General features: G+C 56.9%; 2 protein-coding genes across 2 annotated transcripts in view; one reads left to right on the forward strand and one right to left on the reverse strand.

The window, feature by feature from the left end:
* Nucleotides 1–26,337, forward strand: part of CDH4 (cadherin 4) — a 159,582-nt gene extending 133,245 nt beyond the window's left edge. The window contains exons 11-18 of the mRNA XM_072943536.1: nt 4,060–4,245; nt 17,838–18,091; nt 18,622–18,764; nt 21,827–22,060; nt 22,910–23,143; nt 23,402–23,541; nt 24,177–24,341; nt 26,131–26,337. Coding sequence (XP_072799637.1) covers nt 4,060–4,245; nt 17,838–18,091; nt 18,622–18,764; nt 21,827–22,060; nt 22,910–23,143; nt 23,402–23,541; nt 24,177–24,341; nt 26,131–26,337 — 1,563 coding nt within the window. The remainder of the gene's footprint in view (nt 1–4,059; nt 4,246–17,837; nt 18,092–18,621; nt 18,765–21,826; nt 22,061–22,909; nt 23,144–23,401; nt 23,542–24,176; nt 24,342–26,130) is intronic.
* A 15,062-nt stretch (nt 26,338–41,399) lies between these two features.
* On the reverse strand, nt 41,400–104,137 carry TAF4 (TATA-box binding protein associated factor 4). Its single transcript, XM_072944508.1, has 16 exons — nt 103,835–104,137; nt 102,801–103,754; nt 69,371–69,537; nt 68,400–68,519; nt 66,056–66,175; nt 65,070–65,192; nt 62,951–63,040; nt 62,192–62,437; nt 60,486–60,633; nt 59,954–60,068; nt 57,987–58,156; nt 57,552–57,682; nt 56,659–56,784; nt 56,100–56,156; nt 55,562–55,681; nt 41,400–42,885 (listed from the first exon to the last, which is right to left on the reverse strand). The coding sequence occupies exons 1-16, from the start codon at nt 104,079–104,081 to the stop codon at nt 42,718–42,720; spliced, it is 3,102 nt and encodes a 1,033-aa protein (XP_072800609.1). The 5' UTR covers nt 104,082–104,137; the 3' UTR covers nt 41,400–42,717.
* Between the last annotated feature and the right edge of the window lie 14,362 nt (nt 104,138–118,499).

Below are 118,499 nucleotides of genomic sequence, written 5' to 3' on the forward strand. Positions count from 1 at the left end.
GGACCTGGCGCCACTCCCCTGCTCGCACGGCTGCGGGGGCTCCGGGGGCTGCTGGCCACATCTCCTCCCTATGGGGGGAGGAACAAAGCCGGCCCCCAGGTCCCTCTGGTCACGAGCCTCCAGTCCCACCGATCAGCTCTGATTCCACACTCAGAAACCAACAGAAACCGTCATTGTTTCACTGGGTAGAAAACTGACTTTCAGAAATTAAAATCATCAGAATGTCGCGCTGTCCCCACCTCACAGTCCTGCTCCCGACGCCTCTGTCCCCCTCAGGCTGATGTCCCTGCGGTCAGGACCCTCCTCTCTCCAGAGCCCCAGCTGCGTGGCCCCCGGGGCCCACGTGGGGCAGAAAAGTTAAAAGAGGAGCGAGAGAAGGGGCTCAGAGGCCCCAGGGGCGGGGGAACAAGAGGAGAAGAGCCGTGGAAACTGCAAACAACAAACTGAAAACAAAAGAAACAAAAATGAAAGCTGTGGGAATGTCGGAGCAGCACCACCACTGCAGGTTTTCCCGCAGAAGCCGGGGCCACGGGTCTCGCGTGTGCACAGACTCATTCCGGGGCCCTCGGCCCAGCGGAGGGGCCTTGCTGTCCTCACCCACAGCCGCCTCTGTGCTACCGTGACCTTCCCCTGGGAGCCGCGTGCGTGTCTGCCGCCCAGCTGGGGTTGTGCTTGGACGGCCCTGGCGTGGACAGGAAATCTGCCCTCAGGGTGGGGGCCCTCGGGACGGGGGCACGCGGGGATCGCTGGAGGGGCGAGAAACTCCGTCCCAACGCTCTTAAGATCCATCCTTCCCCAAATACCCGCCTTTGCGTCCCATGGGGCAGGAGAGAGGCTTCCCCTGTGCCTGAAAACCCCCCAAAATTAAATTTAAAACTCATTATGGCTAGGGGAAGGTTAGTAAGAAAATCCTAGACCAGACTTACCAGCTTAAGGCCTCCTTTGTGAACCTTTATTAAATGTGCATGAATTAAAATGGACTTTTCAAATAAACTTCACCTAGAAGTTGGAAGGAATCGGACTCAGGGACACACTACTCTCCCCACGCCGTCAAAGCACCAGCCTGTGGTCCTCGGGGGACCGGCGTGAGGGCCCTCGCCGGGCGTGCCGCCCCCCCAGAAGGTGCACCCGAAACTCAGCTGTAAGGGACGGGGGTCCCAGGTGAGCAGCAGAATCCACCCCAGCTGTTTAAGCAGAGACGGAAGCTGCCAAATCCAAGGGTTGGGTGCTCCTGGCAGAGCCCCCACCCACTGCCACCGCCAGGTGCGGACACCACAGATCCCCCCCAGCACCGGACAAGGTGCGACCACCTGCCTTCCGCCACTGCAGGTGCCACAAGGCCTCTCGCCTCTCTCCTGAGTCAGTCGTGCAGGCGTGTCTCACCGCCAGATTCTAGACCACCCGACCAGGTCGTGACTGAGGAGCAGGATGAGAAACCAAGTTCCCGGAAAATAAAGAACCGAATTCAGAAGGTGCTGGAGACGGCAGCGTAACTGACATCCACTACACTGGCCTGCAACGTAGAGAGAATCCCCGCACCTCACAGATGCTGAAAACGCCTAGGATCTGGCTTCAGGCCTGGCTGGATCCAGCCATCGGGCTGAGTAGCCCTGCTGTCCCTCTGGCGGGCACCCTGAGGCTGTGACATGGAGCCTCACCGTCCAGCAAGGACATCAGCTCCCAAGGGCAGAGCGCCGTCTGCCTGCCCCCTGCTGAGTCTCCAGGGCCTGGCTGGGAGGGCTCGACAGGTGTCTGACCGAGGGAAGAGCCGGCTGCCACCCCCCTGGGCATGGACGCCTCCCCTCCAGGGCCCGGCTTGTCTTCTCCAAGCGCCTCTGAGAAGCCCGACCTGGGCACCTGGCAGCCAGTTCCCCGCCCCGACCACTGTCGGGAGCAAGAGGATGGGGTCGGGGGTCTGTCCCCACAGGGTAAACTGGAGGGGCAGCAGCACTGTCCTCCCAATCCCACAGGAGAACCTTGTCCTGCGGGGGGAACAGCGGCTGTGGGCCACCGTCCCAGACAGCAGCGGTCCCGCTGCACAAGATCCCACTTAGGACAGATGCAGTTTTTCTTGCTGACGAGGTGATGGTCCTGGGGTCTGAAGGCTCACGGCGTCAGGTGACAGACAGGCCCTCCGCACACGGGCCCTGAGCGGCCAGGCTGCGGGGCTTCGTCCAGAATTGAGTCAGGGCCAGGACGCTGGCTAAAGAACAACTTCGGAGCCTCTGAAATACAGATAAAGGGCTGCACTCCCGCCCGGGATTGACCTGGAACCCTGCCCCACGCCCGAGGAGCGGTGCGCTCTCAGCCCCCCTCGCGCTTCTCCTGCTGGGGACGGGCGAGCCTCCCCCTTTCCTGTGCACGTACACCGAGGCTCTGATCACGGCTGCCTGCATGTTCATTCACTCGTTCATTCATTCATCCACGTCTGCACCGCCTGGACCATCTTCCCCTGAACGCCGTTATCCGCGGGGCTGTGATCTCCGCGTCCCCCGGCCTCGCTCACAGGAGATGCTCACTAAACACAGCACTGGTGGTCTGGGAGAATCTGCAGGACACATCACCTCCTTCTCCCCATCCCTTTGTGGCCCCCAAGGTCTCGTAACCTTTCTTGTTTCTGTTTCTTCATCTGTAAAATGTAAGAACAGGATTCCCCTGAGGAACAGTGGGCGGAGGCCCGGCACAGAGGGGCCCCTGGTAACCGTCAAGGGCCGCACTGCTGTGAATACAACCAGAGATCCCTAGACGTCCGTCCAGACTTTGTCTCCAGGTTTTGTGCCCTCTGCACAGTGACAGCACTGGCCACACAATTTGCGGGGCCTGATGCAACATAAGAATGCAGGGTCCTCATTCACAAATTATCAAGAATTTCCAGATGGTGACAGCAAAGCAAAAAGCAAGCTCGGGGCCCTTCTGAGCGGGGCCACATCTGCAAGGCAGTGATCTGCACCTGGTAAGAGGTGCTCAGATTTCTATCATCACCTCAGCACCAACACCGACGTCCCCCACCCCATGCACGCACACACACACACACACACACACACACACACACACACACACAGGCTTTGCCTACGTGTAACTGTCGCTCCACGTGAGCCACACTTATGGAGGCGTGGCTGCAGCCCTCACTGTGCTGTGGCAGGAAAAGGGCTGAGGCTCCATGTTTGGTCATCTGCACATCTGCCGCTGCTGACCCCAGGCCCCAGGCCTGTGCTGGGACCACGGGGCGGGCAAGAGCCCAGAGGTGATGTGGCTCAGGAAGCCCTGTGCAGCTGCCACCCCTCTACTGTTCATCTCCCAACTTGCAAGCACATCCTCGTGGTCTCCTGGAAGCCCTGGGCATTTTGATGGGTCCCCAGCCGCACATGGGAGAGGCTAGAAGGGATCTAGGAGAGAGACCTGGCATGTGTGTGCGTGTGTCTGCACGTGTGTGCTTGTGTGGACATGTCTGCATGTGTGTGCATCTGTGCGTGTGGGCATGTCTGCATGTGTCTGTGTGTGTCTGTGTATGTGTGTCCGCATGTGTTTGCACGTGTGTGCGTTTCTGCATGTGTGTGCGTGTCTCTGTGTGTGCATGTGTCTGTGCATGTCTGTGCATGTGTGCATCTGCATGTGTGCATGTGCCTGTGTGCGTATGTCTTGCATGTGTGCATATGTGTGTCTGCATGTGTGTGCGTGTCTGTATGTGCATGTGTCTGTGCGTGTCTGCGTGTGTGCATTTGTGTATATGTGTCTGTGTATGTATGTCTGCGTGTGTGTGTGCGTGTCTGCGTGTGTCTGTGTCTGTGTCTGCGTGCATGTGTGTGCGTGTGCAGGGCTTAGTTTGGAGGTGGATATGTACAGATGAGCCTCAGGCCTTGCTCAGCCTCAGCCAGAGGAAGCAGAGCCCTCTAGAAATGCCACCTCGTCTACATGGACATGGGCTGGGCCCACCCATGGGAATCACCATGTCTGGGAGCAGCTAGAGGCAGAGAGCACCTCCCCGGGGGTTGGCAGAGAATCTGACCTCTCTAGGCTTCCATGTGGGAGCATAATGTTCTCTTTTCTTACACTTGGCAGTATGCAGGGGAAGTCCCTGAAAACCGGGTGGAGACAGTGGTCGCCAACCTCACCGTGATGGACCGAGATCAGCCCCACTCCCCGAACTGGAATGCTGTCTACCGCATCATCAGCGGGGACCCCTCGGGCCACTTCAGCATCCGCACAGACCCCATCACCAACGAAGGCATGGTCACTGTGGTGAAGGTGGGTGCTCACCACACTTCCTGCCAGGCACCCCAGGCTCTGCCCACCACATGCCCCAGGACAGATTTAACAGAAATGCTGGTCTGGTTCAGTGCCCGCGACCCCCAGGGGCAGGCACTCATCCAAGGGCAAAGGTCTGTGCCCAGCCTGTCAGGGACTGGCCACGTGACCCCCAGGGACTCTGCAGGCCTGACCTGCCACCCACCCCACCCCCAAGGGAGAACTCTCCCGTCTTCTCCCTGAAAGCCCACTTCCCTCTAATCTCTTACAGGGGGGAATCTCGCTAGGAGACTGTCTAATGTTAAGCCATCCTTGGTTCCTGAGATGAATCCAATTCAGTCACGGAGGAGTATCTGGTTTTAATATGTTGCAGGACTTGTATTGCTAATACCTGAAGATTTCTCATGTATTTTTCTGAGCAATTTAGGCCTATTTCCTTTCCCATACTGTCTTTATCTAAGGTTTTGGTATTGAGATCATGGACAATCTTAAGAAATACTGGGGATGGGGAAGGTTGGGTCACGAAGTGGTGCACAAGGGAGCTGGGGGAGCCCTCCAGTGTCGTGGTGGTGGACACAGAGCTCTAAGCAATGTGAAAATTCACAAGTGAATCTTACAGTACGTAAACTTTAAAATAAGCTTTTAAATTTGAGCTGAAAGCACACACAGCCACGTGGTCCCCACAAGTCACAGATCGCTATGTCCTCAGTGGGATTCAGCAGCTGGTGCCACACTTTCTCCATTTTTCTTTCATTTCTGTTTTGTTTTTTATTTTCCATACAGGGCGTTCCTCTAAAATTTCTGTTTAAAGTCTGTTAAGGCAAGATGTTCCATCATATTTTTTAACACCTTTATTATGGTCTGGTTCCTGTCCAGTAAACTACACATATTTCAGTGTACAATCTGATGAACTTTAACAGACGTACACACCAGTGAAACCACCGCCACAATCAAGAAAGCGAGCACTTCCCTCCCTCCCCAAGAGGTGCAGTTTATCCCTTCTCACCCCCTTTACCCTCTGGTAACCATAAGTTTGTTCTCTATGTCTATGAGTCTGTTTCTATTTTGTAGATAAGTTCATTTGTGTCCCTTTTTTTTAGATTCCACATATAAGCAATATATGGCATTCTTCTTTCTCTTTCGGGCTTACTTCACTTAGAATGATGATCCCCAGGTCCATCCATGTTGCTGCAAATGGCATTATTTTATCCTTTTTGTGGTTGAGTAGTATTCCATTGTGTGTATGTATATGTGTGTGTGTATTATCTTTTTTATCCAGTCACCTACTGACGGACATTTGGGCTGTTTCCATGTCTTGGCTATCGTAAATAGTGCTGCTATGAATGTTGGGGCGTATGTGTCTTTTGGGGTTATATTTTCCTCCGGGTATATGCTCAGGAGTGGGATTGCTGGATCATATGGTAAGTCTATTTTTAGTTTTTTAAGGAACCTCCATATACTATTTTCCATAGTGGCTGCCCTAATTTACATTCCCACCAACAGTGCAGGAGGGCTCCCGTTTCCCCGCACCCTCTTCAGCATTTATCATTTGTAGACTTTTTACTGATGGCCATTCTGGCTGGTGTGAGGTGATATCTCATTGTAGTTCTGATTTGCATTTCTCTGATAATTAGTGATACTGAGCATCTTTTCATGTGCTTCTTGGCCATTGAATGTCTTCTTTCTTTGGAAAGATGTCTAGGTCTTTGCCCATTTTTGGATTGGGTTGTTTTTTTTTTAATTAAGGTGTATAAGCTGTTTATATATCTTGGAAATTAGTCCCTTTTCAGTTGCATCATTTGCAAACATTTTCTCCCATTGCGTAGGTTTTCTTTTCATTTTGTTGATGGTTTCCTTAGCTGTGCAAAATCTTCTAAGTTTAATTATATCCTGTTGTTCATTTTTGCCTTTATTTCCATTACTCTAGGAGCTGGTCCCAAGAAAGTATATTGCCGTGATTTATGTCCAAGCGTGTTCTGCCTGTGTTTTCCTCTGGGAGTTTTATAGTATCTGGTCTTACTCTTAGGTCTTTAATCCATTTTGAATTTATTTTTGTATATGGAGTTAGAGAATGTTCTCATTTCAGTCTTTCACAGGCAGCTGTCCAGTTTTCCCAGCACCACTTACTGAAGAGACTGTCTTTCCTCCATTGTACATTCCTGCCTCCCTTGTCGCAGAGTACTTGCCCATAGGGCATGGGTTTATTTCTGGACTTTCTATCCTGCCCCATTGATCTAGGTGTCTGTGTTTGTGCCAGTACCGTATTGTTTTGACCACTGTAGCTTTGTAGTATAGTCTGAAGTCAGGGAGTGTGATTCCCCCGGCTCTGTTCTTGTTTTTCACGATTGTTTTGGCTATTTGTGGTCTTTCGTGTTTCCATACAAATTTTAACATTTTTCGTTCCAGCTCTGTGGAAAATGTCATTGGTAATTTGACAGGGATTGCATTGAATCTGTGTATTGCCTTGCGTAGTGTGAACATTTTAACAATATTGACTCTTCCGATCCAGAACACGGTGTATCTTTCCATTTGTTTATGTCGTCTTCAGTCTCCTTCATCGGCGTCTTACAGTGTCCGAGTGCAGGTCTTTTGCCCCCTTGGGTAGGGTTACTCCTGGGTATGTTATCCGTTTTGCTGCGATGGTACGTGATGGTTTCCTTAATTTCTTTTCCTGCTATTTCATTGTTAGTGCATAGAAATGCAGCTGATTTGTGTATATTAACTTTGTGTCCTGCAACGTTACCAAATTCATTGATGAGCTCTAGTGGTTTTCTGGTCACTCCTTTAGGGTTTTCTGTGATAGCGCCATGTCATCTGCAGTGAGAGTCTTACTTCTCCTTTTCCAGCTTGGACTCCTTTCATTTCTTTTCTCTGGTTGCCGTGGCTAGGACTTCCAAAACCGTGTTGAATAAAAGTGGTGAGAGGGGGCTTCCTTGCCTAGTTCCCAATCTTAGAGGAAATGCTTTCAGCTTTTCCCCATTAAGTGTGATGTCAGCTGTGGGTTTTTCATATATGGCCTTTATGATGTTGAGGTGTGTTCCCTCTATGACCATCTTCTGGAGGAGAGTTTTTATCATAAATGGATGTTGAATTTTATCAAAAGCTTTTTCTGTATCTATTTGGATTATCATATGGCTTTTGCTCTCCAGTTTGTTAGTATGGTGTGTCACACTGACTGTTCACAGACACTGGACAACACTTGTATCCCTGGAACAACCCCACTTAGTCATGGTGTGTGACCCTCCAACGCCTTGTTGGGGTCAACTTGCTAGTGTTTGGTTGAGGACTTCTGTGTCTATGTTCATGAGTGATACTGGCCTGTAATTTTTTTGTGTGATATCTTTGTCTGATTTTGGTTTCAGGGTGATGATGGCCTCATAGAATGAGTTTGGAAGTGTTCGTCTGCAGCTTTTTGGAATAGTTTCAGAAGGACAGGTGTTCACTCATCTCTAAATGTTTGGTGGAATTCACCCGTGAAGCCGTCTGGTCCTGGACTTTTGTTTGTTGAGCTTTTCAGTCACTGATTCAGTTTTAGTGCTGATAATTCGTCTGTTCATATTGTCTGTTTCCTCCGGGTTCAGTCTTGGCAAGTTGTGCCTAAGACGCTGTCCATTTCTCGTACGTTGTCCTTCTGGTTGGCATATACTTGCTCAGAGTATCCTTTTATGTTCCCTTGAATTTCTGTGGTGTCAGCTGTAACTTTTCCTTTTTCATTTCTGATTTTATTAATGTGGGCCCTCTTCCTTTTTTTCTTGATGATTCTGGCTAAAGGTTTATCAATTTTGCTTATCTTTGCGAAGAATCAACTTTTAGTTTCATTGATCTTTTCTACTTTTTTTGTTTCATTTATTTTATTTCATTTATTTCTGCTCTAATCTTTATGATTCCTTCTCTTCTACTAACTTTGGGTTCTGTTTGTTTTTCTCCAGCTGCTTTAGGTGTGAGGCTAGGTTGTTGACCTGAGATTTTCCTTGTTTCCTAAGGTGGGCTGGTATCGCTATAAACTTCCCTCTTAGAACTGCCTTTGCTGCGTCCCAGAGGTTTTGGGTTGTTGTGTTTTTGTTTTCATTAGTCTCAGAGTACTTTCTGGTTTCCTCTTTGACTTCTCCAGTGATCCGTTGGTGGTTTAGTAGCACATTGTTTGGCCTCCACGTGTCTGCAGTTTTTTGCAGTTTTTTCTTGTAGTTGATTTCCAACCTTACAGTGTTGTGGTCAGAAAAGACAGTAGGTACAATTCCAGTGTTCTTAAAGTTACGGAGGCTTCTTTGTGGGCCAGCATGTGGCTGATTCTGGAGAATGTTTTGTGTGCACTTGAGAAGAATGTGTATCCTGTTGCTTTTGGGTAGAATGCTCTATAGGTATCAATTAGGTCGATCTGGTTTAATGTGTCCTTTAGGGCCTGTATTCCCTTATTGATTTTCTGCCTGGATGGCGTGTCCACTGATGTAAGAGGGGTGTTAGGTCCCCCACTGTTATTGTGTTATTGTCAATTTCTCCTTTTATGTCTGTTAACGGTTGCCTTATATGTGGAGGTGCTCCTGTGTTGGGTGCATGTATATTTACAATTGCTACATCTTCTTCTTGGATTGATCCCTCGAGCGTTGTGTAGTGTCCTTTTGCTCTTGTAATAGTCTTTATTTTAAAGTCCAAATTTTGCCTGATATAAGTATTGCTGCACCAGCTCTCTTTTGGTCTCTGCATGGAATATCTTTTTCCACCCCCTCACCTTCAGCCTGCAGGTGCCTCTCGCTCTGAAGTGGGTCTCTGGCAGACGGCATGTATATGGGTCTTGTCTTTGTATCCATTCAGCCTGTCTGTGTCTTTTGGTTGGAGTGTTTAATCCACTTACATTTAAGGTAATTATCCATACCTATGTTTTTATTGCCATTTTGTTAATTGTTTGGGGTTTGTTTTGTAGGTCTTTTTTTTCTCTTCTTTTCGTTCTCTTTTTCATGATTTGATGAGAAGGTCCTTTAACATTTGTCATAAAGCTGGTTGGGTGGTGCTGAGTTCTTTTAGCTTTTGTTTATCTGTGAAGATTTTGATTTCTCCATCAAATCTGAACGCGAGCCTTGCTGGATAGAGTATTCTTGGTTGTAAGTTTTTCCCTTTCATCACTTCAAATATATCGTGCCGCTCCCTTCTGGGCTGTAGAGTTTCTGCTGAAAAAGCAGCTGATAGCCTTACGGGAGCCCCCGTGGGTGTTATTTGTTGCTTTTCTCCTGCTGATGTTAATATTTTCTCCTTCTCCTTAGCTTTTGTCAGTTGGGTGACTATGTGCCTTGTTGTGTTCCTCTTGGGTTGATCCTGTGTGGTACTTTCCGCACTTCCTGGACTTGGATGACTGTTTCCCCTCCTAAGTTGGGGAAATTTTTGGTGATTATCTCTCCAAAATATTCTCAGGTCCTTTCTCTCTTCTCTTTCTGGGACCCCTGTAATGCGAATACGAGAGTGCTTCGTGTCCCAGAGTTCTCTTAAATTGTCCTCATATCTTTTCATTCTTTTTTCTGTTCTGCAGTAGTGACTTCCACTAATCTGTCTTCTAGCTCATTGGTCAGTTCTTCTGCCTCATTCAGTCTATTCTTGGTTCCTCCTAGTGTGTTGTTCATTTCAGTGGTTTTATTCTTCAGCTCTGGATACTCTATATTTTCCAGCTCTTTGCTAAAAACTTCACTCTGTGCATCTAGACTCCTCCTGAGTTCTCTGAACATCTTCACCATCATTACTCAACTCTTTCTTGGATAAATTGCCTATCTCCTCATCACTTACTTCTTCTTCTGGGATTTTATCTTGTGCCTTGGCCTGGAAGGTACTCCTCTGCTGCCTCATATTGTCTGTTATTCTATTTGTATTTTTAGGTAGGTTAGTTACATGTCTCGACCTTGGAGAGATGGCCCTCTGTGGGAGACGTCCAATGTGTCCCAGCAGTGCACTCCTCTCTAGTCACCCAAGGGCCAGGGTCCAGCCAATCCCAGTGTAGAGTCTGGCCTGTGTTTGTGGATTCCTTCCACAGCCTTTGGGATGTTGTTTTCTTATTTCTGGTATCTGCCCCTGGTGGGTGAGGCTGGACTAGAGGCTTATGCAGAGTTCCTGGCAGGAGGGGCCGGTGCCTGCCCACTGCTGGGTGGAGCTTGGTCCTGGACCTCTGGTGGGCAGGGCCGTGTCTAGAGGCTCAGGAAGTCTGCAGATGGGTGGGGCTGTTCCCACTCAGTATGTTGTTTGGCCTGAGGCATCCCAGCCCTAGGCCTACAGGCTTCTGGGTGAGGCTGGGTCTTGGTGCTAATGATCCAATCAAGATGTCAGCCTCCAGGAAAGCTCATGAAGATGAACACTCCTGGAATGTCTGCCACCAGCTTTTATGCCCCCTGGGTGAGCTGCAGCCATCCCCACCGCCTCAGAAGATCCTCCAAAATCAGCAGGCAGATCCGGCCCAGGCTCCTATGAAATCACTGCCTCTGCCCCTGGACCTGGCGCACGTGAGATTCTGTGTGCGCTTCCCAAGAGAATGGGGTCTCTGTTTCCCCCAGTCCGGTGGGGCTCCTGGAGCTAGGCGCCACTGGCCTTCAAAACCAGATGTCCTGGGGTCTCCTCCTCCTCCCAAGGCCAGAACCCCGGGCCAGGGAGCCTGACGTGGGGCTCAGAACTCGCCCCTGTGGGGGGGGGCCTCTGCGCCTTAATCATTCTTCAGCGGTGGGTTGCCCTCCTCTGGGGGGTATGGGGCCCGATCATAATGCAAGCACGCCCCTCTCACCGTCCTGCTGTGGTTCCCTCTTTATGTTTCCAGCTGAAGATCTTTTTTGCCAGGTTCCAGCCTTTTCTCAGTGGTCATTTAGCAGCCAGCTGTGGTTTCGTTGTAGTCGCGAAGAGAGGCGCGCTCGTGGTCCCGCCACTCCGCCATCTTGACCAGAAAGCCCCCGAGGTGTTCCACCCGAGAAAGCGCCTCCCGACTAGCGTCCTGGGCTTCGGGAGAGACACCATCCTCGCAGACAGTCCGCCTCCGAGGACGGGCGCCGGGGGGCCTGGGGCGCGGCGGGGGGCACAGGAGGTGGAGGGGCAGGCAGGGGCCCCGGCGGCCCAGCCCTGGGGCTCCGGTGCCCTGGGGCCGTCTGCTCTCGGCGCCAGGACTGGGTCCGAGCTCCTGCCCCCGCACAGCCAGCCGCCCCCTCGTGCCTCAGTTTCCTCGTACAGAAAATGAAGCTAACTGTGGGACCTGCGCCCAGGTTTACTGGCAGCATTAAACAGATCCTGGATGTAAGGGACTCGGGACAGCAGCGGGCCCGCAGCAAGCGCTCAGTCCACAGTCAGGATGAGCTGCTGCCGCCACCGCGTTCATCCCCACCATCGTCATCGTCGCCACAGACTAGGTGCTCTCCCGGCTCAAGGCCCCGTGAGTGAACAGCTCCTCTGCTCTCAGAGCCCAGCCCCCATGGGGAGTCTGTCACTGTCCCGAACCTCCCTCCCGCGCCCTCCTCCAGCTGTAAGTGCGCCATCTCCTCCAAGGAGGAGCACATCAGACTCAGACAGGCACAGCTCCCTCCCAGCCTGGTACCTGGGCCGCAGCTTTTGAAGCTCAAAAGCCACGACCACCTCTTCCACTTGCCCACGGGCAGCAGCAAGGCTTGTCTGGGGCAGTGAGTGAGCTGTGACCCAGGGACCTGGAGGAGGGCTGGGGGGACAGCAGCACTGGGGGCGGCCCAGTTCAGGGTCACGGTTCCCTCTGGCCCTCCAGCGCCGGCAGCTCCCAGGGCACGGCTCCGGGTGGACACACTCCATCGTGAGCATCCCAAACACGGGAGCAGAACGCAGCCTGGCCCTCCATGTGCACTGGTTTCCCCGCCCCCCACCCCCCCCACTGCCCTCCAGCCAGGGTGCCCCCAGCCCTGCCCCCCAAACCTGCGCCCACACTAGGCTGCTCCTCCTCAGGGTGCAGACCCAGCCCCGGGTTTTGAGCAAAAGGTGGCGCCACGTCCGGAGGCAGCTGCGTGGAGACCCGGTGAGTCCACCCAGCCTCCCTAAAGGGAACTGTTGGAGCAAATTACCTATTGATTTCTCCATTACAAATATGCTTTGCTTTACCCTCCTATGGACTTTTATTGGTCATAATAGTCTTTCCGGAAGGTGTCCTCACTCAGACCAGTGACACAATTTTTAACGTGTGACATGTGGCATTATTCCACGTCCACCAGGGACATGTGCCAATAAATATGGGTGAGAGCTCGCTTCCTTTGGTGACTTGTTCATGGACAAATCCACCATGATTTTATGAAACACTATATTTAAGCAGAGTGACCCCCACCCCTGGCCAACCCTCAGAGGGCCCTGGGGGAGTGGCTGGGGGGGGGGGCCCAGCTGCTTGGTTCTTGAGGGCAGGCAGGGGTCCTGGACACAGTGTGGGTGCAGGTGGGTGCTCTGTGCTTGGAGGCATCTGGGGACGGCGACCAAGCCCGCACCCAGGGGTGGGCTCACGGTCTTGGGCCTGAGGCCCCAGCAGGTCCTTCAGATGAGGGGATACCAGTTTATCCTGATCAGGTGCCTCCTTGGACAGGCAGCCAGCTTGGCCATTGAGGGTCCCGCCAGGGTAACACCTGCAGGCACAAGCCCCCCCCCCCATTAATCATGCCCCCTTAAGCACCATGCTGGGCGATGGTGGGGGCCACGGGGGTGTTGGACTGCCCCCTCCAAGGCCCAGGCACCCATGGGGAATGGCTGACCCACACTGACACCGTGCTGAGAGCAAGGTCCTGGAAGGCAGAGATACACAGTGCAGCCCCCACCCCAAGGTGCTCGAAGAGATGGAGTGGGTGGGACCTCAGCCGTGAGAGGGCCGTGGCATCTCACTGGGGGCTCTGGGAGGCCAGCAGGGAGCACCCCTTCCTTTGGCAGAGGAGGGTTCCCCCAAGGTCACCTGGGGCCGTCGGGAGAGGACGATGCGGGCGTCAGCCCCAGAACCCTGACCCCTGGCTCCAGGCCCTCCGGCCGGGCAGGCACCACCATCTCAGGCCCCTCTCCACACCCACCCAGAACTATGACTTGCTTTTTAAGCTCCTTCTCACGCTCAACACCTTACTGAGCAGCAGGAGCTGAGAAGGCAGGGGGTCTTTAAGGCCCACAAACACCAGCGCAGAGCGGCGGGGGCACGCAGAGCCGCAGGGGGCACACAGAGGCGGGCCGGGGGGCACGCAGAGCCGCGCGGGGGGCACGCAGAGGCGGGCCGCGCCGCGCCGCGCCGCCAGCAGCCGCAGGCCTCCCGGGAGAACCGGCCGCACGGCGGACAAGGGCCTCTCTCGGCAGGAGCGCTCTGCTAGTTCTCACCAATACCCCCGAGCACACCTGGAAGCAGCGGAGGCAGGTGCAGCCTCGCCCGCACTTCAGTGTCTCGGGCGTCAGCTGCCCGGGGCTTCAGCTACACGTTTTGCTACGTGCAGTTTTAACACCCAGACCCCACCAGCCTCCACCTGTAGCTCTATCAGGAGGCGCCCCCCTCAGAAACACGCTTTGCTTACCTCACCACGCCGCTGCGGCGCCTGGCGAAACCAGCCGCGTTCCTCTTGAATCCGCCAGTGCTCGTCTACATTCAGTGCCCTTAATTTTCCTAAAACCGTCTCTTTGCAGTACGGTTTTTCAGATCTGGATCCAAACAGGGTCCCCAGGCTGCGTCGGGTTGTAAGGCGTCTTGAATTGCTCTCCACATTCCGCCCGCCTCTGACCTGGCACAGACGCCAGGTCCACTGTGCGGAATCCGTCCAGTCGCTTCCTCGCGGCGTGTCTGGTACCCCGCGCCCCGCGTGCCCTGGAACCCGGGCTGCAGGCCCGTCCCTGGGGGCAGCCGAGTCGCCTCAGGGAGCTCGCAGTTCCTGGATGTCCCGCACACGGTTATCTGAGCCTGATCCGGGGCTCAGGTGTGACGGCCTGCTCCTTCACCGTGGAGCTGACCTTTCCCCTTCTGACCAGCAGGCGGTCTGCAAAAACACAGCTCTCCATCAGCCTCCATTGTTGGCCATTTCCAAATTCCTTCCTTAGGGCGCACAGAAAGGCGCTCTCACAATTCCCTCGTTCCGTATGTTCCTCAGGTGGAATGCTTTCCCTCGTCAACAGAGCCTCCGAGCGGCTCAAGGGCTCAAGGGCAGGTCTGTGGTCGGCAGGCAGCGCCCCTCCCCCAGAGATGTCCGCCAGGTCCCAACCCCCCAGATCTGTACAGATGTGGCAGGAGGTGCTCTGCAGATGTGATCCAGGGTCTTGAGACGGGAGAGGACCCCAGACAGTCCATGTAATCACGGGGCCCTTGTAAGGAGGAAGCAGGAGGGCCAGAGCCGGAGGAGGCGCGAGGACGCAGCGGAGGTCGGGCAGGGAGGCTGGGAGAGGCTAACCTGCTTTGCGGGTGGAGGGAGGGGCCGAGAGCGCAGGCCCCCAACGGGAGCCGGGAAAGGCCAGGAAACCTTCCCCAGAGCCTCCTGGAGGCCCCAGCCCTGGCCACACCTTGAACTTGGCCCACTGGCACAGATTTTTGACAAATTTGTGTTGTTTTAAGCCTCTACGTGGGAACATGAAAGTAACACAGAGGCCAACAGAAAAGGCCAGAATGAGGCTTCACCCCTCACCTGACTCCCGGCTGTCAGAGCAGAGCTGGTTCGCCGGCCGCTGGGTGTCCCCGCCGAGTCTCCGGGGGCCGCTGTAACGGTGGCTGCACAGCGCAAGTTTCTTCCCGCTCCCTCTTCTTCCCCCCTGGGGTCAGAGGTTAGGCGAGACCGGCTCCCTCCAGACCCTGGGGGGTTGCTTGTGCTCGCGTCTTCCAGTTTGGAGCGCTGCGCTCCTGGACCTGCGGCCCCTCCTCCATCTTCAGAGCCAGAACCACCTTGGCCTCCGTCCCCACGTGGCCCTCTTACAACAACCCTGTGATGGCATTTAGGGCCCCCAGGTAGTCCAGCATCACCTCCCATCTCGAGGTCCTTACCTTCATCAGGTCTGCAAAGTCCTTGTTGCCAGGGAGAGTGACTATTCACAGATTCCAGAGATGAGGACCTGGGTAAATCCCGAAGTGACAAGCGAAGCCGTGAGAGTTCTTCATTTCCTCGCTACGGCTAAGACTGCACAGATTTTTACACAGTGTTTTTGGGCAGCTGCAGGCATCACTGCTTCTGCCCTCTGGCTAGGGGCACCACCACCCCCCCGCCGGTTCCTAGGTGCTCCTGCCACGTCCTTGCTTTGTGACCCACTGGACACCCCAGGTTTGCCTTGCCTCACGTCTGGATCCGCCGTTCCTCCAGCAAGAAGTAGCATTTATAAACCAGCATCCGGAGAGGCGCTCGCCGCCGCCGCACAGCTGGGCGTTGTCCGGGGCAGAGCGAGGAGCAGCAGCGCTTCAGAGCAGGTGCTTCCTGACCATCTCAGATTTATTTCACCGATTCACACGATCACTTCATCCAAACTGAAAGCCAGAGGGTTTACCTGACTTTGCTGACTTTATCCTTGGTCTCCTTTCTCTTACACCGAGAACCTTGGCTCCTGACAATGTTAACGGCCACTTGCTTTATCCTGCGATGCACAGTCACCCTTCGCTATCTGTGGGGAAGTTACTCCAGGACACCACCTGGCAGATACCAACATCCAGACAGTCAAGTCCCTTATATAAAATGGCACAGCATTTGCACCTAACCCACACGCGTTCTCCCGTGTACTTTAACTTACGACACGAAACACGGTGCCGGGGCTGCATACATGGTTGCCTGTGGGCAGCAAATTCAGGTTTTGCTTTTGGGAAATTCCTGGAATTTTTTTCAAATATTTTCATTCCATGGTTGGTTGAATCCATGGATGTGGAGCCCATGGATACAGAGGGCCAGCTGTGCCGTAAAAGCTGGAAAAATAGCAAATCCAAAATCACTGCCAACAGCAAGAAGACCAGTGGGCTCAGGGCTTCTTCGCAACGACCGTCGCAGCAGTTCGTGCCCTTACTGGCCGTTTGTACGTGTCCTTTAGAACGAGCTCCCCGAAGGGCTCCTGTCCAAGTCCTGTCCAGTCACTGGCAACCGTTATTTCCTTGGGAGCTGCGTTACCACTGACACACAGACGGTCTAATTTAACTCAGTTTGTACTTTTCAGAAATTGATTTGTATACACAATTTCACTCATAACACCTAAAGTGGGAGAATGTAAGATTTTACATGGCTCCAAAAACCAAAGCTAATGGCAGAAACATACACAGCAAACTCATGCCCCCAGCGGCTCCCTCTGCCCCGTGCCTTCCCTCTGCTCAGGGGAGACCGTTTCTGTGAGCTGCTTGGTTCTCCTTTGAGCCTTGCTTTCTGCAGATATGAGCAGATACACCTGCAAGCTCGTATCTCTCTCCTGACACGGCACACACACCACTGCTCTTCCTGCTCACCCACCAACCCTGCAGGCTCTCCAGTTCCGCACGTGTCTTCCTGCCGCAAATGTCTCTGCTGTGTGCACGCAGCTCAGCCGGCCGGCCGGGGCCGTGGGTATGTCTGTGTTGACGCAAGTATCCACCCTCTGAGTGACAGGTGATACTGCGATGAATAACCTGGGCCACCTGACACTCTGCACGTGTCTAAGCAGAATTATTAGAATGCAGTGGCAATGTGTTGTGTTGTTTGTGTTTTCCAGTGAGGCTGTTGTGAGCTTTGCCTCAAATAATTACACGTCTCAGGGCCCCCAGCACCTCCACGCAACTCCTGTCCCCCCTCAAAGTGAGAAGAAACCCCCCAGACCACAGAGCTGTAGAGCCACACCTGCACTTACCAGCCGGGGTCCTGACACCCCCAAAACGCATGCTGGCTGGAGGGACGTCCACGCAGGGCCCCTCAACACCTGATGGGTCGCGTCCCAGGCTGCTCTAGCACGTGACCACAGACCGGGTGGGTTAGAACAGCTGCGGGACAGTCTCTCACGGCTCTGGAGGCCAAACGCCCCAGATCCAGGTGCTGGCGGGGCCGCGCTCCCTCTGGAGGTTCCGGGAGGCCGCTCCTGGTGGTGGCCACCAGTCTTTGGTGTCCTTGGCTCCGAGCCGCCTCTCTCCAGCCTCCGCCTCTATCTGCACGTGGCCCTGTCCCTGGGTCTCGAATCTCCCTCCCCTTGCTCTCCCATGGCCCCCGTCCTTGGACTTGGGGTCCACCCTCAATCCAGGATGACTTCATCTCAAGACCTTTAACTCGCTGGCATCTACAAAGACCCTATGTGTCAAAAGGTCACATGCACAAGTTCCAGATGGACACATCTTTGTGGACCACCCCCCCACCTGCTCCAACTCTGGAGGCGGCCCTGGCAAACAGCCGGGGCCTTGACCTGCTGGTAGGAGGGGGAGGGTCCGGGTCGGGCTAGGCCCTCCTGATGCTTGAAGGGGGGCAGCGCCGTGGGGTCGGGGGACTGCCCCGAGGAGCCCAGTCGCTGCCACGCCATGACGTGGGACAGGAGTTTACCCCAAGCTCCCACTGGCCAAACGCAGCGGGAGGCAGAGATGGAAGCTGCGGATGGCGTCCCCGGGCACAGGACAGGCGGGAAGAGCAGGCAGCACCTGTTGGGCCGGCCCCGCAGCACCTCGGCCAGCTCACCCTCCCGGGCGTCTCTCCTTCCAGGCTGTCGACTATGAGCTGAACAGGGCATTCATGCTGACCGTGATGGTGTCCAACCAGGCGCCCCTGGCCAGCGGCATCCAGATGTCCTTCCAGTCCACGGCGGGAGTGACCATCTCGGTCGTGGACATCAACGAGGCCCCCTACTTCCCCTCCAACCACAAGCTTGTCCGCCTGGAGGAGGGCGTGCCCACCGGCACCGTGCTGACCACGTTCTCCGCAGTGGACCCGGACCGGTTCATGCAGCAGGCCGTGAGGTGGGCCTCCCCACGCCCCGCCCTCGCGCCCCGGGGTCAGGGCGCCCATTTTCCATAGAGTCCAAAACACCTAGTGACACCTGCAACCCAGAAAGCTCCCGGCCTGGGGTGCCCCAAGCAGGGAAGCCCAGTCCGGGGACAGCTGGGACCACAGCCGCCAGGCTGCCCTGACAGCAGTCGGCCCGGCGCCGCGAGCGCCCCACAGACCATGAGCGCCACCGTGATTCCGCCCCAGACGAGCATCAGCCGTGTCTAGGCTCGGGCTGGGTCCTGACTCCACCCTCGTGAGCTGTCTGGCTTTTGCACGCCACCCGCCCTCTGTCCTCGGTCTCCGCACCTGTGGAGCAGGACGGCGGAGGGCCTGCCCCCCAGGGTCCCCATGGGCTTCACTAGCCCATCCACCTCGGGGACCACCAGCCGCTGTTGTCGCTGTCCCGCGTGGGACCTGCTCCCCAGGGAGCTCAGCCCAGGCTGGCACTCCAAAGAGGGGCTCTCCCCGGCCCCTCGCCTCACCCTACCTCCTCCCCCAGATACTCAAAGCTGTCGGACCCAGCAAACTGGCTGCACATCAACGCCACCAACGGCCAGATCAGCACGGCGGCCGTCCTCGACCGCGAGTCTCTCTACATCAGGAACAACGTCTACGAGGCCACGTTCCTGGCAGCCGACAACGGTGTGCCTGGGGGCGGGGGTGCGGGGGGCGCCCTGAGGGCCCCGGCCTGGGAAGCGGCGTTGGGGCCCTGGGTGGCCCCTGCCCGGCCACTCAGAGCCCTGGGCTCACTGGTCGACAGGCACGAGTACTCACAGGTGGGCACCGCGGGAGCCGGGCTGGCGGCGTGGGGCCGAGGTCTGTCGCTGCCCCTGTGGCTCACCTGCACGACCTGAAACGCCTCCTGTCCCACCTGTAAACTCGGGCGTTAGAGCCACGTCCGCACCGGAGGAGAGCTGCCTGCTGTGCCGACAGTCGGGGTGGGGGGACCCCACAGTTCAGCTGCCCCTCCCCTGACTGTAACGACCCATGACTTGGACCCCTGAGGCCTTCAGAGAAGGGGGCAGGGGTCCCCAAGAGGGGCCCAGAGGCAGGGTGGGCACCCATGAGAAGCCACACCGGTGGCACGTGCCTTGGGAGCTCAGAGAGGGCAATGGCGAGGCCCCTGAGCCAGACAGAGGGGCCTGGGGTGGGGAGAGGGGCTGGGCCTGGGTGAATGGGGGCTGGGCAGAGGCAGTGGCCAGGAGACCAGCAGGGAGCAGAAAGAACGTCCAAGAGCACTGGGCCTTCTGAGGGACATGGGTAGCATCTCCAGGAGCTGGTACGGGGACTCCTGGTGCCCCCTCCTTGGACCGAGGGCACTCGGGAGCCCATGGGGGCCCTAGCTGGCAGGCTGTCCAGCCCACTCTGAAAAAGGAAGGGAGGGCGTGGGTGGGAGTGAAGACTCAAACCAGAGGTGAGTCCCAGCACCTCCCCTCAGTGTGGGAAGAGACTTAACTCCCCAAGCCTCGGTTTCCTCCTCTGCAAAATGGGGACAGCCACTACCTCTGCTCGGGGGTGCCGCTGGAGGAACAGGGCCTGGCTCAAGTCAGCACCGGCATTCCTGCTGTGACCTCCTGGGCTCCTGCCATGTGCCAGCCGCAATTCATCAGTGAGCAAAACAGACAAAATCATGGTTGACATTCCAGAGGCCAGTGTGTCAGCTAGAACCAGGTTTGGCTGCATCATAATAATCATAATCACAACAAGACGGAGGTTTATTTTCTCCCAAATAAAAGAAGGCTGAAGGCCGGCAGCCCTGGGCCAGGCACAAGCAACCAGGCTCACTCTGGCCACCCCCGTGTCCTCGGCAAGCTGTAGCATGGCCCAGAATGGCTGCCAGTGCTCCAGCCATCAGGACCACATTCTGGCAAACAGAGCAGGGAGGTCAAGGGCATACCCCAGCCCTTCTAAGGACTTCCACTCACAACTCATGAAGGCCAGAACTCAGTCATGAAAACACCTGGCTACAAGGGATGCTGAGAAATGCAGTCTTCTCGCTGGGCAGTGATAACCCCAGATCGGATTGGCGGCTCTGGGTCTTTTATTAAAGAACAAAGAAGAAATGGAGATTGAGGGACTTAGCAGTCTCTGCCCCAGGGAGACGGATGAGAAACAAGTTCGCCAGATCATTTCAGGAAACGACAAATGGAAGAAAACAGAATGGGGGATGGGAGAGTGACCAGGGCCACAGCTGTGCTCCTGGCTATGAGTGACTGTGGGGCCAAGACAACAAACCAGGGAAAGATGGGATGGGGCGGGGAGTCCCAGGATTAGGAAAGTGCACGTGCAAAGGCCCCGGGGCAAGCCCATGCCAGGCGGGTTCTGGGAACAGCTGCACAACTGAGGTCTCAAGGCCTAGAGCTGCACCGAGGTTCCGTCAACAGCAATGAAAGTAGGCCCCGGAGACCTTCAGGGCAGCCTCCTTCCCCCCCTGCCCCATGGGGTCCACAAAGGCCCAGCCCCCTGGCGGGCCACCAGGAGTGCCAGGCTCTGACGGGGAAGGCTGCGATCCCAGGCATCCTCTCCTCCCAGTGGCCAGAGCAGTGAGACTAGCTTAGGTCGAGATTTTAAACGAGCCTGTGACGGAGCGGTGGGAAGTGCGGAAGAGGCGGGGAACGCAGCACAGGCCCCACCGGTTAACAGAACTTGCCTGTGCTCCTCCTGACTGTGGGCTGCGTCATCATCCACTTAGCAAAGCAGTTAGCAAAGGAGGCACCGAGCTGCACCACCTGAGATGTGTTTTGCTGCGTTTTCTGGAAGATACAGAGACGTGCTGCAGGCTGCATGCTTTACACGCTCCCCCTGCCGCCACCAAAAACGCGGTCATGGACGTCGGGGTCAGAGTTGCCATCAGAAGGCAGAGCCACGGTCAGAACATGGAGGACAGCAAGGGCATCTCCAGCCTCCCGGCCCCCATCCATCCCCACCGTCAGCCTGGCGGAGGCAGGGGTTGGGTGCAGGGGAGGCTCGGGGACAGTGGCGGCCCCGAGAGCTGTCAGGGCTCAGCAGGTCACCTGGGTCTACACCAAGGCCGGCACCGTGGAGGGCCACTTCGAGACCGGCCTGCTGTGGTGGGGGGCCCCCAACCCGAAACTCATCTTGAGAGCCTCCCCCTGCCTCCAAACTAGCTCCAGAAGTGGCCGTTTTGGTTCTAAGTATCCGAGCACAGGGCTTCTGGCCGTGAGGGTCCCTGCTGGGCGGGGCCAGGAAAACATGAGCCAGGCCAAGGTTTTTCCCTAGAAGGATGGAGAAGCAGGCGCCAGCTCCATGGCCCACCCTCCCGGAAGCCCCCCCCCCTGCCCAGGCTCCCAGAGGGGACGGGGTCCTGAGTGTGGCTCTGAGCTTAATGGCGCAACTCTTGCCCATCACTTGTGCTCTGCGTGTGTGCTGTGTGCACATGTGTGCATGTGTGTGGACATGTGTGTGGCTGTGGGTCTGGATGTGGCCACACGTCTGCAGTCTGTGCCCTGGTGACGTCTGTTCACATGTTGTGTGCAGCTGAGTGGCTGCACACGTTCTAAGAGAGAGTGTCGGTGTGTGTTTGGAGCTGTGGTCTGTCCTGGGTGGGGTCCTGGGGGGGGCTGTGGTCTGTCCTGGGTAGGGTCCTGGGGGGGGTCCTGGGGGGGTGTGGGCTGGTCTGACGCGTGGCCTTGCGTGTTTGCTGGTGGCGTATCATGAGTGATCATGCCATGTCCCTCCCTCAGGGGTCCCCCCGGCCAGTGGCACCGGGACCCTCCAGATTTATCTCATTGACACCAATGACAACGCCCCTGAGCTGCTGCCCAAGGAGGCGCAGATCTGCGAGAAGCCCGGCCTGAACGCCATCAACATCACCGCGGCCGATGCCGACGTCGACCCCAACATCGGCCCCTACGTCTTCGAGCTGCCCTTCGTCCCGGCCAGCGTGCGGAAGAACTGGACCATCACCCGCTTAAACGGTGAGCCCCCTCGGCCCCAAGCCCCCCGCAGCCCAGGCACCGGGGAGACTGGACAGTCTGGGTGCAGCCCCCCAAGGGGGCCGGTCACCCCGGCAGAGTGCACAGTGGAGACGAAAGCCAGTCTCACAAGAGGGCCACATGGCCCTTTCCCGTGGGGCGGGGCACCCTGCGGGCTCCAGGGCTCGGACACTGAGGGGCCTGAGGACAGGCCCCAGTGTCAGTGTTTTAAGGGGCACAGCCCTGGACGGCCCTGAGGCCGAGACTTCTTCCTGTGCCAGTTTCCACTTGAGGGGCCCCACCAATCTACTTCCTAAGGGTCCTTTCCTAGACGTGGACGTGTTGTGTGAATGAAGGGCGTCCAGGATCTGAGTCCTGGGAGCACACGCCTGTCCCCAGCCCCAACACTGAATGTTACTGTTTCAGAAGGCACTTTACCAACTCTGAGCCAGAATCAGCTTCCAGTGGCATCTTTTCACTGCCAGTGGACGTGCTTTCTGTGATCTGTTTTTTGCTTCTGTGAATTACCTGTCTAGTGTCCTTGCCTATATTTCTTCGAGGGTTTTTTTTTTTCGGTTGACTTGGTAGAACTCTTCATACATTAAGGCAATAATTTCTTCATCCTACATGTTGCAATTGCCCCACTCTTGAGTTGCCACCTTTTAACCTCACGGTATGATGCTGTGTGTGTGTGCACGCGCACGCCTGTGCACAAGGGTGTGTGTCCACGCGTGCCTTGGCCAGACAGACGTGCTGGACGTTCACAGTCAGACTCAGTCTTGTCCTGCGGAAGCCCAGCTAGGGAAGGCGGCTGGCGGCCCCCTGAGCGAAGCACGCCCTGTGCCCCACCAGGTGACTACGCCCAGCTCAGCCTGCGCATCCTGTACCTGGAGGCGGGGGTGTACGACGTGCCCGTCATCGTCACAGACTCCGGGAACCCGCCCCTGTCCAGCTCGTCCATCCTCAAAGTCAAGGTGTGCCCGTGCGACGACAAGGGCGACTGCACCACCGTGGGCGCCGTGGCAGCGGCCGGCCTGGGCACCGGGGCCATCGTGGCCATCCTCCTCTGCATCGTCATCCTGCTGAGTGAGTGCATCTCCCGGCGGCCCCCCACCCCCGGCCCGCCCAGAACCATTCAGACCGCGACCGGGCTGGTCCACACGATGACAGACACCGGCCCCCGCGGCCACACGAGCGCGGCCTCGTGCACTCACATGAGTGACCACACGCGTGCAGGCGCACACGCACAGACGGGCACCGGCACAGGCAGGCACGCGGATGCGCACAGGGCACAGGGATGCACACAGGCATGCACGCCCGCTCACCCGCCTCCCCGCCCCTCAGCCATGGTCCTGCTGTTCGTCATGTGGATGAAGCGGCGGGAGAAGGAGCGCCACACGAAGCAGCTGCTCATCGACCCCGAGGACGACGTGCGGGACAACATCCTCAAGTACGACGAGGAGGGGGGCGGCGAGGAGGACCAGGTGAGGGGCCGCCGGCAGGGACAGAGGGGACACTCCCCCCGCCCTGCTCTCCCTGCCCACGTGCGCATCTCCAGGGCCGGGCGCGCGCCCACAGGGGACCAGTGAGAACGCCTCCGTCCCCACAGCCACCCACCCGGCCGTGTGGGCCGGGGGACGCTCCCACCTGCCGGGGGCTGTCGGGCTCCCAGGAGGGTGGACTTGGAGGAGCTGCCTGGGTGGTTCTGCGTCCGCCACTGGTCACTGTGCACTCGGAGCAAGTCCTCCTCCCCTTAGAGCTCAGTCACCACCCCCTCCAACGGTGAAGTGGGGCAGCAGCAGCCCAGGTCCAGCTGTTCCCAGGAACAAACTTGGAACAGGCAGTGGGCCCTGGGGCCGCCTGGGGTCAGGCAGCCCAGGGCACAGACCTCACAGGTGCCTTGAGGATGAAAGGAGGCCAGGGGAGTGATTCAGGAAGGGCAGTCAGGGGACAGAAGAGGACGGGGGCGCACTCCGGGACCAGGAGACGGAATAGGACAGGGCACGTGCTCAGAGCCCAGCCACAGAGCAGGACGAGGATGCGCCCTGAGGCTTTCCTGGTGTCTCTGCTGCCATCCTCGTCCCAACCACCTGCCTGACTCTGCGCGGCCCCTCCGCAGGACTACGACCTCAGCCAGCTGCAGCAGCCGGAGGCCATGGAGCACGTGCTGAGCAAGGCCCCCGGGGTGCGGCGGGTGGACGAGCGGCCCGTGGGCGCCGAGCCCCAGTACCCGGTCAGGCCTGTGGTGCCCCACCCGGGGGACATCGGCGACTTCATCAACGAGGTGGGTGCCGCGGCAGCGGGAGGCCACACAGACCCCTTTGATAAAAGTGAGAGCGCAGTCACATGCTCCAGGAAGCCCACTTGGCGGGGCACAGAGGCGGGTTCAGAGCTGGGTCTTTGCAGAGCTGGCCTGTCAAGCCGGCAGCCAGGGGCCAAGCACTCCCCTCAGCATCCCCCCTGGGAAGGGACCGCTGCCCCAGCCCCAGGCACCGCGTCCCAGGCAGGGCCCACGGCAGGCACGGAGTAAGAAATCGGAAACGTGAGGCCACAGCCACGAAGAATCAGGAAGGGAGGGAGGGCCACCCCGAGGGTGAGGGCCAGCCGAGGCCGCGGCTGCTGCAGATCAGAGAGGCCTCCCTGGTGTGCACTCCACCCCAATGCCCAGGCAGGCTTGCAAGTTGCTGGCTTCAGGTCCAGGCTGCCCCCAACACAGGGCACTGGGAACTGCGGGGGGGGGGGGGTGGGTGTCCTCCGGAGCTGCCACCTGACCACGTGCCTGCAGCACCCGTCCTGATGTTTGGAGGCCACGTAGCTCAGAGTCCCAGCGAGCAACGTCCCCGCCTTTGATCTTCCCCCTTTGCAAGAAAAGCTGGACCTCCTCTGGCAGCTGAGCCTGAGACGCCCAACCGACACGTCCAAGGGCGTCAGGGGCCTGCCCCCTGCCTGGGCGCCCTCCTTCCTTTGCACTAACGCAGAGGGACAACAGGGACAGGGCGTGTGGCCGCACCCAAGACTGTCCCCTGTGAGCCGCGTCCCAGGCGGTCAGCACCCCGGGCTTCCCCATCGCTCCCAGAGGCGGCCACGCCCTTGGGGCGTGGGTCCCCGGGCTCCACCGCTGTTCTCTAAGACGGGCTGTATTTTATGAGGGTTGTCAACACTTTTGTGTCCACCTATGCCAGAACCTGACCTTAAAAAGATTAGTTTAAATGGAATAGAACCAGGAAGTGGTTCAGCAGAGATACAGACACGGCTCAGAACAGGCCGCACCCCAGGCCGCAGATGGAATTTCTACAGCTGCCCGAAAGCTGGTTCAGCTTAGACGACACTGACAGTGTAATAAATTCTTAAAAGCCCCAAAACCACGTCCTCCCCAGTCCACGAGGAGAAGCCCACTTCTAAGTCACTTACAGGAAATCAAAAAGGTAAAGGCCAAACCACTCAGGACCGAATAATGGCCCAGGGCCCCTCCCTGACCAGGGCAGCGTTAGACAGTCACCGCCATGGGCACCTGGGCCATTTGCTGGGACCCTGGGCCAGCGAACCCCAGCACAGTCCCATTCACGGTCTCTGGGGGCGCTGCCCTCAGCCAACGGCCACACGTGAGCCCTTGCGGGCAGAGGACACAGGCCCTGGCCATGGAGGTCCCAGCAGGTGCACCGGAGGAGAGGGGGCCAGGACACGCGGGCGGGTTCCAGCAACACCTGCTGCACTGCCAGGCCCTGCTCCTGGGCGTCGCTGTGGCAACAACTCCAGGCCGCGGACGCCTGTCCACGTCAGGGTCTCATTCCACAGGCAGCAGTCACGAATCAAGAGCCAGCCTCCCGCCGCAGGCCCCGCCCGGCCCTCCGCCCCACAACTCCAGCCCTCCTCCACAGGCCATTGTGCAAACACCACGGCCCTACCCAGTTCTCTGGCATGCCTCCCGGTGAGGCACAGGGAGCACTTACTGAGCGCCTACTGTATGCCAGGCCGTATAGCCGCACCTCCCTGACCTGTCTCCCCAGCTCCTCCTGGGCCCCAAGTGGGGGCGGCACCCCCTCCACCCTGACCCGCGTCTCCCTGACCCCCAGGGGCTTCGAGCGGCCGACAACGACCCCACGGCGCCCCCCTACGACTCCCTGCTGGTCTTCGACTACGAAGGAAGCGGCTCCACTGCGGGCTCTGTCAGCTCCCTGAACTCGTCCAGCTCCGGGGACCAGGACTACGACTACCTGAACGACTGGGGGCCCAGGTTCAAGAAGCTGGCGGACATGTACGGTGGCGGCGAGGAGGACTAACCGGCCTCACTGCCCCGATGCGAGAGAGCAGCGCTCGGACGGACGGACGGACGGGAGGAGCAGGCCTGGAGGCGGCGGCTGGCCCTCCTGGCTCCCGCGGCCGGCCACTTAGCGGTGTGCTGGGGCCCCCCCGCCCCAGCCCCCGACGCTGAGCTGCCTGGCATGAACACTTCTGGCCCCGCGGTCCGCCGCCCACCCCGGTAGCTGACTGAGCACTACAGGCGAGCGAGAGGCACTCTGTCTTAACTTGAATTTCTTAGAACAGAAGCACTGTTAAAAAAAAAAAAAGTGCCTTTTGGTACATGTATCAGATTCCCTCAAACTCAGGAGCGACTAAAAGCAAGAGACAGACCAAGCCCCCGCCGAGTCCTGAGCACCCCCAGCCCCAGCCCGGCCCGGCTCTGAAGGCGCCAATTAAGGAACTGGGGAGGATGTGGGGGGTTTCAGTCTATGATTAAGAAAAAAAAAATGGGTGACTCACTTGACAAAACTGGCAAATAGTTTAGGGTCCAAACTCCACCAGCCCTTCTGAGTCCTGGCGCTTTGCTGTACACAGTTGGGGGGGGTCTCCTGGGCCCCTTGGGGATTCCCAAGGCCGGTGGGAGGCGGGAGGCCGGCCTTCGGCTCCCACAGCAGCAAGTCCCCCTGGGGCGGGCCAAGCCCGTGGACCAAAGTCCCACCATGCAATTTGGCTACACTGAGTTGTCAGCTACCCTGGCTCCCAGATGCTGGAAATAGCGGGGGCAGGTGGGGTTCCCAGGAGCCATCCGTGCCTGATGCGCCCCATCTTGGCCATTCCCAGGGCCCCCTAGTCAATGATTAGGCCTCCTCCAGGGCCAACTGTGACCCCAAATACCACCCAGGTCCCCACTGGCTTTGGTCCAAGTGAGTATGGCATCCCAAGAAACCACAACCAAAACCAGCCAGCACCCCACCAAACCCCGGCATGAGCCGCCCCCAGACCCGGGCAGACCCCCCAGGGACCCCACCAGAGGCCCAGCGAACACGTGCCAGGCCAGACCCCTGAAGGCTCTGGGGCCGTGCGGGCCACGGGGAGAGCAGAGCCTCGCTTGGGCTGCAGGAGGCTGGAAACCAGCATGACCAGCGGGAGACCCCGGTGGCTCTTGCCGCCGCCCTGCCCCTCTGGAGCGGACTTTCTGACGCTCGTGGAGCTTGCTGACGGGGACGGCAGACACCTGCTCCGCATGTCCGGGAGAGCCTGTCGTGGTGGTGCCGTCTGCCCCCAGGTGTGTCTAGATCGTACCCGCCAGAAACAGTCCCCCTCCCTCTGGACCCGCAACAGCACCAAGCAGCTGCTGGCACTCTCAGAGCCGGACGTGCCCTCCCGACGGGCAGTCGGACTCTCAAGCCAGACCCCAGTCAGTGCCGCAGAGCAGACAGCGAAAGGGGCCGTGTCCCAAGGACCCCCTGGGGAGCCCCCTGCTGCGTTTGTCACTGGGGCAGGAAAGGCCCCGGTGCATCTCTTGCCCCCGCCGTCTCCCAGGGACAGCCGCTCTGGCTGTGAAGGCGCCTCAGGCCCCAGCCTGAGAAGACACCCTCCTGGGGGAACCCTCGTCTGCTCTCAGGCTCCCCAGGGAGGGGCGTAGGCGGCCCTCGCAGGACTTGGCGTCAGAGCCCCAGCGCTGACAAGGAGCCCCGCCCTGGAGCCCCACCCCGCACCTGCTCCCGGGGTCAGGGGAGGCCTCAGGAGGGCCTGGGGAGGTGGGGGGTCTGGGGTGCACATGACCCCTGGTCTCTCCACCTGGGGGTCCTTGATCCACTCCCCAGCCTCCAGCCCACCCCCATTGCCATGGTCATTCTCTTTTCTAAACAGCTTTGGCCTCGAAGGTGAACTTGAGTGTACCCGTGTGTGTGTGTGTGTGATACGCGTGGTGTGTCCCCCTTGGACGTCAGGGTTCTCCCCCAAACCAAGCCCGTTACTAACTCAGTGCATCCTCCTGGAGCTGAGCCGGAGAGACGAGCTCGGGCACGGGGCCTGATGGCGGCCCCAGGTGGGCTCCATCCATCCTGCCGCCTCCCTGACTGCTGGGGAGGGACGGATGGACAGAGGCGGCAGTCACCCGTGTCATGTGCCGATGCCCCTTCCCGAGGACGGCATCTCACAGACTCTCAGACCGTGGGGGTGGCCTGCCGAGGGGAGGGGAGGGGACGCCCCCAGTCCAAAGCCATGCTATGCAAATTGCTCCGGGTCAGGTAGCCAATGAGGATTGTCCCAGCACCTGGGGGCGTGGCCATTCTCGGGGTGGCTGGCAGTGTCGGGTTTGGTGTGATGTGAGCTGGAATCCTCTGTTTGTGTTTGGTTTTGGAAAGTCCATCCTCCAGTCGAAGTTCTAAGTGTGGATGTGGGCAGGGGGCCCAGCCAGCTGTGGGCTCTCCCCTCTGACGTCCTGAGGCCTCCTTGGGTCCCCAGGCCCTGGGCTCACCTCAGGGATGGATGTGCCGAACCTGGTATCCTGAACACCAATCCCACCGACCCCTCGGGCACCAGGAGCCCCTGCCTCCCTCCAGCCAGAAGAGCGGGACGCAGGGATCCGTCTCACCGCCTCCCTCCGGCCTCTCTCCCCTCTCCCGGGGCCTCTCCTCACTGCCAGGCCCCCGCTGCACTGTGCCCATGTGCCCCAGGCTGAGGCGGCGGTAGCCAGCTGGGGGCAAGTCGACAGGGGGCTTCCCACCCCCATCCCTGCTTCCAGGCAGCTGGACGGCTGTCCCTTCTCACCCCCATCGCGGGCAGCCCCTGGAGGCCAGAAAAGCACAGGGTGCCCACACCCTCCCAGATGCATCCCAGAACTCCATCCCGACCACGAGTGAGCGTCAGCTCAGCGGACAGTCAGTGTCAAATGTCTCTCTCACGTAGCTGGTCGATGCAGTGTGTCCAGACCAGGGGACACGGCTGTGGAGGCTGACTCAGCACTGGCAAAGTGCTCCAGGGAGTTCCTCTTCAGCTCCTCTAGGGAACTTTTGTCCTTGTGAGCAGGAGAGACGTGTGCTGTTGGGCAGAGCAGCAAGAACCGCCTGGCCTTGGTCAGCGGGCACCCCCGGCCCGGGGCCCCCGTGCCTGTCGGGGCTCAGCACCCCAGCTCCTGGCCAAGCAGGCCTTCTCTTCCCTGCGTCTTTCAGAACATCCAAAGTGCTAGGCCTCCCCCCGCCAAAGTGTCAGGGCCAGTCGTCAGGCCCTCAGAGATGCCTCAGGTTCCCTGGCGGGAGCACCGTGGACACACACGGTCCTCTGAGATGACAACTCCGTTCTCTCCAGGGAAAAGCCAGGGAGGGGAGTCTCGATGTTTGTCAGTGCTGACAGGAGCGACACCAGAAAAGCAAGCAAAGTCTCCCACACGCAGCCCATCACGGGGAACAGCCGGCAGCGACGCGGTGCACAAAAGACAGGCCCTGCTCGAAGCGGCAGGACGGCGGGGACCACCTCTGTGTATAACTGGAACGCGGTTCGCTTTTCCTTTCTCTCCTTTTTCCATTCTGATTTTTTTTTTTTTGCATGTTTCTTTTTGAAAACGGACATGAGCAGCAGCCCGCATGACTGTGGCTGTCCTGGGAAAGATACTGGAGTGTGATGTGTCCACGCTGCACCTCTGAGCGTTGCGCACTTACACAAACGTTCCAACTGTTTTGTAATTGTCAACAGCACAACTATTTTGTATTGTTGTTTGTATCATTTTGTACCAAAAAAAAAAAAGGAAAAAAAAGGGAAGAGCGTCGATGTTTTCAATGTGTTTTTAGTGCCAGGCGGTCTTGGTTCCGAACTGAGTAGCAGGTTTGCGGAGTTGTCGTGTGCTGGAGCGGAGTCGGGGCACCGGCGCGCTGCTCCGGAGGAGTCAATAAAGTCCCCCTTTTAAACAGTCGGCCTCACCTGCCTTGTTTTTCCAAGGACACCCACGCGCGCAGGGGCAGTAGACGGTGAACACGGGGTTGGTGCAAGGAGCGGGATCTGTTCGCTCAGCAAACGTTTCTTGGGCGCCTGCTGTGCCCCAGGCACTGTTCAGGCCCCGAGAGCACAGACAGGACCCACGCCAGGCCCACCCTCACATCTGTGAGGCCCAGGGAGAGTGTGCAAACAAGGGCCCCCGCGCCATCTGTCTAAATATTTCAAAATTCATAGAGGTTGTAAACCCAGCTAACACACACCATGTAATCCCCCCCGCCTTGGCAGACACGCCTTCCCAACCGCATGAACAGCTGGTGCCCCTCTGATTCTCAGTATCCCACCGCCCCCCCAGAGTGGCTTTTCTTTCCGGCGAAAAGGCAGCACCAGCCGAACCGCAGCCCCATCCCCACGCTGGCCGAAAACCCAGAGACTAGAAGGTCCAGTCCACCAGGCCTGCCGGTCCCCAGAAGCTCGCAGTGCCCAGCCTGGCCATGTGACTCAGTCTACCCTTGACCGCTGGTCAGAGTCTGAGCGACAGAGGCCCCAGCGATGGCTCACAACATCCCGGCCACCAAGACGCACAGAAACCCCGAGCCCACCTGGGGGACTTGCTGAGGCTACTGGGGTCAGAAGCTGAGCAGCGCCCAGCTCACCCCACTGAGACACGAGCCCTGCCCTCAGCCCCAGGTGGAGCCGGGACTTCCCCTCCCACGGAGCCCTCCCTCCCGGGCCTTCTCTTGGGCTCAAACTCACATCCACCATGACTTACGTAACAAAGAGGTGCTCACGCGGTCAGTCAGCGCAGCTGACCGTCACAGGCACAGTCAGCACTTGCTGATTTTAAGGGTGCGAGCAGCTAATTACGCTCCCAATTAGGCAACTGCTGAGGACCTGGGATAGGTGGGGGGCACACGTTCACTGTAATCAGACCCCCGGGGCAAGGCCCCGGAGGGGGACGATCAGTCTGCTTAAGGTCACTGCCTCAGCTCCCCAGAGGAGGGCTGACTGTCCGCAGGCAGGGGCCTGGCCTAAATAACCACGAGGCTCAGCGTGGGCCTCTGGGAAGCCAGGCAGCCCCTTTCCTGAGACCCATGGGCCTTCTTCTGGGTCATTTCACCAGAGAGAGGTCGGTCACCATCCGTCCCCTGCTTGTGGACAGCAGGCCCCGGAGGGGCAGAGTGGTCCGTTCGCGGGTGTGCCCTGGCAAGGCCCCTGGAACTGGGTGCTCCACCACGGACGCCTGGTCCAGCCAGTGGGGTGACGATGGAGTGGGCAACCGTCCGGGTACACACGAGAGGCCCCGAAGATGCAGTGATACAAACCCGCCCTCCACGTGCACAGACATGGGGCAAGCCCCAGGCCATGAATCCGATGCCCACGCTCTGGCAGGAGGCCGGGACCGGACTTATCTGAGGTCTGGGGGAGGGCCACAGTGCTGAGGAAGTCTCCATGAATCCAGAGAGCAGCCTGATCAGACTAGAAAGAGCCAGGCTTGGAGAGTGGACAGGGGAGCAGGGCAGAGGGAAGGCAAGCCAGTTGCGTGGGTGAAGGCGGGCGGCCAGATGTGGGATGTGAGATGTGGGATGCAGGTGGGGGTGGCCTGGGGGTCAGACTGGCTGCACTTGGAGAGCGCAGGGCTCATGGAGGTCCCAGGAGTGGGGAGGACCTGCCCTTGGCTCTGGCCATGTTGTTGGATGCCCGTGGGATGGCAGCTGGATGGTCTGCAGCTCAGGGTGAGGTCAGCTGGGACAGATTTGGTGTGATCAGGCCACTGTGTAGAGTGGACACTGTGGGAGGGGGCAGCTGCACTGTCCCAGGAGGGTGTGGCAGGGACATGCAGAGACTCAGGACCATGCGAGAGCCCCCACGCTGACGCTGGTGGCTCCTGCAGATGGATGCACCAGTGAGCAACGGCACGCCTTGGAGCTGATTTTGGAACCGAGCAAGAACCCTGCGAGCTGCACGCCCCACCCCCGCCAAGCACAAAGGCCCCTCCATGTCCCTGGCCTCTTGTCTGTAGAGAAGCTGAAGTCTCCAGGCCTCCCTGAGCCACAGAAGAGCAGGCGCAAGCAGCAGACGACGAGGACAGCAGAGTCGCAGACTCAGTGTCTGACGCACGTTCCTGAGTCGGTTTACAGACACCGTAACTGCCCCCAGAGGGACAAGCTGCCTGCGCAGTGACCAGACTGCAGCCGTGACACGGCTGCTCCATCTCGAGCAAGACCGACGCTTCGGCCAGCACTGGCCTCAAGAGAACGGACTAACACTCCTGCCGGTGATAACCTGTGTCTTCACGGGCATCAAAGTAACTGCAGCTTGTTCTGCCCGAATATGCAAACAGACAACCACAACTGCCAGCAAGGAGATGCTGTGGACCCAGGCGGCCATCTTTCTCCCGGAGAACACGGCGCCCTGGGGCCGCAGGAAGAAGTCCAGGAGACGGCCTTTGCCCCTAGTCCCATAGAAATGGAAGGCCGTTCTGGCCAGCGGGGACTGGTAAGCAGCTTTGGCAGGGGCGGGCTCTCTGCAGGGGCCCCTTCTGCCCTGGCCCTTCAGCAAAGCTGTTCTGTCACCAGCCTTCAACCAGGCGCCCCACGCTCACCCGCCTCTGGCCCAAACACACCTTGCAAGTCTTTCCATCACCCAGTGCTGGTTCCTTCCACAGATCCAAGAGGCAGGAATGGAGAATAAGTAACAGACGACCAGATCTCTCCCCCAGCTTCCTTCCCGTCAGCCACCGCGCGAACAGGCTGTGTGGACAAGGAAGCACCTCGGGAACATCACGAGGAGTCGACAAGCCTGCGCCGGTGGGGGAGGCGGCGACTCTGACCCCGGCGCCATGGTCACTGAGATCACTTCTGCTTTTCCCTTTGGAACTTCCACGGCCAAGGAGAGTCCTGGGCACTGGTCTTGGGGGGACACTGAGTCCTCCTTCTCCCCAGAGGCCTGGCTTTCTGATTCAAAGCAACACTTCCCATTTTTACCAACACCTGCCGTGCGCCCACTGATTTCTGAGCAGCCAGAAGCTGGACCTGAGTTCGGTAATATTTTTACTTGGAAAAGATAAACTTCCACTCTGAACCTAATTTTACCTGATAAACACAGGCTGGGCACTGCCTCGTGAGAGCCAGGAGCACCCTCGGCTCTCCTGGCCGTGTCCTTAGCTCCTCTCCCATCTGACCCCAGCCCCAGGTGCCCTGAGAACAGCCCTCCTTCTCTTCCCTCAATATACGTTCCTCCACCGACTGCCCCTAGAGGCTGCCCCATCCTGACAGCCCACGGCTGCAGGGGGTGAAGGAGGCAGGACCCTGGTGCGGGAAACATCCCTGAGTGGAGATACGGGGGGATGGGAGGTAGGACTCAGTTATCACCTACCTGCCACATGCTGGACCCCTCAACGGAGCATCTCACAGCAAGATGCGTGGGACGTGCTGACCCCCCCTCCACGGAGGACGGCAGCGGACAACTTTGGGGCCAGCTTGATCGCGGTACCATTTGCCAGGACCGTGCTGACACCGCCAGGCTGTGGGGTCCCACTGCTCCCTGAGCCCTGTGTCCACTTGCACAGTCCAGGGCCCCCTGCTGCCTTAGCAAACCCCTCCCAAGGCAGGAGTGCCACACCTGGACCTGCCCTGATGATGCCCAGGGTGGGCTTCTCGTGCACAGCCCTGAAGCACCTCGGACCGAGGGTGGGTGGGGGCAGTGCAAGGGCACAAGCCAGGGTCTCTCCTGACCCACCACATCAGTTTTAAGCAGCCCTGTCTGAGAAGGGGCCTCATCTGGTCCCTGGGTCTGTGGGTGGAGGGCAGGGTGTGTGGCCCAGTCAGCCCCCTTTGTAAGCGGGACTGAGGCCCAGAGCCCCTCAGAGGGGGCCTGCCCTGGAATGCCTGAAGACCACCCCACGCTGCCCCGCACTTGCTGCCCCAGCCAGCGGCCTCCTGGAGGCCTGGGTGGCAGTAGCCACATCCGGACTCAGGCCCCTAGGGGTTGTGTCAGCATAGGGGACACTCTGCAGACTGATGGCCTCATAAGCACTGAGTCACCTGGACAGCTTCAAGCCTCACCAAAGAAGGGCCTTCGAGGTCGACAGCGAGGGAGCACGAGGCCCTGGGCACCCGTGGAAGGGCCGAAGGACTGGGGTGTAGCCAGGTGTCAGGGTCACTCACGCATGGCCTGAGTCTGGCAGACCACTCACTCTGCCCTCCTCCAACCCACGTGCTCCATCACACACCCCCAAATGCCCAGCAACCCCCCAATCCGCCCCACCTGCCACACCCCCACAGTCACGCGCAGACTCAGGTGCACACGCGAGCGCGCGGCTGTCCTGACTCACACTTAGCCGAAGGGTGCTGTCCGCGGTGCTGACTTCCAGCCGCCCAGCCCTACTCCTGTGCGGCTTCAGAACACGCCCGCGCGGACTTTGCCCGTCTGCTTGGAAAATTACCTCCGAGACAAGAACAGGGACGGGGTGAGGTGAGGTGAGGTCAGCCCTGCTGAGCTCCAGCCACAGAGACCTCGCTTCTCCTGGCCCTTCCCTGCTGGGCTGGGCAGCGGGGAGGACGCCAGGGCAGCCGCTCCCAGGGCCTCCACGTGAGCAGCGCCCCCTTGCAAGGCCCAGGAGAAATGTTCACAGACTTCTCTGTGGGGAGAGCTCCCCCCACCCCGGACTGTCCTGTGGCTCTCACTGCCTCTTCTCTTTGTCTGATTCCTTAAAACAACTTAATTATTTAATGTTTATGTGTTTTAACTCGACTTTTTCCTCTAGCCTGCCTCCACACCTTGGCAGGACAGTGACCTCCCTGGCTGCCCCCACTGTGTTCCCAGTGTCCGGCACGTCCCAAATGGAAAGACACGCTAACCAGGCCCTGGACACCCCAGGGCAGCAGCAAGTGTGTAGCCAGAGCCTGGCCAGAGTCAGGACCCAGGTTTGAGTCCAACTCTGCCCTTCTTGGAGCTCCTGACCTTGGACAAGTCCCCAAAAGGTCTCCGGGCCAACACCACCTGCCCGATGGGTGGTTGGGAAGATGAACTGAGACAGACGAAGGCCAAGGGCCCGAGAGCACTTCAACGGGCACAGGGGACCCACACTGCATGGCTAGCCCTCCAGGGGCACGTGCGATGGTCACCAGGCATGCAGTGCCTGCGCACAGGGTGTGGGATGTGTGCGTGTTCAGAGCGTGCACCGTCTCCCTCCACCACACACCCAGGTAGCCAGTGGGCATGTCACTCCTGGCCCCACTGGCTGAGACCTCCGCCCACCACCGAACACCAAGGAGAGACGCTAGAGGTGACTCAGGAAGGGAGCAGAGAAACTTCCAGAAGCATGCTGGCCAGTGTGTCCAGGGCGGGGGGGCGGGGGGGCGAACTCTCTGCACCTGGAGCCAGGAGTGAGTCTGCTCTTGCAGCTTGGCCTTTTCCTTCCCTTTAAATTTTCTGGAATGGTTGCCATGGAAACTAAGAGGCCTGAGGTCAGGAGCAGCTGAGGAGGAGGAGGCAGCTGGGCACTGGGCAGCGGGGCCTGCTGGGAGGGCCAGGCAGGGACAGTTACAATGCCGGAGGAGATGCCTCTGGGCACCCACCCCTCTGCCGTCCACACCGCCTGCTCCTTGGGGACGTGAGGACTCGGTGTGGTCGAGGTCACTGAGAGGGAAGGGTGATGATGGAGATGAAGCCGGGTGATGGAAACACTGGCCGGGGAGGGGGCCCCGCAGTGGCGACCTCTGGAGGGTCAGTGCCAGAGACCGGGCCAGCCCAGCCTCACATGTCGTTTGGTCTGCTCGGCTCGTCCTGAAACGCTGGACCAACTGCCGTGAGTGTCACCAGATTCAGGGCCCACCCAAGGAAGCAGTGACCTCACCTTGACGTCCTTAACTTGATCACACCTGCTGAGACGCTTTTTCCAAAATAAGGCCACACTCACAGGCTCTGAGAACAAGGACTTGACATCTTTTGGGGGCCATTTTCAACCAACCACAACTGTCAGCACTGAAAAGTCGGGAGGTTTTAATGCCACCACCAACCTCCCTCCTCGGCTCTCCTCCACCACCAAAAAGAACACCTGGGTTCAGGGCCTCTCTTGGGAAATCGCAGGCTCTCCCTCTGGGCCAGCGGTCAAGGCCACGGGTGTGCGGGGGATCCGAGCGAGGGTGGCAGGAGAGACCTGGGAGGAGCCAGTGACCGCACGTGGGGGTCTCTGTGCCCTCCCAGGCGACGACTGCTGCCCACGTGATCCTCCGTGAGCAGGATGGGGGACCCTGCAAGTGGCGCACGAGCGCCCGGGCCAGCTCGGGGCCTGAGGACTGGCCAGACGCCTGTCTCCAGGTGCGTCTGCTTTCGGGCCGGTCCCAGGCTCTCCCCACGGGGCCCTGGGGGGCCCACAGGAAGGAGCTTTCCCTCAAGTCCGCTGCCTGGAAGTGTTGGGGATGAAATTAAAATTCATCTTCGAAGGCAACCAAAAAAAAATTTAAACATAAACTTTCTACTCTGCCCGTTTGGGCCTCCTCCCTCCTCTCCAGCGTGCTGGCGATCTGCGTCTGTTAATCAGACCCCCTGCGGCAGAAACACCTGCTCAACCATAAAGGTCGGTTTTCATTCTTCCGGCGCCAGCCAGACAACCGTCCTTTCCCAACCCTGTGAGGGCTCACGATGACCCTCCACTTGCCACGCACGTGCAGACCCTGGCGGGCCTTGCGCACGAGGCCAGCATATCGCTTCCCCTGAAGATGCCCAATGGGTCAGAGCAGACCGGCCAGAAGACCTGGGGAGATGCTGGGCCGCGTTTCACGCACTCGGCACTGTCGCCCGCGTTGCTATCGCTAGCCGTGTTACCGGCGCACTGCCAATCTCACGTGATCGTTGCTTCTTGCGTTACCAAATGTGTGGCCGAGCCTCCGATAAAAATAATGACGACTAAATGACTTGGGACGACTGACGAAACACACAGCCGCATGACAGCAGCGATGCAACAAGTCCAGGAGCAGGGAGAGGCACGCGGCAGGCTGCGGGACAGGCGGTCCCAGGGCTGCGGCTGCTGCCACTCGGCAGGGCCTCGCCAGTGGCAGCACACGGAGCGGCCCACCAACAGTCCTCAGCTGCCGGGGGTGCACACCCCTAGACAACTCGGTCCTGAAGTGCCTCCCGAACCTGCGTGGAAACGAAGCCCGAGAGGGAGGAGCCCCGCGCCCTCCGCGCACCTGCCGCCAGTGGCGCGCTCCAGCGAGTCAGCGTCCCATCCCCCGCCCGTGGGCTGCAGTCAGGGCTCCCAGGGCAACCTCTCAGCCACCCTGGAGCCTGGGGAGATGGGGTGCTACTGCCGCCTCCACTCCAGAGACAAGAGGGCAGAAAGGCTGTCTGCACCCAGAGGAGAGGATGTGAGCCCTGACTCTGCCGGCGGGAGAAGAGGCCTGGGACCACCCTCAAGGGAAACCCAGCACGTGGGGGTGGGGTAGGGCAAGGTCTGGGGGCCCCACCCCTGCCGCTGGTGCCCAGATGGGGGCTTCAGTCTGATGAGGTCGGCACCACCCAGCACCTCCCTGCCTGCACATCTCCTTCTACATGCTGCCCCGTCTCTTCCAGAATCCCTGAGGCCCTGGCCCAGGGCTGGTAGAGGCCCCCTCCCAGGGGGCGGCCCCTCCCCTCCCCACCCGGTGGGGGTCCTTGGCCCAGCCAGGGTTGGTGGCTACACCTTGACTCCTTGCCCGCTGCCCAGGGTGGGGGGAGGGGCCTTGAGGGTGGGGCGCAGGGTACTTGGGCAGGTTCTTTTCAGGGTGCCGTCCACAACGCTGGGAGGACATCAGTCCTTCCCCAAACTCCTGGAAGCCAGTTCTCAGGGCTGGGCTGGATCCACAGGCCTGGCTGAATGGACAATGAAGTTCTTGTCACCACCTTGCCCCAACATCTCCCAAAAAGGCTCCGTGCTGGGTCTTCAAGCATAGCCGGACCCAGGTGCTCCAATAACATCAAGACTCTCCACTCGTCGCCTGCGCTCTGGCCTCACGTCACCCCTCGCGGGCACTCTGGCCTCATCTTCAGCCGGGCTTTAGAGAAGCAGCAGCCAAGGTGGCCCTCGGCAGACGAGCTGACCTCCTACCAGCCGCTCCCCAACTCAAACACGTAGGACTTTCTGTGGACTGCCCACATACCCACCCCCCTCCCCGCACCCCCTTGTCCCCTCCCCTCCTTGCACCCTCCCTCTGCCCTTGGCTGGCTCTCTTCCTTAGCATGCCCCACCTGCCGGCACAAAAGCCCCTTCTAACCCCCCACCCGTCGCAGCTGTCCGCCCCACCTCCCCTTCCCAGACAGCCTTCATATAGGGCCAGCATCTCCAGGCCCTAAGCCCCATCCTCCCCGCCCACTCAGCACAGACTCCAGCCCACCTGCAGGGGCCCTGGCAGCACTGTACACCCTCTGCACCCTTGGCTTCCTTGGGCAGCGGCTCACCCCTCTCTGGAGCCCCTCGCTCCCCACCCGACAACTCACCGTGCTCTCACCCCGTCAGGTGTCGCCCCAGGGACTTTGTAGGCACGCAGACTTTGCCAAACGCCCCTGCCCAGGGCGTCACTGCAGGAGCGTGGCGGGGACGCCCTGGCCTTCCCTCTGCCGCCGGCTCCCCACCTAGGCCCAAGCACCAGCCTTCGTTCTCCTGCCAAACGCCTGAACGGGGCCCCCCACCCTCCCGCCCCACATCCGTCCAGCGCCAGAACACGCCCACTTCCCCCCACAACCTGCACCTTCCTCTTGACCACATCCCACCCAAGACAATCCCCACCTGGGAACACAGCTTTCTCCTTTTTTTATTCACTTATTTTTGCGTTCTTACTGAGATATTTCTGACGTTCAGTGACCTGCACGTGTTTCCAGGGTGCACCTTGAGAAGCTCTGACAGGTGTAGGCAGCTGTGAAGCCACTGCCACAATCAAGGTAATGAGCGTTGGGCACCCCAGAGGGTCCCGGTGCCCCCTGCACGACTCCCCACCCCCGGCCCCACTGATGGCGTCCTTTGATCACCGACGACTCGGCACCTCCCCGTGCGCTACACAAAGGGAACCCCACGGGGGTCCTCGTCACCAGAGAACCACCATGTGGTCCTTCACTGAGTGAAAGGACCAGTTCCTCCACTCACCTGCAGATGGACAGCTGGGTTTTTCCCAGTGTTTAGCTACTTGGAATGAAGCTGTGGTGCACAGCTGTGCGCACGGCTGTGCGTGGTCAGATCCCTCACGTCCCTCGGGCCGGTGCCCAGGGGCTCGGGGGCGGACCTGGTAACGCACAGCCCACTTCTGAAGAAACAGCCCAGGGCCGTGTCACCTACAGCCCGGGGGTCCCCGCCCTCCGGGCACTCGGCACGGCCAGTCCCTTCCCTCAGTTTTCAGACAAGCACAGGAAGAGGCCCCCGCCTTCCTCCTCAGCTGCACCGGCAGGAGGACCCATCCCCGGCCCCCCACCACCTCTGCCCAGGCTGCGGCCCCCGGCCACCTCTCTCCCAGACCAAGTCTGACCTCCTCTGGGGAGGGGCAAGCTGTGTCCACGCCCCACGCCCCGGGAAGGTGTCCTGCGGGGAGAGGTGCTCACTGGCACCTGCTGAACAAATCTGTTTCAGAAAAACATAGACCTGGGCACCACGATTCTCCTCAAAACTACAGAACTGCTGGCAGTCGGGTCTCAGCCTGGTGGGCCTTTTCTTAAGATAAAGTTCACATTTGGAGACCACAGTCTGAGATAAGGGAAAACTAGTTAACAATTAACTGGCTAACTAGTGGCCGAGGACAGTCACAAGGTCTGTCTCAGTGACGGCACTGCAGGAAGACCACGAGCTGTTGCCCGCTTCGCCCACCCCTGCGTCCATTCCCGCGCCGCCCCTCACCCCGCGGGGCCTCGCACACTGACCGGACCTGCAGGACCCCAGGCACTCCGTCCCGCACTGACGGACCTGAGTTAACTTCAGGCCAAGACCTCAGCGAGCACAAAGCACCAGTCGTGGTGGAAAGTGCGCGCGTGACTGAACCAACCAGCCGCCTCAGGCGTTTGCAGGAGAGAAGACTGCATGCTGTGCCCTTGCATCCCAGAGGAGGCTCTAAAACCCGGGTTTAGTTTCTCGTGTCACCCACCAACACAGGTGTCCCAGGTTGAACCGCGTCCTCCCCTAAAAAGATGACGTCGGAGCCCTCACGCCCCAGGACCGCAGGACGCGACCTTGCTCGGAGACAGGGTCTTCACAGAGGGCATCAAGTTAAAGCGAGGCCACTCGGGCGGGCAGTCCAAACGGCTGGCGTCCTAGGGAAAGGGGAGACTCAGGCTCAAAGGCAGGTGCGCACTCGGAGCAAACGCCACGTGGGGGTGAAAGGGCGACGCGTCCGTGGCCAAGGAATGTCGGAAACGCCCACAAACCCCGGGGCCCGGCGCCCACGGGGAGCAGCCCTGCCCACGCCTGGGTCTCCACTCCAGCCTCCAGACTGCGAGGACAACAACCGCTGCTCCCGCGGCCCGGCAGCCACAGGAGGGCATGCTCCCAGGCGTCACTCGTCAGTAAACCCTCGTGGGGCCGGAGGTCCCTCCAAATGGTCAAAGTTAACATGAAAACTAGACGCCAACTCCAGTCACACCAACGACTGGGGGAGGCAGCGTGCTGGGGGAACGCAGGCGCTCCCCTTCGCCCTCCCAGGAGCAACGGTCCCTCGAGGCCAACCTGCGACGCCCCCTGACCGAGACGGCGCAGGAGACCTCCGGAGCCCCGGTCCTTCCCCGTCGTGCTGGGTCCACACGAGGCCGGGGCCAGGCTCCCAGGGCGTTCCTGAAGCCGTGCGCGCCCTCTCCCCGGGGCCCCCCGGCCTTACCTTCCCTCTCCCAGGGCTGCCCCAGCTCCTCTGCACGGACCGGAGCCCGGCGTCCACACAGCACGAGCCGCTGTGTGTCCGAGGCGGGGCGGCCCAGACCGTGAGAGCTCGCTGGGCGTGGCTCGGCCTCCGGGCCCTGGACTCCACACCCGGGTTAGACGCCGCAGCGCGCAGGGCCTGCCCTTGCAGGTGAGGCTGCTTCTGCCAGGTTCGCTGGGTTTTAGACACCGACCCTAAAAAGGAGCTTGTGAACACACACCTCAGCGAGCCCAGAGCTGAGCCTCTGGCAGCAGGATCTAACCCTGAAAACTGGGAAAAACAGGCAAGACGAATGCAGATAAATTCGTTTTTAATAAAGGGGTTAATTCTCTTCCAATCCTATATAAAACCATAGCGATTAAAAACTTCATTTTGAAAGTAAAATATTTACATATGAACAAGTAACTGTGCAAAATTTACATGAAAAAATGGAAAGACAGGATTTTCCTAAAAGACAAAATAAAAGGTGTAACAGTTTCCAGGTGTCGATAAAAAACACTATCAGCACTCAGTCCACACGCGCGCGGAGAGTCTAACGTGGGAATTCACACGGAGAAAGCCGGAGCATTTACAGTCATAAAAGTCCTATCGATAGACAATTTAATACAATAACCTCTGAAAATATAAAGAACCAATTAGTATATTTGTAATAAAAAAATAGGTACAAAGAAGGGGCTTTTGCTCTGGACGTCTGTAAAGTGGGCCCACAGCTTGCATACAGTCTCTTAGCAAAATAATTATAGTTACATAGCCGTCTTCTGTCATGTGCCAAAAACTATGTACAGTTACCGACAAAATACACCAGCCATTTTTCAACACTTGATTCACACTGAGAAACAGTCTCTTGATGATTCTTCTCAACTTTGATTTTATTTCATCTAAGTTTTCACTTTTAGCTAAAAAACACAGTGCAAGTAAAATAGATTTATGCTGAAAAGGTTTTCATTTCTTTTAACTTTACAGCTTTACAAACTATAGCAAATAAAATGCATTTGTACAGATGCTGACCACACATTCAGAAGGAGCCGCGGCGCCGGGCCCCGAGAAGCAGAAGGGAGGTGGGCCCCGAGGCGTGGGCAGCTGAGGAACGCCCACCTGCGCCTCGGGAATCCCGAACGGAGGGCGGGGGAGGGGCGACGATAAATAGTCTAAAAAATCAGTTTGCTTTGCCAACTGACTAATACAAAAATAAAATAAGTGAAATGAGGTCATCGGCTGTAGACACACACCTACGGAGTAAGTTGGGTTGAACTAAACCAAATGCACAAATGATGCAGAAACCGCTATGAGCTGACAGAGGGCAGCTAATTATTTGCTAAACGATTCCATCAGTTTTTATATATGGCTTGTTTGGCAAGAAGGCCACTCAATCAAAGATGAGTTAAGATTTAATTGTCCTTTTAGAGTACCCACGGGCCTCTGTGTTCTCCGTTACAGAAACGTGTTTTCCTCCGTACAGAAGAGTTGACTTAGAAACAGGAATATAAAACTGCTCCATTGTAAAGAGGTGGCTGTTTTTTAAACAATATCCCATTTGCTTGTTACAAAAAGGCGTATCTGCAAACAAATGAAAAGTCCCCAGGCGTCTCCCTCTGAGAGGCCGTGTCCGAGCTACTTAAGGAATGCTTTGTAGAGCAACAGTGAATGGCTTGTCTCGCGTTCATTTTCTAAACAAAATATGAGGTCCCTGAGGTTGACCCGCGTGATCCGCTGTCGCGTGAACTGTCTGGGGGTTCCGATGCCGGAGCTGCCTGGGACCGCCGAGCCTGGGCCCGAGCCCTGGTGACGAGAAAGGAGAAGACAGCCGAGTTAGTGGTGGCAGGGTGGGCGTCAGAAGGAGGGGGCAGGGCCAGGTGCCGCCCCAGGACCGCGCGCCTGGGGTAGCTCATGTTTCCCTACAGGTGCCCCAAGGAGCCCTGATGCTGGAGGAAGCCAGGCCCGGGACAGGCTCCTTCCCGCAGGCCTACTGTGGGCGCTGACGTGCTTTACGAGTCCCTAATGGGGAGGGGTGAGAGCAGGGGCACGGACCCCCACGCCGACCTCCAAGACTGCTGCTCTCAGGCACACACGCTTGAGAGCACGAACCCCGTGACGCCCCACAGAGCTCAGACTCTGGCCCCTGGGCGTGAGGAACGAAAAGGTGGTGGCGGAGGACGCAGAACAGCTCCGGGGCTTGCCGCTGGTGCCCCCGACCTCCAGTGTCCAGCGTCTCAGGAGGGCTATGTTGCACCTGCGGCTGGCTGTGTCATCCCCACTTCGCTGACAAAGTCCAGACTCCTGGGCCAGGCAGGCTGGCAGTCGGCAGGCTGGGCCGCAGGACTCCGCGGTGACCACGGTCACCCATGGCCAGGAGGGAGCCCCCTGGGCTGACAGCAGCAGTTCAGCCGGCCTGCACCACGGGGAGCTGCCAGTGTTCTCCAGGACGTGGCGCGTGGCCCTCCGCAGCAGCGTCCTTCGGCGTGGCCCCGTCTCCATGGGACACTCAGGGGCCAAGGGCCCACATGCTTCCAGCTGGATGGCTCTCGCTCTTCCGTGCAGAATGAGAACTAAGTGTCTGGGTTCTGATGGTTAAAGTTGCTCGTGTACATTTCAAGTGCAAAACTTAGATCTGGCATTTTTACAGCATTTTCTCAAAGTCTAAGCAGGTGGCAGCAATGAGTTCTATGAGGCTGGAGGAGGCCGCGCAGCGAGCGGCCAGCAGGTGGCGGGCGAGGCCGGTCCCTCCACCGGGGGGCCCTTTCCTCCAGGCGCCGCGCTGCCCACGACAGGTCTTCGACCCTTACTTACAATTTCTTTACGCCCCCGGCAGACACCCTTAACCGTGGGGTCCCTCCTCCAGACCAGTCCTCTGGTGACTGCGTTTCCTTGTCTGGAACAACCATTTCAGTTTTCCTGGTTTTCCCTGAGTCTCCGTAACAGCCCTACTGCAGCGCTGCGTGTATGAGACAGACAGCACCCTGAAAAGGCTGTGATGAAAACGTACAGTTTAGAGGAGCGCGGAGGAAAACGGGGCTCCGTCTCGGGAGCTGCTGTGCACCTGGCTGCCCGCAGGCCGAGTCTCTAGTAAGACGGCTGGGCAGGGAGTGCAGGGGGGCTCTCCTCCTGCCTCCGGGACGGATGGACAGCGCCTGGCCTCGGGGCTCGGGGACTCTCCTGCCGCTCGGAGAGAATAAAGCACTACCTAAACAACGGGCCGGACGTCTTCAGTGGCGCCTGCTGCAATTCTGGACCGGGTTTGACGTTCCTACTTGAAAAATAGTTCCACGGCCAAAAGTGGCTGGGACAAGGGTGAGGCGCTCACTTCAGGCACAGAATTTAAAGGATGCTACAAGTCAGAAATCAAGGTAAGTAACATTTTAAGGCAGAATTTTTTAGAAATCGAAAGTGGTGCCAGAAAATCCAGACAGGCAAGTGTCAGCACAGCCCACGGGGGAGGGGACGGCACTGTCACACGCGGACGGTTCTGTGGACGTTAACAAAAAGCCTGCGATGCTTCAGTTACTTCTAATTCCACGAGGCGAGTGCCACCCTTTAACTGGATGGCTCTGGGGCGTCCTGGCCACGGGAAGGGGTCACAGGAACCCCGCGCCCAGCCTGGAAGTGGGAGAACCCAGCGCCCCATGGGGGAAGCCCGAGGGAGCGGCCAGCAAGGACCAGAGGCCACAGGAAACCGCAGGGCCGTGGGCGTCCACCCAGGAGGGGGCAGGGTGGCGCCGACTCACACAGCATCCGCCCACAGGCGCAGGGGCGAGTCGGTCTGCTCTGTTCCGCTTGGTATCTGCAGGCCGTGGAGGAACACTAGCTTCCTCCCCCCAAGCGTTACTGTGAACACTCACTCAGCCCTGTCACAGGACTGTCCAAAGGGTCAACAAAAAGAGGCTGCTCCTTCCTCTGAAGGCAATCTCTCCACGGCCAGAAACGCCACAACCAACCTGACAGGCAACAAACATGAGATGTAGGAACCAAACGGAGAAGATCAGCTTCCGTCCACTCTCCACCTGGCTCACGGGGCCACTGTGCTCGGGACCCCAGGGCTGTGCACAAGCGGAGCTGGCAGCTGGTGCTGGGAGCGCCGGCCCCGGGACTGCTGGGGGCTCCCGCTGCAGGGCCGTCTCTGCTCCCCTGGAGCCCACCGAGCAACGGCGGGGAAATGAGGGCGTCTCTACCCAGCCGGGCTGTCCCTGCGTCCCAGGCGGGGAGCAATTTGGGTCAAAGTGCCAACAGCACAGGCTCCCACGGGCTCGTTCTGCTCCCTGTGCGCAGCGTGGCTCCTAAACTCGTCCGCACCCGCCACGTCCTCATCGTGCACAAGGACACGGTGCAGAACAGCAGTAACAGAGACACTCGAGCACCCGGCTCGTGAGCACAGACGTCCCTCACCGCAGCCGAACACAAGGTCACCCAGTGCCCCCCGCAGTCTCCCCAAAACCATGCAGAACAGGAGGGGACACAGAGGCCTACTGGACGCACCGCCTCAGCACAGGTGAGGACGAGGCGCACCCAGACTTCATGAGAAGCATTGACACATCCCAGGCGGGGTCCCACTGCGCCCCCACAAGGCCAAGCAGCAGAGACGGAGCCAGGAGGGGGCAAGGGGACTGGAAGGGCCAGAGGGGCTGGTCCTCCGCGCCAGAGCGCCAGGCACCCAGAGCGGACGTGGAGGGGCGGAGCGAGATGTGAGACAAGCCCCTCGAAACTGGGCAGCGGCAGGGAGAGAAGTATGGGGGTGGAGGGTCCTGCAAGTCAGAGCCTCGCTGCCAAAACCGCAGACAGACATTTGGGGACCCAGCGGACTCTGCAGAGCCGCCAGGAGGGGGCGCCATCACACCGGAGTCTTGTAAACACCCCAAACCACAAAAACGAAGGGCAAGGTAGCAAATCCATAAAGAGCCACTGCAAAAAATCAGAAAATGAAGTTCCACGCTTGTCAGAGACAAACAATCTGGAAAAAACAAGAAAACTGTAAGACAACACATCCAACAAAAAAATAAACCTTTGAGGACACGAGAATCACCTGAATCAAAAACTCAAAACTTAGGGGAAAAAGGTGATAAATCACAGAGAAAAAAATGTGACAATAAGTGTGTATATGTCCGTGAATGACTGAAAAATTGTGCTGAACACTGGAATTTGACACAACATTGTAAAATGATTATAAATCAATAAAAAATGTTTTAAAAAAATCCAAAAAAAAAATAAATTTGAAAAATGGGGGTAAAAAAAAAACTTAGGGGGAAAAGGGATTAAAAACGAGAAGGAAATGAGAGTTGATTGACTCAAGAAAGAACGGGGTGGGGGGCAAAATTATCTCAGAAATGAATATAAATGGTAAGGCGCTCAGGGGAGAAAAGACGCGAATAGAAACGCAGTGAGAGGCAGAAGAGCACGAGCGTGGAGACGAGCCGGGCCCGGGACGGGCGGGCAGACGGGAGGCGCCACGGAGGACGCGCCCGGAGCCACCCGGGCCCCGGCTGCGCAGCCAGAGGGGAGGCAGGGGCGGCACCTGAGCTGCGATCCGGGGAAACGGTCAAGAAGTGGGAAAAACCAACCTACGTGGACTCAAAGGGCACCTGGGAAAATCATTAACCCGTAAAAGTCAACTTTGACACGGCCTCGTGGAACCGTCAGCTTCCCAAGCGGAAGGCCTCCAGGTGACAGGCGAACACTAACGGTGAAGGTGAGAAGGCCAGCCTGGCCTCAGGCTTCTCCGCCAACACAGGACGCAGCGGAGCAGCGTTAACACCCGCGGAACGCAAACGTGACCCAGCAATTTTACACCCAGCGTGGCTGTCCTCCACATCGAGCCACAGAAAACCCGTTCCAACGTGAACCGCTCAGGGGACGCTGCCCCTGAGGCCTTCATGAGGGCTCCGCCACGCACGGGGGGTCATCCCAGTGAGAAAGGGCGGGGAAACCGCAGGAAAAGACAGGCGGAAGTCAGCACTTGTACAAACGTGCGTCCGGTGCCAGGGCGAAGGCAGGAGGCTGCGTGCGGGCGAGAGAGCAGAGCCGACGCAGCAGCAAAAGAAAGGGGCGGACCCAGCACGGAACGCGCGCCAGTGCCTCCACGCGTGGGGCTGCAGGAGAAGGCGGACCTGAGCCAAGACCCGGGGGCCGAGGACATCCAGAAAGGCTTCAGACACAAGTAACCCCTAGAACACGACGACACACGTCCCCAAGTAGAAACAAACATTTCAGTTAAGGGGCAAAGAACACGCATCTCACAAACCCACCCAGCAGCTGCGGAACAGACGCACGGAGGCCGGCCACGCCAGCTACACCAAGACAGGGGACGGGCTCACCTCGCCCGCGGACGGAAAAGCTCTCCAGCTGCAACTCAGAGAACAGGACCTGGCCGCGCAATCCGCACGGGAGACACGCCTGAGGGAACAGCTACGACCCACGGGGGAGCAGAGCCTCTCCTGGGCTGACGGAAACAGGACAAGGTAGCAGCCCCGACGCAGGTCAAAGGAGACGTGCAGCCCACTGGGCAAAGACAGACCCTTCTCAATGCTGGGAAGTCACAGCTCCCGGGAAGACGCAACACTGACAGACACTGCAATCCGTCACAGAGCAAGAACCACAGGAGGCGCCAGGAGATGACAATGGAAACACTGAGAACACAAGACTCTGGGACCCCACACCCAGCACAAAACACATCAAGTGGGCAGAAGTAAGCAGAGACAGTCGGCCTGGCCAGTGAGGGGCACGCTGCGTACACCCTGTCCTGAGACGACGCCTTGTTCTCAAGCACCCACAGCACATTCACCAAACAGAGCACCCACGGTGCCCCACAGATCAGCAAAACTAAAACCCACGCGCGTCGTGCCGTGACGCTGGGGGGAGCCCTCTCCATCAGAACCACTGGCGGGTGCAAACTGGCACAGTCCCCGGGGGAGCTTGGCGATGCCCGAGGAAACTTCCTTTGCACCTACCTTCACTCCGACAGACACTCACAAGGTCACACGCCGCCCGCACACGAGGAAGGGAGGTAAACTAAGCTGCGCGGGCACCAAGAAGTACGCGCGGCTGTGAAAGAGACCGGGGAGCGTCTGCACGCACGAGGTGACCAGAGCACGTTCCAGAGCGTGGCCCGTGACAATGGCCAGCTGCGCCCAGTGCTCGAACACGACGCTGCCTTTGGAGAAAGGGGAAAGAAGAGTGCACCAGCGCGCCGAGCAGAGGGGCCGCACCCCGAGTGCTCGCTTCCAGCACCGCCGGGCTCTGACGGCAAGGCCCACGGGAGCCCGGTCCACACAAAGGGGCGGCAAGAAAAGCGCTCGTCTCAGGAACCCTGGGACGCAGAGTTCTGAGTGGACGCCGTACGGCTGGATGCAAAAAGCACTTTGCAGAAACACACTCCAGAGACTTCGTACGTTTCTTCCTCACACAGGGCCTGGCAGCTCTGAAACTCCTTATCTACGAATTAGGACGAGACAAACAGCAGATCTACTGTGATCGTGAGAACCAGGCCTCTAGCGCAAGGACAAGGGACAGCCGTGGGGAGCCCTGCCACGTCAGGATGGAGTCTGAGATCGGAGTCTCAGCCCAGACAGACAGAAACACAAACACGGGGCTGGGGCTGCCCCTGACCCGTAACCTGGCTGCCCCTTCAGGGGGCCTGAGCAGGACTGGCCACCCAGCGCCCAGACGCCGGTTCCTAAACATGAGCCCCAACAAAAGGAACCACGGCTCCTTGAGAAATGGTCATTTTCACTTTCGGCAGGAAAAATACACGGTAAGTCTGTGGAACGCGTGTGGCGTGAAAACTGAGAAGTCTTCAGGAGGTGGCGCGTCACGTCAAGGAGACAGAGGAGCCACATTGAAGGAGCTGGCATTGGCAAAGGTGGGGCCACAGCGGCCCCACCACGGAACGAAGCCGGTGCCCCCAAACAACTGCACGCTCTTCAAAAGCGTCCAGCCCAGGAAAGACAGGGCGCACGAGGACCCGCCACCGCCTGGGGGCGCTGTGCAGCCGTCGGCCCAAACGCGGGGGGGCTCCTGGAGGGGTCCTGAGACAATCAAACCCGGGCAAGCGCCTGCGGAAGATACCACTGGTTGAAAGAAAAAAGAAAATCTCCTCCAGACTTAAGAGCTCTGAAAACTGAGCGGCAAGACAAACAACCCAATTAAAAAATGGATCAAAGATCTTGACAGATGTCTCACCAGAGAAGATGTTCAGACGGCAAATAAGCACATGAAAGATGCTCCCTGTCGCGCGTCATCAGGGAAGCCCGAATTAAACCCACAATGAAATAACGCCGCACGCTCCGAACGGCCCAACCCAGAGCCCCGGCAGCACTGGGTGCCGGAGGGGACGCGGGGCGGCGGGGGCGCGCTTGCCCGCTGCTGGTGGGAACGCGGACCAGAGGGGCCACTTGGGCAGTGTTTTACAAAACTAAACACGCTCTTACCACACGATCCAGCAACCGCGCTGCTTGGTATTCACCCAAAGGAGCTGAAAACTCGCGTCCGCACGAAAACCTGCACAGAGGTGTTTACAGCAGCTGCATTCACAGCTGCCAAAGCGTGGAGTCAGCCAAGATGTCCTCCAGGGGTGAGGGGGCTAGTAACCAGCAGTCCACCCAGACAGGGGAATGCTACTCCCTGATGAAAAGAAACAGCCATCGAGTCATGAAGAGACACGGAGGGACCATGGATGCACTTAACTAAGTGAGAGAAGCCAGTCTGGAAAGGCTACAGGCTGTGTGACTCCGTCGATATGACATCCTGGACACAAAGACAAAACTTCAGAGACAAAAGGGCCAGTGGTTGCCAGGCTGGAGCGCGGAGGACTTTCAGGGCAGTGAGACCACCCTGCCTGACGTGGTGCTGGGTGCATGTTGTCACACACGTTTGTCCAAATCCATAAACGTACACACAGGAGTGAGGCCTGATGTAAACCATAGACTCTGGGTGATTATGGCGTGTCTATGCAGGTCTGCCTGCGACAAACACACCACCTGCTGAGGCTGCCACGCACATGTGAGTGGCGGGGCCTGTGGGAAGTCTCTGCGCTTCCCATTCAACTTTGCTGTGGACCTAACTTGCTCTAAAATATAGTTTACTAATTTAAAATTAAATTCTGAAACACAAAATCAGATAAGGTCTCCAGTTAACAGCGCCATGCCCACGCCTCGCACTGCGGGGCTGAGCAAGGGGCGCACCGAAACGCTACTGTTTTGGGTAACTTTTCTGCAAGTCTAAAACTAGCTCAAAATAAAGTGTTTTTTCAAGACACCCTAGGGAAATAATCCTAAACTAAAAAAAGAAAAAGAAATTAAGCATTATCTCTGATGAAAAAAGGCATATAAGACTTTTAAAGTTCCAAGTTTCGTATTAATTGTTACACACGCAACACACAGGTGTCCCTAAAGTTCAAAACAGGCACAGGCGACAACGGGTGAAGCAGCTCCACCAGGACCTCTGGTGACGTGCCTCTCGCTGTCACCGAGGAGCCCTCTGTCCCCTCCCGACACGCCACACTCCTCCCCACACCCACGCCCGCCCTGTCAGTTTGGAAATGGGCACTTTTTCTATTCTTCAGAGGTCACCCTGGATATTTTAACACCTAAGGCAAAAGTTAATCACCATGCCTTTCCCACGTGCCCACCCCTCCTAGCACAGAGACCCCAGCAGGCAAAGGGGTTGTGGAATTGGTTACATTGAGCAAAAGAGAATAATGGGAACAAGATTTCTCAACTGTCTGCGAAGGGCTTCCTGAGTGAGGAAAGGGGGAGGCTACAAAGAAGCCCTGAGGTGCTAGCCTGGAATCGGAGCATCTCAGACGCAGAGGGTTGTTTCAGATGCAGGAAGGGATACGCACGCACACACGCACACACACGCGCGCATACGCACACACCTGCAGACATACAACATCCCCGGGCTCTGACCGCTGAGGGGCCTGGAAGCAGGGCCCCCAAAGCAATGAGCACACACGGAGCTCAGATCTTGGTCTCTAAGTTCCACCCTCCACTGCCAGGAGCCAGGCTCCTGGGGGTCACTGCTGTGAGGGCAGGGGGAGGCACAAGAGGCAGCTGGACACCTCTCGTGTCAGTAAAAACACAACGCTTAAAGGACGAGGGCAACATTTCAAAAGGATATAGAAACCAGCGTGAAGAAGCTTCCACTGACCAAATCTAGAAACAACGAGAGCATTGATTACAACCCTCCGAATGCAGCAGGAGTCCACGCGTCCACACACGCTGACGGATGAGTGAGCAGACGAACGGATGAGGGGGGAGAAGCTCTTCTTTACAACAGAAGGCAGCCAATAAATGGGGACAGTGTGATGGAAACAGGCCACACTCTGGCACCTATGCCTGCAGCCATTCCGCTGGGCACAGAGGCCAGGGGGAGGCGTGACGGGGGACAGTGTCTGCGTGATCCCGGAGCACCTCCATCCTAAAGGCCTAACAGTGACCGCACAGCGGAGGAAGCTGGCTTCCTTAACCAGCGACTTATCCAAGGGATCAAGACCAAGGTCACCAGTGGTAAGAAGGTCGAGACCGTGGGCCACGCGTGTGACGGCTGAGCGGAGCGCCCAGCAGCACTGAGGCATTTCTGCCCAAGTCGGACAGACCACGGGGGGAAGGGCCACCCCACAGAACAAAGGCCTGTCCTCTGTCACGCCGTCAGGGATAGGGGCACTGGGGAGGGATTCAAACCGCACGCTAACTGGTGCCGCACACGCCTGGGTCACAAAGAAAGACCAGGACAGGCGGTGAGGGGTCAGGGGTCCGGGGCTCACTGGTGCCTCAGGGTCGAGTTCCTGACGGGCCAGGGGTGGAGGCGGGTGCAGTAACAGAAGAGCGTGTCCAGCAGGGTCAGTATCGAGGGGTGACGGACGGAACAGCCCTTCAGAAAAAGATCTCATACCTGTTACATGTGGTATGTGCATGCACGCACGCACAAACGGGGGTGTGTGTGTAAAAGGGGTGAAATGTTCAGAACTGAGAATCTGAACAAAGGTTCTTACAACTTTCTGTAAGTTTGAAACTATTTTAAATTAAAAGAAAGGCATTTGGAAACTGTTATTTTATTCGGGAGAGACGATGGCGGAGGCATCGAAGTTTTCCAATCTTCCCAAAGGGCCACGTAAAGCACAGAGCCGCCTGGCCGCAAAACCAGGCACCAGCGGACAACATTCAGAACAAAATCAGCAGAGATGAGCCCCAAGCGGCCACGGGCCGGGAAGCAGCTCCAAACAGTGCAGGGAAAGCAGCCCGACCCGCGAGGCCCGAGGCCCAGAGCCGCGGGTGGCCCCTGGAGGGGAGGCTCCCAGGGGGAGCCCGCTGAAGCCGGGAGGGTTCTCCCCATCCGACGGCAGCCTTGCCGCCAGGACCCCGCCTCTGACAGCAGGGCTCCCGAGCACAGGGTCCCACGTAAGAGACTCGGGGTGGGGGGAGCCTGAAACCACACTGAGCACGGCAGGGACCAGAGAGACAAAAAAGCTCCAGGTAAGGGTCGGGCAGAAAGCAGAGCCCAGAAATCTCAACGGCAGAAATCGTCGCTGCGGGGAGGCAGCCTGAGAGGAGCTCAGCGAAGTCGGCAAACCTTCCTCCCCAGGGTCCGGGAAACTGGGGTCCCATGAACGTGCACGCAGAGACGTCAGAGTCCACACCAGGGGCCATGAGGAAAAAGAGTAACTTCCCAACAGATGATGAAAAAACACCAAAGAGACATAATCAAAAGGTCCAAACTGTTACGTTGTTTCCAAATAAGCTAAAAAACACACTGGGAAAACGATAAAAGGCATGAAAGAACAACAGAAATCAGAACTAGCAGAACTCAGAAATGAAGTGACGAAGTCAAGAAAAAATGAGGAACAAAAGAAAATTCCGTTTGGGAAACAAAGGCTGCTCTCGGGAGACACAGGAGCAGGAGCACAGCAAACAGGCAGAAGGAGCGACAAGGGGGAAGGGCGAAGTGTCCCGCAGTTTTAAAGAGACTGAAAGGACTGAAGAAAAAATGACAAATACCGACGGGCTGTGAACACAGGAATCTCTGGAAAGGGTGAAACCAAGGAAGCGTCGCGCGAAGCGCCCCTGCAAACGGAGGGTTTAAAACTGCCCCCGAGAGCACAGCTCAGGACAGCCGGCCCCCGGCAAAGCGGCGCGGCCTGAAGGAGCAGAGCTCGGCGGGCAGCCCTGGGCAGAGGACACGCGCAGCACCCAGGGAGGGAAGTGAGACGATCGTCAGACTCCGACAGCAGCGTTTCCTCCCAGCAAACACCTGGAGCAACCACTTACTCAAGAAAGACTCTCAAGGAAGGGGGGCTGAGCCCAGGGCTTCACAGCCAGACACCGTCCTCCAAGTGTGAAGGGCACGAACCGCCATCAGCGTGCAGGACTCTGGGGAACGCAGCCCCACGAACCATCCCAGAAGGCTCCAGCAGGGACTGAGACTCAGAAAACCACAGAGAAGAGTCACTGGCATTAAACAGAAAGTCCCTCGTGCCCTAAGAGAAAGAAGGGACAGGGAGAGAGGACAGCCCGCAACAGCCGGTGACTGTTCTGCGGCGAGCCAGACGTGTGCACGAGCCTGCCCGGAGTCAGGGTCACATCCTACACAGCACCCGCCCGACAAGCCCCAGACCGGACCTGGGCCGGGAGGCAAGGCTGCAGGTGAGACATGCTGGGTCGGAGGGCTCCCTGCAGACCATACCAGTCAGCAGAGCAACAAACAGAGCACAACACGCCTGGCGGGAACGAGCCCCCCAGCGGGTCTGAGCCAACAGCCAGCCCCTCAGAGGGAGGGGACTGCAACACGATGTCCCAGCAACGGCGCATGCAGCCAGAGACGCAGGGAAGCCAGAGCCGCCGTCGAGGGAAGAGCAGCCGGCAGGGCCTGGACCGGAGAGGGCCTAGATGCTGGACTTGACAAAACCAAGAGAGCAGGTCATAAACGGGTTCCAAGGAAGCGAGCAGACAGGGAAGTCTCTGCACAGAATCAGAAGCCATAAAGACCTAAGTGGGAACCCAGAACCGCAAACACACAGACAAACGGAAGTGCAGGCACTGGCTTCGCGGCTGGACGGGGGCGGCAGGGAGCCCACGCGCTCAGAACGGGGGAACAGGGTCACGGAACACAAACGCGGGCTCAGAGACCCACCGGGCACAGTGGAACGTCCCACAGAGGTACCGTGGGATTCCCAATAGAAGAAGGCTGGAACACAGGCAGTTTTGAAGAAATACAGGCCACGATGTTCCAAATTAAAAGAAAAACACTGACCGACAGTCCCAAGAAGCTCAGAGCAGCCCAAGCAGACTGAACACCACGAGACAAGTCTGGACACAACACAGACCAACGTCAGAAAAGCGAGACGACCATCTCAACACAGCCAGAGAAGTGACACACAGGACGGGAAAGAGGGTGAAGCCAGCGGGGCCTGAGCACAGTGGGACGGCGTCTCCAAGGACAGAGGTGGTCGCACATTTACGGTCGTTCCGGGTTTAAGAAAAAGAGTTTTGCAATCTTGCAAAATTCACTGGGCAACCTCCCACGGTTGTTGTGACCTGGGACGAGATAACACAGCTGAATCAGAGCAGGCTTTCCTGGGAAACGAGAAGGAGACCTGCAGGAACACAGAGGATCCAAGGAACAGAGGAAAACACAGAGAACGGCTGCAAGTCTTGGAATCAACTATCCCTTGTCAGTCTGCTGTTGTACAAGATTAAATGATACGTATCTGGATTTGCAAGAGACAGTGAATCTTAAATTTAAAATAGGAAGAAAAGTCAATGTTGAGGGAAATTTTCATCCAAAACTGAGGGTGAAACACAACCATTTTCGAGCAAACAAAAGCTGGCTGTCGCCAGCAGACCGCGCTGCAAGCAACGCTCACCGCTGCTCTTGAAGCCGAGGGCAAGCCGATGATGGGAACCTGGACTCGGGGAGGAATGGAGGATCCGAAACAGCGAGCCAGTCCATGGAAACACGATGCCTTCTTTCCTGCTGTCATTTACTTACAAGATAACTGACAGCTTAATGCAATAATAACGATACTTTAAAGTTGGGTTTGTAAATACATATACAGGTGTGACGGGAAACAAACAAGAAACTAACAAAACTTGGACAAACAGAAAAAGGTAACGAGTTTCCTTCCTCCTCGGAATCACTTTTTCTCTTGCAGGCTGGTCTCACTCCCGCTGCTCAGGAAGGACAGTTACCCCATGAGGGTCACCCTCCTGAACGCTTTCACGTTCATGTCTTTTCAAAGCCAGCCTAAATCCCATCACATCAAACTACACGACCAAACGTCCTCACGCAAAGAACTTCCAGCTCGCGTGAGATCCACGAACAAGCTGATCTGAACACAAAGCCTCGAATGTAAAGCAGACACTCCCCAGGAGGTGAGACCCGTGTGAATGGTGAGGAAGCCCACCCGGCGGGCCGGGCCCCTGCAGTGAGCGCGCTGCCCAGGCCCCTCCAGCCCCGCCCCGGCGCTGCGCACCTCTGCCCCCGACCCGGGGCCCGGGGAGTCCACCTTCCTCTTCTTTCTGGGCCCGATGGCGGCCAGCGCCGTGAGGTTGGCGTCGCGCTGCCGCATCTGCGCCAGTTCCTGCTGCTGCATCTTCGTTTGGAAAAGGAAACAGGACAGTCATCTCATGCATGCTTTGTCTTACACACATACCCGAGGGCTTCCCAGTTTTTTTCTAAATTAAAATTTCTTTAACGTTTTGACATTTTTTTTAAACAGTAAGCATATTCTACAATCAGAAAAAGAATAAAACCGTAGATGCTCATCTTAAAGAGTTCGGAAAACACGAGCAAATTTTAAAACCACAGACTGGATGCACCAAATGAGAAATCACCACTAGGTTTAAAGCCAGCAAGCACACAGAGGGCCTGCCCAGGAGACACCTCTGCAAACCTCGGAAGTCCCCACGTGAAGGCCGGCTGTGCAGAGACACCGAGCTCCCCCGCCGGCCCCCCAACCCCCCCGCCGGGCCCTGGGCGTGAACACGAACACATCCAGTGCAGGCGCGTACCTCCTTCGCCTTCTGCTTCAACCTTAACTGCTCGGGGTCTTCCTGTCTGGATCGAGACTATTTTTCAAAGACATAAAAATGAAAAGTAAGTTATGACCTGAACATTGTCATCTGACAAGTACGTTATCTTATTGGAGACAGAATAACATGCAGGTCATACGACAGAACAAGCAGTAACTTTTCCTAAAGTTTATAGTCAAAAGATGAAAATTTACCATGAAAAACAAACGTTACTCCTGAGAAAGTCAACACCACTTGGACCTAAGAACTACGCAACATGGTCGGGCCACGTCCACCAGCTGCAGAATCTGATCAGAGGTGACGTGAGGACGGTGGGCCTGGGCGGCCCGAGGGCTGAAGGCTTAGCGGGGTCCTGCCCGCGTGCTGAGCGACGCACTGAGGTTCTGAGGCTCCTGCCCCAGCCCTGCTCCCTGCCCCACGCACCGTGTCTCCCAGGCCAGCCCCAGACCCCGCTGCAGCTCCAGGAAACCCCGCATGTGTCTGAGTGCCCAGGCGGAGGCGGGAAAGCCGTCCAACCGCGAGAACCGCAAGCACTTGCCTTTGCTGCCCGCATCAGGATCTCTCTTTCCTGCTCATCTTTCCTCTGCTTCTCGATCTGGTCCAGCTGCTCGAAAAACTTGAGCTGAGCCCGGACGTCACTTGCCTGCTCGTACCTGTCGTCATCCTGCAAAAAAGCGAAAGCACCGTCTGTCATGAACTCAGGAGCCTGCAGGATGGTCTGTGTGTGCCCCGCCCTCCCTCAGTCCAAGCCCGACGCCAGGACCCAGACCCGGGCCTCTGCGTCCAGACCTCCCCGTGGCCGAAGCGCTCTGGGTGGGGACCCACTCTCAGGTGAGTGCCCCCGGGGCTCAGGGGCAACTTCCATTTACACACTTTGGTATCATTTAAAATTCTGTACAATAACAAGAAATCTCCCTAAAGCAAAATGGCTGCATGCTTTTATTTGAAACTTTGCTCTGAAGGCGCTGTCGCCCCGCCACTCCACAGTGCCTTCCGGAACACGGCCCGCGGGACTGAACGGGAAGGTGGATTGTGCTCAGAAAACTACTGTGAGGCTGGGGCTCTGGTGCGGGCAACCCCCTGCAGGACACGACGGGCACTGCTCCGAGCACTGCTGCACGGGCGGGCTGCAGGCGAGTTTGGCCGCAGGGGCCAGAGCCCAGGGCGGACACGGGTGAAGATGCCACCATCTCCCAAGCTGAAGAGGCTGCCTTCCAGCACCCAGGAGGGCAGAGCCCCCAGGGCACATCCTCACGCAGGTCCCTCCCCCTTCCCCAGCCCAGCTGGACAGCTTCCAAGAACACCACGGGCGAAAAGTGGAATCCGCCCCAAATCTAGTTCTAGTTAAAATTCAAAACAAGGTCAGTGCTCAGGCCACTCCCACCCCCCCGCCTCTCAGCAGGCCGCCCCCGCCGGACAGCGGCGGAGCACCTTGTAGGAGAAGTTCTTCTGCTGGGCCGTCTCCGATATCTTCTCGACCAGGTTCTGCAGCCTCTGCTGCGTGGCGTGGGACACGTAACTCACCACGTCCGGGTGTAGCTCCGTTATGCCGTGCTTCTTCCCTGGGGAGCAGGCAACAGCTTACGATCACTGAAGCACTTTTGTCTCCTTCACTGTTCTTTCCTGTGCAGCCTTAGGGCGGCCCCGCGGGGCCGGCGGGTGCAGGGAGGGCGACACCTGCTTCAGCTCCCTGAGAACATCACCTCCCACCATGCGGAAAGCACGACCCGGGCAACACAGGTGCCAGGAACAAGGTGTGTCCCCCCAAACCCAGGACAGCGCCACACCAGGCGCGCGCTGGCGGCTCACACCACGCCCACGTGTGGACTCAGGGGTCCTGGGGACAGCAAGGAGACCTGGGCGCACCTATTTCTAGTATCCGTCTCTGTAAGGGTGCCGGGAGAAGGAAGGTCTCGTCCTTGCAGGACCGCGTCAGGGTGCCCACCAGCTCCGAGTTCGTGGCCAATATCCTCGCGCTCTCTTCCGACAGGTTCACGCCAGCCATGGACGCCACGTCATTGATGTCATCGTCGTCCCTTCCGACAGGAAGAAAAGATCACCCTAACCACCAGGGAGGCGCGCTCGGCGGTCCCGGCTCCTGTCCCCTCCCTCCCGCACTGCCGTCACCTGAGCAGCACAGCCGTCCCTGCAAGCGAGTCTGTTCTTTTAAAGGAAGACTCGCTCGGGGGAGCAGGACGGGAGTCCCCGCACACAGACGTCAGCTCTGACCTCAGCACAACGCCCGCACGCCTGCTCTCACTTCGAGGAGTCTGCTCCGTGAGACCTTTCTTAAATGACCTCACAGAAGTAACTTATTTTTAAAACAATCACAAACTCTCAGAAAGGCTGGAGAACAGCACAGAGAACTCTCCTTCCTGAGTCACCCGAAGGGGGCGGACACTGCAGCCTGGGTCCATGCAGACAAGGGCATCCCCTGCAGAACCAGGGTGACCGCCGCGCTCCTCGGCCACCAGCCGTGCTCGGGCCCTCCCCCCGCACCCCCTGGGCTGCCTACTGTCCCTGTAGCGTCTTCCTCAGCCAAGGGTCCAGTTCAGGGGCAGGAGCCACATTTCTGTCATCTCCACAGCCCCTCCCGACTCGTGCCCATGATTCCTGAAGTCCCGGCCCAGGGGTCTTGCAGCCTGTCCCCACTGTGCCCCGACCAACGGCCCCTCCCGATGAGACGTGGGCGACACACCTGGCAGAAACGTCACACGAGGCACGTGGCCTTGCCCCCCAAGCACGCGGAGCTCCAGCCCAGGGGTCCCTGCCCACGTGTCACAGGGGCCTGGGGGAGGTGTTCTGAGACTGCGCAAACCCCGTTCCTCACAAGCCATCCACTTACCACAGACGTGGCCAGCAGGAGGCAGGCCTTCTGCGAACCCTGACCAGCGCCCACACACCCTTGAGCCCTATTTCCTGACTGAGCCAGACGCCCTGACTCGTCCCACACTCTCCTGACCCTGGCCCTGGGGTCAGCAGCCCTGCAAGGCGGCCCGGTCTCGGCGCTGGAAGCGGCTTTTGGACAAGGCGATCCGGGCGCCGCAGGGGCACCCTGGCGGTCCTCTGCGGGCAGAGCCAGCAGCGCCCACCTGCGGCCACTTCAGAAAGTCTCCATCGGTGTGTCCAACCCTCACCGGCCAGCCGCGGGCTCACCCTCGTCTGCACCGTCTCTGTGCTTCCAGCTCCCTCCCCAGCAGGAAGAAGCCGTGGTCTCCAGGACTCTTCGCCCGTTTCCTTTTCTGATCTGCAGGCGGACGCGCCTCTCACATCCACCACCTGCCCTCTCCCACCCCCGCACCAGGGGCGGGGGCGCTGACCCCGGCCAGGCCCCCAAGGCTCCCAGCCCCCTGACAGTTTCAGGGACAAAGCAAGGCCCCCGACACACACTCCACTACTGCAGAGCGCTATCCGCAGTCGTCTCTGCAGCCCTTCCCGTGGCGGTGCCCAGAGACCGGAGCCTAGCATCCACGAAGGCTCCGAGCAACACAGGTGACAGGGACAAGGTGTGTCCCCCCAAACCCAGGACAGCTCCACACCGAGCGCGCACTGGCAGCCCACGCCACACCCACGTGTGGACTCAGGGGTCCTGGGATCCACTGCCACCGGGACGCACCCGGATCACCAACCCGTAACGGCGTGAGCACAAACTTGCTATTGGTTTGCGGCTTTGCCTTCCCGCCCTGGGTCTGTGGCGAACCTCCCGGAGCTACGAGTGGGAAGGCAGCACCCAAAGGTCGGACGAGCGTGGCAGGAACGCAGCCCCACAGCACCAGCAGCCACCGCGCAGGCGGCTCCCACACCCGTTCCTCGTGTGCACGGCTCATCCTTACCGAAACGAGCCTCCCCCAGGCTCCTTGAGTTTATTTTTCTGGGCAGCAGCTGCCTGTGCCGAGACAGTAGAAAGAGCTTTGGTTCCAGGTAACACAGCAGGTTTCACCACAGGGACTGCAAAACAAGAGGCAAGGGTGTGCCCAACACGCAGGGACACGGTGGCACAGCTGTCCCCAGGCGACAGGGTCGGACAGGCCGAGGGAAGGGCTGTCACCCCCACCCGCCATGATGACGTGTTTACAAACATCGGACGACGAACGCTAAGCTGGAGGTAAAAGCACACACGGCGTCTCTCGAGCATCACACTGTCTGACATGAGGAACAACTACTGGAAAAGCATTCACATCCCGAGTGTGTGATTTTAAAGATCAAGTCGATGGTGTGACGACTGTTCAACACTGCAGTGTAACTAACGCCACTGAACCGTCCACTTAGAATGGCTAAAGTGGTCAGTTTGCCCTCATGTGTATTTTGCCACAGTAAGAAGCCCACAGGCAAACAGGCTGCTGGGAGCCGGGCCACCAGGCTCACCTGGCTGCAGCTGGTTCAGCTGGATCTGCTGGGGTGCGGTGAGCACGATGCGGCTGTGGGGCTGCCGGAGCGCGACCATGGGCGTCTGCGTCAGTGTCACCTGCGGGGGCCGGATCAGAGCCCCGGGCTTGGGCGGTGGCTGGATCACCTGAAGGAGAGCCCGCCGCACAATCATGAGGACGCGAGAGCACCTGTGCCATCCCGCAGGGTCCCCTGGCCCTCCAGCAGCTCAGGACACACCCGGGAGCTGCCCGGAGGCTGCCCCTGGGCCCTGAGGTCAGTGCCTGGGGCACAGCGTGTGCTGAGCACAGAGCCCGCAGAGAGTGGATTTCTCCCCAGCATCAGCACAGGTGACACATGGTGGCCTCCCTGCTGGGGCCGCCTCAGATTCCTCCCAGAGCCCTGCGGCCTCACCCACAGCCTCTGGGGCTGGATGTTAAGGATCCAGTTTCTGAACTGCGTGAGGGTCACCTGGGGGGCCCTCTCAGAGCGGGGGTGGGGGGTGGCGGTTGCTGTGTGCCAAACTGTCCCACACAAAACCCATGACAAGTCACGCTACCCAGGACGAGGAAAGGCCACTGCCTCCAGGAGGTTCAGCCCAAGTCCTGCCATAAACTCAGGTCTCTACAGTCTTCAGGGAAAGCGGTTGATGGACCAGTGGGTCACACGCCCGGGGCTGCTTGCACACACTGCCACTCAACGGACCAGGGAAGCAGAGGCAGGACAGCCCGTGCGCACGCCGCACAGCCCGCGACGTCCCTCAGACAACACGCCAAGGGCTCCTCAAGACCCCCGTGTGTACCTCCGTTACACGCAGAGCCGGGCCTGCGGGGGGGGTCCCGATGTCCCACCTGCCCCTTCGCCCTGAGCCCCTAACAGCTCCGTCCTGAGCCAAAGGGGCCTCCGTCTCCCATGCCGCCAACCGAGGCAAAACAACGCGGACTCTAACTCGAGCGGAGAGCGCACACCCGCCCAGGTGACCGATCGCCAGCTCTGGCTGCCGCCCGAGTGCTACCAGAACCCACGCTCCACAGCCTACGCTGGTGACGAGAGGCCTGCGCTGTCTCACTGACTTTTCTGACTGGAGAGGAACAAACCCTCTGAAATCAAAGAGAAGAAGCAGCAGCAGCAGCTGCCTCTCCACGCCTGGCGAGCCCACCCGCCTGTGGGGCACATCCAAACGTGACTCTTCCCGGCAAGGACGTTCTTCCAGAGCCGAACAACTCAGCCCTGGATCGAAGCACAAATGAAGCACCAGTGGCCTGCAGTCTTATCTCCTGAGACTCTCCGAGCCCCGAACTACAGCCGCAGCGGGTCCTGGGCCGCCGGGAAACAAAGGCCCGCCCTGCCTGCCGGGCCCACACCCAGCACTTGTCGTCTGTTCCTTGTGTTTGGGCCACTGTTCCTGATCAAAGACAACAACCAACACTACATTGTACTGCGTTCGTTTAAGCCAGGAACACCTACAAACAATACAGGTAATGGGCGCCTAAGCAGGTAAACGCCCACGGGCTTCTCTTGTCTCAGAAACAAACTCAAACCTGCAGGGCCAGCCTCTAGTTGGCACCTTCCCACCGAGGATGAGACCAGGGCTCTCCCGCCTGCCTGTGACCCAGGAGGCCCCTCGGAGCCAAGGCCCATTCACCTAAGAGGCGGGCGGGTGGGTGGGCGGGCAGGGGAGGTGGGCAAGGCTCTGGCCTGCATACCAGCGGCGTGGGCTGCCCCTGCTTGCCGACGCCAACCTGTGTGGGCTGCGTGAGGCTGATGACAGGGGGCTGGAGGGCGCTGGTCACGGTGGCCGCCGTCTTCCCGGCTGTGCGCTGGACCGAGCCACTGAGCACCACGGCCGTGAGCGCGGTGGTGGCCTGCGAGGCCGGCGGCTGCTGCTGCTGGCTCTGCTGGATGAAGGCCGCGGAGTCGGGGGTCAGCTGTCTCAAGGCGGGCAAGCTCCTCTGGGCAGAAAGACAGACACGGGGTCGGCGGGTGGCACCGGCTCAGAGACAGGCAGCTCTGAGAACACGGACTCAAACTCAACAGCGAGCTTTTCGGGCCTTGGGAGATGCCCCTGCACGCCAGGGGTCGCCATCCAACAGTGCCAGCCCCGCCGTCACCGAGCAGGGTTATCCTCAACAGAAACCGACAGAGACACGTTTGAAAAACCAGTAAGTGGCACGGAATGCCCTCGAGCATGTAAGGACAGCAGAGGACACCTCGGTGACACCCTCATCCCAGAGGTGCAGGCACCCCCATCTGTGGGGAGAGGGCCCTTCTCGGTCCCCAGCTGTGTCCCCACAGAGTGGCCGCAGTGGCAGGGGTCTTGTAACTTAACACTGTCTTGGGACATGTTGCACATGCAAACACATGGTGACATCTATGCAAGCCTGCTCCTCCATGGAAACAGCCTGCCCCCCCGCCCCTCCGCCCCAGCCGCCACCCCCCAGCACACGCAGGAGGCTCGAAGTTACCTTCAGGAAAGGCACAAGGTAAGGTTGAGGTGAAGAATTAAGTTCTCGGTATAACCTACTAGTGAAATCTTCTGCTTCAATTTTTCCATCCTTAAAAATAAAATTCACATTGAAATCCCTCCATGAATACAAGTCCACACACATATCTCTTTATGCAGCATTTCTCTGGTCTCAAATTTTACGACCAGTTGTTTTTCCCGCCAGGCCTTCGCTGGACAGAGGGGACGGGGAGGCCAGGGTATGGCATGTTCAGTGGACACGGGCCTCCCAGGTGCACAGCTGAAGCCTCCCCCAGCACCCGTGGCTCCACCCCAGTGAGGGCTCACTGGTCTAACTCCCAAGTTTCTTTTTTCCCTTAAGTGGAGGCACTGGGGGTGGAGCCCAGGAGCTTGTGCAGGCTCAGCGCGCGCTCCACCACACCCCTCCACCCCCCACCCCTGGATCCTGAGCCTCACTCCAGCTTTCACTTGACGTTTAACCAGCACCTACCATGGGCCGGGCATTTTGCTAGCAGACAGACTAGCCTACAAGTAACCTCATTATCGAAGTCGGAGCTGCAGGCACAGGTGCCACCACATGGCACAGACAAGGGATACCCTTACACGAAGACGCAACACCCACGCTAAGACCCCAGCCTCTGGGAGGAAGCCCAGGGCCACAAGCACCTGGGGCTCCATGCAGAGGGCAGCAGGCACCCAGACCAGAGGGGCACGATTCCGTTCTGGAAACTGGGGCGAACGGGCTGTGAATGTGGGGAGGACAAGGGAGGTGGGCAGGGACCAGACATCACAGGCCACCTAGCAGGTGGGGGCCCTGAGTGTGGGGGGGGCTTCAGGCTTCACCAGGTCATTCCAGTCCAGGTCGCTGACACCTGGGAATCCTACAGGACAAAACTCTCCTGACCTGCACCCTCTTATCTGGGGTCACCTGTCACCAGCAGCCAAGCCCAGGGCTGACTGACGCTGAATTCAAGAAGGGAGCAGCCAGGGCTGCAAAGGGGGGATGTAAAAAGGGCAGAACGGGGCCCCAGCACCCTGACAAGGGCGCAGCGTCGGGGCGGGCAGTGCTGGACTCGTCTAGGGAGTGAGAGACCAGACCAGCCGATGCTTCAGCAACGAGGGCCCACAGACAAGGGGCGGCACTCATTGCACCGGCAATTTTCACCAGAAGGTGAAACTGTTACAACCAAAACAGAGAGCTGGGACCCCCTGCTCCTTGCAGGGGTGAGGTAACTTTTCAGTCTCTGAATTTCCTGAAAATATTTAAGTAGCATCTGAAGCGATCATTTTTACTGGTTAGAGTGTGACTTCGTCCCTTTCCAGACCAAAGACCACGTGTCTGCAGAGACGACGCAGAGCAGTCCTCAGAGGGCAGTGCCCCCAGCCCGGCCCTGAGGCCCGGGAGGGAGGCTGGGAAGGGCAGAAAATGTCCAGCAGCCCAGATGTTACTCCAGCAGGGCTCCTCAACAGATAGACGGGAAAGAAAGAAAAAGACTCAGAAGGAGGGACCCTCGGGTTAGAAGTGGCGGCAGGTGGGCCCGGCGGACTCCTAACGGATCCCAGCAGACAACGTGGGACTCGCCTCAGGGGCCCATGGGGCTGCAAGGGATCCTGCGGTCGCAGGTTGTGTCCAGGGATCCGGGCTGACACACGTGTGGGATTGCGGAGGGGCTCAGGATGGCAACGGGGGTGTAGCTGACTCCGAGTCAGGTAAGAACAAGTGACCAGCAGAGCCCGGGAGCCAGAGGGGCTCGTGACCCTGCTTTCTGCTTCTGTACCAGCTGAAAACTCCCCACTGAAAAGGTAAAACAGGTAGAGGAGCAAGAGAAAGCCTCGCAGCGCCCTCCGGCCAGTGTTGACATCGCACCCATGAGGCCAGCGCGCCCCTTTCAAGTGGGGAACGACGGATGGCAGATTTGGAAAAGGAGACTAAACACAGCCCCTCCTGCCGTGAGCGCCCCGGGAAGCCCGCCGGGCGAGCAGACAGCAGGGCTGCGGACAAGGGGGGCTGCCTCCAAAGGGGGCCCTCAGCAGAGCCCCCAGGATGCTGGGCCCAGGCCGCGCCTGACACGACCCAAACACAAGCGCCCGAGGCAAAGAGCCCAGCGCGCAGTTCTTACCAGCAGATTCTGCACCAGCTCTTTCACATTAGCGGCTGTCTCTGTGGACTGTTTACCGGAGGAAGCCAGTTTTATTAACGTAGATAAAAAATTTTTACATTTCTTCACGTTTTCCATAGTTTCCTGGATACAAGTTAAAAAGATAAAAGAGGGGAAGTCTTAAAAGGCAGATTTTCCTCACAGCTTTGGTTTAACTAAGACACGTACATCACGTAAGAAATCTGTGTTTCTTCCCTAAACTTCTTTCAAGAAAATGCAGTAACTCTCACGGCCTGACGATGGGGGTATAAGCCAGGACGCATGCTCTGCAGGGCCGTCCCCAGGTTTACTTCTCTCTCAGCCAGCAATCCGACTGGCAGGGACGTAATTAAGTAAAACACCGATAAATGTGGAAAAGATGATCTGTAGGTGTTCGCGTGATGCTGCGTGTCACAGAGGAGGGCTGACATGTAAGTGCACAGTAAACGGAAATGAATTACGACACGGCTGCTAAAAGCGGAAAACACTTAGCAAAGAAACACGAGAAGAGCAAGTCATAAATAAAGTGCAATCCCACTGATTCAGAGATTCGTCCGTGTGCAGGAAAACTGCTGGAGATACATAAAAACGGGTGGCACCGCCGTCTCAGAGCACAACCTCTGTGCAGTCCACGTCACTCCTGTGAAAGCACCCGGTCTGGGCTTTGGTCACGTGGACATCTCCACGGCCCAAAAGCCTCGTGCAGGGTGATGGGGTCCTTCCCACAGCCCTGCAGGGGCCACTGCCCTCGGACCCCAACTCGTGTGGGGGCCCAACACACTCGTGTGTCTAGGCCGTGGCTCCCGGGGTCGCCAGTGCTCTGAGGCAGCACAAATAAGACACACGGCCCCAAACAGCCCCCGGGGCCTTCGAGGAGAGGGAGGCACATGCAGGCGGGCAGGCGTGACCGCAGGCGCAGGGCCCGGGCGGCGGGGAAGGCACTGAGAGGCGTGGGAGGCGGCACTCACCGTGGCAGCTGTGGAGGTGGTGGTGGCCCCTGGGACCGTTCGCTGAGGTGTCCCCGTCTGAACAGCTGTCGCCGTCCCGAGTGAAGTTGTCTGGGCAGCACCACCCAGGACAAGCTGAGGCTACGAGAAGCCAAAACACGAGGTCAACAGAGGCTCCCCCGCGGGACCCACGCCAGCCCCCGGCCCCGAGGCTGCCTTCCCCTGCACCGAGGAAGGCACGCTTCACTCCTGCAGCAAAAATGGCCAGAAATGAAGCCAATGTCTGGAAAGAACCTGGCTATCAGAAGTCGACCCTGCAAGTCACATGGCAACCATACAAATAATCCTTAAATAACCACACCAGATCCCCCATCTCAGAAATCAAAAGGACAAAACAGAGAAACTGCAATCAAAACCCCATCATCTGGTTCGCACGGGGAGGCTGCAGACAGGAAAGCCAGGACCCTGCGCACACGCGGGCAGCCCGGGTGGGGTCAGCTGGGGTCCCGGCCCCTCCGCTGCCAGACCGACCTTTCTTTGCTCTCCAAAAGCGGTCACATCAAGAACACCCTGGAAAGGGGGGTTTCAGAGCAGACGGGAGGACCGAAGGGTAGGCAGGGGCCTACCTGTTGGGAGGAGGGGCCACTTTGCTGTTACAAATATATTTAAGGAAACGAACAGCTAGACGTCGGACAACTGAGGCAGTTCGAACGCTGGCCTCGGGCGTGTTTCTGAGATTTCTGTTCTACGTGAACACGCACAACGCAAGTATTCACTGTCTTTTCTTTTAATCAGCACTCTTCCAACTTAGAAATTCAGCCTCCTTCAGTTTTCCAGTGTAACTGTCTTAGGACTTCCGATGGCAGGGGCAGTGCAACCCTGAGCACGACGGCGAGCGGCTGGCCGAGCGAGCAGGGCTGGGCGCCGGGCCGGCCCCGCGGGGGGGCGGGGGGAGGAGGGGGCCGCTTCTTCTCGGTGGCCGGGGTTCTCTCCTACTTGTCGCTTAGGCCTGCGTTCTTTTGTAATTACAAAACATCAAAGAAGAGACTTCAAGGGAGGGCAAGTACGAGGACCGACCACAGCTGTCTCGGGAGCTGCGCCTGGACACCCAGAAACAGCCCGGGCACTGCCGTCCCTGGCGCCCCCTTCCCGTCAGGACTGACTACACACTCGCTTCTGCTGGTCGGATGAACACGCATCTCACCAGACGACTGAGACTGTACCTGTTTTGATAAACTTATCTTCCACTAAACTGGAAACAAAAACTGACCCTGAGCTTCCCGACCTCGGAAAAGGCTCCTTCACTAGATCTGAAGGTCAGACTCGCCAACAAGCTGAGCTCGGCCAGAAGACCTGGTCCCGGGACGTGGCCATCGCCTGGACAGCTCCTGACGCGGGGCAGACAGCTGAGCTCACTTACTTGGGACCCAACTGCTCTCGCAGCTGTTTTAAAAAAGCAGCGTGGCCGCTGCCGACACAGCAAATGGGGACGGGACCGGGGAGGGTGGGTAGAGCCTGGGGCCCCCGCAACCTCTCAGCCTCGCTCTCCTCCCAGGGGAAGTGGGCACCGTGCGGCCCGCAGCTCTGCGGGAGGCGGTGGGGGGGACACCTGCTGGAACAGCAGACTCGAGATCACTGTAAAAACAGGAATGGCGTGGACAGCGGGCTCCCACCTGGCCGCCCCCAGAGGCCGCATCCTGGGACCGAGGGGCCAGCCAGTGCCCAGCCACCCGCCTCAGCTCCGCAGACCAGAGGCTGCCATCAGGAGCATCAGAACCCGCCGAGAGAGGCCAGCACCTGAAAACCCTGCCTTCCCACAGCTTAAAACGCTATTTAAAGACCCAAAAAACACACCAGCCCCGTGCGTTCAACAGGGGACATTTCTGGAACAGCACTTCACCGCTGGTAAAGGTGCGGCAGCGGGAGGAAGCTTCAAAGCACCTCTCACGCCCCACGTGTCCAGGGCCCGTCAGCAAGGGGTGTTGTGAGAATTGCACACATGAACACGCACACACAGGGAGGACGCATGCGTCTGGGCCGCGAAGCCCGGACAAGGCCACAGGCGCCACACACGCACAGTCCACTGCCCATCTCTCCTGCTCAGAGATGCCTCACCGCCAACTCTGAATGAGGTGACACTTTTAACTGGACTTCTAGCTGAGGGGGAAGCACCCTTAAAGAATGCTGCTGGTGTCAATTCCGCTTGGCTTTAAAGAAAAGAATGCCAGCCTGCCTGTGTCAGTGGTCAGGGAAGCACCTCCTTCAGAAAGTCCCTCCTCCCCAAGCTCTAAACCTTGACACCCAGCACCCGAGCCTGTGAGGCCTGACCCCTGATCAAGGCCGCCGCGCGGAGCCACGGCCTCACCTGAACTCCGGGCGAGCGCTGGAGCGCTGCGGTGGGCTGCACCGTCGTCTGGGCCTGAGACACTTGCTTGATTATGGTCGTTGGGGTCACCTGCCGTGCAATGATGGGGGTCCCAGGTGCCTGAAAAACAAGGAGTCGTCATCTAAAAGGAGAGACAAGTGAGTAACACCCCGCCGCCTGGCGCCCCCAACAATCAGCCCTCTAGCACACAACCAGTACGCTCACGGGTGCCTACAAGTTTATTCACGATCCTCAGGGAGGCCATCCTGGTTCCATACGTTTCTTACTAAAGTAAAAGGGTCTGATCAGAATCTTCATACACCGTACTCAGCAAAGGAGGCTACTTGTGAATCTCCGAGCACCCCCACGCCCTCTGCCTACAGCACAGAAGCATCAACTCCAGAGGCAACGTGGCTCAAGTCACAGGAGAAAAGACTTCAAGACCATTCTCATCTCCACTTTAGTTACTACCTGCAGCCAGCTCGGAACAGCAGAACCGTAGCATCAGACAGGCAGGCATCAGGAGACAAGAATAGGAAGGGGTAAGGGCATGGCACCAGCCCAGGTGGAAATTAAGAAGCCGGACACTGGAGGAGGGGCACGTCCTAGGCACTCGGCTTCGAGCATCAGAGTCCGTCATCCCGCCACAGTCTCAGGGTCAGGGCACGAACCCCAAAGGCCCAGATGTCCGTGGGGGGGGGGTGCTGTTCACATCATCCTGTGATGTTCTTACCTGCCTCCCGGATAGTAAGAGCTAACACTGACTCAGCGTCCACCCTGCTCCACTGGCCTTAGCCCTGAAATGCCCTAACTCGGCCCTTGTACCAGCCCTATGGGAGCAGCACTGGGAGGAGCTCCACTCTGCAGAAGAGGAAACTGAGGCACAGGAAGCTGAGTCACGGGAGAGGAAGGACGGGGCCAGGACACAGGGCTCTCCTCTGGTAGGGCCGCCCAGACGCGCACACACTCACCTGCACGGTGGAGATCTGCACGGGGGGGGCACTTGTGGGGGTGGCCGGCCGGGGCGCCATGGTGGTCTGAGGCTGGGCCTGGGCGTGGGCCTGGGCCTGCATCTGGGCCAAGGCCTGCTGAGGAATCATTAACAGCTGCCCGTTCTCGCTGCGCACGAGGACCATACCTGGGGGGTAGGAGACGGCGTCAGGACACGTGCCCCGAAGGCCCAGACTCTCTCGGGGAGCCGGACAGCTCTGAGGAGTGAGAGGGGAAGTTGTAAACGTGCAGAGCAGACGTGCCCACAACGATGGTGCACAGGATGGAGCCAACGCAGGGCATCCTCGTGGGCTTGGAATGGCAGCTCAGACCCATCCGTCAGCAACCAGGCAGCGAAGCTCCTGGAGCCACACTGGCAGCCCCTCGGCCACCCTGTACGGCCTGCAGATGAGGAGGCCAGGACAGCAGGCCAGGACAACAGGCCAGGGGCCTGGTGTGAGAGTGCCCACGGCTGCCCAGCACGGCCAAGTTCACAAGGCAGCCGGTGTCAGGCGAGAGGTCATGACTGGAGCCTCAGACCCCAAGCCCTGCCCTAGACCCCACAGCCAGCCCACCCCGACCCCCACGGCCTGTCTCTGGAGGCAGCCTGACCTCCTCTCCCGCCCCGCGGGCTGAGCTGGGCCCCAGGGGACAGCACCCCCACAGCCGCGCCCTTGGGCTTCCCTGCCTGGAGTCCTGTGAAGCCCCAAAAGCTCCTTCTTCGAGCAAGACCCCTCTTGGATGCAAGGCCAGGTGTGCCCAGGGCGACCCAGGACGCCCACCACGGGGACACAGACACGGAGCAGCGCCCACTCTTCATGCTGCTTCAGCTAAGCTGCTGGAACGCAAATCAGAGCGGTCAGGTTTGGCACTAACATGAGCTTCAAAACCACCAACCGATTATACCTGAGACCTCACCTGGAAGAGCAGCACACTCACGCTGAACTTCCCAGGACAGCCACTGACGGCGCCGCAGGGGCCCCACAGGCACCGAGACACCACGCTTCCCGGAGCGAGGCCTCGGCAGAGGGCGGCACCGAGCAGCCACTGAAGGACAAGGCGCCGGGCCAGGGTCGCCTGGGGAGCCGCTGCATGGCAGCCCCTGCACCCCTGCTCAGAGACTGCGCTCAAAGTGGTACCCAAGCCTGAGGACCTCCTGCCGGCCATCACGGCGGTGACATCAGGCACCCGCTCCCAAACCAAACGGTAGTCGGAGCCAACTTAGAAGTCAGAGGGTGCTGCGTCCCGGCTCCTCCAAACCCATCACGACATCGGGGAATGACAGGCCTCTCCCTGGGTTCAGGTCTACAACTCTTGACCCAGAAGAACCACGTTCATGCCCATTAAAAGAGCTTCCCCTCAAAACAGCCCTTTTAAAAGAAACTATGCTGAAATTAAAAAAAAAAAGTCTCCTGCCAGTAACTCCCTCCACTGAAGCCTCTGCAACCTGGGCGCCTGCTGAGGCGCAGGCGGAGCGGCCTGGAGGGCCCGGGGCAGCCGCGGGCAGTGGAGTCAGGGCTGGCCCACCGGGGGATGACACAGCCACGCAGCCAGGCCCACAACCACGCCGGCGGCCCCGGAAGAGGGGACTCGGTGAGCACCCAGCTGTCCCCATCTCAGACGTCCCAGGAGCCACCGCTGCAGCTGGCTGGGGAGAAGGGCAGCCGAGCAGGCCCCGCAGGCCCCACGGCTGGCAACCCCGATCTCAGACCTGCTCACGTAGCAGCTGATGTGAACACCTTGATCATCGGGTGGCTTTCTGCTTAAAAAATAATGTATATGGGAAAAAGGAATACTTATGTAATAATACCCATGGAACAGCAACGTGGTTATTAACATGCCGATGAAGTAAGTGGCTTTTGGACACAAAAGTCTGAAAAAACGGACACTGGGGCAGAGCGCCGCGCCCTTGGCGAGAAGAAAGCTGGGGACGGAAGCAGACGCCCACCCAGCAGCGACGGCATGACCTCACGAGAAACGTCTCGAGCAGGTACATAAAAGGTAAGCGAGAAACGGGACGGCCGCCACCGGGCATGAAGGCCGCATGGCCGCAGCCTCAGGAACACCGCGTGGCTCCCCAGGGGAGGGAGGCCGACTACACAGGGCCAGCGGGGCGGGGGCCGTCCTGGGACACTCTTCCCTGTCAGCCCCCCAAACCCAGTTACAACAGCTCAGTCACTGATTCAACAAAAGCAGTCAGCCGCGCACGTGGCCCCCAGGGGGTCAGGACAGACGCCAGCACCGCACACCAACTGAAATGAGCTTTAGATGAAAGGTCACGAGGAAGCAGTCTCCTGCGCTTACCGCGGCACCTGCCACCCAGTGCCTCGAGGCCCCCGTCACCAGCCCTCTGCGTGTGCAGCTGCGGCTCAGGGGGTGGCCCAGGAAGGGCCCCGCAGCCAGCGGGTGACTGGCTCCCCGAGGGTGCCCAGCACCGAGGGCCCACTGCACGCTCCCTGGCAGTTTGGCTTCAACAGTGGCCGAGAAAAGAGCTGCACAGACACTTCTCTGGCCCTTAAATCAGGGAAGGAGACGTCCGCCCTGTCACAGCACACGTAACTTCTATTTCAGAGGCCCCTCGGGGGGGAGGGTGCAGCTCAGCAGTGGGGCGCACACGGGTACTGGGTTCAATCCCTGGTGCCTCCATTAATAAATAAATAAACCCAGTTACCTCCCCCCAAAAATTAAAACAAAAAGTCCAAAGGCCCTTCAGACTCCCTGAAGGCAGTGAACAGGTGAGGCAGGAGCCAGGGACCAGGCCGCCCCTCCTGACCCAGCCAACCCCCCGGCCCAGGCCGCCGCCTGCACCCCTCACCCCCAGGTCCCCTCTTCCACTCGGGGCACTCTAAAACCATAACCAGACAATTGCATGACCCACAGTCATGACGCATGCAGTTCAAGCAGCCAGAAAACAACTCAGGTTCTCTCTTTAAATAACTTTCCTGTCTTTCTCAGTAAAGAGCAAGTATTTATGTCAGGAAACCAAGAACTGTGGAGATGCACAAGGAACACAGACGCCTCCTGAGCCTCCGCTGGCTGATTCCCTTGCGTTCCCGGGCCCACGTGCAGATGTGTGACAGCTGTGGTTTGATGACCATAAAGAAAACTGAGGTCATTTTGATGATACCCAGTTTGGTATTTTCTTCTTTTCAAAACCACAATCTTCAGTGGCTACGTGATATTTCATACAAAATACATTCACAACTCCTTCATTGGTAAGGACAGGCTACTTTCTATTTTTTGTTACTGTGGAAGCACAGGTGTTTAAACTACAATGCGCAGCACAAAACCGGCACCAGAAGTTTGAAGGCACCCTGCGTGGTGGTGACCGAGCCCCCGTGTGCTCGGAGTAACAGGCCGTGGCGCCCGCCTGCAGAGCCAGCGAGCCACCCCCACCCCGCGGGACCAGCCCGCAAGCTCTGTGGGGCGCCGTGTCCCCCGAGCCTGAGCACAGCCAATGGCTCCTGAAGACTGAATCCCACCGTCCCTCACGCACCTGAGTTCAAGGTCAACTCGCGTGCTCTTCCCCATCGTGAGTGGTTCCCATCCCTTTCATGTCAACATTTTTCACTGTATTTTCAGCCAAAATGTAGGTCAGCCAAAGCTACACTACAGAGTCAACAGGCATTTTCCGGCTGGCCAGGGAACCTCTACCTGGAAGACATCACTCGTGGGCAAACACTCCTCAGCACAACCTTCAGGGGCTCCAGGCCCCGACCTCACCCTGTCCCACAAGCCTCCTTCCCCTGGGCTCGGGGGCCCACGGCCCAGGGAACGGCGGCTGTGATGGCACGAGCAGGGACCAGCAGCCGGGTCAGAGACCAGGCCCAGCCCTCACCACCACCCCCAAGGCTCCCAGCACTGTCCTCTGCCAGGCTGCGCTGAGGGGCTGCAAAGACGGGGACAGAGAGCAGGCCCCCACAATCAACGGGCCCCCAACCCCCGATATGGACACTAAAGCCGCAGAGAAACGGCGCCCACCCTGTGACACAGCCTAGAACGCACTCCTGAGGGCTGCGCCCGCTCAGCGTGTCCGCGGGTGCGGGGAGCTGGGTGGCCTCCCCGAGGCCGTACAGCCCTAGACCAGGGTGGACGGTGGCCCTCCTGCCATGCGCCCTCCCCTAGTCCTGCCTGAGCCCCCCTCCAGCAGGCCCCACCTACACCAGCTGGGTCCCCCAGCTACACCAGTGCAAGCAGACTCGGCAAGACGCCAACTCGGAGCCTGGGAAGCAGCTTTACATTCAGCCTAAATGGGCCTTTTACTCTTTCGGCTGTTCGTCTTTTAAATCACCCAAAGTGCGTGCTGAATCCTGCAGAAGCCCTGACCGCTGAAAAGCTGGCGGTGCGGGGGTGGTTTAAGATGTGAGTGGGCGGGGCGCCTGTGTCCTGACTGCACATCCCCCCAGACCTCAGCTTGGAGGGAGGGCAGAGCATGCTGCCACCCTGCAAGGGCCCAGTTCACGTCCAGTTCACCAGGGGACTGGGCCCCAGCCCTGGGTCCCAGGGTTTCCCTCCTTCAAGAGCATCTGGTCAGCGTCCTGCCTGACCACGCCGTGGGAACACTCCTCCCCACCTCGTCCACAACACCGCACAATTCTGACCACCGTTCCTGAAAACTCTCTCTCCCCCCGAAGCAAGACGCCGGCGGGGGGGCGAGGGTCAAGCAGGGACACAACCTCGGCGGTGAAGGAGGCCCAGCCCCGACCCGGCGCCCTCTTCTCCGCGAAGGCTCATCTTACTTCTTCAAGGGGCATCTGCGCTGAAACGGCAGACGCGCAGCACGTGTTGCTTCTAAAACCGGTTTCCCACTAAGCCAGATGTTTTCTGTTTCATCGTTTCAGGGAGCAAATTTAAGGCTCAAAGCAGGAACAGCACGGGAGGAAGTGCCGGTGCTGAAGTCTAGGAGCAGCGATGTGGCTGCATTTGTGAACATCCCGCTGCAGGCGAAGCACCTGCAGCTCCCGCCCACCCAAAAGCTGCTGCGAAGTCACACACTGCAACTCGCACGCTGACAACTACAAAAACAGGCTGAGAGAAATTAAGGAAGACCTAAGTCAGTGAAGAGATTCACCACGCCTTGTTCACGGGCTGGGAAACTCAGACGGTTGAGATGTCAACTCCCCTCAAACTCATCTGCAGGTGTAGCACAGTCCCCCCGAATCCCGGCAGCCATGCATGTGGGAACAGACACGTCTACTCTAAACTCACAGAGAAATGCAAAGGTCCGCAAGCTCCAAAATGCTATCGAAAAGAGCAAGAGTCAGAGGACTGGCACTGCCTGTCTCAGAGATGTGCTAGAAAGCCACAAGGGTCAGGGCGGAGAGCTGACACCAAGTTAAACAGCAGATCAGTGGGACGCAACGGAGTCCAGGAACAGCCTGCACACACGTGGACGGCTGGGTTTTGGCAAAAATACAAAGGAAATTCAGCAAAAAAATAACAGTCTTTTCAAAAAACAGGGAACAAGCGAACATCCATACGAAAAACACTGGCTGGAAGCCACACCTCACGCTACGCACCAACACCACCTCGAAGGGAATCCCAGGCGTGAATGCAAGCCCAACCCTCGAACACTCCCGGACAAAGACACAGGGAAGAGCTCGACGCGGGTTATGCAAAGACGTTCCAGATATACCACCAGGAAAACACCCGTGAAGGAACAAGCTAACGAACTGGACTCGCCGGACCTCAAAACGCCTGCTCTTCAGAAGACACCGCTGCGCAGAGAGACAGGCCCTGGGCGGCAGCACCTCTGCAGGGCGTGGAGCTGGTCGCGTCCGGAGCACGCAGAACCTAAACTCCACGCGAGAAAGCAAACCGCCTGGGACTGGCAGGGGCAAGAGAGGTAAACAGACACTCCACCAGAGAAGACACACAGAGGCAAAGCAGCAGGGAATGCACGCTCAGCGTCGCTGCTCATCAGGAGCCTGCGAATTAACCCCACAACGCAATGCCGCTGCACGCCCTCCAAATGGCCGAGAGTAGAAGGACGGACCATCCCAGGGCCCGAGGAGGCAGGGGAGGGATCAGGGTTCGCAACGTACCCTGCGGTTCCCTATAGAGCTCAACCCTCCCACCCCTAGGTGCTCAAACAAGAGAAGACGAAGAACAAACCCCTGCAAAAGCCCCAAACTGGAAATACACCAAACGTGCAGCAGCAGGCGAGGACAACTTCCGACCCACCCACACGACAGAACAGCACTCCCAGGTGAAACGGGACGAGCCGACACACGAGCAACCAGGACGAACCTGCCGCCGCAGCGGAGGAGCCTGTGGAGACCCTGCCCCCACAGAGCTTCGGCTCTGGGAGTGGGGCGATCCCCCCCACCACAGCCCCCGCCGCCCTGCAGCCTCACCTCGAGGATGCTGGCCACCGGCTCCGCCACGCACACAGGGCCGCCACCTGGAACGCTCCTCCTCCCCTGGTCACCTCCCTACTCATCGCGGACCCCTCCCCACCATCTGGGGTGCCATGAGCCCCACTTCCGCAGCTGGGCTCCCTGAAGTGCTGGACCCAACACCCTGCACTCCCATGGCCTCCCGCACCTGCGTGTGTCTCTAGTCTTCCTTAAACCAGCTTATGCTGGAGATGGAGCTCTCTTACAAATTATAATCCAAAGCTGCAGACACCCACCCACAGACACCCTTCCCCACGGTGAGCTGCGTGCTAAGGCATCGAGGCTATAAAGCGCTTTCTTTACCTAATGACTCCAACAACACGCACCAAAGGCGCAGGGCGCAGTCTCGTACCTGTGAACGCTAACCCCGTCAGCTACAGTTTAAATTGCTTTGATAAAACTGCAGGAACAGGTAAGTCTAGAGGCCGAGCACAGAGGTGTTAACTGTGTTAGTCTTCCAAGTTTCAAATTGCTCAAAATGAAAACTGGAGGCGGGAAGTGCTCCGCTATCTGGAGATGCCACTGCAGGTGACATGAGCAGGGAGGGCCAGGCCCACAGGTGCTACCAGGAACCCAACTTGCGCCGGAGCTCGGAGACCAGCCATGTAGCGGGAGCCCTGCTACCTTCATGCTGCCAGGGGTCTAAAACAGGGTGGAAACCAAAGACCCACGGTGTCTGGGGCTGACCCAGGGTCACGTCGAGGTAAAGTGTGTGTACGGAGCTGGCCACGGATCGGGGCCGGCGCTTACAGACAGCGCACACAGCTGGGAGGGCCGGGCGGGGTGCAGGCCAGGCCCCAGGAGGGGAATGAGAGCGGGGGACACGCTTACCCATGCCGCCCGGAGCCAGTAGAGCGCGTCAACAGGCCGAGTTTCCAGCCCACTCAACTGAGCAGGTGCGGTAAATGGAATGACCACCCCAGGGGTGAAGTCTCCCCAGAACTACAGAGCACAGTTCTCTTACACAGAAATCTAACACTAACTTAAGTTTGCCTGGCGTGGGGGCAGACAATTTACGACAGCCCGTCATTCAAGAATTCCGGCAGTAAAGCCCCGCCGAGCGGCGCGCATGCCCACTTTTCCCTGAATCTTCTCTCCTCGGCCGTGTCCGCACCAGCCAGTGCGGGGGCCTGCAGGCCACACCTCACGCTCCCCTCCCGCCTCAGGCTGAGCACGGCCGTCTTAGCGGAGAAGCACCAAAATCCATCAACAGCATCACTCTTCCTACCTGAGGCCCACAGAAGAGAAACCTGTTTCAGACCACACCCCCCAGCCAGGGACCAGCCAGGGCCAAGAAAACCCAGCCGGTGGCTGCTGTCAGGGCTGCTGGCGCAAATGCACACGTGCGCTTTCCCGGGCTGGCAGGGCTTCCAAAGCTGGCGGTTAGGAAAGGTGTCCGAAATGTCTGACTGAGACAAGACAAAAATCCAAAAACCCCAGGACAGGCTGATGCCTCCCGCCCTCTGCCTTCAAGTCGGCTTTCCCACCCGACCCTGGCAACGCGCCCCCCCCCCACCACTCGGGGTCGAGTGCCAGGCCCCCCCACGTTACTTTGACTTCTCACTCCATACGGTGACTTTCTAAGTCTTGAGGACACTGAGTCACGGTTCTAAGAAAGTGCCCGCTGGAGCTGCTCAGGACTGTGGTGAAGAACTCACGTGTGCTCACACACAGGCACACGTCCACAGACCTGCTCCCCACAGGACGGGGTGGGGGGCAGGGGAGCAGGGAGGGATGCGGATCTGTCCTGACATCAAGCCTCTCCATACAGGTTGGAATTTTGTAATGGACCTGCTTAGCGTGCAATTTCTGCGGGGAAAAAAATTGTATCCAAAAACTTGACTACACTGCCAGTAACCACAACTGTCTTACCTACTTTAAAAATTGGCCAGAAACTCTTATCAAGCAACTCCTGAAAGCAACCCAAAGGGCCGACACCAGAGACCTCAGCCTCACCAACAGGCCGGGGGAGGCACGGGGGAGGCACTTCAGGTGGCCAGCCCGCCCTCCAGGCTCGCTCAGCTGGGCCTCCACGCCGGCTCGGGCAGGGGCGGCGCAGGCACACACCACGGGTCTCTTCCAGCAGCACCAGCCCCGTTACCTATGCCTGTCCCTTGACCCAGCGGTCAGTTCCAGTCCCTGTGTAGTGGGACACACGCCTCCATATTGCTCCACGGCACTCCACCTGTGTGCCGGCGGGGATGCGAGTCCTCGACGTACCAGTGACATGAAGAGACAACTGCAGGACAGCACACATGGCTGGTTCACGTAAAAGTCACGCATGTACGTTTAGTTCTGCACTTGAGAGGTGAAAACCTGTGGTCAAGACACACCTAAGGGAACTACACCAGCATCTTGTAATAGCATGTAATGGGAAGGAATACACTAAAGAACATGTGAACATGCACACAACTGCGTCACTGTGCTTGTGCTGGACACCAGGAACAAACACAACACTGTAAATCAACTACACTTCATAAAAGGTTAAAAACAAAGAGATACACCTAAGAGTGTGTACGTCTCAGGAGAGGACACACAGGGGTGCGCTGCTTGCAGATCTGTAAACCAGCACTACAGTCACTTTGCGAAACCACAGAAAGGAAAACAGCGCCAAGAAGTGCTGGGGCGACAGGCTGCTTGCGGGGGTTCACACTCCCCAGGCCCCGAGGTTCCCTCAACCCCCCAGGGCCACCTCCCCCTCCCTCTTCCCCACGGCCACCACCAAGGGGTGCCACCTGCCTGGCTCAAGGTGGCCAGTGGCCCATGTACTGTCCCACCCCCAGTCCTGGACACTCCATCCCTGCCTCCCATGTCCTGGGGTGGCCAGGGCCTTGTACTCCACAATCAACACTGAGGACGGTCTAAGGGCCCTGCTCTGCGAGTGAGGGCTCCGCGCTCCGTGCCTTCAGACACCTCACTCCTTTTCCGGGTGTACAGGGAGACTGCTGTTCCCCCAGAGACGTGGCTCCCCTGGCGACACAGCAGGATGGAGGGCAAGCTCTCTCCTCCAACCTCCCCACGACACGGTGTCAGCGCCCTTTACCTCCTGCTGTCCTCACAAGTGCCCGAGCACACTTCACAGAAAGCCCTCGTCCCCACTGATACATGTGCAGTAGTCGGGGAATGACTTCTGTGCCCCTGGCAGGCTTCTCTGTGCACCTTTCTGTGGAACACCTGCTGAGAAGAGAGAGCCTCGGGCCCGATACCACTTCTGCTTCGCTTACATCCTCATTTTAATCAGCCAACGCTGGTTTCTCATTTTCTCACCTTTGTAAAACCCCTGAAGAGGGCCTCAGGGGCTTCTCCTCTGGGGCCCTGGACCCTTGGCCGAGGCGGCCGAGGATGAGGTGTTAGGCATCCAAACCCCACTCTCCAGCACCGGAGCCCGTGGCCCAGAGTCTGCGAGTCAGCTGCCAGGGCGGCCCTCCCGTGAGGACAGCGAGCACACTGGCTGGGCCCAGTCGACCCCCTTCAGTTTCCTGAACTCCCGGTATGAAGCCTGAGCGTATTCTACTCCGGTCTTGTCCGAAGCTACATATTCTGCACTAACAGAGAACCTGTATCCAGGCACAATTTTACTGCATTCTCTCCCATCTGAGGATTCTGAGCCCCAAACAATGCTTTGGCTCCCCAGCTTTGACTAGCAGAAGTCAACCCGTGCCCCACCCCCAAACACACGCACGGCCCACGGGGCCCAGGGCGGGGACTTCTGCGCTCACCCCGGTTTCACCCTGTCCTTCCTGTGTCTTCCACATCCCAACTTTCTCTGAACTTCACCGGCTGTTCTTTTTATCGTTCACTTAAGTTCCTTCTAGAGTCTGTGTAAATAAACAGAGGAGAACAAACGAAACCGCAAGGGTGCAGCCTGGAGGCAGGGCCCCGAGAACCACCTCCCTCTGCAAAGGGCGCCGTGTCAAGAGCACCTGCACCAGGCGGAGGGAGCACGGGACCCTGTGGAGAAACACGCTGGACCTTTGCCGAGATCAGTGAGCAGGGGAAGGGGGCCTCCTCTCAGAGCCACACACGCCGGCACTCTGCTCAGCAAGCTCCACCCGGATGGGCGGGTCAGTACCAGCTTCTCTAACCTAAAACCCACAGGTCTGTCCAGACTAGGACAAACGTCCCCACCCTCACGTGTTCACCTGCTCATCAAGCTGGCATTTGGCCCAAGAGGCCACAGAAGAGGGATTCAACTCAAAGAGTCAGAGGCGGGGACAGCCGCCCAGGCCGCAGGGCGCGGCTCCGGGGGCCAGGCCGGCCCCCCCAGGGCCTGGGTCGGCGGCAGCTGAGCCGGGCTCACGGCAGCTGCCGGCCCGTTGTGGGCACCTCAGACCAGGGCCACCCTGCGTGCAGGCTCACGGGCACGGAGGTCGGGTGGCCGATGCCGCACACCTCGCGTGATTTACAACACAACTCCAGCTCCCCAAATTCAACTACCTGGCAACCCCGCTTATTAGAACACCCCCGAGAGGAAGGAGCAAAGCAAGGGACCCCGACCTCCACCCACTCCCTCCCTCAGCTAGCCGGCCAGTACTGACCAAGGACCGCTAGGTTCCAGACGGGACCGGGCACCGACAGAAACCAGCGACACCAGCCTGGGGCTTCCCGCGGGGTGAGGAAGGCGGGCACCAGCCAACAGACCACACATCCAGTCAGCGCTCCAGCCAGTCAGTGCAGTCACCAAGCTACTGGCTGCACACCCACAATCAGCCAGTGAAGGGTGTGCAGCCCAGGGATGTGCCTGGACAACCCATGGGCCTGAACGGTCTCCTGAAGGAAGCCACGTGGAAACGACCGGGAAGGTAGGGCGGGGACAAGCTGGCAGGACTGGGGGTGGGGACACCCCGCGTCCCAGCTAGGGAAGCAAAGCCAACCAAGGGACACGCTGAGGGAGGAACAAGGGGGCCCAGGGGGCTGAGATCCAGGCCCGAGAGCACGAGGCCACGGGAGGGCCCCCGGGCCGAGCAGGAGGCGGTGGGGACCGGGCATCCCAGCAATGGCATCAGTCTCCAGGAAGCCTCGGGGCGCAGCCAGGAAGCCAGAGGCCTGAGGAGGAGAGGGAAGGTGGGGAGAAGGGGCTAATGAAACACAACGGAAGGCAATCCCACAGCTGCAGAAATGGCACTTGATAAGCTCGAAATCCACTCATGCCTAAAATACGAGAAAAGCAAACAACTTCAGAAAACAAGGAGCCTCCCTAACCTGATGAAGTGAGTCCCCAGACTCTCCCTCCAAGGGAGCCAGGCGAGCGACAGGTGCAGAGCAAGGGTGCCGGACGGCACCCCTCCCGTGCGGCACCGCGACAGAGGCCCCAGCAAGCCCCAAAGGCCAGAGGACACGCGGAGAAGCGGGAACGTGCGGAGCTGAGTGACACTCAACTGTCCTCAGCTGCAGAGAACACCCCAAAACCTGCACACACCGTTTAGTGAAAGGGTCTGATGACACAGTTAGACATGAGCTTAATATCCAACATTCTACTACAATTCAGCACCTCATCAACAAAGAATTAGCAACTGTGATGTTAAAAAGACTACTATTTACAATGAGAGGAATAAACTGAGAGTATCCTGGGATAAATCTAACGAAGTATGTACAACACCTACAGGGAAAAATACACAAAACTTGACTGAAAGGTACTACAGAAGATCCAAGTGGAGCGATAGGCCACATTCATGAACACACAAACACCGAACCGGAGTGGCAGATCCTCCCCGAACGGACCCACAGGTCAGTGCAATTCTGATCAAAATAACCTGAAGGAACTTTCCTGAGCCTCAAAGAGCTGATGCAAAAATTCACCAGCAAGATCAACATTCCAAGGCTAGCACAGACAATTCTCAGGAAGAATCCAGTGGGGTCCTGGGCCAGCAGAGGCAGTCAGCACGAAGCTCTCCTGCTGATGGACAGGACGGTACTGACAAAGCCATAAACCAGGAGAGAACCACCCAGAAACAGACCCCTGCATAGCATGAAACCTCAAATGTTACAGAAAAGAAGTGCAGATCAGTGAGGTGGAGGCCACCCAGAGAAGGAAGGCCAGGACAACGCTTCATCCAAACGGAAAATAAAAACAGAACTACCACAACACACGCGAGTCTCATTCCAGGAGGACTGAAGACACAGAAGTGGAAGCAAACACTAAAATCTTAGAAGAAAATAGAGGAGACTACTCTAGGACCTTAGGGTTGGAAAGTTCTTGAACATGATTGGAAAAGGTGTTTGCCATAAAGAAAAAGACAGATTCAGCTACATTAAAATCAAGCACTCCTATTCATCAGAAGACACCATTAAGGAAGTGAAAGCTGTAAGCTGAAAAAACTTGCTGGTCACCTATACAGCCCACATAGTAAAGGAACTGCAACCAAGACACAGACAGATTTCCCAGGAATTCATGAGAAAGTCCGAAAGAAAACTGGACAAAAAGACAAACACAAGACATCCCACAAAAGGACACCCGTAAACGGCAGCAAGCACACAAGATGACGCCACCTCCTGCGGGCTGGAGAAGGAAATGAGAACTACGGTGACACTGTGACGGCACCTCACCTGCAGTAGGTCTGGGGCACTGAGCAGCCCGACGATGCCCAGCGCGCCAGGGACGCGGAGGCCCAGAGCCCGCCGGTCGGCAGGCTGACGGCTGCGGCCGGCGCTCCTCGCGCCGGAACCAGGCGGCCGCCAGCCCTCGCCAGCTCACACAGAAATGCTAGCAAGTCGGATGCCACAATATAGAAAATGATTCCACCTCATGACCGAGGGGGGCTTATCCTAGGAATGCACCACAATTTCACATTCAAAACTGAATCCACACAACACCTTATTCACAGACTGAAAAAGGAAACCCACACGAGCATCTCAATGCATAAAGCAAAGGGCACCTGACAAACCGAACGTCCAGTCATGACAAAAATTCTCACTGAACTAGGAATAAAGGGGACTTTCTCAACCCAATAAAGGAAATCTATGCAAATCCTACAGCTAATGTCACACATCTGACGGGGAAAAGTCTGAGTACGGTCCTCCAAAATCAGAAACAAGGCAAAAATGTCCACTCCCATTGCTCTAGTCGGCATTATACCAGAGGTTCCAGCAAGTGCAACGCAGCGAGAAGGAAAATAAAAGGCATACAGATCAGAAGAAAGAGAAAACCTCTCTTTATTGCAGATAACACGGATGCCTCTGTATAAAATCCTAAGGAATCTACAAAATTGCTACAAGAACTAACATACGAGTTGAGCGAGGCCACAGGATATGAGGTCAATACTTAAAAGGCGACTGTATTTCTACACACTAGCAACAAACAACTGGAAACTGCAGTTTTTCTAAGTACCATTTACACAGCGTAACAATATGAACACTTAAAGGTGCAGAATATGGTAAAGACATAAACACTGTAAAACAACACTGAGAGAAATGGCGAAAGGCCTAAATAGAGGGAGAGGTGCACCACGTTCACAGATCAGAAGCCGGTATTGTTAAGGCGTCAGAAATTGCAAATCTGATTCACATGTTCAACACGATCCTAAGCAAGAGACAAGAAGACTTTTTTGTAGAAACTGACAAGGTTAATCCTAGAACTTAGACGGAAATGCAAAAGACCCAAGTAGTCCCAAACATTTTTTGGAAAAGAGCAGTCACGATTCACACTACCCGAGCTCAAGACTTACTAATCAAGCAGTGCTGTACTGCATGAGGATAAACGGATGGGACAGAACACAATCCAGAAATAAAGTCCACACATACACGGTCAACTGATTCTCATAAAAGTGGCAGGGTAATTCAATAGAGAAAGGAGGATCTTTTCATCAAATGGGGCCAGCACAACTGGATATTTTATGAAGAAAGAAATGAATCTCAACCCCTTACCTTATAAGCACCCAAAATTAACTTGAACTGGATTGAGTAAGAGCTAAAACCATAAATATTCTATGAGAATTTATGGGAGAAAATCCTTGTACACTGGGTTAGGCAAAAATTTCTTCGATAACACATAATGTGAATGCTGAAAGAAAGAAACTGATGAACTGTACTTCACTAAACTTGAAAACTTGCTCTTTGCAATACACTGTTAGATAAATGAAAAGGTAAACAGATTAAGAGAAAATATTTTTAAAACGATTTTATCTGATAAAGGACTTGTATCTATATTTTTTAAACTCTCACCAAGCCAACAGTAACAAAAAGAAAAACCCAATAAAAAACACAAGCGCAAGATATGAAAAGACACTTCACGAAAGGTATGCAAACGACAGACACGCACAGGGAAAGACGCTCCCCATCAGCCACTGGGGAAACGCAAACTAAAACCACAACGGGACAGCACTGCACGGCCACGGAATGGCGAACGTTTAAAATACTGACCATGTCATCTTTCGGCAAGGGCTAGAAACAACCGTCACACACTGCTGGTGGGAGTGTACACCCGCACAGCCACCTCAGAAACAGCTCGGCAGACTAACCAGGTAGACACTCCCTCACCACAGCCAGCAGCCCCACGCCCAGGTATCTGCCCGAGAGAAGTGAAAACGCACGTCCATACAAAGACTCACAGGGAAAAGTTACAGCAGCACCGTCCTTAACTATCAAAAGCTGGAAACAACCCAAATATCCATCAACTGGTAACAAAATGAATCAAATGAGGTATACATCCATAGCCTGGGGCACTGCTCTACCACTAAGACGCGTGCACTGATACACGCGACGACTGGGAACATTTCAGAGGTATTCCGCCGAGTGAGAGAAGCCAGACGTTAAAGATCACTATCGCATAATTTCATTCATATGAAATTCTAGAAAAGGTAAAATCATAGACAGGACAGATCACCCGCCGGGGGTGGGAAGGGTGCGGGAGGGGCTAACCACCAATAAAAGGGGCGAGAAGAAAAATTTCTGCGGCTCTGAAAGTGTTCTGTATCTTGACTGTGATGATGGCTACATTTTAGGTGTTTAATCAGAGAACTATACACTGAAAAGGATAAATTTTACTGTATGAAAACTGTGCCTCAATAAAAGAGACTTTAAAAAATAAACACAGAGAGAGAGCACCGCACACCCCTGAGCACAGTTATAACGAAACAGCGTCCCAGGCCAAGGGCTGGCGCTGACGCGAAGCAACAGGAACTCTTGTGCACTGAGCAGCCAAGAGACATCCGCACAGCCACTCAGGGGAATGGTTTGGTGGTTTCTGACGAGACTGAACACGCTTTCCATGTGACTCAGCAATTCCACTCCTAATGTTTACCCAAGAGGAAAGGATGTCCTCACGAAGCCTTGTGCACTAATGTTCACAGAGGCTTCAATCATCATGGCCAAAACGGGGAACAAATCCGCTGTCCACCCCCGGTAAATGGACTGACGTGCAGTGTGTCCAAAGGTGCACTGCAGCTCAGCATAAAAACCACGTGCTGATCCACGAGGCAGTGTGGACGGATCCAAACCACTCCCTGAGTAGAGACCAACCGACACCAGAGAGCACACAGTGCATGAGTCCACGCACGTGAAATTTCAGAAAGGCCAAGCCAAAGCACGGGGCCCAGGAGCAGGCAGAATGCTTGCTTGGGTCTGGGATGTCCTGGGGTGAACGGAGCACCCTTTATTCCTCAAATCCAGTTTGTGGATCTTTCTTCCATGGTTCACGCCAGCTGTGTCCCAGGAACTCTTTCCTAATCTACGGGTATGAAGATCGCCACTTGCTTTCAGGACGCCGGCTTCAGCATCACAGCAAGCGGGCAGAGCTTCCACTTCCGGGAACCTGGGTTCTGGCACCCTGCCCCCTCGAGGGACCAGCCTGAGATGCCGTCTCCCCTGGACGGGCACCCTCCCCCATGAGCAAGCAGGTGCCAAGAGCGTGGCCTTTTCTGAAGCTGACGACTCCTCACAGCTCCTTCCCAGTAGTGGTGGAAGCTATGAGATGGCACAGCGAAGACCTGGGTCTGCCTGGCTTTCCTCCCCCAAAATCAGAGCCCTAATCGTAAAAGGGAAACCGTTAAGTCCATGTGCAAGTAACATGAAGACCCTAACCAAGCAAAACAGGACACTGTCCTTGGTGGACTCGTAGGCTGAAACTACATGCAGGGGAGCTTCAGGGGCACAGTCTTCTTTAAAGACCCTGACCTCTAAGGGGGGGGGATAAGGTGGGGGCGGTGACCTTACGGAGGGGACGCCTGTCCACGGTGCTGAAAGGCTGGGCCCTCTCTTCCTCTCCGCGAACACAGCACTTACACTGCCCAGCCCCAAAGTGCCCCAACCTGCCCTGGAGCAAGTCGGGCTTTGCCAGACAAGCGCCCACCATCGACTCTCGTCACGGCGAAGTGACACACCCAGGGAGCCAGAGACCCAGCGCGTCTGCACAGCACCTGGGACTCCTCAGTGGGCGTTCAAACGTGACTGGCCAGCACCACCCAGGACACACTCCCTGGAGGGCCCCCACGTCGAGCGATGCCCCAGACCCACTCTTCCCCCCCTCTCTCACCCCTCCACCACAGCGCGGCCCAACCCCGTGGGCCACCTAACACGCACCTCCCTCCCCGCCACCCACAGTGTACGGCCACCACCCCCACTCTCTCCTGTGAGCAGGTGCCCGCTGCTGGGGAGGGCTGCTTTCTAATGCAAGTCCCCAAATTACCCCCGGAAGTCCCTACAACCCCAGTGGTGGCGGGCTCCAGCACGGACACTGGCACTTGTTCATCTGAACCCCAGACCAAGGAGAGGGCTTGCCTTGCAGAGCCTGGTGTCCCCAAAAAAGCTTTTCTAAGAACACTGGACCCACACCTGGGGACTGAGAAGAGCCCTGAGGCCGGGTGTGGCTCCCTGCAGGGCTCTCCTTCAGCCGCCCAGGGAGGCCACTCCCTGACGACTCTCCCCAAGACACCCCAATTCGTGACAGAAACTCTCAGTGAAGGAACGGGGGAACTCCCTCAACTGAATCTACAGAAAACCAACAGCGATCATCACACTAAGGGGTGAGAAACTCAAAGCTTCTCCACTAGGACCTGGTACCAGGTGAGAACGTTCCCCCTCACGGCTGCTTTTCAACTGGAAGTCCTAGCCAGCGCAACGAACGCAAAGGAAGTAAAAGGTATACAGCTTGGAAAGGAAGAAATAAAACTACATTTGTCCACAGACCATATAGTCATCTACACAGAAAATCCAGAAGAACCGACAAAAAACAAATAAATTACATAAACAAACAAAAAAACTCCTGGAGCCTACAGCAAGCTTGCAGGACACAAGGTTAGCATATAAAGGTCAACTGCTTTCCTACAAACCAACAACAGAGCTCGAAACTAAAAACACAATACCATTTACCTCAGCACCCAAAAAATGAAACACTTAGATATAAATCCATCGTAATACATACAAGATCTGCATGAGGCTAACTATGAAACTTTGATGAATTAAATCAAAGCAGAACTAAATCAACGGAGAGACGTTCCACATTCACAGACAGGAAGACTAAACGCTGGCGAGGTGTCAGCTCCTCCCAACTCAATCTACAGATTCAACGACACATCCCCAATCAAAATTCCAGCAAGTGACTTCATTAACATCGACAAACCTATTCTAAAGTTTACATGGAGAGGAGGCGAAAGACCCAGAATAGTCAACACACACTGAAGGAGAACAAAGTCGGAGGACTGATTCCCCGACTTCAAGCCTTACTAAAAAGCTACGGAATGAAGACGGTGTATTGGTGAAAAAAACAGACATGCAGATCAATGGAACAGAGCAGAGCCCAGAAACAGACCCACGTCAGCGCAGTCAACTGACCTCCGACAAAGCAACAAAGGCAGCACAACAGAGCGGACAGCCTCTTCAGCACACGGTGCTGGGACCACCAGACGTCCGCCCACATGCAGAAGGCGAATCTAGACACAGGCCTCAAACCGCCACAAAAACTCACTCAGATGGCTCATACACCCAAACGTAAAATGTCAGAACTGTTAGCTAACACTCCTAGAAGATCGCGCAGGAGAGAATCCGGCGACCTTGGGGATGGTAATGACTTTTTAGCTACAACACCAAAGGCAATTCAAAAACAAAGAAAGTTGGCAAGCTAAACTTCATTAAAGTTAAAAACACCTGCTCTACATAAGACAGTATCAAGAGAATGAGAAGACAAGCCACAGACTGAAAGAAAATACTTGCAAGAGATACATCTGATAAAGACTGTTACACAAAATACATGAAGGACTCTTAAAACTCAGTAAGAAAACAAACCAATCAGAAATGGGCCAAGAGCTAATTTCGCCAAAGATGGACACATGGCAAACAAGCATATGAAGAGATGCTCCCCATCACGTGTCATCAGAGACATACATGTTAAGACAATGAGCTACCGTCACATAACTCTTAGAACGGTCAGAACCCAGAACACTGACAGCACCAAACGCTGACGAGGACGTGGAGCAACAGGAGCTCTTGCTCGTTGCTGTGGGAGCGCAGAATGGTCCAGCCGCTCTGGAAGACAACTTTGGTGGTTTCTTATAAAACCGGCCACACTCTCAGCATGTGACGCAGCAACTCTGCTCCTTGGTGTTTACCCGAAGGAGCTGAAATGCCCACACAAAACCCTGCAACCAGGTGTCTGTAGCAGCTGCATCGCAACTGCCGAACCCGGAAGCACCCACGATGCCCTCCAGTGGGCGAGTGGGTAACTAAACTAGTAACGCAGGCAGACGGCGGGATGTCGCTCACTGACAGAAAGAAATGAACTATCGAGCCGTGGAAAGGCACAACGGAGCCAAAAGAGCATACCACTCAGTGGAGGAAACCAATCAGAAAGGCTGCAATGCCGTACGGTTCCAACACGTGACCTTCTGGAAAAGGCAACGCGACGCAGGCAGTGAAAAGATGAGTGGTTAACGCGTCAGGAGGAGGAATGAGCAGATGGAGCCCAGAGGACCTCCAGGCAGTGAAACTACTGTCTGATACTCTCGTGGTGGACGCACCATTGTACACTCGTCCAAACCCACACAATGGACGACACCGAGAGTGAGTGGCAGCGCAGACCACGGACTTCAGGCGATGCCGCCGCGTCAGCGCAGCCTCACAAGCTGTAGCAAAAGTGCACCGCCCTGGTGGCGGACGTTGATGACGCGGGAGGCTGTGTACGTGTGGGGGCAGGGGTACAAGGGAAATCTACACTGTCCTCATAATTTCTTGTGAAACTAAAACTGCTTTTTAAAAAATTAAGTCTTTTAAAAAACAAAACAAAACCATGATATCTGCTTTTGCTAGACTTGGAGAGTCAGGGAGGTGCCCCTAAACCCTGCTAAAGAGGCAGCCTCTGGGTGGCTGGTACAAGAGTCACCTCCCCCACCAAGACCACTAAACCAAGAATAAAGGAACTCAAGTGGCCCCCCAAAACAGGAGAGACTAGGGGGACACAAGATTCCAACCAAGGCATGAAGGAGGAAAAGCAGACTCTGGGAGGAAGAGCAGGAAGAGGGTCTGCCCAGCACCCCCGGGGGGTTGGGGAGGGGATATGCCTGCCGCAGACAGTCGGGGGGGGGTGACACAGGAACTGGGAACCATCTGGGGAGCACCGACAGCCATGTGTCCCGGCTCTAGGTAGAACTAATGCCTGGAAGAGCCTGGCATCAAGAGGTCCCACTGACCACCCGAGATAAGGGGACCAAGGCACCACCAGGGCACCCCAGTTCATACTGTGCTCAGATGAGCCAGGACCGCCGGACCTTTGGAAAGGCTCCAACCAGACAAGGACTGCACATCTGCTACGTGGCAAGCGCTGTCCTGGACGCTGAGGATCAGAGGGCTCCTTTCTCACAAAGCAACTCAAGAGGGCAGCCAGGACCAGGAGAAGGCGTGAAAACAAGTCACCCACACACAAGAAAACGCTCCCGCCCCGCCGAAGGGCGTTTCAGAGCGAGCACGGGCAGAAAGGCCCTGAGAGGGAGGGCGTCCCACAGGAGCAACGGCACACGCGGTCCTCGACCGAAGAACTGGAGCGCCCCACGGTCTGGCTCGACAGCAATTCAGGAGACCCCAGGGACAGGGCCTCTGGCCGGGATGAAGCACAAGGTTGGCTTTCGCAGCACAGCCCGGACACCTGGGCAGAACCTCGGGGGGTTCTTGCCAACGGCTCGAGCAGGACATCCGCATGGGGTGAGGTGGCCCGGAGGGTCCACAGGGCTGGCAGGGGCCCCTTCCAGCTGCTGGCTGCACACTCCAGGCCCCTGGGGCCAAGCCGCCCAAAACAATCGTTTACATCTCCTGTCCAAGCTCTGTTACCAGCCGTGCCCCCCCTTCACTCTCAAAAAAGCCCCTGCTGAGCAATCACTGACCACATCCTCGGGTAAGGCAGTCACATGGCCTTCTGTGGACCCTCAATCCCCTTGGCATGGCCGCCCGCTCTCCCGCCAGGGCGCCCCTCTTCCAAGAGAACTCGCTTACTTCTGCTCTGCTCCCAGTAAGCTGATTTCTCGTGGTGACACAGGGCTCTGCTGCAGGCAGGCCACAGCGCACACACCCCTACAAAGCCCAGGACAGCTCCCCTCCCTGCTCCTCCCAGGGAAGGAGGCATGAATGCCCACCACCTCTATCTCAAGCCCCTCCCTGCCGTCCAGCCCAGACCCACCCAACTGCCTCCAACACACCTTCCCCCTGGCTGTGCCTGGTCACACCTGAGGCCCCTACCTGGGCGAGCTCCTCCGCCCCCCCCCACTGGAAGGGGTAGGCCACTTCAGCTCCTTCCCTCCCTCATCCAAGAGGCCGCCTCCAGGGAGGCCACACTGCCCTTGCCTGGTGACACCACCTCCCTCTGGTTCGGTGTCCCTCCGCCCAGCTCCTGCCCTCTCGCCCACTGACCTCCACAGCCTCCCCTGGCACGTCCTCCGAGGGGCTTGACCAGACACCCAGCATCCCACAGGGGCTGGGACACAGCCTCCTTCCCGCAGCCTCCTGGCTGCACCGGCCACTACTTCCTCACTCTCAGCCCCGACACAACCGTGGACTCATCCACGACTACACATCCAGGAGCCACTGCGAGCCTCAGGTGGCCGCTGAGCACCTGTGTGAGCTGTGCTGAGCTGGCAGGCAGGGCACCTGGCAGCTGGGCTCAGGGTGGCTGGGATGTGGGTGACGCAGTGACGTAGATGTAGTGGGCCGAGCCACATACATTAAAGTTAATTCCGTCTTTTTGTGCTTTCGTAAGTTTCATACTTTTTAGCTGCTACTAGAAACTTCAAATCATGTATGTGGTCCACACTGCATTACCATTGGAGAGCTCTGCTCTGAAATCTCCAATCTTTAAGAGACAAGTCCAGAAACAACCACAGAGGCTGAGACTCCTGAGACTCATTCCCATGTCCCTGTATCCCCGACTCAAGTCCCCAAAGCTCTGCTCTGGCGCCCCACGGGCTCGCCCTCACCTTTCCCCAGGATGGGCCTGTTCCAGCCACCAGCCTCCAGGGGCCAACCCCAGGGCAGCTCCGTCCTCACCACCCCAATAAATGAAGACACTCACCTTGTAGACACAGTCCTGACCCCGTGACCTGGTGCCCCCGTGCACCCACCTGCGTGCTCCTCTGCGAGCTCACCTCCGGGCCTCCCTGTGGGCCCTCGCCTCCCTGGCTCTCCTCTCAGCCTCCTTTGCCGGGCCCACCTCTGTTCCACCTCTTAGGTGTCAGAAGGTCCCAGAACAGGTCTCCAGGCCACCTCTTCTCCCTGGCTACGCTGCCCCTCCCCCAAAGCAGGTGAGCACACCATCCCCGTGCTTCAAGTGCCGTCAGTCTTCTAGGGCCGCCCCAGCTAGATCCCCAGCCCTGAACCCACTTCCAGACTTCAGACACGTCTCAGTTCTCCTGAGCCTCACCTGGGCACATGGAGGATACCCAAACCCAAGCCTAGAAGCAAGCACGTAACCGGCCTGCTCACAGAACCTCTCACACGTGGCTGGGAAGTGGCAATGCGTCCTCCCACGACAGGACTGTGACCCTGCTCCCCTGCAGGAGGCCCGGGAAAGGTTCAAGGGGCTGAAGAAGCCGCAGGGTCTCCACGTGACAAAATTCACCCATCCTACAGAAGAACCCTGCAACATGACACTCCAGGGACCACGGTCCCAGAAGACGGCCCACAGCATGGCTCTCTACAAATCACAGCAAAAGCAAACACACATGTTCAGCAACGTTTAGGACGAGGCCCCAGGCAGGTAGGAAAGGGGACACAAAGGTGCACTTACCACAGGCAGGGTCCGCACGGTCACGTGGGAGGTGGGCCCTTGTGCCAGGGGTGCTCGCGGGTGGTTGTTAAACTGTTAAATGACCGCATAAACAAAGAAGGCCACGCGGGGACCAGACTGTGACTAACCCAGCTCTTTGATCTGAGATCCGAACTCACATGCCTGTCCTCCACTACTCTCCATCTCAACCAACGGCTTTTCTCAGCCTGTCCGCCCGGTGGGCAGCCCACACACACCTCCAGGGCTCCCCGACTCAGCCGCAGGCACCCCCGCCACACGAGCACTGAGCTGACACTGGGGTCAAAAACGAGCGCGGCACGAGCCAAGCTCCCTGCCCACAAGTGCCCTGCTCGCTGGCAAGACCACAGTGGAGGCCACAGGTGACCCACAGAAAGCCCCACCTGAGTGGGCTCAGAGCCGCCTGCCCATCAGAGCCACGGACACAGGCCTCGTTGAGAGACACGTGGGTCTGAGGAAGGCCCTGCTCTGCCTTGGGGGCCACAAGGGCCCAAGTCCAGGAGCAACACTGCAGCTGGCGCCGGAACGAGGTGTAGAAGCACCCAGAGCGTCATGTTCTCGGCCAAGGGAGGAGTGGGGTGCTGACCGATGGGGAAGCAAGCAGGCATGTGCGGGAGTGGGGGGGCGAGACTGTGAGCCCCGCGGTCAGGCCACTGCTGGGGTGTGGCTTCATCCTACAGCGGTGAGGAGCCCACGGAGGGAGGTCCGTAGGTGGGGCCGCCCCAAGCAGAGAGGCACCTGAGTGACCAAGACCACCCTCCCACGTGTGGACCCATCTGCACTGCCCACGACCCTACACTGCCCACCCACTATCACTTCATCCGGGAGTTTGTCAGGAAGTTTTCAAATGAACACAATGACAAGAAAAACTGCTCCAGGAATCCATCACCCAAAACCAGTGACAGCTAAGAGGTACTATTATAACGGCTTCAGGTCCCTAAGAAAAGAAAAACATGACACACAAAGGCAAAGACTCCATCCCCAGGTACAGACCTGCACCCAACCCCCTCCTCCAGGGAGCCGGAGGCCCTCCTCCGGACGCCTTCCCACATGTGAGCGAGCGCAACACAGGCGTCCGCAGATCCGAGCAGGGACCCTGCGCAGCCTGTGAAGTGCACTCGGGCCAGGCAGCGGCCGGGCCAGCCGCGCGGACACCGAGATCGGAGCCCAGCTCTGCCCTGCGCTCAGCATCCCTCGTGAGAGCGCCTCCGCGGAGGTGACACCTGGCCTGTCTCACCCCACTCAGGCTAGGAAGGGACACTCGGTTTTCTCTAGGGTGGCAGGCCTCTGGCAGGTCGGCAGCCCCACCCACACCAGGAGACTCGGCCAGTGGCCCCCGAGGTTGCCAAGCTACCCCCACCCCCACACTCAGCCTCGGAGACCCACGTGGCGGTGTGTCTGGCCTGCGAAGCCCCCACACCTCCAGGATCGACACCCTACACGGCACCAGATCAGTGGTCTCTCAACTTCTCAACATGGAAGGAGAGCAGGGGTCAGCCCTGAGGGCACCCGGCCAGGCTGCTAGGGCCCCGAGGGTCAGGAGCCCTGCCTGGACTTGCACAGTTACTAATGAGCGCACGTTCAGGGCCATTCCAGGCCTCCCTGTGGCCAGCCCGCAGGCTGCCTTTCCCATGTCGCCCTGGGGCATCCGTGACGGAGCTCCCTAACTGCTAAACACACAGCCAAGTGGCACCAAACCCGGCTTGCCATCTAATCAGCCCGGAGCAGCAGGGAAAACTCTGGAGTGTCCAGAACTGAATATAACAGACAGAGTGCCTATTCTGAGAAATTACACCGGGGCGGGAGTGACTGATGATGCCACATTTCAGAATTGACCTTCCACCTACCCACCTCCACCCCTGCAGGCTGCCCTGCGCCGTCCACCAACGCAGCCCCGGGAGAAGGTCATTCCTTGAGGACAGGACTGTGTTACCGCAGAACAAGGTCCGACTCGAACTTGGTGCTCAATTAATGCTGATCAGTAAGTACCACACTCACAAACCACCCTGGCCTGCGAGGCCACAAGTAAGGCCACTGCTTGCCCACCAAGACAGACCCCAGGCACAGGCTGAAGGAGAAAAGAGAACTGCACCTCCAGGCCAGGGGTGCCTCTCGAGCCCTCCCCCATCCAGCTGGCAGGATGGCCTCAGCCCGTGCAGAGCAAAGCCCTCGGCGCCATGCCAGGTCTTTCAAAGCTGGGACCACAGAGCACAGCTCCTGCTGACCCAAGAAGCCTGGCAGCCGGGGGCACTGTCCACGCCCTCTGACACTGGGTCTCCAGAACAGGTGCTGGGCACGCTCACGTCCACGCCTGGCAACAGCCTCTCCTCCGCGTGCTCTAAACACTTCACCCTGTAGACTTTCTCTTTAAGAAACCTGTTCCTGCGGATCAGCTGCCCCAGTCCGCACAGCTGTGAGAGGTGCCCGGGGAGGAGGGACGGGGCCCTGGAGCTCCCGCCCACTGGCCTCTCTCTGGGCCCAGCCCCTCGGCAAGTGGCCACCGAGTCCCAGGAAAGCCACTCACCCCAACAGGTCTCGGTATCTTCTTCAAGGGAGGCCATCGTCACGGGACCGTTCAGTTCCAGAAACCTGCAGATCTGTCCATCAGCAGCACATGGCAGGATGGCAGGACTGCAAAACCACCTAGTCTGTCAACTCAAGTACCATCGACGGTTAACGATGTTCATTCTAAGCTGCTGTCATAAACGGAAAGGCCAAGAGGCCGGGGCTAGTGCTAACTCAGTAACAAATACCCTACGGCACAAAATGCTGAAAACAACTGCCCGGCATCTTCCCTCCCCAAAGGCCTAGCGGCATGCAGGGCCACCAGCCCCCTGACCCTCTGCCCTCCCCCACTCCACTCCAGCGGCGGGCTGCCCACTCCCCACTCCCTTTGTCCCCGGCCTCTCCTTCCAGCCCTCTTTGGTAGGCACCTCTCCCCAACCCACCCCCCACAGGGTTGGGGCCCACGCCCTGGGAGACAGCCCTCACTCTCTGGGTCCCCAGTGAGACACCCCTCGGGGCCTCATCCCCCATGACTGAATTAATTCCACTAAATGCCGTGATGCCCAAGTTCCGACCTCATCTGACCTCTCCCCCAAGTTCCTCCCTTTATCCAACTACCTCTGATATTTCCTCCCGAAAACGTCATCGCAAACTTAACTGTCCAAACAAGCACGTCTGTCCTCACCCTCCACCCACCAGGGAGCGCTCCGCCCTCCTCCGTGTCACCGCGGTCCCAGCCTCAGTCCTCACCCCTCACCTCGAATCTATTAGTAAGTCCTGTGAGCAGCTCCTCACCTCTCCTCCGGCGCCCTGCCCTCGCCTGGACGCCTGCACCGACCACCTCACCTCTGCATCCACAGTCCAGACACCAGGTGCTCTCGAAACACAGCTCAGATTCTACCACCGTCCTGCCTAAAACACGCCAATGCCGTCCCAACGCACCTGGAATAAACTCAAACACACAGCACACCTGGCTTCGCGGCTGTCACCAGCCGGCCCCACCGGCCCCCCAGGCCATCACCTCCCACCCCCACCCAGGACCTTCTCTCTGACTGGCCTGCAGCCCCTGGCCCTTCCTCCCCCCTGAGCCCAGGTCCCGGGCGGCGGGGCACTGGCTCCCCTCTTGCCGTCCAGGCCTCGGGTCGCCTGCCCGGAAGGCCTGTCCACCCAGCTGAGCCCTTTTCAGCCACTGGGTCTCCGCGCAGTGCCTCCCCCTTCACCACACGGAGGCTGAGGGAACACACTGCAGCTGCCCAGCACCACCACGCACCGCGACAGCAGCGGCCCCGTCACCCCGGGGACCCCAGGCCGGGCCCGGCACCCACAGCAGCCTGGCTCACGGGCTCCAGGCACGCCCGGCACGCGCCAGTGCCCTCAGGCCACCGCCTCCATCGGCTTCTCCATCGACCAAGGGGCTTAACCTCACTTATTCGAAGAAATGCAACATAAAACCAGAAGCAATTTCTAAAAGAAGGATTTAGAACAGTATCAATTTCTCAAAAGTCGTATTTGGCCATGTTTCCATGCTCAGCCCAGCAGACACACACACAGTGCACAGAGACAGCCACCCAGGGGTCATTCACAACACGCCCGCGGACATTACAGGGTCAGCCGCCTGTCGCAGGGTTCCACGGCTGGAGACCCAGGCGGACGAGGAGACCTTCACAGACCGCTGAGGGGCAGGATGAGGGCGGTCACACGTGTGCGACCCCCTGACCCTGATTTTGTGAAAGTCAGAAGTACGGCTGCACCAACACAGGCTGAGACGACTGCTGAAACGTCACTGTCCGGCGAGGAGAGGTGACAAGTGACCGTACTTTCCTCCTCACAGTTTCTTTTCTTTCCAAACTCCCTAAAATGAATAAAACTAATTTTATAATCAAGAAAAAAAACAGGTGGGAAAAGAAGTCAGCTTCAAGAGACTAGTAATTTCTATAACACTTACAGCTAATTTTAAAAAATCTATCGAGAACGGTTTCCCTTTGTACCCTTCAAATAGCTGTCGTGATACTTAAGATGCTACCACTTTGCAGTATTTTTACAAGATCACACAGGCACGAAGAGGGTCTGTGTTAGGTACTACGCTCCCCAACACCCGCATCCGTCTGCACAAACCTCACGGAGCCGCAGCTCCTCTGTGAAAGACGTTGAAAGCTCCTTCAAACACCTCCCCTGCGCCCTCGTTCGCGTACTTCAGCAGCAGGTGTAAGAGCTGAAGAGCTGCCTCCTCTCCCTCCCACCGGCGGTGCTGAGACAGCCATATGCACCTCAGACCGCTGACCCCCCAAAACAAGTCACCTCAGAGCTACAGAACCTTCTCACCACTTGTCCCTAAGCTCTAAAATCTGACACTCAATTCGATACTGTCATAAAAAACTGTTGTGTTAGGACTTCCCCAACCTCTGGAGCTGGAATACATTCAGAAATACATTCTTAGCCCTGTAGGACACAAGTCCCCAGGGCCAGCACGGAGATCCCACACCCCTCCCCTTCACCTGGTCACACGCCTCCCGCCTTCCCAGTTTGGGGCTCAAAACCAGTATGCATGCTCTTCCCCCCGGGGCCACGTGGAGGGGCGAGGCAGAGCGATCCCACCAAGACGCCCGCCTGCGGACAGAGAACCGGAGTCCAGCTGGGCTTCACAGGCCCGCAGAGCCGCAGGGGCGCCCCGGGCAGCCAAGGAGGAAGCCAGGGCAGCGGTGGCGGCATCCACACACTTTTCAAATTGGGGACAGTTTTTATATCCCCTTGTTTTCTGAAGGTTTAATTCCTCAGTGTAGCTATACAAGGGTACATAAAAATCAAAATTTCCATTCAAGGCGTTCACAGCCCTCCCCTAGAAATATGAAGCTTCCAGTTTCCCACATAACTTTCCAGCGCCCGACCTCCTTCACGGGGTGCGGGGAGCAGCTACTCTAGGCAGGAAGCGCGGGAGCCAGCGAGGCCGCTCCCGCCACGCCAGGACGCCAGCCACCAGGCCCAGCAGCACGCGGCGGGCACCGGCGGGTGCCCGGCGCCCAGGACGGAGGGTCCTGCTGCCAACAGCTCCCCCTCCGTCATTTTCTTAATTCACCTGTCCTGTGCTGTCAAAGGCTCGATTAAACAAAAGGCTGTCGCCCTCCAGCCTAAGCCACGTTCTAAAGGTGAGAGCCCTGAAAAGTGCCTGTTTCCAGGACAATGAAGGACATCTGACACCCCTGCTCATTACCAACAGGGGGAAAGCGAAGGTGCTTCTGAGGACTGTGCAAGTTACCCCAAATCTCAGGCAAGCTTCTCCAGAGTCCTCTCAAATCTCTACTTCAAAATTTTAAAAAAACAGTTTTAATTACGTTTTGATCAACTCATATATGACTAGTGATTTATAAAAAGGCTTTTTTCAAACGTACCACGTAAGATGAGAAACGCTTACGTTTACACACTGACATGACTCTGGCAGCACAGCCGAACTCCCTCTTTCTATTATGATCTCAAAGTAAGAGGCACATGCACCCTGCTGCTCCGTGCCACTGAGCTGCTCCCATCTAGGGCAGGGTCTGAACTGGGTCACTCCTGTTCGGGTCACACACCACCCCTGCGGGCCCAACGCCAACCCGCCGGACGCTCCGGGCAGGTGTTCAAGGGGCAACCCCGGCAGTGGGACTGAGAGCCCAGGTGCCTGCCTCCACAGCCAGAGGGCAGGACAGTCCAGGGGCCAAGACACGCCGTCCTAACTGCGTCCCTGAGGAGCCCTAACAAATAAGGACCCACCCTGTGTGGAACAGGACTTGGAAAGTGGTCCTTCCAAACTCCAGTAACACTGCCTAAGGGCAGGGCCTCCGCTGTCCCCGCGCATGGTTAAGTAGTGAGGACAGACTCCCCAGGAGGGTCCAAGGGACCCTCCCGGCTACTGCTAAAATGTGAGGATCGTCAGCTCCAAAACACATCCACACACGCCCGAGACACCACCCCAATCCGTCACCCAGACAGCTATGTCCACCTAAAGGGGACATAGGAGTGAAGGGGAAGCCAGGAGTGAAGCTGGGACAGAGAGCAAGGAAGAGTGACCGATGCTCACCCCTCAAGGGCCTCCCCCCAAGCCGACGTGCTCCGCTCCACAGCACTGCCCGGCGCTGGCTGTGTACAGCTCCCAAAAAGTCCTTTTCCTTTTCTTTTCAAATGCTACTGTCATCCGAGTATGTCAAGAGGAAAACTCAGTTAAGGCCTTTGGCAGCCCCAGGCCCAGGTGCACTCTCTCTGCAGACAGCGGTGCCCCTCATCTCCCTTGTCTGCCAGTACATGTTCCCCAGATCTGTGACAAACTCAGCAATTCTCACTTACAGAAACAAGGCGAGCCCCAACACCAGGCTCCCCCGTCACCAAAAACACATCCAATCAGGGTATGGTTTTGAGGGGAATAAAACTGTCCTTTAGACTTGGCTACTTCCACAGCAACCTAATGCTTGAAGGCCAGTGAGAAACATAATGGAACCAAGACAGCAACAGTGGTGTGCACTGTGCATCCCAGTGCAACTTCATAGCCTCAGCAAGTGGTCACCCCACCTTCCACCTGGGAAACTGAGCTCCCAAGGAATCACATTTTCTGTCCCAGGTCAAAACTCAGAGTGTCCTCAAGTAACAAAATGCAAACTCCTAGGAACGTCCCTTGTGCCAAAGCACTTGATGTCAAGTTGGCCACCAGACTTCCCAGTGCCCGTGACTTGGGCCGGGCTCTCTGTGCTTCTCCCCGCCACCTGGGGTCAGGCCTCCCAGACCTCAGCCCATCCAAGCAGCACCATCAGCTGCCCCAGGCTCTCCTTCCCTTTCTCCGCCAACCAATACTTCAATTCACCGAGGATGGGAATCACTGCCCTAGACCCGTCTTCCCAGAATATCAGCCTCAAGAGTATCCATTCTGAGTTCCCCAGCAAACGTTCCCGAAGCCAAGGTATCCAGGCCAACGATGAGGAAAGATGTCCTAGCCTGGAATGAGAGCCTACACTTCGGCCAAACCTCAGAGCCACAGGAGAACAAATTCTCTGTGAAGGCAGAACAACAGACAGACATACACTACTGAGAATGCATATCTGCCAAAAGATAGCCTTTAGAAATGAGCCTCTCTACTGTAACACCTATCTGAAAAGATCTCTTAAAACCATGTACATGTGTGCTAATTTTGATGTCATATCACTTTTCGCTTCTTTCAACTATAATCATAATATTACCCTGGTGTTACGACTGCTCTAAGCCGTGCGCAGCTCACTGGTGCTTTCCGGAGGCCCCAGGCCCCCGCCTCTGCGGCAACACCTCTCTGAAGACGTGCGCGTCGCCATTCCTCACGGTGGGTGACACTGAGGCCCTGGCGCCGTCAACAAGCAAATTAATGACAGTAACGCAGATGCCTCTTTACAAGACTCCTGGCAAAGAACGTCCAGTCTGCTGAAACCGAACTCAACGTGAGCTCATGGTGGGCTGTGAGAGTGAAACAGGCGAGGCCTGAGTGGCCTCGGGGACTCTGAGACCTCTGTCCCCCCCGGCCTACAGGAAGGGAGGGCGCTGGGAGGGACAAACACACTCCAATTGCCAACAGTCTGTTACTTCGCTTGACACCTGTGTGGAGCTTTGAAGCCCTGCTCGCCCCAATCCCTTCCCAAACATTTGTATCAGAGCTCTACCAAGAGTGACTTCTTAGCCAAGCAATAGTTATTTTTCTGAGTTACTTCCACCTCCACTTTATACATTTTTGTGATGAAAGGCTTCAATGAATAGAAGACATCAAGTAGAATTTAACCATTTCTGATTGATCAATTACATGATGTAATTCAAATATTCATAATCTGTCATTTTAAGGGGGGAGGATATAGCTCAAGTGGTAGAGTGCATGTACGAGGTCCTGAGTTCAATCCCCAGTACCTCCTCTGAAAAACAAAATAAACAAATGAATAAAACCTAATTATTTCCCCCTTCAAAAAAGAAACACATAGTCTGTCATTCTGATCTACAGAATAAACCTGTACTATTTAAAACAAGGTAATTCAGGGGCACTGGTAGTAGTTCTTTGTTTCTGCTGTTATTAAAATGAAGTAATGTAATTAATCAGAGCTCCTAATCGGTAGATTAGCTGTGGGGGGAAGGGGAGCACGAAGAGATAGGTGTGAATCTTTTATTTTCTAGAAAGCATTTGGCCCCTTTAAAGCACAGCTCTCAGCATTTGTCACCCGAGTGTCAACATGAGCTGTTCTCTGCTCTCACATATAAGAGACTAATGCAGAGACTCATGCAAAGACTCGGGAGAACTCATGCAAAAAGTCAGCGCTTTGACAATTTTTTTCAAGAAGTCGTTTAGTTGTCACGTGCAGACATCCCTCACCCTGATGTTAGAGCAGGAGAAGAAAGCGAGTCCGGGGTCAATCGTGACAAAGACGCGAGGTGCCTTTTCCAAACCACAGCTTCCTCCCCCCAGAAGTAAGGTAGCAGGGGCATCGCCTCCGCAAAGGCTCAGACCGAGGGGATCCCGGAAATGCCAGACCCCACACTGGCACCCAGGGGGGCCTCTTCACCACCCCTGCAAGCCAGGCAGGGCGCCAGCCTCACTGACAAGCTCACACCAGTTTTAAATAACAAAAGTGTGGTGTGGGGAACCGTCCTAGCTGTGAGTAACCGAGTCCTGAGAGGGCACTTGAATAAGTAGATAGAAGTATTTTGACATTTTACGTCATGAGCAACAACCACGAATTCCCATTTTCAAACGTTATTAAAGATCAGCCGTATTTTCCACCGAAAGGTCAAAATATGCATAATGAGCAAAACAGAACCTTCAGCAAAACATCCTTACAAGCTCAAAACAAACACGATGTGTTGTGAGGGGCACCCTGCACCTCTCAGGTACTTATCTCACATCACCTCCTCGGCGGGGGAGGGCAGCCGCCACGACCACCCCAAAAACACTTGGCTCGGTTCTTGGCTGTCACCGTCCCTCCTGGTGCCCGTGTAAAAGCAGATCCCTGCCAAGCTTCACCACCGCTCCGAACCTCACCTTACTTTGACAGGGAAACCTTCCCTTTTAAGACGCTGAAATCCTTCCACGGTGACCAATGGCTCTTTTCAGAAAGCACGAGGGGACAAGACACAGGAGGTGCTGTTTCCACTACCGCCGCTGCCGGGCGGCCACACGGGCACATGTTACTACACAGCAGGGGAGGAGCCCAGCAGAGTCCACGCAGGCGAGGTGGAGGGGATGCAAGGGAAAACAGGGAGCCTCCTGTGCTCGAGTTTCTCTCTGCCTAGGAATCCCAAAACAAAGCAGCGTGACACCCAACGCTGCGAGAGACCTTCCGCTGGCTGGCGAACCTGAAGAACCCGAAAGAGCTGCTGAGGCGGCAGGAGACAGGAGACGGACGCGGCTCCAGGAGGCTCCCGGTCCTCCCCCACCGACCGTACCTCCCAGAGACCCACTGATGGGACAGTGCGTGCCCGCCACTGACTTCAGCAGTTCTGGTCAGGGTAACCGGGCGTCCTCTAAGTGAGCACACGGTGTGCAGCAACACCGTGGCCACGGGAAGTGCTGAAACACGACTGCAGAGCAGCCGAGAGGCAGGGCTCCGCCAGGAAGGGTGTGTGCCCCGGGACTCCTCCAGGCTCACCTGGGATCTCTGCCATCCCGGTGTCGGCAGAGAGGCGAAAGCTTTCCATGCAGGCTTGCCCAGCCTCATGGAGGGGGCGTCAGTCTGCTAACCTCTCCCAAGAAAGGAGGGGTCCCTAGCCCACCATCAGGGGACACCAATCACAGCTTAGAATAATAAAAGAGCAGGAAAAGTTCAGCAGAGAGATACAGGCCAGGCGCCTGATCCTAGAAACCAAGAAAAGGAAGTGCCAAGAGTGGGAAGGCCAGGGACCCAGACTGTACAACCCAGTAAGTTGTCCCCAGAGAGCCAGGTGCCACTGCTGTCCGCTGTGGGGGGACTGGGCAGGGGTTCGCAGGGCCAGGAGGGGAGGGGAGGACCCACTCGCTGAACTGTGAGCCCTGGAGGACAAGCTCTGCGCTGCACAGAGGTGAGCTGAGGCCAAACCCTGCGCGGTGTGTAAGAGACCCCACAGCCACACCACACACACACACACACACACACACACACACACACACACAGGCACGCGCACTCGCGCGCTCTCTCACGCACCGGGGACCGTCCCGCGCCTGGGCAGAGGTGCACCTCCGCTCGCGGCAGGCCCGTGCAAGACCCATGACCTCAGCGTCCTGCCAGCCCTACAACTTCCTGGACTCCCGGCAGCACACACCCGCCCAGCAGCGCGGCCACTCACCTGGGGGCAGCTGGAAGTTCTGGATGTTGGTCGGGTTCTGCGGCGGCTGCGGCAGGCGTGGGGCTAGGACCGTGGGCGTCAGCGTGGCCCGGATCCCACCGGTGGTGGCCGAGGGCGTCCTGGGCAGGCTCTGGGTCACTGCGCTGGCCGAGCCCTTGGGTAGCCCGGTGGGGGTGCCGGGGGCCGGTGGCGGGAGACCGGCGGCGGCGGCTGGCAGCGCCCCTTGCATAGTTGGCCCGAGGATCATGCCGGCCCCCGCGCCGGCCGGGCAGCTGGCCGCCAGGGTCTGCGGCGGCGGGGGCGCCGGCTGCAGCGCGGTCTTGGGCGAGTCGGCCTTGGCCACCTGCGCGGGCGCGGCGGCGGGCCCGGGCTGACTGTTGGCGGCGGGCGTCGGGGCGGGCGCGGGCGCGGGGGCCGGGGCGGGCGCGGGGGCCGGGGCGGGCGCGGGGGCGGGCGCGGCGCTGCCCCCGTTCTGCGCGGCCGCCGGGGGTCCGCCCGGGGGGCCGGGCGGCCGGGCCAGGCTGGCGGCGGCGGGCGGCGGCGGCGGCGGGGCGGCAGCGGCGGGTGCGGGGGGCGCCGGGGGCGCGGCGGGCGCGGGGGGCGAGGGGGCGCGGGGCGCGGGCGCGGCGGGGGCGCCGAGGAAGGGCGGCGTCTGGATGACAGTGGCGGCGGCGGGCTTGGGCGGCGGCGGCGCGGGCGCGGGCCCGTTGTGGAGCAGGCTGACAGCAGGTGCGGCGGCGGCGCGGAGCGAGTTCCCCAGCGCGGCGCTCCCATTCAAAGTTTGCGCGGCGCCGGGGCCGCCGGGCGGGCCGTTGCGGGCGGCGGGCTTGGCTGTGGGCTCGGGCGCGGCCGCGGCCCCCGGCGCGCAGGCCCCGGCCGCGGCGCCCGGCCCGGCCCCGGCCCCGGCCGCGCCGGCCGCGCCGGCCTCGAGCGCGCTCAGCTTCGCGGCGGACCCTGCGGGGACAAGCGGGCGGCGCGGTGAGGACGCGGGCCCGGCCGGCGGCCGCCCGCGCTCAGGCCGCGCCGCGCTCTACCTGCGGGGGGCGGCTCCGGCGCCGCTGCGGGCGCGCCCTCGGCCGGCACGGCTCCGGCTCCGACATGGTTCCCGAGCGCGCCGGCGGCCGCGGCCCGCGCCTCGGGCGCGCGGGGCGCGAGGTGGTGGTGGTGGGCCGCGCTGGCCGCCAGCTGCGACTCGAGCGAGCCCACCAGGTCGCTCACCACTTTCTCGTCCACCTCGCTGTTGAAGAAGACCTCGTCCAGCAGATCCGAGCCCGCCGCCATCTTTCCTCCTCGGCCCGCCGCCGCCGCCGCTCGGCCGGCGCTGGGCGGGGAGGAGGCTCCGCGCGGGCGGGCGGGCGGGCGGGCGGGCGGCCGCGGGGGCGGGCGGGGGGCGGCGCGCGCCGGGCGGGGCGGGGGCGGCGGCCGGGCGGGGGGCGCGGGCTGCCGGGCGGGGGGGAGGGCGCGGCGGTGAGGTGCGCACGCGCGGCGGCGTGCCCGCCCCCGCCCGCCGCCCGGTGCGTCGCCATTGGCCGTGGTGCCCCCCCGCCCGTCCGCCCGGAGTCCCGCGATTGGCCGCGGCGCGCACTTAAAAGACGCGTCCAATGGCTGCGAGCCGCAGAGGCCGGGGCGCGGGCGGGCGGCCGGGGTTTGGCGGGCAAGTGGGCAGCGGGCGGTGGGCTCGGTTGTTTTCGGGCTGGCGAGGTTCAGGGTCCGAGCCGCCGGATGGGTCTGAGGCCGACAGCCGGGAGAGCGAGACGGGTGGGGACAGCGGTGGGGGCGGCGACGGTGACTCGTTCTTTGTCTCCGCTGCTCCAAAATGGCTGCGGCCGGAGCTGACAGGAGGGCCGGGCGGGCGAGGGAGCGGGGACACTGTGCTCCCGGGGCCCGACGCCCGTTAGCACAGCTGCAGCCGCCGCCTGCGGAGTCCCGGCACGCCGGGAGGGCGCGGGCTGAGGCTGGGGTCCGGGATAGGGAGGCGGCCCGGGCGCCGTCGCCATTACTGCCTGGCGGACGCGGGCCCCAGAGCTCGGCGCACTGGGTGGGGCGGGCGCGGGCCTGCCCTCCGGCTCGACTCCCCGGTCGGTCCGAGAGCCGGCGTCTCGCGCAGTCAGTGCCGTTGCTTGGGGGGCGGGGGCGGGGGGTGTCGGCGCCCGAGGACGCCCGAAGCCGCGCCGGGGTGACTCACTCCATCCGGCTGCTCGGCCCCGGGACACTTGTGACTGTAAATTACTGGGTGAGGCGGCCGCGCCGGCCGGGACCAGCAGCCCCCGTAGGGAGCCCTCCAGCCCGGAGCTCCTTCTCGGTGCCTGAGTCCCCGTTCTGTCCTTTCGACGAAGTAAGTTACCTAAAACAGCCCTACGAGCACCTTCTCTATAGAAATTGTTCTGGTAAAGTTCTCTTCTTGTGCGTTTTCTGTTTTGTTTTGTTTTGTTTCACCAAAAGAAGGCATTCTGGGATCTCCCTAGGGGAGAGAAATGCCCTTGGCCCCAGCCTCGCCGGCTGCGCGGGACCGCAGGTCGGGCTCCAGCTGCAGGGGCAGCGCCGCGGGCGCGCAGACCTCAGCACAATGGGGGAAGCCGCTGACACGTAACTGCTCTTTCCCAGCCGCCTCAACAAAAGAGCCGCCGGCCCCGCAGGCCCATCTCAGCGGGGCGGGTGCTAGACCACGAGCGTGGGGATTGGAGCCCGGAAAGCGGCCTCCCCGGGGGATAGTGACGGGGGAAACCCTACAAAGAAAGAACCGGAATTTCGCACCTGAATTTTAGGCTCCGAAAAGCAGGGAAGGGGTGGGACAAACCTGGGGTGGGGGACCGTGAATCCGGGGCGCCTTGAGCCCAGCGTGGGCGGACGGTCTGGTTTTCCAACAAGAGCAGCAATGTGGATTTACTCGTAAAATCTCATAATTTTCAAATATTGACGGCCAACTAGAAAATGCTAAAGTAGGCCAACCAAGGCTTCAGCAGGCACCTCAGCCCCGTGTGCGCTCTCCGCAGTGGGAAACCGAGGTGCATGCCGTAGCCTACACCCTCGAAACACTCGGATTGGAGTCGGGGGTGGGAGAGCTAGGCGCCGCGCTACAAGGCGGATCCCTGGATGCGGCGAGACAGTGAAGCCCAGATTCTGAGGCTCGAGCGGGGGAGGGGTCCCCGCAGGTCCGCCCCGGTAGTTGCGGGTATCTTCCGTAAACGGAGCTGGTCGTGCGCCTCCGGCCACTCCCGCTTCCCCGCGGAGCGGTGGCCTCCGGCGTCCTCTGAAGTCCTGCCAGAACCCCTCCAACCGCGTGTGTGTACCCCGCCCCGCCCCAGCCCCCGCGGGCTGGGTTCGGCCTGCGTCCTTGGGTGCGCGCCGCGGTCGCCTCCCCTCTGCGCCAGGCCTCCCGCATTGGTGCTGACATCACCCCCAGAGTCCTCCGGGGCACCCTCCAGTCCTGCAGGAAGTGTGGGAGGTGAAGAGACTGTCCCCCACCTCCGCCGCCCCAGATCCCCTTCCGGGGAGGGGTGCGCCCCCCGGGAAAATGGGAGCTGCAGACGGCTCAGACAGCTCTCTGGAGCACTGCACACCTTGAGAGTTGGGTTCGGGGCGGAAGCCACACGGCTCCTCCCCTCCTGGTGGGGGATGGGGAGATGCTGCCGAACTGTTAACCTCCGTCACACTGGGGACTTGGGGCATTTTCTTTGAGTATCTCTGTGTGGTGTTACTTGTTTCCACAAGCAGCTATGACTCCTGTAGCTTAAAACAAAAATCCCACCTAGCATAAAAAGAAAAAGTGACTGAAAATGAGTGTAAATATAAACACCAGCTTTAAACAAGGGAAAATGTTTGCTGTTAAGTGAAAATGACGGAACCCAGAAACCTCACCACCTACAGCAAAAATGCAGGGTAGTGAGCAAAACGGCAGCTTCCCAAGCCGGCAGCTCTGGGGGACTTTCAGGATTATAAAGCAGTGTACTGTCCTTTCAATAAAACAGAAAGCAGCGGACACTCTCTCTTAAATATAAGAATAAACACAACCATGAATCAATAGTTGCAGTGTTGCTCTGGCCGCGGGAAAGATAACGCAGTGTTTGTTCTATTCCCTGTGCTTTTGTTGTCTGCCTGAAATACTACATCATAAAAACAAAAAGACGTGCAGCTAGACGGCAGCTGGTGGCCCAGCCCTATTCCAGAGTCTTGTTCACCTGAGTGGCTTCCAGCTGGCAGCACTCAGCGCTGCAGACGCAGCCCAGTGTGCCCATGGTCAAGAGTGGACCCACATCCGAGGGGCAGGCTCATGAACACATAACTGATGGCAGAGGCAGGTGCATTCATTTCATAGGGCCAGCATAACATTATCACAGACTTGGGGGCTTGAAACAACAGAAACTTACTTTCACAGTTCTGGAAACCAGAAGTCCAAAATCCAGGTCTCCACAGGGTCACACTCCCTCCAGAGGCCCTAGGGGAGGACCCTTCCTGCCTCTTCCAGCTCTGGTGGCCCCACCATTCTTGGCTTGCATCGCTCCAGGCTCTACATCTGTAGTCACGTGGCCTTCTCCCTGTGTGTCTCGGTGTCTTTTCATCTTATGAGGATGCCTGTTGTTGGATTTAGGGCTTACCCTAAATCCAAAATTATTTCATCTTAAGATCCTTAACTAATTACAGGGGCAAAGACCTTATTTCCAAAAAATGTCACATATGAGGTTCTAGGTGGACCTGAATTTCGGGGGGGGGGGGCACCATTCAACCCAATATACCAGATGACCAGTTTGTTCACTTACGGAGAAACTTCGGCCTCACCAAGAAAGTGACAATGCACTAATCTGCTTGGGTGGCCGCCGGTAGTAACCAAACTGATGCGTCGAGCACCCACCTCCACACCAGGCTGAGCCTGTGTTGCAGACAAGGGAACTGAAGCTTGGGAAGGTTAAGTCGCTAGCCCAAGGTCTCTTTCCAGGTGGGGACAGAAACCCAGGACTCAGACTCTGAAGCTGCTCCATCCAGGCTGCCGTGGCTGACCAACCTGTCCATCCACACAGCCTATCAAACACCACTGGTTAGATGTCCAGTCCTAAATTACGGTCACAGTCATCCCTGCTTCCTCTCTGCAGCTGGCCCAGATCTCCTGGATGGGGGCTGTCTGCAAACTCTTGAATGACTCATTTACAACTGTTTCTGGGCTGACTCCCACAGATAGCTAACTGGAGCCATTGTGGATGGATTTTACCAGTTCAACTCAGAGGAGCTTGTTTCATAGTTCAGGTGGGAACTTCACTCTCCCAGAATCACTGGACAGGTCACCCTGCCCCACCCCCGGCCTGGCAAGGTGCAAGTAAGACATAGACTTACCGTCAAGTGAGAGGGGCCTGGTGGCATCTCAAGTCCTCCTTTTACCTGGAAAGGTGAGACACTGCCAGGCTCCACTTTCTAAAGATGGGCACATCTGGTGGCTTATTAGAATTGCTTGTGCTTGGGTTAATTCCTAACATGACATATCCCTCGTTCAGCTCAAATGTTTGTTTTATAAAGGCCAAGCCCTGATTCTGGAAGACCTACCTTTTTGACAACCTCTAGCTTCACTGGGGGGAGCTCTGGGACCTGCACCAAACAGTAGGTTTTACCATTGGTAAAGTTCATTTGGTAAGCATCCATTGTTTGGATCGGATATATGAAGCTATTAGGCACTGACCATTAAATGTAAAATTTTAAACTTTTCAGCAACATGGACAGAACTAGAGATTATCATTTTAAGTGAAGTAAGTCAGAGAAAGACAAGTATTGTATGATACCACTTGTATGTGGAATCTAAAAAAGTGACAGAAATGACCTTATTTACAAAACAGAAACAGACTCACAGATATGTTGTTACCTAAAGGGAAAGAGGTGGAGGAATAAACTAGGAGTTTGGGATTAACATGCACACACTACTGTATATAAATAGATAAACAAGGACCTAGTGTACAGCCCAGGGAACTATACTCAATATCTTGTAATAACCTATAATAGAAAAGAATCTGAAGAAGAACAGATATGTGTATATATGTATAACTGAATCACTTTGCTGTCCACCTGAAACAAACACATTGTAAATCAACTGTACTTCAGTAAGAAAAAAATTTTAAACTTATAAATGATACTATTTGGTTTTTTGATGCTCTTACAAGAGCATCAAAAAACCAAATACCTTGATATAAAACTAACAAGAAAGATCTCAAGACCTATAGATACTACACTGAGAAACATGATTGAGAAAAAAAAAACAGAAAAAATAAATATGTGGAGGGACAAACCAAGGTAAAGAATTGGAAGATTCTATACTGTAAAAGTGCCATTTCTCCCCAGCATAACCTACAGATTCAATGAAAATGGATTTTAAGATCCCAGCAGGGTTTTTTTCACAAGCTCAGCTTCCATTTCCAACATGGTAAACTCCTAAAAAAATAAAAATTAAAAATTAAATTAAAAAAACTCCTACTGAACCAGCCTCCCACGGGCAGCTCCCACCATGAACTCTGGACAAAATACAAAACAACACTTACATGGAGTCACCAGAGTGAGCACAGGCAGACGCCAAAGAGGAGTCAACACTTGGAAGAAAGGAACACCTGGGTGAGCTGCCTGTTTTCATGGCTTCTAGCCGAAGGGAAGGCCATGCCTGTGCAGGGCAGATAAGCAGCAACAAAATACCTGCAGTGCTTCTGGCCCAAAGAACTAGGAAATGGAGCTGGGCAGTGACATCCTCTGGAAAATGGGGGGGCATCCCAAAAAGGAAGGAGTGAGAGAAGAGGAGACCCAAATTGGTTTTGATCTGGGCTTAAATCTCCAGGTGACATTGGAAGACAGGCGTAGGGCAGGCTCCAAGCATCTTGGTTAAGAATAAAAGAACTGAGTTGAGATCTGAGCTGCTGTACAAGGAACGGTGTTTGCAGTCTGAGCCCCACTAAGTCATCTGCTAACACCAACACAGAAATAATGAAGCCAACACTCTTTGAGTTAATAGGAGAGAATCCAAAGTCACCACAAAATTATACAATATCCAGGACACAACCCAAAATTACTAAGTGTACAAACCAAAGGAGAATGTTAACCATTCCCAAAATAAATAAATAAATGAAAGTAACGGCAATTGACCCCGATATGACCCAGATGATGGAATCAGCAAACAAGGGTTTTAAAGTAACTATTATAATCACTCATGTAAAGAAGAATAGGCTTTTAACAAGTGAAAAGATTTTTTAAAAATCACACCAGAGAAGTAGAAAATATATTTTTAAAAAGGAAATTCTAGAACCAAAAATTTAAAAATCATTAACTGAATGGGCCAACAGGAGAACAGAATGACAGAGGGAAAAAATCAGTGAACTTGAAAGTATATTAATAGAATTATTCAATCTGAAAAGGGAAGAGCAGGGAATAAATAAAAAGAACATAAGGGACTTCTGGAACAGTATCAAAATGACTACATTTGTGTAATCAAAATCACAAAAAAAGGAGGAAAGGAAGAATAGGGCAAGAAAGAGTATTTGAAGAAATAGTTTCTGTAATTTTCTGTATTTGGTGAAAGCCGTAAGTTTTACATACTTGAGAAAGTTCCATGATCCTCAACTCAAAGCCAAAGAAAACTGTGCATAGTCAAATTGCTGGAAGCCAGGCGGAAAGAGGAAACCGCAGAAGTAGCTGTAGGTACACAGCACGTCTCTCGTGCGGAACAGTGAACTGACACTGCTGACTTCTCACCTGGGACTATGGAAGCCAGAAGAGAGTGGATCAACACCTTCAAAGACTGAAAGAAACCCTTTTGTAGGATGTCAAACTTTCAAACTATCTTCCCAGAATGGGGATAAATATATTTTACTAAAAAAGAAAATTAAGAGAAGTCATCACCAGCAGACTTGAATGACAAGAAATGCTGAAGGAAACCCTTCAGGCTGAAGGAAAACGATACCAGATGGAAACACGATCATGAGAGAAGGGAGAACAGCAGAGGTGGTAGCTCCCTGAACTGAAAGAAGAATTCTTTCCTCTTAGTGTCTCTAAACGTCGTATGTCTCTTTAAGGCAGAAACCGTTACATTGAATTGCGGGGTTTTATTATATGCAGATATAATGTAGCAAAATGACAGCCAAAAAGAAGACTTACCATAGGGAAAGAGTTCTGTATTTTATATGAATTGGTAATGTTGACTCAAGACTGAAAAGTGAAGGATGTGGATTGTAATCCCTAAAGCAACCACTTAAAAAATTAACACAAAGGGGCACAGCTAAAAATTCAACTGATAAACTAAAATGGAATGCTGAAAAATAATCCAGGTAACCCTAAAGAGAACATTTTAGAAGGAACAAACATAGAACTAACAGGTGACAGACCTCAGTCTCGCCCACTTAATCATAGTAAATGTCAAGCATTAAGCAGTTCAATTAAAAAGATAGAAAAGCAGCTCTCCCCATGCTACTTTTGAGAGGCACGTCAAAAAAATATACACATACATCGTGCGAACAGTAAGCTTAACAAGGCTGAAGTGGCTGTATTACCATCAGATAAAACGGACCTCCACACAGTGCTGTCGGAGATAAAAAAGGACACTGCACAGTGGAAAATGGTAAACTCCTCAAGACAGAAACAATAAATTGGTATGTGCCTCATAGCTTCAAAATATGTAAAGTAAAAATTGAAAGAATTAAACAGAGAAATAGGTAATTCAGCAATCATTGCTGGAGATTTTAACACTTTTCAAACAAAAGGGCAAAAAACTCAGGTTGAATGACACTGTGAACTGTCCTGGCCGGATATTTATCAAACACTGCACCCAACACATTCTTTTCTATTGCACACAGTACATTCAGCACGATACTCCAAACTCTGGGCCATAAAGTAAGTCTCAACAAACTTAAAAGGACTGAACTCATGAAGAATATGTTCTCTGATTACATTGGATTAAATTAAAGTCAATAACAACATGATGAAAACGCCAAATATTTAGAAATATCTAAGTAACCCAATGGGTCAAAAAAAATCATAAGGGAAATTCAAACATTTGAATGTGAACTGAATGTTACTTAAAAAGCAACATACCAAAATGGGTGAGCTGCAAGTATAGCAATGCACAGAGGGAGCTTTAGTTTATAATGCTTATTTTAGAACTTGAGCAGGGAGGGTATAGTTCGGTAGTAGAGCGCATGCTTAGCATGCACAGGTCCTGGGTTCAATCCCCAGCACCTCCATTAAAATAAATAAATAAATAAACCTAATCACCTCCCCTTCCCCCAAAAAAGAAAAAAAAATTAAAAAGAAAGAAAGGAAGGAAAGGAAGGAAGGAAGGAAAGAAAGAGAAAGAAAGAAAGAAAGAAAGAAAGAAAGAAAGAAAGAAAGAAAGAAAGAAAGAAAGAAAGAAAGAAAGAAAGAAAGAAAGAAAGAAAGAAAGAAAGAAAGAGAAAGAAAGAAAGAAAAGAAAAGAAAGAAAGAAATTGACATGCTAATTCCAAAATTCATATGAAAATAGAGAAGGTCAAATATAGCCAAGGGAAGCTTGAAGAAGAACAGCACAGGAGGACTTACACTACCAGATAGCATGACTATTACAGTAATTAAAACGGAGGGGTACTGGTGCAAGAGTAGATAAATAGACCAATTGAATAGAGAGTCCAGAAGAAGACTCACATATGTACAGTCAACCTATTTGTGACCAAATGGACAATGGCTTGTAGCAGGGAAAAGATAGACTTTTCAACAATTGGTTCTGGGTCAACTGGCTACCCATAAGGTTGAAAAATAAATCTTGACCCAGACCACGCACCAAACAGAAAAACCAATTCCAGCTGAAATGAAGATCTAAATGTGAAAAGTAGACTAATAAACTCGTAGAAGGAAACACATGTCTAATCTTGGCGTGAGTAAAGATCTTTTGAAAATAAGCACAAAAAGTGCTAAGCACTCTAAAGGAAAAAAATTAATAAGTTGGTCTACACGGAGAGGTTCTCATCAAAAGACCCCATCAAAAGAAAGGCGAGGCAGCCCTCAGAGTGAGAGAAGCCGTGTGAGACGCAGAAACAGGGGCACATCACTTCTGATGGGTGGCGAGGGTGACGGGCGCGCACCAGGTGCCCAGGCTCACCAGGCTCTAGGGAAAGGCTAACCACAGCCCCTGTGGGCCCCCAGACAGACTGGTCTCAAAAGGGCCATTCTACCCAGTCGGCAAGGAAGAGGAGCACCTGCTGGTGAGCGTGGACGTTGGTTCCACTACCTCGGAAACGGGCAGTTTCTGCTCAGCCTCGGGCCCAGGAGCTCTCCTCCGTGTCTGCCCGACAGAAGCCAGCCCTCTGTGCTGGGCAGTGCCAGAGCCATCCAAGCAGTGCTGTCCCTAATCACCCCAAACTGGAAACAGCCTAGACTCCCATCACCAGTGAAATGGGTAAACAAATGGCGGCCCAGTCATTCAGTGGCATTAAATGGTGTGTTTGGCTTGAGAGAATGTGTTGATGTGTGTAGTTTTTTTTTGTAAATGTCACACTTGAGTGGAAGTCAATGAGGAGATATGTCAGGCTCTGTGCACACTCAGCTTTCTGAGCTGGGAGCCCACAACATACCCCTCATTCTCTAAGGGAAGGAAACTGGAGCCCAGCCATGGCAAGTGACGTGCTGAGGCCACCAGGGAATGGAAGAACGTGCGCCAGAGCCCATGTTTCCTGAATTCCTAGCCAGGGCTCTCCCCAACACAGCAATCTGCTCTCACCAAATCCTTCTCTTTTTCTCCTAGTTGTGGGAAAAAAACACATACATAAAATTTACCACCTTAACCAACTTTTGTCTGTTTTTCCTTTTGCTTTGTTTTTTAGGGGAGGTAGTTAGGTTTATTTATTTACTTTAATGGGAGTACTGGAGATTGAACCAGGACCCGTGCACGCTGAGCACGCGCTCCACCGCTGAGCTGCACCCTCCCCGCTGCCGTCTTAACTGGTTTTAAGTGTGCAGTTCAGTGCTGTTGGGGATATTCGTGTTGCACCAAAGAGCTCCAGACAGTTCCCTCTCTTCAAACTGAAACTCTGCACCCATTAAACAACTTCCCCTCCCCCAGCTTCTGGTGACCACCATTATACTTTCTGTTTCTGTGATTTTTGAGTGACTTTAGGTGCTTCACATGTGTGGACTCATAGCATTTGTGTCTGGCTTATTTCGTTGGTTCATCCATGCTGTAGCACACTGCAGGAGCTCCTTCCTTTTTAAAGCTGAATGATATTCCAGTGTTTGGATAGACCACATTTCACTTAAGCATTCATCCGTCAGCAGACACTTGGGTTGTTTCCACCTCTTGGCTATTGTGAATAATGCTGCTATGAATGTGGGTGTGCAAATATCTCTTCAGGCCCCTGCTTTCAGTTCTTTTGGATAAATACCCGTAGTGGTCTCATCAACATTCTTAAGTCATTTTATACTTACAGGTTTTATCACCTCAACTAAACTGGAGGCCCTAGAAGTCAGGGATCAATTATCCAATTCAGTTTTGGTTAGTGTTTAACAATGATCCTCCTAAGGCAGGGAACCCCTGATTTGTAGCATTTTCCAGCATTCCCGGTGCACAGACCAAGGAGATGCTTGGTGCTGGAAACTGGGCCCTGCTTGAAAGTGTCCAGAGCAGTTGGACCCTGGGTTGCTACCCCTGCCCTACCCCTGCTGAACTGAAGCTGAAGACCCCCCAGACTCAGGGACAGGAACCCAGCAAGGTGGGAGCAGGGGTGGACTGGGTGACGCGTTCTCCACTGAAGAAGGCTCCCTGGGCTTAGAGGTGCTGGTTGTGCTCTGCTTCTTAGGTTGGATGGCGGGTACCTGGGCGCTCACTTTCTTATTATTAGTGAAAAGATGCATGTGATAGATACACTCTTTTACACGCATGAGACATTTAGCATTTAAAAAGTAAAAACCACTCACATGCACGTGCAGACCCACGAGGTGCACACACCTGCACAAGTGTGCATTCAGATGCACCCAGCCTCTCTCCAGGAGTTCCGTCTGCAAGTGTGGGTGGGACTTGCATTCTGACAAGATCATTTAAATGATTCTCCCACCCGTGGAGGTTAAGACTGGCTGCTCTAATACAAAAGATGCTGGTGCTCCCCATGTCTTCCCTCAGATTCCATGAAGTGGGGGAATAATTGAAATGAGTCATTTGCTCTTTTCTCGGGAAGCCAAAGTGAATAAGTAGCACGTGCAGAATGAGGTTAGAGGTCATGAACAAGCCTGTGAACCTCATCTTTGGGGAAGGCACACATTAAAACCTCTCCCAAATTCATGCCAATGTGCATTTTAACAGCCATATTCTATCACAATTGGCAGTGTCATTCAGAAAGTTGGCAAAATGAACATCCTGCCCCAAGAACCAACGTGCTATTTTTCTAAAGCTTAGAAAACAGAAAAACAGCCCAATTCTAGAGTGGAAAGGTGGACTCCTCTCACTAGGAGACACTTTGCTGGCTCTCTGTGATGAACTTGAGTTGCATGAGAAAGAACCAAAGCACAAACTTGAGACCTAATACAGACAACCTGGAGACCGAGAGGGAGAGCCTACCCCCAGCCCTAGACTCAGATCCCCAGGAGCAAGCCGACCTGAGCCTCCAGAAACCAGCTTCAGACCTCAGTGCTGGCCACTGCCCTGGGACTCAGGGCGCCCCAGGAACAGCCCGGAATCGCAAAGGCCAGGAAAGGTGACAGGACCCTTGGGGTTTCCTTCTCCTCTATGCTAGTTCTGCAGTTTCCACATTTTCTTGAATGGATGTGTTGTTCTTTTATAATTAAAAAAAAAAGAGAGAGAGAAGCATGATTTTTGCTTGATTTTTCATCTTTTAACTTGTTCTTTTTTTTCTTTTTCAGTTTCATTAAGTAGAATTGTTACAGTTTGACTGCACAGGGTTCTCCTGTGTGGGGGGATGCTCTCCCTCAGCTGTAGGGGAGGCTCACCTGTGCTGTTGCGACTCTGCAGATGGTCTATGCTCTCGGCTGCAGTGTCCCACAGCTGAACACACACAGATACGTATCTACTCTTCAGATGGTTGGCATGGGGGCTCCAGTTTGGGGCTGTTATGAAGAATGCTGCTCTGAACATATATTCTGAAAACTACAATACATTGTTGAAAGAAATTAAAGAAGACCTAAATAAACCAGAAACTAACACAACATTGTAAACCAACTATACTTGTTAGGGGAAAGAAAGAAAGAAGGAAGGAAGGAAGGAAGGAAGGAAGGAAGGAAGGAAGGAAGGAAGGAAAGAAAGAAAGAAAGAAAGAAAGAAAGAAAGAAAGAAAGAAAGAAAGAAGAAAGAAAGGAGGGAGGGAGGGAGGGAAGGAAGGAAGGAAGGAAGGAAGAAAGAAAGAAAGAAAGAAAGAAAGGAAGGAAGGAAGGAAGGAAGGAAGAGAGAGAGAGAAAGAAAGAAGGAAAGAAAGATATCCCATGTTCATGGATGGGAAGACTGAATATTGTTAAGATGGTGATGCTCCCCAAATTGATACTTATTTGCATCTTCCTGATAGCACTGGCATATCAGATTCAGTACAATCCTTATCCCAGCTAGCTTCTTTGCAGAAATTGACAAACCAATCCTTAAGTTCATGTGAGAAATTCAAGAGACTTAAAATAGCCAAAACAATCTTGAAAAAGAAGAACAAAGTTGGAGCACTCACACTTACCAACTTCAAACTTACTGCAAAACTACAGTAATCAAGACAGAGTGGCACTGACACACGGACAGACATACAGACCGATGGATTCGAATAGAGAGCCTAGAAATTAACTCTCACAGATGTAGTCAGATGATTTTTAAGAAGGCTGCCATGACGATTCAATGAGGAAAGGACACTTTTTTCAACAAGTGGTGCTGGGAACACTGGATACCCACATACAAAGGAGTGGAGCTAGACCCTCTCTTACACTAGACATAAAAATTAACTCAAAATTGATCAAAGACCTAAGTGTGAGGGCAAAAACTGTAAAACTCTTAGAAGAAAACAGAGGTAGACACCTTGGATTAAGCGATGGCTTTTCTGATAGGACACCAAAAGGACAAACAACAAAAGCGAAAAAGATACATTAGACATCATCAAAATTTAAAACATTTGTGCTTCATAAGATAACGTCAAGAAAATGAGAAGACAACTGACAGAAAGAAAACGTTCACATCATACCGAGAAGGGACTTGCACCTAGAATATGTAAACTCTCACAGCTCAGTAATAAAAAGACAAACAACCCAAGTTAAGCTGGGCAAAGGATCTGAACAGACATTTCTCCAAGGGCGGTACCCCAATGACCTGTGCGAGATGGGCGGACGCTCAGCTTCCAGGGGGCCCGAGCTCCCAGAAGGGGTCTTCCTGAGTGGGTGTGTCACTCCCACAGCACGGCCCAAGGCGACAAGCTGAGGGCTTTCCTTGGAAGGGATGGATTCCACAAATACTGGCACCCTCTCTCTGCAGGTGCAGAGATGTGTGGTCAGGTCCCCTCCAGGAGAGGACTGCCGCCCAGCCACAAGGAGCTTGGGCGTTAGTTCCATGCCCAGGTCACGCTCCTCTCGGGTTATCCCCACTACTGCTGGCAAGGCAGTGGCACGAGGACAGCTACCTCTGCCCCACAGGGAACCCCTCCAATGGTCAGCGTGCTCCAGAGCTGCCCACGGGGCTGGCACACCACAGACCGCGGTCCTTCCTGCCCAGTCTTGCTGCCTCCCCTTTTCCTCTTGAAGGTCCTTCTTGCCAAGAAACCTTCACCTTCCCAACTCCACCTCAGCACCTGCTTCCTGGAGAACCAGGAGGGACCAGGACAGGGCAGTCCAGAAAGCAGGCAGTGAGATGGATCTGCGGACTGGGTCACTCAGCACCCGGTCAGTGAGGAGAGCTCCAGCCCGGGTGAGGGGTGGTGCACGCAGCCTCATCCAGGGCCCACGTGCTAACACGGCCCCCGGGGGAGGACTGGGGAGAAGGAGCCGGCAGGGCGGCTGGTGCGGGGGCTGACCTGGCCGGCAGCCCGCCCAGGAGTCCGCCCAGCGTTGTGATTCAGACTGATTCAGTTGTGTGGCCAGTAGAGGAGGGAGGAGTGGAACCGAGGCTGTTAATAAGTCGCATTGACTGAGAGACGATAATGAGCAGCTGAGGGCAATCCAGCAACTGCGCTCTGAGGGGGAGAGCCGGCCAGGCTCACCAGCAGCTTCAGAGAAGCCCTTGTCTTGGGCGGAAGAGCAGGAAAGACTCAAGTTCAAGTGCAGGTGTGACCGCCAGAGTGGCTGAACTTCACAGACTCAGCTCAGCTGAGGCAGGACCGTTAGGCTGTCAGGACACTGGCTGAGCCACCGGGGTCCCCCAGGGGTGGGGTCCTGAAGGCGTGCAAGCAGAATTTGACTCCTCAGAGCCCTCACCCATCTGAGCCTCCTCAGCAGGAGCCAGCCCGCGGAATTTCCTCCCTGGAGAGACTACAGGTGCCGGTGCCCACACCCTCTCGGGGCCACCAGGCCTGTAACCAGAATTGTCACAGCATAGCGGGCCCATCCTGGAGGAAAGGGTCTGACCCCCAGGGAGCTGCACAGCTCAGCCAAGCATCTCTCACCAAGATGGGGAGGAGGGGGAACCTGTGCGGTCAGATTCCGAGTGTGCTCCCCGCTCCCCACGCCGTGGTGATCCCGGCAGGGCTGTTATTGTGAGTGGACAGAGCAGCTGCCTCAGCCTGAGGCGGAACGGTCATCAGGGGCTCA

Source organism: Vicugna pacos, chromosome 19 (assembly GCF_048564905.1).
Source record: "Vicugna pacos chromosome 19, VicPac4, whole genome shotgun sequence".
In the NCBI taxonomy this organism is placed as follows: domain Eukaryota; kingdom Metazoa; phylum Chordata; class Mammalia; order Artiodactyla; family Camelidae; genus Vicugna; species Vicugna pacos.

Coding starts and splice junctions, on each gene's coding strand:
- TAF4 (XM_072944508.1), bottom strand. CDS start 104,081: ATGGCGGCGGGCTCGGATCTGCTGGACGAGGTCTTCTTCAACAGCGAG. Junction 63,041..65,069: donor AGCTGGTGCAGAATCTGCTG/GTAAGAACTGCG, acceptor TTTATTTTTAAG/GATGGAAAAATTGAAGCAGA. Junction 62,438..62,950: donor ACCTTGTGCCTTTCCTGAAG/GTAACTTCGAGC, acceptor CTTTCTGCCCAG/AGGAGCTTGCCCGCCTTGAG.